The following is a 144179-nucleotide window of genomic DNA, read 5'->3' as shown; positions in this document are numbered from 1 at the left end:
TCATGCAGATGCCATGCTCTCTGGCAGTGACGCAGGGGACCTGCTCTTGGGGATGCCTTTTGGTGGCTGTCCTTTCATTGTCACTCAGAATAGCTAGAGCTTTTCCTGGTCTATGCACTCTGAGCAGGATTGCTGAGTGTCCCTGGTTTGGGGAAACTTGGCCATGGTTTCTCAATCTGGACATGTAGCTGCAAATTGTCCTCACCTGCCAGAGTCTTGCCAACCATTGGCCATCGCTTGGCACAAGTTCCACAAGACTCAGAGCAAAGCAGGAAATGTGTCAGGGCTCATTCTCAGGACTGACAACAGGGGTTGCTGAAAATCATCATCACACTTCTATGGATTCCATGTGCAGATTCTGTGTCAAAGGAGAGAATATCTTCACTTCACATGTTCACCGCACAGATTGTTTTCTCTGTAGACAAAGTCAAGAGCCATAACTACCTAGCATGTTTTCTACAGGGTCTTAAGAAGCTTTCTTGTACACTCAGTTGTGAGAGCATCATATATGCTTACTATGCATACTGTGACATTTGTGTTTCTTTCATAAAACACATGATAATTGGGAATGCTCCCACCAGAAGTCATTTTCCATCCTCATCTCAGTTCACCAAAAAAAATTCTGCCTTCATTCCATTGTTTTTCTTTACACTGAGCTCTGTATTAAATTACTGCAGGACCACGTTTCTCCCTTTGCAAACAGCATGTTTGTACAAGTGTATGAGTTCCTGAAAGATGTTTCTGTCAGTAGAATCAAACCACAGAGGACACTTGCATAGGGGGCCTAGCTCATGAGGTCTGTAGTGAATGTAAGTAATGAGTCTTGAATAATAGTTCCCTCTTTTAAATCAAGAATAATGACTACTAGCCAAGCGATGGTGACTCACATCTGTAATCCTAGCTACACAGGAGGCTGAGATCTGAGGTTCAATGTTTTTAACAAGTCTGGGCAGCACTCTTATCTCCAATAAACCACCAGAAAACCAGAAGTGGTGTGGTGCCTCAAATGGTAGAGCACTAGCCTTGAGCTGTAGAGCTCAGGGACAGCACCCAGGCCCAGAGTTCAAGCCCAACGACCCAGAAAAAAAAATGAAATAAAGGAAAAAAAGGAAGGCATAATGACTAAATAAATCCGTTGGCTACATTCATTTTTGTTTAAAAGTCTCTAATGTTGCAGGCCATCCTGCTGGCCAGTGCATCCCCAGTGTCCCAGTAGCTTCACTGGGGATCGAAACTCTGGAGTGTGGGCTAACATGGTAACAGTTTCGAGGTCACATTTCTTAGTCTATTTGACTAGGTCATTATGGCTCCTTTTGCAGAAAAAAAAAAAAAGTGACTCGACTTAGACCCAAAGATGAATGAGAGGATGACTGGTACAAGATGATATATTGACTTTTCTATCTTCCTATTTTTCTAGCTACTCTGTGGCCTTTACCTTTGTATAGATACCTTCCAGATGGCATGGCCAATAATAACAGAGCAGTAACCTTGTGAAAAAGTGAGGGAACCACCTAAGTTCCAGAAAGATCTCCACCTATGCCGAGAAAAGACATGACAACTCCTCCCTTTATTAGCCTTCATTTTGTCTATTCTCTCTTCATGACTCACCAACTTGCTCAGTGGAGAGGCTGATTTCTCAGTAGGGGTCACACTAGTGCATTCCTTGGCCAGTCAATAAATTTTGTTCTTGCTGATGTGGTGGTGCAAGTCAGTATTCCTGGCAACTTGAAAAGCAGAGGGAGGAGAGAAGGTATAAAACCCAGGAAAATCACTAAATGGACTATGGACAAAAACAATAGCAACAGAAATAAAAAAAGGACATACTCACAGAAAAATACTAGGGTCAATGCTCGAGTGGCTGAGCACTTGCCTGGCTCTCAGAATACCATCAAAACATTTTACTCATTCTCCCACCTAAGTCATTGGAATTATCAAGAACCAGCAGAATGTAAGGGTTTTCTTGGCTTTCTTCCTTGGAGCTTGCTAGTACCAAACTGACCTAACCCAGGTTCACCTCCTTCAGCTTATGCTGATGGAGAAATTCAAAAGCAGAAATCATACAATCCAACCCACATCACAGGGACCACAGTGTTGCCATCAAAGCCAGCTAGGAGATGCTGAAACAGTCACAGCACATCCACCAAGTAGAGGAAATTAAGGAGAAGATTCAAATAAAACTAAAATGTGAAATATATGGAGTAATATGTCAGAAAGCAGTAAGTATATTCTTAAAAGACGAAACATATAGATACCCTAAGACCCAGCAATCCCATTTCTTGCATTTAATAGAATACAAAGCCATACCAAAGTTATCAGCACCACCATCTTCTCCACAGCATTGTTTATCATAGCCAAGATGTGGAATCATGTGTCATTCAGTGGACAACCAGTTCACAAAATGTGATATACACACACACACACACACACACACACACACACACACACACACACACACACACACACGGTGGAATGAATTTCATGCAATAGCAGGTGACTATATAAAACTGTGGTTCTATGCAGTTGTCTGATTGCAGTCACCATGAAGGGTGCTCTGCAGAATCTGCTCCTGTCCATGCTATCTCAATACTGTAAGAGACTCGGTTGACAGCCCTCATGTCACTGTGAGGCAAATGTTGAGGGTGAGGTTCAGGTGTAAGAGCAGGGACCACAGCTACCCCTGAGCTTCAGAACACTTGCTACTGCCCTGAATGTAGATAGGAAGGGGGCCTGCATTTGGGTCAAGAGCAATGTATGTTCTCTATTTGCAAAGCTCCAGAATACCTATCACTGAATACCTGACACCTACTCAAACTATGCCACCATTCATTAAGCAAAGTCCTTCACACATACGACTGTAATCCTCACAGCCCCTGAAGTTAGCTGAGTTGCTCCAGTTCACAGTGAAGCCCAGGCTCAGAAGTTAGCAAAGCTTGCCCAGACTCACAGAGCTCACACAGATTCAGGCACAGCAACCAGCACACTGGCTCCTAAATCTGTAAGTTCCCCTGGTCCACACTGCACCTTGAGGAACATGATACCCACTGAGAAGTGCTGAAGGCGGGACAACTCTTCAGATTTCTCTTCTGCACAGGACAGTACTGAGGTTTTCACCAAGGGGACCCAAAGGAAAGGATCATCCTAAAAGCACCATTGCCGTGTCTGCTGTCGGCTGGGCTCTGCCTCCTCCCTGGCAGCACAGCCACTGCTCATGGCATGCTGCTGAGAGGGGCCTGGGACTGTTCACCTGAGCTCCCAGACACTTCTATGCCACAGCTGAGTAGATTTGGGTGTCCTCACAGCAGAGGCCATGAGCTTCCTTCCATGTTTCAATTATAATCTTGCCTCTGACACTACAAGTGCTTCCCACTGGGCTCATGAAAAAGCCGCAGCTGGCAGGAAGTTTCTAGACCACAAATCCCCATGTTGATTTTTTTGTTCCCTGTGACTTACATGTATGGCAACTGAGTCTGTACACACAGAGGATCTGAGGCCTGCTGTGCTGTGGTTGTAAAGTAAGGTCATACACAGGAAAACACCAGATTTGAGACAGAATTGTAACAGGCCCCAGGTTGTCAAGAATAGCACATTGTAATATAATCATTGGCTTGCAAAGGAGCTATTCTCCAAAACCAGAACATGGCCTCACATGCGGAAATATCTTAAAGACTCACTCATATAATACCAACAAACACACATATGAATATTTCATAACTGTTGTGGTGCTATAATAAAATAGTCAAGATGAATCACTGAAAAGAGGATGAATTTTGGGTACACCGATTCTCGAGTTCCAGTCCTGGGCCACGTGGCACTATTTGTCTTGTATTTGTTGTGAGGCAGTACATCATGTTGGAGAGTGTGTAGTAGATGATTCCTCTCCACCTCATCGTGGTGAGCAAGAATAAAAAGAGTGTCCAGATTGCAAGCATGCCTTTAAGAGGCTTGCTTACGGGCTGGGAAGGTGGCTTAGTGGTAGAGCCCTTGCCTTGCATGCATGAGGCCTTGGGTTCGATTCCTCAGCACCACATAAGCAGAAAAAGCCGGAAGTGGAGCTATGGCTCAAGTGGTAGAGTGCTAGCCTTGAGCTGAAGAGCTGATGGACAGCACCCAGGCCCAGAGGTCAGGTCCCACAACAGGCAAAAAAAAAAAAAAAAAAAGAGGCTTGCTTACAGTGTGCTAATTCCCTCCTACTGGGCTCTACCTAACTTGCTCCCACAGCTGCCAATCACAGTTTTACCTAAGAACTAAGCAAGATCAAAAAGATGTCATGCATAAGCCAGTGAGACACTGAAGATCCAAATATAATATAGTGCTCTTATCCTCCAAAGCTAATGTCCATGAACCAGTGACAAGTGTGGTCACCAGTGCCTCGTACTTTGAAGACATCTTAGAATATTTACAACAGACTGACAGGCAGACACACACACACACACACACACACACACACACACACACACACACACACACAGAGAGAGAGAGAAACACAATCTCAGTGTTCTTCAAAATATATAGTAAGAGATGTAAGAATTCCTCTGGGAAATAAAATTGGTAACAACATAGAGAAACCAAACATGTAGCCATTCCTGAACATACAAGTATTCCTCCAGTATTTTACTTATAACATAACCCAATTTCAAATCCACAGAGAAATGAACATTTTCTTTATCAGATCCAAAAACATACGCACAGATTTCTTCTAAATTTGCCATGATAAACTCTCAAGTCTGAATTTTTAAAAGTTCTTGAAAAATGTTAAAAAATGACTTGCACACATCATATCTCAAAGGTAAGCTTATAAACATAGGATATCACATCCTATAAATGCATTAACTTGCTACTTTGACTTCTGATATTCTGAATGGTTTCAGACACATCATCAGTCACACATGTAAATGCACACATTTTCTTCTCACTCTCAATTTGAAGAACATAAAGTTAAACAATTTTCCAAGTAATGTCCTAAAACACATACAGAAAAGCATCCACGTTCTGGGAATTGTAACGGGCCCCAGGTTGTCAAGAATAACACATTGTAATATAATCATTGACCTGCAAAGGAGCAGGTCATGGCCTCACATGGGCAAATATGCTCAAAGACTGAATACATAATAAACATTACAGAACTATCACATGAGTTGCACACAATCCTTTTGATCAACTACTACACACCAGGCTTGATTTTCATCACACTCTTGCATCCACCGGAAGGCAGTCATGCTATGACAACTTCGGTCTCAGTTAGACCCTCTTATGCAATTCTGCAATGGCATCAAGAGCACTGATGACTACAGGGAGAATCTGGATGCTGATCGATGTGCTCACTTCCATAAGGATAAGTGCCCCAAGCAGGTCTGTCAGACCTTCTATCACTGTGCAATGAAAGGAGCTACTGTTTAGCAGAACTGGACATGGATTTTCAAGCACAGCAGACATTTCCCTCAAGCTTCTCCTTTCTTGAGGCTGTGAGAGATATTGGAGGGGCCATGCCTGCAGGCTTACAACACATTATTAGCCTGCATCCTCTAGTAGAAGGCCAACGATCCCACCAAAAAATGAGATCGCAGGGCTATGGCACTCGCCAGGACCCATCGTGCACAAACTGCCAGATAGCTGGCCGGGATCAAAGGGCACCGAGTCCCACAGGCCACGGGCTACTGCCACCACCCACGGACACAGACAGGGATGCTAAAGGCTCACAGGCTGCTGACACCACGCAGACACGGGGATGCTAAAGCCCCAGCGCAGAACACTGCAGCAGCGCACTCACAAGCTCAGGAAGACTGAGCCCTGAGCTGCTATTACACGTGATTTTATTAACAGACTGGACATCACCATCTGAATGACATCGTCCATGCTCGCGCCTGCGCATAACGTTCCCCAGGAAGGGGCCAGGCTCGCGCTTGCGCATCTCCACCAGGAAGTTGACAGTTGAAGGTGGAGCATCAGAGCGCCTCCTTGGGCGCATGCGCAGGCCTCGTGGCTTCATGCCACAGCTCACCCTAGAGGGTCCTCCCAGAACGTGGGTTGTCACCCTTCCCTAAAACAGCCGGTCAAACATGCACACTCGTGATTTCCAAACTCACCAACCTGAGACCCCTGCACTGCACACCACCCAACTCCAAATTCCTCTTAAGACCCCTCTGGCACCGAGTTTCAGACTTGGGCAACACTGTGTTCCTAGAGCTTTTCATACTACAGCTTTGCTCTGCTACGTACATGTACATCTCCTCCACACAGAGATTCCCCAGTAAATGTGGATGCTCTCACAGTTTAGTGACAGCTTTCCTCAATATGAAAGCCTTGGCAGATGTTGGTTGATTTCACGTGGTATGGGGTGCCTTTAATTGCTGTCTCTCATTCCAAATCTCTCTTTCCTTCCCTCCCCTTTACCCTCTCGCTCCCTCCCTCCCTGAGACATACTGCAAAATTTCAGTCAGAAACGTGAAAGAAAAACACCTGTCCTGAGTTACTAACCCTTTCAACACCAGCACTCCCCTGTCAGGGCCCTGCAGATTCCTCTGATTTCTCATTCCACAGGCAGCAGCAACTTCCTCAAGCTATCCCCAGCAAGGTATGCCCGCTGCAAAGCTCCAAGGACAAAATAGAGCCTCTTACTATCGCTAGTCCCCTCTGAGAGGGCAGAGGGGCTCTGTCTTCTGAAACTGGGTGATGCTTCTCCACCAGTGCATTGTCACTGGCGTTTCCTTCCTGGCATTCAACATGGATCCAGGCATTGCCTCTGTGTGCACTGTCTTCACAACTTATAGCTGGAAGTATTTCATTATATCTGCACATCTCTAGCCCCAAGTAAGGTCTAGGGAGACTTGTACAGAAAAACGGACAAACAGAGCAGAAAGATAGCTACATATAAGAAAGCAATTATTCCATGCGACAGAAGACTGAAGCCTACACGTAGGTTTCCGGAGGGGCAGCCGTAGTGTGTCCTCACCCCTGCTACTGTGACCAAACACTGTGCAGGCGTTTGATGGAAATATGCACAGGTTCATTCAGAAATATAGGTGGTAGGAAACAGGATACTGGAGAAGCATTGAAACATGGAGCCACACAAGTGTCCCAAACCAGAATACTCTCCACACACACACACAGACACACACACACACATGCACACACGCACACGCACACACACACATGCACACATGCACATGCACACACACACACACACACACACACACACACACACACACACACACACACACACACACACACACACACACACACACACACACACACACACACACACACACCTGGCCGCGCTGGACTTGAGATGCTCTGTCTTCCATTCCCGCCTGGCCCCTGTCACACTTCATACAACACCCATTTTGGTCAAAATATCTCAGCCAACAGAGTTCTGTTTCCAAGAAAGGTCACAAAGTGGAACAGTCCTTCTGGACTTTTCTTCCCTTCCCATCTGTAGGATGCCAGCAAGGAGTAAAGTACATCATGTAGCAGATACTTTCCTTTGGGATTCTTCCTCATACTCATCCTATGTCTCGTTGTGCATTTTCTAGCAATTTCTTTTGGTCTTGGCATAAGTTATGAGTATTAAAATTCCTCTGATTTGGACATTGAAAAACTGCAATTGTCACAATATGTAAATGAGAACACACATTTTTAAGAGTTGGTTAAAACAATTACTCTTCAGATATACTCACAATTGGTGCTTAACTGATTGCTAGGCAAGTCTTAAAACCCAACTTTATCACAAATTCACACTTGCAATTCATAGTTACTGTTCTATGGATACAAAACATCTGTAACCTGGGTGAATCTACATGAAATATTATCAGACCCTCACATTAATCCAAACTTGGACAAAAATCATCTTTTTTCCCCTTTTTATTTGCCAGAAGTAGGACTGGAACTTAGGGCCTAGGTATTGTCTGTGAGTGTCTTTTTGCTTTACCACTTGAAACACTGCCCCAGTTCTCACTTTTTGGAGTAATTTATTGGAGAGAAGAGTCTTATGGATGTTCTGCCTGAGATTGCTTTGAACTTTGATCCTGACATATCAGCCACCTGACTAGTTTGAACTACAGGCCTAAGTCACCAACAACTGGCCACAAAATCATTTTATCCTTATAGGTGTTAATGGCACGAACACACGGGCACTGTACAGACATGATAGGAAGAAAAGTACAAAACATATTTAGAAATAGAGATGTATGATTTCCTGCTGCAGTGACCATCAAATATGTACCCTGAAGTCATATGGCTGTGAAAGGTGTGGTTAGCTGTCCCGGCAGCACTTCAGGACAGAAGATGATGAGAGAAGCACTAGCTCAGCTAAAGATCAAAACACAAAACTTCACCTATGTGTCTTACTGGATATGTGTGGCCCCACCATCATCGTAGTATGAAAACAAACAACAAAGAATACAACTTGATGCCAAAGGCAAGACATCAAGTCATTAATATCACCCATGCAACAACGAAAACAGATTCCAAAGAACAAATGGATGTGATGGAGACAAGTCATTGGGAATCCAGTGAGCAGTGTGGCCAGGATCGCAGGGGACAGCTCCCACTACCATGTGGAGGACACAGAGGAGTGGGTATTGGGGATCAGTGGGTGGAAGCCTGAATCTTCTCAAACTACACAGACAAAAGAAGGATAGAGAATTTCTAATTTTTGCATAAAAAGGAAAAGAGAAATATGAAGCACCTTTATTTTGGGCAAGAGTAGGTTTTCTGCCTCCCTATTTCTCACAGCCTTCTCTATGGCTATAAAGTCTAGAGGTTACCATGGATATTTCATATTTGAAATCATCTTTAGCCAGAATTATGTGTGGGTATGGACGATGTATACACATTATGTATACATACACATTATATAAACACGATGTACACATGAAAATAGACATATACATTGGCAAACCTGAGCTTAAAGACTGAGCTTATGAAACCATTGAAATGGTTCAAGAATCTACTTATGCAGAAGGAATCGGGTGGGATGAAGGAAAGAAAACCAGGCTTATGGATGAAGACATGAAGGAAGAAAACATCAGCAAAACCATTGGCTGCTGCATGTGAGAGCGAATATTAAAGTTGCCTGGGCACCCACCAGTCATCTTGCCTCTGTATTATTATTTAAAGGGAACTGAGGTTCTGGCCCTCCTGCCACAGCCCTTAATGGAATGTCTGTCAACCCCCACCCAGCCTTCCTGGGTCTCTGCCCCTCCCCCACTGTAGAATGCCTTGACCCCCACATTCTACTGCTATTTACATTTAAACTTTCCCCAGTTGTAGTTGGACCCTGAGAAGCACTGCAGCCACGTTGCTCTCTGGGTTCTCCACTTGACTTTCCTGCCTTCGAAAGCTGCCAGACAGCTGTGGGCGATGTCCAACCCTGTGGGGATGGCTTCAGATGGAGGTAAGCCTGAAGGGCAGGGCCAGAACCTCTAACCCCCAGCTATCCCTGAAAGGTTTTTGGAGTTTCCGTTTGTTACCACGCTCCCACCTTGAGTTATTGAGCTGTAGCTTATCAGCATAGCACTGAACTTTCCCAAGATCATCTAGATGACTCAGGAAAGTATGACAATTTGGAGATGGCTCCCACGGGGTCTTCATAAGGACCCTAGGAATATGGTCTCTTAGACGAGGCTGCAGATCATTCCACTGGCTTCAGGCCAGACCTGCTGGTCTCTTCCCATTCACAGGGGACTTCTATGCTAGTCCAGGTAACTCATGCCACTCATCGCAAAGGGACAGGGCAGCCTGGACACTGCAACTGGCACACAGCTTGGGCTGCACACACTTGGCGACTGTCACCCCTTGGTACAAAGAAGCCTTCCGATTTTCTGTCTGGTCAACAATCTCTGCCCTTTTATTGTCTGTGGACATGAATGCTGGGCGCATCTCCTCCAGCTGGTATTTCATGCATAGGGAACTGATATGGACTGCTGCCGACTTTCCTTTTGTAGATTCTGGGGTTGTCTTTCTGAAGAGGTCAGAGGGAGCACCACTGAGTGGGGAGGACATTCTGTTGTTACTCTTGTCATTCAAGTTACAGCAGGTGACCTGCTGGTTAGGTGTAGGACCTGAGCACCTAATTTTCTTCACAGAGGCTACGTGAGGGCATTCAGAACATGCTGTCCTCTAGAGCACTGTTGACCCTGGACCCTTGTTACCCAATCCATGATACAACTGAGGGCAAAATAGAAAAGTGACACATTTCTGATTTGACAAAGTGACTATGAAAATCTCTAGACTATCCCGTTATTGACTCACTACTCCTCATTCCCTGAGCGTTCTTGTCCTCTGCAGCCATGCCTGGCTGTACAAGGACAAGATATCACCACACCAATGGTTCTGTGAAGGAAGGGACAAGCAATTACATAGGAAAGGCCTGGTGAGAAGCCTCTTCCATTACTGTTTATCCAGGAACATGTTAAACGAATGACCCATAGGCTGGGTGGGTTATGAGGTGGGTTGTGAGTTGTATTATGAGGATAACTCTAGACTTCCTAAGCTACTAGGTGGGAGACATTTCATTCAGTATTTTTGTTTCTGGGGGTAGGGGAGAGACAAGAGGAGAAGTTTATGTAGAGCATCAGGAAAAGGAAGGCTGAGCAGCTAAAGGGGCAGCTTTTGAATCTGATACCTCGATAAAGAAGATTTGGGGGTATCACTAACGATGGACAGGGTCTACTGCACAACAGCAAGCATGCTGAGTAGCTCGTGTTGCCAAACAGGGGCAAATTAACCCCTTTCTAGGGAACGGCCTTCAGGGACATGGGCTGTCTGCTCAGGATGCCTGAAGGAGACCCACAGAAGCAGAAGAAGCTGAGGGGTTAATCTCAGCACACACAGGTGCAGGAGTGTTGTAGAACAGGAGCAAGTCCTCCGCAGGATTAATCCTCAAAGAGAGACACACCATGGCATTCACTTGGGGACATCTGTGAAACACTATTTCCCCACTGCAAGCCCTGACTTGCTGTCGTTCCTCCTTAGTCCTCCGTTTTTCCAAGTCCTAGGGAGCACCTCTGCGGTGCCTTGTCCCTCCCTCTTCAATGAACCCTGTTCTCTCTCCAGCAGCATGTCCAGTGTCTGCAGCCTACCTGAGCCTGAACCCCGTTGCTTCCAGAGCTGCTCTCACAGAGCTGACCTTTCACACAGCCGCCCCAGAACCAGCACAAGGGTCACTGAGGAAGCAGCCTCCCTGTCCACCTCCAACAGTGGCTGCGGCATTCCCTCCTCAGGGGAGCCCTCTGGTGCTGCCTGCTTTCCCCAGCACATCTCTGGTGTCAGGAGGAAGCTGCAAACCCAGTGGGGCAGGCCCCTCCCATGTCATTGTGGAAATGGGGACAGGAGGAAGGCCAGCAGTGCCCCTCCACACTCCAAAAGTAATTGTCACTCAGGCCCCTCTCATCTGGAATGTTCCTCCTGGGGATGGGGGTTCCATGGGCCCAGCTCCACTCCTCTTGCCTGGTCCTGCCAGCAGTGCTCCAGTGAGTGTCCCCATGACTGGATGTAGACAGGCTGCCCAAGACAGCTTGACCTGGGGCCCACCCCTGGGATCAACACCACCAGTTTCCCAGGAGACTCCCATCAGGCCCCCAGTGAGCCAGCAGGCACCGTGGCCACAGAGGCCCTGTACAGAGGGCAGTCGGCCCACATCCCAGGCCAAGCCTCCACCTCCCAGTGTCTATCAGAACTTTCGGCGCTGGCAGCAATTGAAGGCCTTGGTCTGGAAGAAACTTCCACAGACTCCTGATGGGGAAGCACTTGCCTGCTTCTTCATGTGAGTGTCTCCTCTGGGAACATGGAGCTCCTGGGGGGCTCCTGCATGGGAATCCACACCGTAAGGGCAGGGAAGTCCTGAAGTTGATCACACCTGTAGAGAAAAACCACACACAGAAATAGGAGTGTCACACAGGTGCAAGAAGAGCTCCCTCCCTTTCCACCATGGTACCCCTGTGAGTGTGGCCATTTTACTTTTCCAGAAGGATTAGCACTGCAGAAAGGACCACATTCCCAAACAGCACCTGCTATGAATGGAGTCACAATTTGGCCTGAGGCTCTAGACCATTCTGGGCATGTGCCGCTCAGCTCAGGCCTCACCCATACTTGTGTAACCCAGCAATGGAAACCATTCCTTGCTAACAGTGTGGAAATCTCACATTCTGGGGCTGGCAGATTCCATGTCTGCAGATGGCTGGCTCTCCTCATGGCTGCCTTGTGTGTGTCATGCAGGGCTGAGAGGTAGCTTTGGCTGCTCTTCCTGTCTGCCTCTCCAAGGCCACTGTCCTGTCCTGGTGAAGAATGCCATCTCCATGAGTGTACCTAAGCTAGGCTGGCCCAGGGCCCTGTCTCCCAATAGCATCACTGGGGGATTAAGGCTTCAGAGTATGTCAATTCTGAAGAACAGAGTATTTCAGTCTAGAATGTTCACTAATGGAAAGCACTCACAGGAACATGGGGAAGGCCAGCAGTGCCCTTGCTACTGATTTCTGTGGTCCATAAGGGTGACCTGGAGATAAGAGCCCACATGGGAGCTGGACATGTAGGCAGCAAGGGTGAGGAGCACAGGGTTTGGGTCCACTGGGAATGGAGGGTCAGCTGTGGGCTGTGGGCTGTGACTGATCCTGATGAATTGCAGCCCAGTGCTTCGGTCCCTGGCCCGGCTCAAGCCCACCATGTCCCTGGACGAGGGCCTGTGGAGAGGCCTTCAGGAGTGGGAAGGCACTAGCAATTACGAGCGCATGAACTTTCACGAGATGGCGGCCAAGTGAGTGAGGGACCCTGGAGCTGGGGTTTGTGTGGTGGAGGAGGACAGAGACTGCACGCCTGGGCCCAGTGGGGCTCATCACTCCCACTGCCAGGAAGGGCATGGACATGCACAGAAGATGCCCTTCTCCTGACAGCCTTCTGTCCAGGCAGTGGCACAGTCTCTCTGAGGTGCGAGTTGAGCTCTGAGTTGGGGGCCCTCACAAACTCCTGTGTCACTGATGCCTTGTCCACACCTGCCAGGGGGCTGAGGGTCCGACCCGGTGGGGAAATCAGCCAACAACTGGTCCTTCCAACATGGACAGTTGTGCAAAGGCAAAGACGGCTCCAGGTATCAGTGGCTCATGAGAGTCGAGGGCCCATGCCTGTTCTAGGAACCCAAGGTTTTAATTTCATCTTGTTCTCTCCATTAATCACAATCCTGATCAGCTTCTGCCACTCACCTCCTCGGTTAGGGGCAGGGATGGAATAGGCTTAGAAGATGGGTCACTGAAGGCCCTTCCTGGGTCACTCGTTTCCACACAAGTCTTGGGCAATCTAGAGTCTTCCTGACCTTTGTGTGTTTTTAAAATATTATTCATTGTTATTATAAGTGTGTCATTAAGAGTGATGCAGTCATATGCACCATGTGAAGACTGTGCTTCTTTTGGACAGTGTCACTCCTTCCCACACTGACATCTTGTTTTCATCCTTTATCAGCAACCTTCTGTGCCTAGGCAAGAACCTCAGAGTACTGCTTGCACACCTTCTATGTCCTCCTTCTGGGAAGTGCCCATGGGACTCATCCCCCTCTCAGCTCACCCTGTGCCTCCTACATTCCCAGGTTCATGGAATTTGAGGCTACGGAGGTGATAGAGAATTCAAACTTGCTGGGCACTATGCATTTCCAAGGCCCGCCTCCTGTCATCCCACTGAAGCCAGATTCTCCAAGGCCCTCATCCCCCAATATTCTCCAGCAGCCAGGTAGAGTCTCTCAATGTTCTATTAGAGTCCATGGCATGAAGTTGCCGACAGGGACTCGAAGGGTTTACCCACACGCAGGCCTTCTGTTTTCAATGGAGGAGTTCCTCTTGCAATGGAAACAAACCATCCCTCCAGAACCTGAGGTCTCTGGAGGAATAGTTAGCATGGAAGTGGTTATTATAGGGCTGTGTCTATAGCTTCTCTCAGCACAAGCACCTTGGACAACACCTACTCAGGATTAGCAATGGGATGGGCAGAGCACCAGAATGTCAGTGTCTCAGAATTTGGTACTGCATGGCTATCTTATGTATTCCACATTTTGCAGTCTCTTCTGCTCCACTGTCTATGCTGGTCTGGGGCTGCTGTAGCGCTACTAAACTCTGCTGCTCAGCCATCTGGTGAGGAAGCTCTTCCCCCATCCTTGCTTTGTCTGGTCTCCTCTCCCTTAGAGGGCAACTCCAGCAAGACTGGCCTCAAGGCTCAGCCTGCCCAGCCATCAGCACCCAAAGGTCAGAGGCCGCCAGAGACCAAGGCACCCGAGGAGATCCCACCTGAAGCCGTGGAGGAGTACATGGCCATCATGGACTGGCTGGAGGGCCTTCCTGAATTGTGCACCCAGGACTCTGGGGGAACATCCAAAGAGGCGGGAATGGAACAACAGGATGTGGAAGACATGTGCTCAGATCCAGAGCTCCTGAGCCTCCTTGACCAGCTGTGCTGCCAGGAGGATTTCATGTCAAATGTGGGCTCCAACTCCAGCCCTGTTCTCTGCCACTTTCCCTCTCCCTTGGAATGTACCTTGATTTCCTGGCTGTTCAGCACTCTGTGTGTGTGTGTGTGTGTGTGTGTGTGTGTGTGTGTGTGTGTGCACGTGTGTGTGTGTGCACGTGTGTGTGTGTGCACGTGTGTGTGTGTGTGTGTGTGTGTGTGTGTGTGTGTGTGTGTGTGTGTGTGTGGACCACGTTGGCGAGGTCATTCCTTCCTGTGTTCTCAAATTCCCCTTGGCACAGATTTGTCCTTTCTACACACACTGACACCCTCTTCCTTCTGCTCCAGGTGGAGGCCATCATTCACCCCACATTCCTGGAAGAATTGCTTTCCTCCAAACCAGATCTGGATCTTGAGGCCCTAATTGAGGAGCTGGAACAGGAAGAAGGACTCACCCCTGAGCAGGTTGGCACAGGAAAGACTGTAGGCAGGTAGATCAGGAGGGGAAGAAAGGCCACACAACCAAAAGGAAGCAGCACTGCCTTAGGCTTCTGGGCAGTCATGGCTTTGGAGGTTATTCCTGAAGGTAGATGTGGATGTGGACTAGAAGGAAGGACACAGGAGAGCCAGGGAGGGGCTGAGCTTGCACAGCTGCAAAGAGACCCAGTGGGGATCTGACAAGCACAAGTGTGTGTGTCTGCAACCAAGAGAGGTGACCCTGCAGTTGTTCCCTCTACTGTGGGCCTTTCCCAGCCAGATGCAAAGCCAGTAACTCTGTATTTCCTCCAACAGATAGTGGAGAAACGTCTTGGGGCACCCAGAGTAGCCTCAAGTGTTTCTGAGTTGGCCATCTGCCAAGGTGCAGAGAGAAATGTGCAGAGCCCCCAACAAGCAGTCAGTGCAGATACCAGCACTCTGCATATCGTTTGCAGTGATGATCAGAGCCATGGTGGCACAGATGCAGAGCACCTGACACCTGCTGCTGCTGCTGCTGCTGCTCTCCAGGGGGGTCACGGGTGTCCTTCAGTAGGAACCACCCGGTCCACTGCTTGTCCCCAGGGACATGGATCCCATCCCCAGAGACTGGGGTCTGGAGAGGCCGTGAATCACATGGAAGAGTCTCCTGCTGGCACTCCACGCAAGCGAGCAGGGGACAGGAAGGTGGGCAAGGAAGGTGTCCCCAGCCTGGCTTCCTTGCTGGGCTCTGAGTACTGTCTCCTGCCCTGGGGACTCTCTCAGAGCCCCAGGACCCCCACCACCCTTCTGTCCTCTGGACACCAAGCCCCCGGGCCTTCACTGTGCAAGAGAAGACGCCGCAGCCTGGATCCCCCTCCACCTGCCAAGTCCAAGAAAAGGGCTCGCATTGGAGACTCATGCACCCCAGCAAAGAATCCCTGCCCAGGGTTTCACTTTGAGGAGTCTGCAAAGCAGGACTTGGCTTTGGGGCTGATTCGTCCTGTACAGCCTCAGAAGAAAAAGTGTGAGGCATCGGAATTTCAGAAGAAGAAGAGGAAGAAGAAAAATCCTTGAAACCATTTGGGCCCTGAGTGTGATTTCACCCAGAATGCATTCTGCAACCCATCAACAAAATATCTTCCTCACTCAGTTCTAATTCAGGGGTCTGGGTACTAGAAGAAGGGGAGGGAAGTAGCAGTAGGGTAGGAGTAATGGGGGGGGGTGTAGTGAACCCTGATGGGGAGGGAGTTTTACATGGGGAGGGGCTTTACATTGATGGCAGTGTAAATAAAGACATTTTCCTTGAAACGTTGTCTTCAGAACAGCTGAACTGGTGTCTCAAATGTACAAGGAATGAGGATGTTGCGGAGGGAAAGATGTCAGGATGTGTAGTGCACACTTGCTCACCCAGGTCTTCCATGCAGATTGACCCCTGCTCCTGAGAGCACAGAAACTGGAATTTCCCTGTGATCTTGTTCATAACCTTCTCCAGAGGCCTCACCTACTTCAGAGGTCCTTGCCTGTACAGCACATCATTACAAAATCCACAAACACCAAGATACCTAAATCAGTTTTGTGCTTTCAACCTCCCTACTGTCTGACATTGCTGCTGCTGCTGCTGCTGCTGTCCTCCCTACTGTCCTCCAGTTCTCTGAAAAAGAGGCTGATATGCCATCTTAAGGAGCTTCTTTCCACTGCCCTAAACAGACCCGGGGCTTGGCTGAAGAAGTTCTCAAGTAGGCAGGATCTTCCCCATTGAGCGGCTCTAGAAGTCAAGTGTTGGCCTGAAGGGAAGTAGCTGCATCGTCAGCTGACAGCCCCCAAAAGGACTTTCCTCAATTCATGCAGATGCCATTCTCTCTGGTGGTGACCCAGATGCTCTTGGTGATGTCTTTTGGAGGCTATCCTTTCATTTCCATTCAGGGTTGACAGAGATTCTCCTGGGTTTTAGACAGTAGGTAGCATTGCTCAGAGTCCCTGGATTGAGGAACCTTGGCCATTTTTTCTGAACCTGATCAAGCAGCTGCATATTGTCCTGCCACAATCTAGATAATCATTGGCCATCATTAGGCATAGGTTCTACTGAGGCTCAGAGCAAGCAGGGATTATGTCAGAGCTGGATATCAAGACAGTAGAGTTTGCTTTTAAAAAATGTACTTTTATGGGATCTGTATGAAAATTTTTATGTCCAAAAGAGAGCTTAGAATCTCTTCACTTGGAATAATGAATACACATATTTCCTACCCTAGCCAAGTTTTCAAGAGAGACAACCACTTGGCATGGTTTTGGTAGGGACTTAAGAAACTCTTTACTGAACTCTCAGTTGTAAGAACATCACATATGCTTTATTAGTAGACAGTGGCCTTTGAGGTTATTTTATGAAATACATAGTAACTGAGAATGGTCTGAGCAAAGGTTTATTTTCCAACCTCAAATCAGTTCTCCAAATAACAAATCCTGCCTTTATGCCTTGTCTAACTTTAGAATGTCTTCTGTCTTAGATTATAGCAAGATAATGTTTCTGGTCTTGTATGGAGCATGTTTATAAAAGTGTTTGGGAAACTAAAAGATGTTCACTGTCAGTAAGAACCACAGACAACTATCACATAAGAGGGCAAGATTGTGAGGTTCCTAATGAATGTAAGTAATGAGTCATGAGAAATTGCTGGTTGTTTTTGTTTTTAATCATGGAAATGCCTAAATACAACCTCTGGCTTCAAATACTTTGAAATGTCACACAGCTAGGCGATGTATCACCAGTGTCTCACAAATTTTCCTGTGGACAGCCCCTCGTGGGTGTGGGCTAAGGTGTAGACTAACAGTTTCTAGGTCATGATGGCTGCTTTTGCAGAAAAAACTGATGTCCTCACTCAGACCGGAAGATGTCTGAGAAAATGACTGGAATAAGATGAAATACTAACATCTCTATCTTCCTATTTTGTCTGTCTCCTTTGTGGCCTCAGTCTTTGTTCTAAAGATATCTACCAATATTATTATTATTATTATTATTATTATTATTATTATTATTATTATTATCTACCAATATTATCTACCAATAATATTATTGGTCATGGGCAATAATATTATTTCAGTAACTAATGAAAGTGGAGAGTTCCTGAAAGATCTCTACCTATGGCCAGAAAAGACATGAGCACTCCTTCCTTCACTAGCCTATCTCTTTATTTTTATTCTGAATTTGTGATTCAGCAGGTTGTCTGAGTAGAGAGTGTGATATCTGAGTAGGAGATCACACTTACACATTTCTTCTCCAGTCAATGAATATTTTTCTTCCTTGTGTGGTGGTGCACATGTTTTCCCAACAACTTGAAAGGCAGAGGTAGGAGAGAAGGTGTGAACTCCAAGAAAATCACCAAGATAGAATATGAACAACAACAGCAGCAGCAACATAAAAAGGATCACTAACAAAAAATATGCAATTTATGGCTAGAGTGGCAGAGCACTTGCCTAGCAAGGATAAGCTCCTAAGTTCTAATTCTAAAGTTACAACACATTCAAAAAGCTTTTCCTCATTCTGCCTCTTGAGTTATTGGCTTTATCAAAAGCCAGAAGACTCTAAGGTTTTTCTTAGTTTTACTCCTTGTAGTCTGCTAGTGTCAAACAGACAAAATGCAGGTTCTCCCCCTTCATATTGTGTTGAAGAAATTCGTAAGTAGAAAGCACACAATCCAACACATGCCACTGGGACCACAGTGTTGCCATCAAAGCCAGCTAGGAGATGCCCAAACATTCACAGCATATCCACCAGAATAGTTGAAATTGAAGATCCAAATACAACTAAAATATCAAAGTATGGAGTAATAGAACACAAAACTATAAAGTGTAAAGGAGAAAAGTAACAATCAATGAAATAAAACATTGTCTTGTGGTAAGTTTAGTTAATGTTATCACTTTTGCATAGGATTGTTGTACCAGCCAGGCACTGGTGGCTCATGCCTATAATCAGGTGGATGGCATCTAAGGATCCAGGTCCAAAGTTAGCCCTTGCAGGAAAGTCTCTCTCCAATTACCCCCCAAAAATCTGAAAATGGAGGTGTAGCTCAAGGGGTAGAGCGCACTCTAAACCTTTTCCATTTCTGTCCTATTCTGCCTCTTGGTTTATTATAATGGATGGATTCAAATTTAAACCACCTTATTAAAAGTATAATGGAAAATACAGTAAATGTTCACATTCATTTATGCAGAAGTCACTATTCACATGAACCTCTACATACATGAATGATAAAAAACTTTCTGTTAACTAAGGAAGATGAGCACTATTTCAAGTTAATGAAAAACATGTAAAGAAAACCTATAACAGATGTTTAATGATAAAAGAATGTATGCTTTTCCTTCAGTTTAAATCCAAGGCTAGGCTATCTAACCCCCTCTCATTTTCAACTTACTGTTGTTGGGGCTAGTCTATCCAGTATAGGAAGAAAAAGATTAAACACACCCAAGTGTGGTAGCTCAGACTATAAGCCTACCAAGTGGAGAACAGAAGCATTGCTGCTCAAAGAAACTGCATGAGGGAAGTTAGGAGCATTTCAGTTGCAGGCAGCTTGGGCAAAAAGCAACCCCTTATGTGATAAATGACCTAAAGCTATCAGGATAGAAGTGTGACTCAACTGGTAGAGTAACTGTCTAGTAAGCCCAAGGCCCTGAGTTCAAATCGATGGTTCCCTCCCCAAGAAGAAACAATAATAATTGATCAAAAAAGAACAAATATCACTGAAATATGTTATACATGATTAATGTAGAAAATTCAGAGAAAATTTATAAGGAGTGTTGGAAGACAAACAATAATGACTATTTTTAGCAAAGTCTCAAGATTATAAGATCAAGACACACACAAACAGTGTCTCCCTAAATTTTATTCAAAGGGAACAAATGGAAACTGTAAATAAATACATAGTCATTGGGGATGAGGTGTAGAGATGTGCTTGTAAGGGCAATATATGCAATACCTATATTGTATATATATATATATATATATATATATATATATATATATATATATATATACACACACATAGTATATATTTACATAAAATATATAATATACTATAGTATACATACAATATATACATATAATGTATACAATATATTCTCCACAAAATTATACACATGACATAAAAATTTAGCAAAAAGACTAAAAAAGTGAGAAAGACCTTTAGACATTCAAGACTGAAAAAACTCTTGGCACAAACTCTCTGCTCAATCCCTTGTACTAAGAGATTTGACTAAACTTTAACATGACTGTTAACAGCCTAAGGCGTTGTCCCTAGGACAATTAGCCCTCCTTTGAGTTCCTTTCTGAACAACTCGACTGTCAAAAGAATTATTAGTTTCTACCTATACCTGAGACAGACCCCAGACCACCCTTTTTTGGATCCTTTACAAAATGGGTTTATAAATGTGACTTCTCTGATCTGTGAGATGCTTAGACTGTGTCCCCTACAAACCAGGAGTGTCTTTCCAAGGACCCACTCCAGATCCTTCCTCTGAAATGTAATTACCAGAAGAGTGGGGACTTCCAGGCCCGTCTGTGGGAGGTTGGAATCCTAACTTGCATTACTACTGTCAGCTCCCAAACAAAACTAGCCTCCTTGTATTCACAGCAACAAACACTTGGTATATTTTCACATTAGCCTAGCCTCATTCTCTCTCTCTGCTCCTTCATTCTCAAGGCTTGTCTTTTAGACAGTCTTCCACAGGACAACAGCTGTCCACTGGTGTGAGCACAGTAAAAAGACCCTTAGAGTCCACTATACCCTTGAGAGGGACAAAGGAAATGTGAGAAGAAGAAAAGAAACTCGCAGGAGACCCACAAGGAGTGTTCTATGCAGAGGGACCAGAGACTGCAGGGAAACCAACACTACGGAAGAATACAGAAAGGGTGCTCTACCTGTGGCCTGAGACCATAGAAAGAGTTTGGAGTTTGTTCTGAGAACTGTAAGTGGTAGCACAGAGGAAACAAACCATCCCACTTGAAGGAGGTGACTTCTGAGCACAGTCTCAAAGAGGAAGAGCACAGAACAGCCAAGAGAAGAGCTTATGGCAGGGCCAGTCTCATGAGGACATTGCCAGAGCATGCGCATTATGAACTCATGCATGTAGACCCATGAGTCACCTGCAGGGTCAGGATGATGGAGGCCCATAGGGGCCATCCTGAGGGGCTTTGTCTTTATGATATAATGGGAGCCACCAAGGGAGAAAGCAGCACATGAGTCAATGTGAAGAGCTCTTAGGAATTGTTCTCAGGATCTGTTTATGCCTTGGCAGCTTGGTTCCTCTGATTTCACCTCTCTGGCCCATTCTGGAAAGAAATGGCCACAGCTTGCAGCATGTAGGAAAGACTACTGTCTGTCCTACTAAGGATTCAGTGGAGCTCTGTACTTTCCACTGGCTCAGCACTGTGGATGTCAGGATGTCTGCAGGGGAGGAGGGACATCACCCAGCAGCAGAACTAATATAGCCACACCTATGGAATAAGGATGAACCAGAATGTCACCTCTGGTGGAATCATTGTCTTTCAGAAAGTTACATGAATATGAGCAAGACACAGGATCAAGGATCCACCCCCATGGTTCAGCCTTAAATCACCATGTGCCAGAAACCTCCTTCTAGCACCCAACACAGGCAATACTCAACCACCAGAAACTATGCATATGCATCACCCCTTTGCTCTTGTATACATCTTTCTAGATACATGTACATGCCATAGCTCTCTCACATGATCTACAACTCATACTCACCCACCCCACCACAAACACACAAGCCAACCCCATCTCTACATTCTCAAATTACCTATAAATAGACTCACTCCTTCCAATCAGGTATACATATAACCAATTCCCCTGTGGCACATATATATACATGCTTCTCCATGTATACACTACTTGAATATACATATATTTGATACTATATCTACATGGAAAATAAACAAATAAACATATGTACATGCATACATCATGGCAAGAAAAGGCAGATTTGACCCTCTTCATAAAAATAGGAAATCAAGCCGGCGCTGGTGGCTCACACCTGTAATCCTATCTACTCAGGAGGCTGAGATCTGAGGATCGCGGTTCAAAGCCAGCCCGGGCAGGAAACTCCATGAGACTCTTATCTCTAATAAACTACTAGAAAACTGGAAGTGGTGCTGTGGCTCAAATGGTAGAGTGCTCGCCTTGAGCTGAAGAGCACAGGGAAAGCACCCAGGCCCAGAGTTCAAGCCCCATGACTGACAAAAAAAAAAAAAAAAGAAACTAAGCCAGGCACTGGTGGCTCACACCTGTAATCCTAGGTACTCAGGATACTGAGATCTGAAGATCAAGTTTAGAAGCCAGCCCAGGCAGGAAAGTCCATGAAACTTTTATCTTCGATTAACCACCAGAAAAATGGAAGCAGCTCTGTGGCTGAATGTGGTAGACTGCTGGCCTTGAGCAAAAGAGCTCAAGGATAGTACCCAGGCTCTGAGTTCAAGCTCATGACCAACAAAAAAATAGAACCACAAACTCAATAACCATTAACTCATATTGCTGCATTTCAAAACCCCAAACACACACATAGACATCAAGGAATACTTCCTGATGATACATGATGTCCATTCTTTCATATCAATATAATTCCTCAACCCCTGCCCCACAAAGGTCTTTTCTTATCTACATAGCAAAAATATCAACCAGAATACTCCCATCAAAACTTCCTAAATACATAGTACTCCACCAGTGACTCCCCTACACACATATACACATTCTTCTGATTTCAAATACTTTACATGTCAAAAAATCAACATTTACAAACACATGACTAAGAATAATAAGCACACACTAAAAGTGCTCATAAGCTTATAAGTGCTTATGAGCACTTTTAATGAACACTCCTGAAATGTGATAAACTGTGCATTTGTTCTGTTAGTATCGCTGCATCCTAACGTCTACTCCATGTACACATACTGTCCTATACTCTTTTACTATTTTTTTAAAATGTTATTGTTAAGATGCTGTACAGAGAGGTTACAGTTACATGAGTAGGGCAATGAGTACATTACTTGTCGATCATTGTTACCCTTCCTCTTCCTTCCTTGTTGTCCCACTATCCCTTCCCTCCTTTGATTTTGGTACCCTGCGTCTTGTATATACATATGTCTAATCTGGGAAGGGCAGAGGGAATAACAAAATGCTAAAACAAAGGGCTGGGAAGGAGGCTCAGTGGTAGAGCGCTTGCCTTGCATGCCTGAGGCCCTGGGTTCGATTCCTCAGCACCACATAAGCAAAAAGAAAAAAGCTGGAAGTGGCGCTGTGGCTCAAGTGGTAGAGTGCTAGCCTTGAGCTGAAGAGCTGAGGGACAGCGCCCAGGCCCAGAGTTCAGGCCCCACGACTGGACCCCCAAAAAAAAATGCTAAAACAAGGACACAGGATGACCCATTGCAACAAGGATACCCAGAGGACAGTATATTGTCCTATACTCTTCTGGTCAAAGCACACATCTATTCCGCATCTCTGAGTTGGTCACATAACCATCACACTTTCTAATTCCTTCTCCACTCTAGTTGATATGATCTCAAGCTTTCAGATGTCTGAGCACACACTCACAGTATAACCAAACATTCAAACATACAGAGAGAGAGAGAGAGAGAGAGAGAGAGAGAGAGAGAGAGAGAGAGAGAGAGAGAGAGAGAGAGAGAGAAAGAGAGAGAGGCTCAACCATAACTACCAATTACTGGGGGCTCCATACCTGGAAAGGTACATACCCTCAAGTACACAGCCCTATGGAACTCTGAGAATTCTCAATCATACAAACTTTCTAGCTCCCAGAGGCCTGGTTGTGTACCTGCTTGTCCAAGTATAAAACACATGTACCCTCAAAATCCCAGTTCAATCATAATATTCAGTGCTGATTACAAAAACATACTCCAAATGGCACAGTGCTCGCCCAGTAAGCTCAAGTCCCTGATTTCAAACAGTCAAAACAAATGAATTTATTTAAATAAACAAACAAAAAACCCTCCTAACTACCTTCAAATATAAACAGAATACACATACCCTTATTCCCACAAAATGCCACCTCCTTCTAGCAACCAGAATGGATTTTTCAGTTTCCAGCAATACATGAAGAGATTTGTATCAAACTCATACACTTATTAACCTAAAACACAAATCTCCACTCCCAAATTAAAACATACAATGGCCTGTGTTATAAACTGTGGGAGCCCACAGTAAAGTTTAAAGGTCATCTTGACCCTGGTGCTCACTTGAAGGCACGTACAAGGAACTGGCTTACTGAAAAAACACCAGGTGCCCAGGATTGCTTTGCTATGTCTGCAGAGTTTGTTTCACTTCCTATCAGTTGACCTTGTCTTGTTTTTACTGCACTCTGTTTTTTACTGAAATTTTCCTTGTTTTTCTGGACTATTGTAACCTTATGTTACCTCTTGACTTCTAATAGTATATATTAGGGAAAGTTAAAAATAAACGGTGCTGCAGTCTTGAGCTGCAGACCTCCCAACCCCATTCTTTGTCTTATGTCTTTATTTTTCCGCATCCTGGCCCCCTAATTCAGCCAGCAGGCTCCGGCAATAAACATACGTATACATAACAAGTCTTTGAAGCTGAAAACAAATACAGCAATCCCTCTCAACAGACACATATGACCTCCTTCAAATACTCCTAAGTGGTGCTCTTCCATGCCCCAAAACAAGCATACCATCTCACAACAATAAGTAGAAGCATATACAAGTATCCACTTTGAAAACAAAATCTATCTATATCCCTAGGCAATATATATGCAACTCACAATACCCAAGGATGCACAATAACCTACTCTCCCTGTCATTATCTCTCCACAGGAAAAACATTATCTTCTAAATTATCAACTAAATATCCTATGTTTATGTATTGTATATGTAAACTCTAGGATGTGAATGTATACAGATCAAACAAAGCAGCAGGAAGTCATAACCTTCACTCATTTCAAATGCATGCACACATTCATAGAAGCATACTGTGTCCTTAACTCATACATAAACATCCACAATAAACAGCACACTGAGACTATCAAAGGCTTTTAAACCCACATTTACAAAATATTCACATACAACTCCTACATAGATAAAAATTAAACATGCATATATAGAAAACCAATGTGTTCTATATCATGCCTTCTCTTCATCTCCTACACATGCAAATATACTCAAACTCAATGCCCTGAACCACACACACACACACACACAGTGTAGGATGTGCATTCAGCAATTTGGTTAAAAACTACTAATCATCTGTGTTCTGAAGACAGAAATGAAGAACAAAATAAAATCGTAAAGAGTTACCAAGAACAACTGGTGCTTGCAAATATAAAAGAATATAAAAAGTGCAACGGAGAGAGCACATTTCACATATAGTTGTAGTGTGTTGTACAAGAGAAATTCTCAATCTAAACAAGAGTTCTACCTCATTATCAGGTCTATCTGATGTTTGCTGCTGTGATACTATGTAGATACTCAGATAACTGGAAAAATCTAGCAGGTATAGTTAATAGGCTTCATAATTTCTGTCCCTTCTGGACAGACTCATAACAGAGACACAAAGCCTTCCATAGCTGCCTCCTACAGCAGAAACCTTTTAACCAAGTTCCCCTGTCAATGGAGAAACAAGAACAAGACCCCAAGAGGGGATGTTCCAGAGCTGAGCCCAGAGCAAACTGGGGCAGTGGGGAGGGGGTGGGGAGTGCACTGAATCTCATGTGCAGGGCAGGATGAGGCCAGGGGAGGAAGTCAGGTCACTTCAGACACACCTTCAACTAGCTGGAATGAGTTTTTTTTTTAAATTTAATTTTATTTTATTTGTGAACATACTGTACAGAGGAGTTACAATTACATGGGCAGGATAATGCGTACATTTCTTACCAAGCATTGCAGCCTCCTCCTGTGTTTACCCTTCACATCCCTTCCCAGCCTCCCCCCTCCCCCCCAATCCCAATCCTTCTCCTTCCCCCCTTTCCCCCCTCCCCCCCCCCCCGCACCAACGTTGTAAAGCTAGTTTTGGACATGACAACTTGTACTTATCATTGTTGCAACAGGTCCACCTGTATCCTTAAACAACTGGTTTTTCCCCATCTCCTCCACAAGTTATACTGACATCAAATATAGTGAAAGCAGGGGTTATACTGTGGGGGAGGGACATACAAAGCAACAAAGAGATAATCTTATAAATGCGTTAGAAACACATGCATGAAAGAAAAAAACCTTAAAATACACATCTAAGGGTTCATTTTCCTGACATCACATTATCTGACCTTTTCCGCTTGACTCATACATATACTAGATATTACAAATAAGGGAAACCATGGGACCTATGTTTCTTTGGGCCTGGCTTACTTCACTTAATATAATTTTTTCCAAGTTTTTCCATTTCCTAACAAATGGGGCAATGTCATTCTTTCTGATGGAGGCATAGAATTCCATTGTGTATATATACCACATTTTCTTGATCCATTCATCTACTGAGGGGCATCTGGGTTGGTTCCATTGGAATGAGTTTTATACAGCAGCGTATTGCTGCGAATGAACTGTGAAGAATAAAAAGCCATATCCTCCAGTATCTATTCTCCATTCTTTGTTGCCATCTCAGGGAAGACACCATGCTGGATACGCTGAAGGATCTGTTCCTGTCCCTGGGGTCTAGTACCACAGAACACTCAGCTGCAGCTCTCATGTCACTGTGAGACAAATGCTAGGGCTGAGGTTTAAGTACATGTTATGACATGTTATGCCATTCATTAAGCAAAGCACTTCACACATACTGACTCTACGCTTCCAGGCCCCTGGAGTTGACAGAGGAACTCCAGTTTCACAGACGAGCCCAGACTCAGAAGTTAGAATATCTTCCCAGAAGCAAGAGCTGACATAGGTTCAGGGATTCCAACCAGCAGTCTGCATGTTCCCCTGGCCTTAATTAGGAGCGTGTCAGCCACTGAGAAGTGCTGAGGCAGGAAAACACTTCAGAGTCCTTTTCTCGGCATGACATTACTGTGGATCACAGATAGGGGACCTAAAGGAAAGAATCATCCTAAATGGACCACTGTAGTATCTGCTGTCAGCTGGGCTCTGTCTCCTCACTGGAAGCATACCCACTGCCTACTTCATGTTCCTGAAATGGGCCTGGGGCTATTCACCTGGGCTCCCTCCAGCTGATTAGATTCTGGAGTGTTCTCACAGCAGAGGCCAGGGGTTTCATTACATACCTCAATTCTAATCTTGCCACAGACTGGACAAGTGTTTCCCTTTGGGTGAATGAGCAAAGCCACAGCTGACAGGAAGGTTATAGACCACTGAGTCCTAGTCTGATATCCATCAGCTGTTCCCTGCTACCTGCATGTATAAGTGGCCAGTCTGTTACAGAGAAAGGGGCTGAGGCCTGCTGGGTTGTGGTTATGAAAGGTGTTTGCATTGTGTTGGTGTAATAAAAGTACTTGAAATGAATAACTTAAAAGAAGAACACTTTTGGGGGGTGGGTCATGGGGCTTAAACTCTGGGCCTCGGTGCTGTCCCTCAGCACTTCACCTGAAGGCTAGTGTTCTACCATTTGAGCCATAGCACCACTTCCGGTTTTCTGGTGGTTAATTGGAGATAAGTGTCTCACAGACTTTACTGCTGGGGCTGGCTTTGCACTACAATCCTCAGATCTCAGCCTCCTGAGTAGCTAGGATTACAGACATGAGCCACCAGCACCCAACAGAACACATTTATTTTTGTCCACAGATTCCCAGGTTTCTCAGTTATTTGACCCTGTTGCTCTTGTGCTTGTGATTAGGCAGTATATCATGATGGCGAATGTGTAGTACAGGAATCCTCCTGGCCTCTGCATTTATTGCCAGAGGGAATTTGGTTTGGATAAAAGCAGTCTACAATGCTCTTATCACAGCACTTGAATTATATGCAATCTTGACATTATTCCTGCCAGATTAATTACTTGGTCACCTTTAAATCTGACCACACAAATTCCCAAGGAACATATAAAATGTAGAAAAAGTTCAGTGTCAATATGCAACATGAACAGCAATAACCAATAGAGTTCTTATTTCCATTTGAATTCTCATGTGCATTGCCTTTACTGTGGACACTTCTATAATCATTCTACCCCTTTCTGCAAAAATCAAACCTGCCTTGCTTCTATTTCATGATCCTAGCTAGAAGAGGATTTGCCAAAAGATAGTGTTTTGGAAACTTTGGGAAAAGGTCAGGGAGAAAGGAAGCACTGTGGCATCCGCTGGTAACAATCTTGATTAGAAGTTTCCATTTCATTGGTTAGTTTCACAACAGAAAGGAGAAAACAATTATACTTCCACACAAAGCTAACAAGAGCTCCCAAGAGCCTAGATTTACCATGAGCCTTTAGAAAAGAAAAGAAGAGGGAATTTTCTTCAAACATGACCCAATGAAACAAGCTTCCCAAACAGAAACGAAAATCTTTGCTCAGTAATATGGACACTTGACGGCCATACCGTCAATATTGAATCTCAGATTTCCATGGAGATAGGTTGGTTATAAAATAGTGACATAGCTAACCTTCCTGATAACTAGCAGTACCTATCATCCAGGAGGCAGATGATAGTAGGCACAAAGATTATGTAGGCTTTCAACAGTCAAAACCTGTGGTGAGCAGGATACTGGTGACGCATGCCTGTAATCCTGGCTACTCAAGAGGCTGAGATCTGAGTATTTCTGTTTGAAGCCAGCCCATGCAGGAAAGTCTGTGAAACTCTTTTCTCCAATAACCTATTCAGAAAAAGCTGCAAGTGGCGCTGTGGCTCAAGTGGTAGATTGCTAGCCTTGAGTACAAAGAGGCTCAGGGACAGTGCCCAAGCCCTGAGTTCAAGCCCCAGGACCAGAAGCAAAAGAAGAACAAATAAATAAAACAACCTGTGGAGAGCACCCCTTTCAAACAGCAGAACATGCAGAGTTAGAAGCATTTCTGGCTGCCTTGATGAGTCTGAGACATTTTACAAGACAGAACTTGGTTCATCTGTCTGGCTGTCAAGAAAACAACACAGATATGAGACTGAGGCCCATGATATATACAACACACTCATAAAAGTCCTCTTTTCCAGAGCCATTTGGCCAAGCCATTGTGAGATCCAGATGTTAGACCCACACAACTATTGAAAGAACATCTACCTTTCCAATGTATTGCTACCTTTGATTCCATATGCATAAAGAAGAACCAGAAGTCAACTCTTCAGCCCTAAAGAATTAACTGAACTAGTGGAGTGAAGCAAAATTCAGAAGGATCACAATGTATACAACAAAAGGCCCATAGCTCCTGATGCTGCAGTCATAAATCAGGTCTATCTTCAATATATGTAGTCATTGTTACCTCTTTAAGGAAACATCTGAAAGACATAACACACAGACACAGATACACACACACACACACACACACACACACAGAGTGGACTACTAAATACCTAGTAAGTAATAGAAGAACTCCCTTGGGCAATAAAAATACAAATCCACCATCCAGAAAATCCTGAATATATAAATAATCTTCCCACATTTTCCCTCACAATATAAATAAATTTCAAATCCACAAAATGACTGTTTTCTTAACATGAATATGAAATTTGTGGAGAAAAATTACTGATAAGTAAAAAATGCAATGGATGACACTGTCCAAAAAGAAATGTACTCTCTGACTTATATATCAGTAACCTTTATAGTAACAACTTTTAAAAAATTTTAAAAAGCAATAACCACATGCATATAAAGTCAAAAACACTAATTATAAATACCTAACCCCAAATGCAAGTTTATGAGTATTTCAGTTCACATTCTCATAATATATTCAAGCATCATAATACAAACATCATTGCAAATTATTTTATTCAAATATCTTTGCAAATATCATCACTCCCACATGCAAATATACAGATTACATGCTCACACTCAATTTACAACCTAACTTCAAAATATGTCATATAATTTTTGAACCAGTTTCAAAATACATGCCCATGTCCTCTGAATTTTCACAGTACCCAGGTAGCCAAGTATATCAATTTTTATGATAATTTCATTGAATACATAGAATTTACACATGACCCAAAATCAAAATATGCTTTCACATGATCAAAAACACTCAATGACTTCCTCATGTGACAAAAACAAAGACACAGATGAATATCCAATAATTGCTACTTAATAGATGAGGTGCATAATTGAAATAGACAATCCTCTTTAATACAAATTGCTTTTATTCAACTAATAAATACAAGATTTTTGTTTTCACCAGACTCCTGAACCCACAGGAGGTCAGTCATGATATGACAAGTACCAGTCCGAGTGAAACCCTATTATTAAATTCCACAAAGACATCCATAGGACTGATGAATATAGTCAAAATATGGATGCTGATATACTTATGACCTCTGAAGAACGAGACAATTCATCGAGGTACAGTTAAAGGTGAACGAAAGAAGTTTATTTACATTATTTACACAGGAAAGGGGTCCCGCGACTACCTTGTCCTTGGCTAGATACCCAGAACCAAGGGCGGCCTCAACCACCAAAACTCCAAGCCTCCAATAGGCAGCCCCGACCCCCCGACCTTTATTAGTTGGTCTGCAAACTGCCAAATCAGTCGGTGTGCAAACCTCCAAACCTCAGATCTACAAAGCTCCAAAGCTTCAAAGGGGAAGGCTTTCCCCGTCCTTCCCTTCCTCCCTCTCTGCAGGCCTCTCCGCTCTCCACAGGCCTGCCCTGCTCCACTCAGGGCGTGCCTCTCCACAGGCCTCTCCAGAGGGAGGCCCCAAATGGCCTATCGAGGCCTGCCCTGCTCTGCTCCGGCAGGCTTTCTCCTCCTGCGGTCTCTCCCTCCACTCCTACTACTCTTCTCCTCCTCACTCTCCCCCCCCCCCCCCCCAGGACTCACTGTTTTCCCCCTAAGGTTTTCCTACTGCCATTCATGCTCCTCCCCCAAGCTGCCCACTGTTGTCCAATCACGTCTCGACAGCTCGCCATGTGGGGCTCGATGCCCCACCCCCTCCAGTAGCACACCCCGCCCCACTTGGGCGGCATGCCCCGCCCCTTCCAGTGGCATGGCACGCCCCATGGGCGGAGATATCAGCCTCTCAATGCCCTGCTCCTCCGTCCGGTGGCCGGTGCCCCGCGTCCACCAGCAGGCTGGGCCCCGGGGACACGCTGATTATCGGGGTCCCCCCCCACCCCGCTGGTTATTGCAATAATTTTGCTTCCTTAAGATTCATAGGCCAAACCAGACGGTCTGCTGGCGCTTCCATGACTTGTAGATGACATGAGATACTTCTTAGCTAAGCTGGAAAACGCGTTTTCAAACACCTCACTAGTGTCCCTCAAGCTCAGGCCTTACTGAGGGTGTCAGTCACCGGGGGACCACACTTCTGGTCCACGAACATTATTACCTGCTTCCCTCCACCCCGCTTAAGGCGAGAGGGGCCCAGCGCTGCGGCTCTCGCCATACCCCCGGCGGACGCACTGCCAGGGCCCAGGCCAGGCTCAGGGCACCTTCACCCCGTCAGGTTCACCAGCCTACTTAGCTCAGCTCTAAGTTTCTAGTACCTTTGTTTTCAAATAACTCTCGACGTCGCCATGGGAGCCACAACCGTTAGGAAAAATGTCCTCTGAGCTCGCGCGGGTGCAACCACACTCTCACTGGCCTGTCCTTGCTTGCGCCTGCGCGTCTATGCTTGCGCCTGCGCATCTATGCTTGCGCCTGCGCATCTATGCTTGCACCTGCGCATCTATGCTTCCGCCGGCAAGTCAACGCTTGCCCTGGTCCGTTATGCACATACCTGCGCATCTCTGACTTCTAGTAGGCAGTTTAATCAGAGAGCCTTCATCATGCGCATGCGTGGGCCACACGCGATGTGGTCACGCCCCTCATGGAACCTTGGTGATCAACTTCATTAAAACCATCATGTCAGATTCAACTATTCATGATTTTCAAAGTTACCCATCTACCACCCACACACGCATTTACCCATCAGCAAGAGCCCTTCTGACACAGATTTTTCCAACCCTGGTAAACACTCTAAGATTTGATTTGCCCTGTTCCTAGAGCTCTTCCTCTTAGATTTACTCTACTATGAATACTTATTTCACACAATAAATATCGATGCACAGATGTTTGTTTTCAAAACCTGGGCCTATTTGGGTCGACTTCACAAGTAGTATAGGGACCATTTGTATCCCTCTCTGTTTCTGTCTCTGTCTCTGTCTCTCTTTTTCTCTTTCTGTGTGTGAATATTGCAAAATTTCCGTTTGAGACTTAAAAGAACAGAATCAACTGTCTATAGTAATACTTTTGAAACAATCAATCGCCTTTCTGGCACCCTGCAAGATTTGAATAATTTCTCATTCCACATGGTAGCAGGAAGGTCCTCCAAGCTATTACTGCCCAGATCTTCCCACTACACAGTTTCAAGGTCAATATATGTCCTCTTACTATTCCTGTCTCCTCTTAGAGGGTCTGAGGCATCTTTCCTCTGAAACACAGAGATGCTTCCACAATGCGTTTTCACTGATGTTTCTTTCTCAGCATTCAACATGGCTTGAGGCATTTCTGCAAGAATGGTCATAACCAAGGGTCCAAAGAACTTTTATCTACTCCTTTGGGTGATGTGTCTTCACAAATTATACTTCACAAATTATACTACAGCCTCTCTAGGGAAGCTGCCAGACAGAACAGAAAAGTACTTGCATGTGAAAAAGCAGTTCTTACACACAACAGAAGACTGAAGCCTACAAGCATGCAGATGGGCAACCACCATGTGTGCTCACTCCTGTCACTGACCGAACACCATGCAGAAATTTGATGGACATATACACTAGTTCATGCAAAAATATGGATGGGAGAAAACAGAATTTTCCATGAGGAAACTAGAGAATTGTTGAGAATGAGACTACACAAATGTAGCAAAGCCTTCTCGCTAGAAGGCTTATAGGCCCTTATAGAAGCCTTATAGAAGGCTTATAGGCAACAACCCCTTTTGATCAAAATATCTTAACAAAGGGCTGCAAGCTTACCTGCCAATAGTATTCCGTTTCAGAGAAAGTTCACAAAAATAGAAAGTCCTTCTCTTCTTCCCTTCTCATATGTAGGGTGTAGGGAGCAAAGTATATCACCTATAAGATTTTTTTTGCATTCCTCTGAATACTCATCCCATATCTCTTTGAGAAAATTTCTTTCTTATCACAATACAAACGAGAGGCATTTTTCCCCATGATTTTGACATTAAAGAACTGGCAGTGATGCACAATATGCAAATGTGAGCATAAATTTTCTTTAAAAGGGTATTAACACAATAGCCATGCAGATATCTTCCTAACTCCTTCTCAATTTATTCTGTGGCATTTCTCAATAAATTCATCATAACCATGAATTCAACATTCAAATACATTTTTAGTATTCCCAGGTTACAAAACATTGTAACCTAGGTTAGCCTTCCTGAAGCAGTCTCAGACCCTAATTAACCTACAGTTGGAGAAAAAGATTTATCATGAAAGGTCTCATCTACACGAATACCTGGGTGTTGTAGAGACATGATGGAAGCAGAACAACAAAACAAATTTTGCAATGATGTGCAACACACTATAGCAGAGACCAACAACTATGCACCCCTATGGTCATGTGCCTATGAAAGCTGCTATTACCTGTCCTTCCCCAACATCAGGACAGAGAACCATGAGGGAATCACCAGCCTGGGGAGAAAACAAAACACAAGCATGACCTATGATTTCTACTGAATGCATGTTGCTTTAACTTCTGAGATCACAGCAGACAGCTCCCATTGCATGGTAAATGACATAGCTAGCAAGATAAAAAGAAAGCCCACAGAATGGGAGACAATCTTTCCTAGCTATGCATCAGACAAGGGCCTCATATCTAACATATACTTAGAGCTCAAAAATTAACCCCCCAAAACAGATCTTCAAAGAAACAACAACCCAATTAATAAGTGGGCTAAAGACTTAAAGAGAAACGTCTAAGAAGAAGAAATAAGAAAGGCCAATAAACACGTGAAGAAATGTTCAACATCTCTGGCCATAAAAGACATAAAAATCAGGGCTGGGAAGATGGCTAAGTGGTTGAGTGTTTGCCTTGCATGCATGAGGCCCTGGGTTCGATTCCTCAGCATCACATAAGCAGAAAAGGCCAGAAGTGGCACCCTGGCTCAGGTGGTAGAGTGCTAGCCTTGCGCTGAAGAGCTCAGGGACAGTGCCCAAGACCAGAGTTCAAGACCCATGACCCCTCCCCCCAATGAGACTCCACCTCACCCCAATTAGAATGGCCATTATCAAGAAAACTAATAATAACAGATGCTGGTGGTGGTGTGGCCAAAAGGGAATGCTACTAATGGTGTTGGTGGGAATGTAAACTTGTTCAACCACTCTGGAAAGCAATATGGAGGTTCCTCAAAAGACTAAACATAGAGATTTCCTATGACCCAGCAATCCCACTCCTGGGCATTGACCCAAATGACCAAAAACCAAGCTGCACTGAAGTCACCAGTACAACCATGTTGACTACTCTTGTTATTCAAACTATAACAAGTGTCCTGGTTATTAGGTGTAGGATTTGGGCACCTAACTCTTCTTCATAGATACTACATGAGGTCTTTCCGAACATGGTGTACTCTAGATCACTGTTTCCCACCGTATACCTGCCTCATGCTTCGATCTTTGTGACTTAATCCTTGATACTAGTGGGAGCAAAATAGAAAAGGGCCAAGTCAGGTGCCAGTATCTCTGGCCTATGATCCTGAGGACAATGGTTGCAAGCCAGCTCAGGTAGAAAAGTCCATGAGATTCTTATCTTCAATTAATCACCAAAAAACTGGGAAGTAGAATTGTGGCTCAAGTAGTAGAACATGCTGCTGCCAAACTGGGTCAGATTAAATCCCTTTCTAGGGAACAGCGTAGGTGGGCTGTCTGTCCAGTTGCCTGAGGAAGACTCACAGAAGCAGAAGCAGACGAGGAGTTATTCTCACCACACATGGGTGAGGGAGTCCGGTGAACAGGAGCAAGTCCTCTAAAGGAATAATTCTCAAGCATAGGGAAAGAGTCTGAACTTTACTTAGGGATATTTATGATTTGTACAATTCCCCATTCTAAATCCTGATTTACTGACATTCTTTCTTGAGTCCCAGTTAACCCCAAAGCTTAGAGGGTCCCTCTCCTTTGTCTTTCCTCTCTTCAATTGTGAGACATGGCTCAAGATGTTGGTGTGTCATGTAGGAATAAGGACATCAACTCAAAAGGAATTCAGCAAGGCACTGTTTACTTTTCATAATGGTATGTCATCAGCCAAAAATCTGGCAAGCTAGCACACAAAGCAGGCTGCCCTTTTTTAATCTCTAATCCAGCAGACCCAGCCCCTCTGCTCAGACTGGCTGAGCTCAGGTTCACAGTCTACAAAGAAGGATGTGGCTTAATTAACAGGATATAACTAAAATTCCGTAAGCAGGCAACCGTGTCTTCTTTAAAGTGTACCAGGAAAAGGATGTAACCAAAATGTAACCAACAGAGGCAGGGCCATCTTGGCCCAAGCAAGAATTCTTCAGAAAAATAATTCTCACAAGACTGGCAAATAGGAAGCTGTCCTTTCTATCAAAATAGAAAAGACAGCTTTTCTCACAAATCATCCCTTTTTTTTTGTTCTTTTCTTCAGAATCTTCTGACATTATTTGACTCTGCTGTATGTAACAATTAGTATGGTATGGAAGTTTGGATAGGGCTGTCTCTATGACTCCATGAATCAGTCCCACAATACCCAGTTAAAGCCATTGTCCCAGTAACTATACTGAGGGACATTAAAATTGAGGTCAATATTCTTGTCCATTTTCCAAACTGTTGTTCAAGCCAGCTTATAAGGTAGTCGTTTATACCTGAATTTTTAGTTGATGGTCTCATTCCAGATTGTATTTTGGGGGATGAAGAGATAACCTTTCCCTAAATCACCCTGGAGAAGCCCTGCACTGAGGGCTGGCCTAATCTTGGTCTGATAAGATTGCCTCACATTTTAATATTCTAGAATCTGTCAATGATCTTCCCACCTTTTGTTACAGAATTGCCTTAACGGTAGTTAATGTTAGGTGAAATGAACCCCAAGATAAGGATTCAAATGGTTTTTCTTTCTTGTGATTGTTTCTAAAATATTTATGATTTTTTTGTTGCTTTGTATGACCCTCCCCCATGGTATAACCCTGGCTTTCACTGTTTTGATGTTGGTATAATTTGTGGAGGAGAAGGGAAGAAACAAATCATTTAAATAGGGATACAGGTGGACCCATTGCAACAATGTGATGTGCAAGTCTTATGTGGAAAAAATGAACTTTACAACTTTGGGGGGGGGATGTGGGGGCAGTTGGGGTGGGTGGGTGGGAGATGGGAAGGGATGGGAAGGGGAAACAAAGGAGGAGGCAACAATGCTTGATAAGAAATCTACTCATTACCTTGCTCATGTAATTGTAACCCCTCTGTATGGTATTTTCACAATAAGAAAAAAGAATTGCCTTAAATGTGTAAAGTGTGCTAATTATTAAGGACCCTGCAAAGGTTCACTTGTGACTCTCTTCAGTCAACGGAGCAATGATAGCCATTGCCTGAATGCATAAAACCATCCGTGACTGACAGAGTCAATGAGGCTAGACAAATAGGCCACAGGCTGCTTTCCTTCCACTTTTTTGGGTGAGAACTCCAAGGGTAGTTCCTTTGTCCACATTGACAAATAAATAAAAGGCTCTTGCAAAGAGGACAAGGCAAACATAGGAGCCATGACTAAGGACTGCTTTAACTCTACTGTTTCCATTTCCTCTGCTGCCCAACATAAGGAGTCACATTTGCCTTCTAAAAGCTTACAGTATAGAACTAGTCCTACGGGCATAGGATTCAATCCAGAGTCTATAATACTCAATCAGCCCTAGAAATTTCTGAAGCTCTCTCATAGAAAGGTGTAGTTGAAATTCTCTTTAAATTCTCAGGACCCAGTTAACCCAATCAGTCTTTTCTTTTACTGATTAAATGGCCTGATAACCATACCTCTTCCTCAACGAATTGTAACTTTGATTTTGAGATTCTCAATCCTTGTTTTCCACCCCCTTCAAAAAAATGGTTAATGGTTGCACCAGTCACCTATTTTTCAGGCAGTCTAGACAAATACAAGGTCATCTATGTATTGTAGTAAGTTCAGTTAGGGAGGGAGGTCACAATTTTCCAACATCTGTTCTAAGATATGATTGAACAAATTAGGAAATAATGAAGCCATGGGGAAGAACTCTTCACCTCTATAGTTTTTCCTTCCTGCTTGTGGATCCTCCCATTAAGATTTAAACACTTTCTTTTTATGTACTTTCCTCTCCCTTTCTCCTGGCTGTTGGCAACAATCTAAACAATAATCAAGTAGATAATCAAGTAGAAAGAGAGTTTAGCATTTTTCCTAGGGGACTGGATGATAAGATGGCACAGACCTTGTATATGTTGTCCTACACTATTATGGCAAAGATGGCTGTTGCCAGTAGCACAGGGTCCTTGTCACGGTAGCACTATCCTGTCTCTTACTCCAGTCCATAGCCACAGGACTTCTGGATGGACATAGAAACCATGTTACACACCACACAAAGACACAGAATATAGAACACAGACAACTTGGAAATTTCCACTTTTCTGTCTCGGCCCTAGAGGTGGAACCAAGACAAAGTGCTCTCCCAAACTAGGGAGAGTGAATGCTCCTCTCAGAGCAGTCTATCCAGAGAGTAAGAAAACACATATCATGGCAGAGTGGAACAGAAAAGAGCTACACATAACCCAGATTCCTGTCCTGAATAGACCAGACACATTTAGAAAAATGAAACCACAACTACAACTGCTATTTGTAAACAAACACAGAACAGAATATTAGGAAAGACAATAAGATAACCATGATGGAGAACATTAAATTAGCATGCTGAACTTTTTTTGGGGGGTTGGGGGGGTCTAGTTGTGGGGCCTGAACTCTGGGCCTGGGCGCTGTCCCTTAGCTCTTCAGCTCAAGGCTAGTGCTCTACCACTTGAGCCACAGCGCCACTTCCGGCTTTTTTCTTTTTGCTTATGTGGTGCTGAGGAATCAAACCCAGGGCCTCATGCATGCAAGGCAAGCGCTCTACCACTGAGCCACCTTCCCAGCCCCTGAACTTTTTTAACATTCTCCCCAATGGACTAATGAGGGAATGTCCAAGGAAGTCTCCTAACTCCTGCTTTTCTGAAATGCTCGAGTTCGGGACCCCAAGAAGACCACCAGAGACCAGATCGATGTAATCAACAGCGAGGTGTTTATTGAGAGCTAGCTCGGTCCTCTGTGCACACAGCAAACAACTGGTGACACTGAGAGGCCCTGAGCACAAAATCAGCACAGCTTTTATAGTATTGAACAAACAAGTTCAGGGGATTTCCACACAAGCAGTTACATGATTGGTTTGAGTCTACCCTAACCGCATTGCCCTTTTTCTGAACTATTGGTATGTTCTGTTCCTGGACACTTGGGCAACTGTTCTGTTTCTTAAGGGTGGGCAGGGTTGGTGGCAACCTGTGTTTTTTGTTTTTCTCTCTTGGGGTTACTCTGAGAGCAGCCTAGCATAAGATGTTGGGGTTAATCTCAAATTGGAATTACTTTGGCTCTTCATTTTTATTTCCCTACACCTAGAATTCACATTTCCCATTTTCAGCAGGCAGGCAGCTACTTTTTTAAAATGGCTAAACCAGCAGGCCCTGCCCTCTGCTTGGATTGGCAGAATTCCAGCAGGCCCTGCCCTCTGCTTGGATTGGCAGAATTCAGGTTCACAACTTACAAGGGGATGTGGCTTAATTATCAGGATGTAACTAGAGTTTAATGGGATTATAATGTGATGTCTTAATTAAAGTATAGCAAGATAACTAAGTATAGCACTATAACTAAGTTTTCCTGTGCACTCTACCCACTTATTGAAGATTTCTTGTGCAACTCTATTGTCCTCAACCTCCTAACTGGAGGTTTCTTTCACACCCAGAGATAGTTTCCACTGTCAGTTTAAGTTTCAGTCTTCCCTAGTGAGTGTACAAAAACATGGATCAGAACTCTGCTGTTTCTAGGACACAGCTTAGTCACACACACACACACAATACCAAAAATACCCAACCACCAAGGCAATAGATGTAGACCCAATTTTTCCTGCCTTGGTCTGTACACAAAGTTATCTAGTCACCGCAGTTTTAATCTGGGCTTCTTGATTGTGATATCCATTTACCTTTCATTCTGAATCCCTTATCAGGTTCAAGGAAATGATGCTTTAGCCCAACCTGGAGGCTGCCACAACAGGGCAGCAGGAAGTATCTCCTCCTAAGGATGTGCTGCCAGGATTTCCTCAGGTGACACGAAAGATCCCAGATGAACCCCATGTTGTTAGGTAAGTATTGCTACCCACAACCTGGGACAGCCAAAGAAATGAGAATCAGGGGGCTCAGTGCTCACAGGCTTCTGAACCTTGAGCTAAAGTAAGCAAGCTTATTTATTTAGTTCAGTACAGGGAAGGTCACTACAAATATGTGCAGAAAACAGGGTAGCAATATATCTTGTAGTTATAATCACTAACATGAGATACAGTTTGTATATATATGATAACTGACTCCCTTACTGTTAGGGAAAGGGAAGTGGTAAACATTTAACCATAACATAAACATTCATCTTATTCCCAAGGTCTCAAGTGCTATAGGGTCTAGACAGCTCTAACTTAGACAATCATGGGTCCATATAACAGTAACTTGCACATTTGTTTTGCTTTGTCTGTTTGACCATTCAGGGTCCAGTTCTCAGCCTTCTGAGTATTGATGAGGTGGTGGCATTCCAACCTCTTAACCCTTTCCTGGTCTCATAGCTTGTCTTTACAGTGCCCTGCTGATGTGACTTGGGATGCTGGGGTGTTGCAAAGAAAAAGGACACCAGCGGAAAAATAGCACAACAAGGTAAAGTTTACTTCTGCAGAAGGGTGTCCCATCAGCCAAAAATCTGACAAGAAAGCACACACATCAGGCAGGCAGCTACCTTTTTTTAAAATGGCTAAACCAGCAGGCCCTGCCCCTCTGCTTAGATTGGCTGAGCTCAAGCTCACAACTTGCAAAAGGATGTGGCTTAACTAACGAGATGTAATAGACTTTAATGAGATTATAATGTGATGTCTTAAAGTATAGCAGGAAAGGGATGTAACTAAGATGTAAACAAGGGTCAAACCAGCTGGCCACAGCAGGAACTTTTCAGAAAAACAATTCTCACAAGATTGACAGAAAGGGAGAAACCTACTGTGATAGAAAAGACAGTTTTCCTCACACAATAAACACCTGTTCTTTCTCTTCACATCAGAGCCAGTGCCATGCTCATACATGATCCTGAACCCTGGTGCTTCCACATCTCCATCCAGAGATCTCCCCGTTAACATACCTGCACACAGGTCACTGGGGAAGCAGCCTACACTACCACTGATGGCTGCAGCATTCTCTGGGGAGCCCTCTGGTGCTGCTTGCTTACTCCAGGACACCTTTAGTATCAGGAGATAGAAGCTGTAACTCAAGTGGGGCAGTTAACTTCTAACAATATTGTGCAAACAGAGCAAGGAAAAAGACCAGCAATGTCCCACACACAATCAGAACATTGTTCTTATTAAGGCATCTCTCAATTTGAAAGCTCCAAGGGTGTCCTGCTCAGTGTGTCCTGCTCCACTACTCTTGCCAGGTACTGCCATGAATGCTATAGTGACTATTCTCACTAGTGAGGGTAGCCAGGATGCCCAAGAGAACTGGTCATGGGCCTCCTCCTTTGAACAATACCACATGCTTCCAACATTACTTCAGTAAACCAGGGACTATGGCCACATAGGCCCTGAGGCACACCCCAGGCCAAGCCTCCACCTGGTAAGAGCATCTGCAGATCTAACAGTGTCTATCAGAACTTCCAGAGCTGGCAGTGCTTCAAGACCTTGGTCCAGAGCAACCTTCCACACACTCTAATGTGGAAGCACTTGCCTGCTTCCTCATATGAGTGCCCCCCGTTAAGAACCAGGAGCTACTCCTGGAGCTCCTGTGTGGGGATCACAAGGGCCAGGGAAGTCCTGTGGCTGATGCCACCTGCAGAAAAAAATCACACACTCAAAACAGTAATGTCACACCACAGCATGAAAAGTGCCTTATTTTAGTAGCCCATGTGCCTCTGTGAGTGCAGCCAACCTTAATTTTCAAGAATTATAAGCATCATACAAAGGATAAAAGATCACACAGAGCTCCTGGTGCAATGTAAGCCACAATTGGACTTAGATCTAAGAGTATTTTGTGTAAGTACCACTCAGCTGAAAACATCGTGCAAGCTGCTGGAAGTGGTTGAGACCACAAACATTCCTTGCTCACAGTTCTGCAGCCTGGGATGCCCAGATTCAGAGACCAGCAGTTGCTGTGTCTGGTGAGAGTTCTCCCTGTACCTGCCTAGCCTGGGTCCTCACATGAGTGAGGGACATGTTTCCTCTTCCTCTGTGTAGAAAGGAGCTCTACCTCCATCACTGGCTGAGCCCCAAGCTGCTTCTCCCAATAGCTTCCCTGTTGGGATTAAGGCTTAGAACTCATTACCTGGGCTATGATCCACAATAACAGGAACATCAGGGAGTCCAATGCTCCTCTTGAGGTTGATGTTCTGTGGCTGGTTGGTGACATTGGGAAATGAGAAGAAAGGCCTGTATTGAATTGGATCAGCTGGGAATTGAGGGACACTTATGGACTGCGACTAATTCTGATGAATTCCATCCCAGTATTTCAGTCCCTAACCCAACTCAAGCCCACCATGTCCCTGGACAAGGCCCTGTGGAGAAAGCCTTCAGGAATGGGAATGCATAAGCAACTATGAGTGCATGAACTACCATAAGATGGTGGCCAAGTGGACCAGGGGCTATGTGATGGAAGAGGATAGAACTTGCCCACATGGGCCTTGTGGGGCTTATGGCTCCCACTGACAGGAGGGCATGGACAAGAACAGAGCCCTCCATACTCAATACCTTTCTGGCCAGGAAGTGGCACAGTCTACCTGGAGTGCAGGCCAGGCTCTGGGTGGGGTCCTTACAAACTCCTGACTCAATCATGTCTGGTCCACCCTTGCCAGGAGGTGGTATGTCAGTTGGGAAGGAGTAATCATCCAACAAGAGGTCACCTCCAAAACCAAGAGCTGTGCAAAGGAAAAATGTTTCTCTAGTCATATGATGCACACCTCTCCAGAAGCTGGTAGCTCTTGACATTGTGGAGACCACCTATGCTCATGAAAATAGCACACTTTTAACCTAATATCCCTGAAGTATATAAGAAGGTCAGACCTCTGCTCTTACTGATTTTCTTCTTTCCTTTCACCTAAGCAAGCAAGCAAGCAAGCAAGCAAACCAACTAACAGCAAAATAAACTAGCCCTCACATGAGGAAGTGAGCCAATCCTTTCAGCTTGAGTTTCACTTTGCCTCGACCTCCCCTGGACCCTGTTGCTCAGATCATCAGTCTAGGCTTTATATTCCCAGGATACCTGAATCTCATCTAAAACCCCTATGTTCTCTGCTACCAATCATATCCCTAACAAGCTTCTGAAAGTCAGCTCTCCTTTTGACTATTGAGAGGGGAAAGATAGTCTACAAAGGTGCCACAAAGGATTCTTCCTGTCACCTGGACCTGGCTTGATTTCCTGTAAGTTTTAAGAGACATGTGGTGGTCTCACATTTGTGGTTCTGTTCTAGATGAGCAACCTCTTGAGACACAACAAGCCCACTTCAGAGTCCTGCTCAACATCACAGGCATCTCTCCATGACTGGTCTGGGGATAGAACTGGCCTCTTTCTCCTCACCTTCCTCTGTGCTTCCTGCATTCCCAGATTCATGGAGTTTGAGGCTCAGAAGAGAATCCAAGGTACTACTGATGCAATTTCAGAGAGAGCTTCCACTACCATCCCTGAAGCCAGAATCCTCAAGGCTTCCATTCCTTGGAAATATCCAGTAGCCAGGTAGAGCATCCTCACCATGGAGCCCAATGACAATGGGAGGCCAAGGATGAGTTGAGGAAGGGCATATCCCATATCCTTAGACCTGGCCTTCAGGATGGGACATATGGTGCTACAAGCAGAACACTCACTAGAGCCTCGGCTTCCATAGCCCTTGGCCTTGAGCTGGGTATTATTCTGGCTACAGCAGTAACTCCTCTCCTCACTTGCCTCTCCTAGGACCCAGAGTCTGGGTGTTGAGAGCACCTGAAATATCAGTGTCTCTAAACGTTGTCCTACAGGGCTACCTTATATGTTCCACATCTTGTAGAGTCTCCTATGTCAGGGTAGCTCTCCTGAACTCTGCTCTCCTTAGCAGTGGATAAGAACCTAGGTTCCCCCATCTGCACATTGTCTTGTTTTCCTTTTTCCTAGAGTGCAACTCCAGCAAGACTGATCTGAAAGCTCAGCCTGGCTAGCACCCAGAGGCCACCAGAGACTAAGGCACCTGAGAGATTCCCCCCTGAAGCTGTGGAGGAGAACATAGCCATCATGGACTGGCTGGAGGACCTTCCAAAATCGTCCACTGAGGAGTCTGAGGAAACATGCAAAGGGGAAGGAGTGGAGCAACAGCAGGATGACTATGATATCTGCTCAGACCCAGACTTCCTGAGCTACAATGACCAGCTCTGCTTCCAGGAGGATTTCATGGCAGATGTGGGCTACATCCCTGGCCCTGGTGTCTGCCAGATTTCCTGGCCCTTGGAGTTAAGCTTCATTCTTTAGCAGAGAGAGAGAGACAGAGAGAGACAGAGAGAGAGAGAGAGAGAGAGAGAGAGAGAGAGAGAGAGAGAGAGAGAGAGAGAGAGAGAGAGAGAGAGAGAGAGAGACAGAGACAGAGACAGAGAGAGAGAGAGAGAGAGAGAGAGAGAGAGAGAGAGATGATTTAACAAGAGTCCTTGTAGACCAACTTTGGGAAGTCATTCCTTCCTATTTCTTCTTAAAATCCCCTTGGCACAGGTTGCTCCTTTCTGTACACATTCACAACTTTTCTTCCTTTTTGTCCCAGCTGGAGGCCATCATACATACCAGATTTATGGAACGATTGCTTTCCACAAAATCAGACATGAGTATCTTAGACCTAAGTGAGGAGCTAGAGTAGGAAGAAAGACTTACCCCTCCCCAGGTAAGCAGAGCAAAGAGTGTCCCCAGGTATATCAGGAAGAGGAATAACAGCAATACACCAGGGAGTGAGAGAACATAGCCCCATGCTTCTGGGGAGTCATGGACTTTGAGGTTACTCCTGATAGTAGATGTGGAAGTGGACAAGAAAGAAAGGGACAGGATAGCCAGAAAGTAGCTGAGTATATACAGCTGGAGAGATACTCAACAAGGGAGGAGGAGGGCAATCACAAGTCTATGTCTCTGAAACCAAGAGAGGTGACACCTCCAGTTGTTCCTTCCCCTCAGCCCTCCTCCTGCAGGATGCAAAGCCAGCAACTATTCATTTCGTCCAACAGGTAGTGAAGAAACACCTCATGGTCTCAAAAGAGAAAAGAGGTGTTGACATACTCTTTAGTCCTGGTGCACCCAACAGTAGCCTCAAGTGCTCCTAAGTTGACCACCTGCCAACATGAAGATAGAGATGACCACGGACCCCAACAAACAACATAGATACCTGCACCACAAAAATAACCTCCTGTGACCACCAGATACACTGTGCCACAGGTGCTGAATTGCTGACACCTCCTAACAATGCTGCTGTCATCCAGGGCTGTCATGGGTCTCCATCACTGGGAGCCACCCTGTCCGCTGGTTCTCTCCATGGACATGGAATCCACTCTCACTGCCTGGGGTCCAGAGGTGCAGTGGGTCTCAGAGAAGACTCTTCTGATGGAGGTCCATGCAAGCTGACAAGTGAGAGGAATGTGAACAAGAAAGGTCTTTCCAGCTTGGCCTTCTTGCTGGGCTCTCACTACCATCTCCTGTCCTGGGAATGTCACAGAGCTCCGGATCCTCCACCATCCTCCTCTGCGCTGGAAACCAAGTACCAAGACTCATTTTTCAAGAAGAAAAGGCACAGCCTGGATTCCCCTCCACCTGTCAAATCAGAGAAACAAACTCGCGTTAGAGACTAGTGCACTGTGAAAAATAATTCCTACCCAGAGCTTTGTCTGGACAGCAGGACCTGGCTTTGGGTCTGATTGACCCCTCACAGCCTCAGAAGAGAAAGCATGAAGCATTAGACAGAAGGAATACGAGGAGGAGAGAAAAAGGAGAAGAAAAAGAAGAGGAGGAGGAGGAGGGAGAAGGAGGAGGAGGAGGAAGAGGAGGAGGAGGAGGAGGAGGGAGAAGAAGAAGAAGAAGAAGAAGAAGAAGAAGAAGAAGAAGAAGAAGAAGAAGAAGAAGAAGAAGAAGAAGAAGAAGAAGAAGAAGAAGAAAAGAAGAAGAAGAAGAAGAAGAAGAAGAAGAAGAAGAAGAAGAAGAAGAAGAAGAAGAAGAAGAAGAAGAAGAGAAAGAAAGAAAGATGATGACAACAAGGAGGAAGAGGAGGAAGGGGAGGAAGAGGAGGAAGAGGAGGAAGAGGATGAAGAGGAGGAGAAAGAGGGGAAGGGAAGGAGGAGGAGGAAGAGAGGAAGGAAAGAGGAGGAAGAAGAGGAGGAGGAGAAATGGAACAGTAGCAGGAAGAGGATGAGATGTGCTTAGACCTAGAGCTCCTGAGAACTACATTGACCAGCTCTGTCCCCAGGAAGATTTCATGGCAAATGTGCACTATATCTCCAGCCCTGTTGTCTGCCACATTCCCTGGCCTTTGGAATGAAACTTGATTCCCTACCTGCTGAGCTCCATGTGTGCGCGCATGCGTGTGTGTGTGTGTGTGTGTGTGTGTGTGTGTGTGTGTGTGTGTGTGTGTGTGTGTGTGTGTGTGTGTGTGTGTGTGTGTGTGTGTGTGTGTGTGTGTGTGTGTGTGTGTGTGTGTGTGTGTGTGTGTGTGTGTGTGTGTGTGTACCAGTTTGGGGAGGTCATTCCTTCCTGTGTCTTCTCAAAGTCCCCTGGGCAAAGATTTCTCCTTTCTACACACACCGACACCCTCTTCCTCCTGCTCCAGGTGGAGGCCATCATTCACCCCACATTCCTGGAAGAATTGCTTTCCTCCAAACCAGACCTGGATCTTGAGGCCCTAATTGCGGAGCTGGAACAGGAAGAAGGACTCACCCCTGAGCAGGTTGGCACAGGAAAGACTGTAGGCAGGTAGATCAGGAGGGGAAGAAAGGCCACACAACCAAAAGGAAGCAGCACTGCCTTAGGCTTCTGGGCAGTCATGGCTTTGGAGGTTATTCCTGAAGGTAGATGTGGATGTGGACTAGAAGGAAGGACACAGGAGAGCCAGGGAGGGGCTGAGCTTGCACAGCTGCAAAGAGACCCAGTGGGGAGCTGACGAGCACAAGTGTGTGTGTCTGCAACCAAGAGAGGTGACCCTGCAGTTGTTCCCTCTACTCTGGGCCTTTCCCAGCCAGATGCAAAGCCAGTAACTCTGTATTTCCTCCAACAGATAGTGGAGAAACGTCTTGGGGCACTCAGAGTAGCCTCAAGTGTTTCTGAGTTGGCCATCTGCCAAGGTGCAGAGAGAAATGAGCAGAGCCCCCAACAAGCAGTCAGTGCAGATACCAGCACTCTGCATATCGTTTGCAGTGATGATCAGAGCCATGGTGGCACAGATGCAGAGCACCTGACACCTGCTGCTGCTGCTGCTGCTGTTCTCCAGGGGGGTCACGGGTGTCCTTCAGTAGGAACCACCCGGTCCACTGCTTGTCCCCAGGGACATGGATCCCATCCCCAGAGACTGGGGTCTGGAGATGCCGTGAATCCCATGGAAGAGTCTCCTGCTGGCACTCCACGCAAGCGAGCAGGGGACAGGAAGGTGGGCAAGGAAGGTGTCCCCAGCCTGGCTTCCTTGCTGGGCTCTGAGTACTGTCTCCTGCCCTGGGGACTCTCTCAGAGCCCCAGGTCCCCCACCACCCTCCTGTCCTCTGGACACCAAGCCCCCGGGCCTTCACTGTGCAAGAGAAGAGGCCACCGCCTGGATCCCCCTCCACCTGCCAAGTCCAAGAAAAGGGCTCGCATTGGAGACTCATGCACCCCAGCAAAGAATCCCTGCGCAGGGTCTCACTATGAGGAGTCTGCAAAGCAGGACTTGGCTTTGGGGCTGGTTCAGCCCTCACAGCCTCAGAAGAGAAAGCGTCAGGTATTGGACAGTCAGAAGAAGAAAAAGAATAAACAGCATTGAAGACAATGGAGTTGATAGCTTGTCTCTAGTGGTTCTTGAACTTAAAGTTGGGGCCTGAGTGAGATTTCACTGGGACTACATTCTCCAACCCACCAAGCAAGGGGCCCTCCTTGCTCAGTGATGATCCAGGGGTCCTTATGGTGGCAGAGGAAAGGGGAGGCCAGTGGGAGTAGGGGGAATAAATGGAGGGTGAAGTGAACCTGGATGGGGAGGGAGTTTAAAGCGGGGTACTTTATATTTATGGAAAGGTAAATCAAGACAGTTGGTTGGAACATGTCCTCAGAATAGCTGAGCTGGACTCTGGGCTGTACAAGGAATGAGGATGGTGAGGAGGGAAAGATCTAGTGATACCAGGATCTAAAGTGCATAGATGTTCATCCAATTCTTTTATCCACATCGGTCCACTGCTTCTGGAGCTAGCAAACTGGACTTTCCCTGTGATCTTGTTCATAATCTTCTCACAAGGCCTCACCTACTTAAGAGGTCCTTGTCTGCACATCATTACGTTACCCCCCACACCCCCCACACACATATCTATTAGGAGTGGTGATTTTTTGGAGGGGTCTGGTCATGGGGCCTGAACTCTGGGCCTGGGCGCTGTCCCTCAACTCTTCAGCTCAAGGCTAGTGCTCTACCACTTGAGCCACAGCACCACTTCCGGCTTTTTTCTTTTTGCTTATGTGGTGCTGAGGAATCGAACCCAGGGCTTCATGCATGCAAGGCAAGTGCTCTACCACGGAGCCACCTTCCCAGCCTCAGGAGTGGTGATTTTTTTGTCTTCAACCTTTCTACCATTGCCCCATTCTCTGCCTTATTCTAGGGGAAGAACCTGCGGGCTCCTGGGGAATCTTCAGCTGACAATCCTAGCAGGGACTCCTCCCCAATTCACGAAGATGCCATGCTCTCTGTCAGAGGCCTGCTCTTGTGGATGCCTTTTGGTAGCTACTCTTTTATTTTTACTCAGATTTGCAAGAGGTTCTCCTGGGCTCTGGTTTCTGAGGAAAATTGGTGAGAGTACCTGTTCAAAGTAGACGCATGTAAACATCGAAATGAAATGAGTCATGTAAAAAGCAAACACAACAGCTCCATGGACAGTACCCCATCTCACAGACAGCACATCCATGAAAGCTCTCCCCACAGCTCTCTGTCCCCCATGCCCAGCCATGCTGACACCTAGATCACAGAACCACACAAATGTTGAAGGATTCCTGAGGTACAGACACCTCTAAATACTTTTGCATAAACAAGAGCTTGAAGTCAGTATTTTTTTTCTTTTTGTTGGTCATGGAGCTTGAACTCTGGGCCTGGGCACTGTCTCAGCTCTTCAGCTCAAGGCTAGTGCTCTACCACTTGAGCCAGAGTGTCATTTCCAGTTTTTAGTGGTTTATTAGAGATAAGAGTCTCACAGACTTTCTTGCCCAAGCTGGCTTTGAACCGTGATCCTTAGATCTCAGTCTCCTGAGTAGCTAGGATTACAGGCATGAGCCACCAGCACCTGGCCTGAAGTCAGTATTTATGAAGATCCTTTGGCCATACAGAATTAACTAACCTGAGGTTGGAGGCATTGCTCAATTGGTAGAGTGCTAGCCAATGAACAAAAGCATCAGGTACCGAGTTCGAGTCCTGGTCTCTGACCTAAAAAATAGAAAGAAAGATAAAGAGAATTAGCTAACCTAATTAAAAGTGAAGAAAACTCACAAAGACCATGCTGAATGTATACATTACATGAGGGCCTATAGCTCCTGATGCTCCGGTGACAATTCAGACAGAGCTCCAATATTTGTGCTCATTGTTGTCTGTATGTTCTTATTTCATACAGATGCCTGATCACACATACTAAACACACACACAAAGTGTGCTAGTAACTACTTAATAATATATACTCTGAGAGAGGCAAGAAAATCTTGATTTTTAGGATTACTCAGTAAATCTATCCCAGTTTAACTAATGTCTGTGTCCCAATCTGATACCATTTAATACAAAATTGGTAAGAGACAAGCACATTGTCTAACACAGGCAAGCTCCCAAGACTCATGTCCTTTCATATGAATATATGTATACAATCCATGGGCCCCCGAGACTATTGCTACTCTCATCCCAAATATACACAAAACCACAGCACCTACCTACAGAACACACATACTTCACAGCTCCTGAATGTGCACATACAACTTTTAAGAAAAAAAATCCTATATATCCTTAATATGAATATATCATTGCTACAACTACAAATTGATGTACAACATTACCAAAAATACAGAAAAAATAAGGAGCATACTGTCCTGGTAAGTAAAGGAAAAAAAATCCAATAGGACCAGACTACATAATGACTAGTGTACAAACAATTATTCCATAAGTAACCCCCCAAAAAAGCATATAAAAACCCCACAATCCCGATACCCAATACTTTACAATTCCTGAATGCAAAGCCTATCGTCTATTTCAAAACATACATAATGAACTCCTCACATCTACAGAATGCATACTCATGTGTTCTGTGAACTCATATACACATATAGACACAGACAACTTGTATTAACTACACAAGACCAAACATACACTTAAGGGCCACAGCCACTGAAGTCCTCTAGCATTTTAATCCACAACCATGTAAAAAATACCTGTGCCTTTTCTACCCACAGACCACAAACATATACACTTACAAAACCCATGAATCTATACCTGAAACCCAGATATGTGTACACAATGTTTTTATCTCCAGTGCATGAGGCCCTGAATTCATTTCTCAACACCAAGCAATAAAAGGAATGAAAAGACTAAAAGGAAAAAGGAATATAATATGCTTATGTACAGGGTATACTAATAAACAAAAACTCAATGGACATGTAACCTTTAACAAACAACAAATACTATGCAAACATACAGTGCATAATATTTTATGATAATATATTCACATTAATAACTTCAATCTCATTGTACTTGTATACACAAGATCCCATACCCCAAGAAAATAACCCTCTGTCTTCCATATGTGGAATCATATAAATTCCACACAAAATTGCATAGTTTCATTTTGTAAGTCACCAATTAGTCATAGACCTGCTGTTCTTAACAATATTCCTTATGTCTATGCTGAAAAACACAGAAATAAATTGTGAAAAACACAGAAACAACTATCTAGCAAGTCCTGAATGCACCATCCTCCAGCATTTCCCCACAATGACAACAAAATTTCAAACCCACACTTCTTTAACATAACACATAGCCTCAGATATTCACCTTGACAGTCTCACAAACCCAAAACTGATAAGGGAAAACCCAAAATGTGACTACAGCCCCAACTGCCAACTGCAAATACCCTTGATCCTCACGCTGCAAACACAGTCACAAACTCCTCTAAACCCAATATCTTCACAGATAGCAATCACCCATACAGGCAAACTCACATTATTATTCAAAAAATAAAATGAAAATAAATTAAAAACTTAAAATGCAAATTTATATAATTTCTCAGCTAATGCCTCAAAATACATATAGCAAACCATCCATGCCCTCTCATTATTACAGTCCTCAGAGGCCAAGTACAACATACATCATATGTTTTTAAATTTTTATTGCAAAGGTACACAGGAGGGACAGTTACGTAAGTCAGGTAATGAGTTATATCACTTTTTTTTTTTTTTTTTGCCAGTCCTGGGGCTTGAACTCAGGGCCTGGGCACTGTCCTTGAGCTTCTTTTGCTCAAGGCTAGCACTCCACCACTTGAGCCACAGCACCAATATGTGCTATAAATATGTACATATATGAAAATGTAATGCATTTTTCTTTAAGAGATGAGTTGTATATAGTGGAATACGCAGTCAAGCTGGGAAATGATAGCTCACGCCTGTAATCCTAGCTACTCAGGAGGCTGAAATCTGAGGATCATTGTTCAAAGCAGGAAAGTCCTTGAGACTCTTATCTCCAATAAACTATTGAGGAAAAAGCCAGAAGTGGCTAACCTTCAGCAAAAGAGCTCAGGGACAGCACTCAGCCTCTGAGTTGAAGCCTCATGACTGACAAAAATAAAATACAATAGAATAAAATACATAATCACCTTTACTGCATATTCTTTTACATTCATTATTTGTATAATGCTTCAGGCTTTTCCAGACCTCTTTCCAGAGCACAATATAGAGTCAATCTGAGTTAAACTCTATTATTAAGTTCTGCAAAGGTGTTAAAGTGACATTAACTAATATAGTCAGAATATGAATCTTGTTTGCTAACTTTCACAATTTTCACAAGTAAAACAAGAAGGCCCGTCAGAACTTCGACCATTTTGCAATGATATGAGCTCATTGATTTATTTATTTATGTGTTGCTGAACCCGATCATTTAAGTGCTGATGGCTCATGCCTGTAATCCTAGCTACCCAGAAGGCCGAGATCTGAGGCTTGCTGTTTGCAGCCAGCCAAAAGCCTTGGAAATGCCCCTCAAGTACGAGAGCACCGGCCTTGAGTGAAAGCCAGGTGGAAATGATCTGGGGTCCTGAGTCCAATCCCCAGGGTCGGCAAGCGCGTGCGCGCATGTGCGCACGCGCGGGGACACACGTATATACACACACGCACACACTCACACACACAGGTTTCCCTCAAGCTTCTGCATGATTCAGGGTGTAAGGGATACTAAAGATATCCTACAACGAAAAGGTTGCAGGTTCGTGATTACCCTCCACCTCTCAGTTCAAGGCCAGAGCCTTCCCGGAACAATGAGGGCAGCCCAGAAATACCCATGTGCCAAACACCAGAGCTGACCCCGCAGGGCGCCCACCCTCCGACACCCGCTGCCTAGCCCAGGGCAGGGACACGAGCAGCACGGTGCTGCTTAGGAGGAGTCCGTGCCTGAATTTCCATTACCTTTTTTCTGGATAATTGACTCTGGACACCAGAATCACATCTGCCATGCTCCCACCTAGTTCCCCAACAGGTCAGCAACCGACTCCTGGAACAGTTGTAACTGCCATTAGTGCAGGAGGGACTCCCCCTGTGCCGCGCATGCGCTGACTGCCCCGGTTGGGGCCACGGGTCACGCTTCAGGCCACGCCCCCTCAAAGAACCTTTGAGTGGTTATTCTTCCTTTAAAACCAGCTTGTCAGACACGATCACTCAGATTTCCAGAGTGACCAGCCTGCCATGCTGCTTGCACTTAGACAACACCCACTCTGAATAATCTGTCCTAAAGCAAAGTCTTACACTTGCCCAAGTGCTTTGATTGCTTTTGTTTCATTCTTTTTGGGTGTGCGAATCCAGGAGCTTGAACTCAGGGCCTGGGCACTGTCCCTGAGCTTTTTTTGTGCACAAGGCTAGCACTCTACCACCTGAGCCACTTCCATCTGTTTGGGTGATTAATTGGAGATAACAGGCTCACAAATGTTCCTGCCCCTGTTGGCAGATCTCAGCCTGCTGAGTAGATAGGATTACAGGCATGAACCATTGGCACCCAACTTCATTTGTTTCATTCTTGTTCATACCTTTTAAAAATACTGGGTCTTTTTGTCTGGTCCATCTGAAAATTTCATTAACAACACTTTGAGCTCTCTTCACTGTGGCCGTCACGCAGCAGAGCCACTGCCCCCTGAATCTGGCATCCGTGAAGTCTTGGATTCAGTTCTCCACCATGAGGACTGTGCAAACCTGAGAAAACCGGATGCCGTTGCTGCTGAATGCTGGAGACAGTTGCTGCTGTCTCCATTTCATTCATTATGAAGTTGCAGATGAATGGAACCAGCAGAGCTGGGAGCCAGAAGCCCTAGCTTTCTATGAAGTGGTTGTAGTCTCTCTACTCCTTGGATTTTGGGAAAAGTTGTATGCAGTTTCAGCAGCTCAGTCTAGGAGGAAGATATATCTCAAGAAGATGGTCACTCCTGGGGATCAGCTGCTACTGATTTGGAATTTGAAACCATGCCCTGCTTTAGTGTTTGAGAAACATGCTCATCTTGTCTCAGGTCATCCTGAACATCTTTGTCTGGCAGCTTTTTTTTTTTTTTAGCACTTGTTAGACTGCCCAAAATAAATTTCTGTATTATTTAATAATTTTTGTTTACAGGGCTGGGAAGGTGGCTCAGTGGTAGAGTGCTTGCCTTGCATGCATGAGGCCCTGGGTTCGATTCTTCAGCACCACATAAGCAGAAAAAGCCGGAAGTGGCGCTGTGGCTCAAGTGGTAGAGGGCAACCTTGAGCTAAAGCGCTGAGGCACAGTGCCCAGGCCCAGAGTTCAGGCCCACAACCGATAAAAAAAAAAAAAAAAACCAAATAATTTTTGTTTACAAAACAAAACACTTTGATGTGTGGAAGAGGCTGCAAGGACCCAGACAGGACAGTGTTCATTGAAACAGGGCAGAGACGCCTGTTTGTCCACAGACAAAAATACAATCCAGGACTGGGAAGGTGTCTCAGTGGTAGAGGGCTTGCCTCACATGCATGAGGCTCTGGATTTGATTTCTCAGCACCACGTAACCAGAAAAGGCCAGAAGTAGTGCTGTGGCTCAAGTGGTAGAGCTCTTGCCTTGAGCTGAAGAGCTAAGGGACAGCAAGCCTCATGACCAACCAAAAAAAAAAAAAAAAATCCATAAAAGGTTCAGGGTGCCCAAAGCCAAACTGCCTTAATTCCAAATCAATAGTATTCTGAGGGTGATGAATGGAGAGATTCTATCTGGTGTCTTTGAGTGATTTTTTTTTTTGGGGTCCGGTTGTGGGGCCTGAACTCTGAGCCTGGGCGCTGTCCCTCAGCTCTTCAGCTCAAGGCTAGCGCTCTACCACTTGAACCACAGCACCACTTCCGGCTTTTTATTTTTGCTTATGTGGTGCTGAAGAATCGAACCCAGGGCCTCATGCATTGCAAGGCAAGCACTGTACCACTGAGCCACCTTCCCAGCCCCTCTTTGAGTGATTTTCAGAGCTTGTGACTTGCACATGTACTCTATTTTTATAAGAAAAAATTTATGCTAGCTGATAAAGAAAAACAAAACACTTTTGGCACAGAATTTCAGACTTGGGGAAACACTCTAAGGCATGATTTGTCCTGACTCTATTCCTAGAGTTCTATTACATTTACTCTACTATATATATTTATTTCACACACTGTGATCTATCACTAAATGTCCATGAAAAAATGTTTGCTTTGAAAGTTTAAAAAAAAAAGTCGACTTTAATCAACTTGACAACCTAGGCTTAGGGAAGAGTCCATGCCTGAATTTCCATGACCTTTTTTTTGGGGGGCGGGGGGGGGGATAACTGGTTGACTTCTCAGGTAGTATGGAAACTATTTATCCTCAGCCTGTTTATAGCACGTTGAAAGTTTTTATTTGGGAACATAGAAGAATAGAGCCAACTATCTTGAGTTAATACTGCTTTCAAATGCTTTGCTTTCAATACTTACAGAATTACTAGTATTTCTTGCTCCATATGACAGCATTGATCCTCCCCACCCCTCATCCATCACTGCCTCCAGCTTTCTATTGCACAAGGTATAGCAATTTTCCCGGCCTGTAATCTTAGCTACTCAGAAGGCTAAGATCTGAGTATAGTATAGAGGTTCAAAGCCAATTCCAGACAGGAAAATCTGAGAATTATATCTCCAATAAACTACAAAAAAAAGCCAGAAGTAGAGCAGTGGCTCATGTGGTAGAGATCTAGCCTTGATCAAAAAAGGGTCAGAGACAGTGCCCAATTCCTGAGTTCAAGTTCCAGAAGCAACATTATAAAACAAACAAACAGGGGCTGGGAAGGTGGCTCAGTGGTAGAGCGCTTGCCTTGCATGTATGAGGCCCTGGGTTCGATTCCTCAGCACCACATAAGCAAAAAAGAAAAAAGCCGGAAGTGGTGCTATGGCTCATGTGGTAGAGCGCTAGCCTTGAGCCGAAGAGCTGAGGGACAGTGCCCAGGCCCAGAGTTCATGCTCCACGACTGGACCCCCCCCCCCAAAACATAACCAAAAAAAAAATGCCCTGGCAGGGAAGTTGAAGTCATCATCAAATTTGGAGTCTTTAAAATAGGTACAAAATTATTTCTGCCATTCAAACAATTGTGTTATTGTGGGTGATGGTGCTGTTGGTAAACTATGTCTCCTGATACCTTGCACAACAAATAAATTTCCATCTGAATATAACTGTTTTTGACAACTATACAGTCACTGTTATGGGCAAGAAGATTATGACAGATTATAACCACTGAGTTATCCACAAACAGATGTATTTCTCATCTGTTTTTCAATGTCTCTCCATCTTCATTTGAAAATGTGAAAGCAAAGAGGGTACTTAAGGTTATTTACCAATATCCAAAGACTCTTATTTGTTGGGACCCAAATTGATCTCAGAGATGATGCCTCTACTATTGAGAAACTTGCCAAGAATAAACAAAAGCCTATCACTCCAGAGACTGCTGAAAAGTTGGCACATGATCTGAAGGCTGTCAAATTTGTAGAGTGTTCTACATTTACACAGAAAGGCCTAAAGAAATGTGTTTGACAAAGCAATATAGGCCTCTCTGGAGGCTCCAGAACCTAAGAAGAGCTGTAGAGGTGTGCTGCTAAGAACAATCTTCCAGAGCCCTTTCTGCACAGCTGGTGTGGAGATCATACTAAAAGCAATGCTTTGCCTCAAACTAAAATTCAAAATTAAAATTCATTTCTGCAATAATGACCTGCACCTGCCCACATGCACTCATGTGAGGAAAGGCCCATAGGTATGTCTGCCTTCACCCCCCAAGCACTCATTTTGATAAGTGCATACTGTCAGAAAAGTGATCAGTACCAGTTTCAGTTGTTTATTAAAAAAAAAAAAAAAAAAAAAAAAAAACTTTAGCCGGCGCCTGTGGTTCATGCCTATAATCCTAGCTACTCAGGAGGCTGAGATCTGAGGATCATGGTTCAAAGCCAGCCCAGGTAGGAATGTCTGTGAGACTCTTATCTCCAATAAACCACTCAGAAAACTGGAAGTGGCACTGTGGCTCAAGTGGTAGAGCACTAGCCTTGAGCTGAAGAGCTGAGGGACAGTGCTGAGGCCCAGAGTTCAAGCCCCATGACTGACAAAAAACAAAAAAACAAAAAACCTTTGTTTAAAAACAAGGCATGCTTGTGATGACTGTAATGGACTATTTTTGAAGTATTGAAGCTGCTCCCTAGTTCCATTTTAGAGGGTAATCTAGGACATTTTAAAGGTTTTTTTTTCGGGGGGGGGGAGTTCATTTTTTAGTATTTAAAAAAATTAGTCAGGGGGCAGCGCTTAAGGGAGGAGGACAGATTAATTCCACATTCCACTTGCTACATCTAGTTTAGAAAATGTGTTGCCCATGTGTTCCTTAGGAAGGAGTATAGTGAATGCCTCATTGAATAACATATTCCTTGAAAGTTGCCTTTTTTCTCCACCCTTGAGTAGACTCAGTTTTTTATGAAACTCATGAAAGTGGGTGGAAGCCATCTTGCTCTCTTCTTTTCTAAGATGCACTCTATATGTGACTGTGACTTTCAAGGAAATTCATTTGCCATTTGCCTTTTTTTTTGGAGGGGGGAGTAATTTCTAACTTCTTTTACTCACAAATGAAGGAAAGTATTATACCTTTTGAAATACACCAAATTGACTTCATACATAATTTTATTTTTCCTGTCAGCCATTGTTTTACATGCTTCGCACGGATTTGCTAGTCAGTAGTGTGGTATTCCTAGAAGCCAGCTGAAGACTGGCCCACAGAGACTCTGAGAGAGGTGCTGGGAGACAGAAGCCTGTGGGGTAACTGGCAGCCTTTCTGGTGATGAGGCTGCCAGGCCTGCTTCTTAAGCTGGTGGAAAGGCAATGCTTACCCAACATGGGGACCAGTCAGGGGAATCCCTTTGTTCTGTCTTGCATATGAGGAACCCTTGAGCAACCAGATGAAGCTCTCCAGTTTAATAAAAATTGCAAGAGTCTTATTAAGACTCTTTATTATGTGTTAATATTTCATCAGACTATTTCAGTTGCAATCTCCAGTTTTTAAAGCGTGTAAGTAATCTTTTCCACGTTCCTCAAATCCTAATTCTTATAGATTCATTAGCATTGAACCAATGCTTCCTCAGAGCTTGGGCACTGTCCCTGAGTTATTGCAAAAGTGGCTAGCACTCTGTCACTTGAGCCACAGATCCACTTTTGGCTTTTTGGTGGCTAATTGGTGAAAAGAGTCTCATGGACTTTTATGCTCAGGCTGGTTTGGAACTGTGATCATCAGGTCTCAGCCTCCTGTGTAGCTAGGATTATAGGTATGAGCTACTGGTGCCCAATAATTTTTTTCACTTTTGAAGGATAATTTCCCTGGATATAAAAATTAGGATTGAAGCTGGGCGCCAGTGGCTCATGCCTGTAATCCTAGCTGCTCAGGAGGCTGAGATCTGTTAATCATGGTTCCAAACCAGCCTGGTCACGAAAGTCTGTGAGACTCTTATCTCAAATAAACCACTCAGAAAACCGAAAGTGGGCACTGTGGTTCAAGTGATAGAGCACAAGCCTTGAGCTGAAGAGCTAAGGGACAGTGCCCAGGCTCAGAGTTCAAGACCCATAACCAAACAAAAAAAAAAAAATAGGATTGGCAGATTTTTGTCAACACTTCAAATGTTCTATTCTCTTCCAACTTACCTCGTTTCTGAAGAAAAGCCTGATGTAATTTTATCCTTGATCCTGATGGCTAAGGTGTTTTTTTCCTAACTTCTGGCTTCTCTAAGATTTTCTCCCTGACTTTGCCTTTCTGAAATATGAATATAACATGTTTTGGTGTTATATTTGGTATTTATCATAATTGATGTTTTCTGAGGTCCTGAGATTTGTGGTGTGGTAGTTGTCATGAATTATGAAAAATCCTGTCATTACTGTTTCAAATATTTCTTCTGTTCCATTTCCTTCTCCACTTAGTATTTTTCTTTTTTTTCTTTTTTTTGGGAGGGGGTCTGGTCATGGGGCTTGAACTCTGGGCCTGGGCACTGTCCCTCAGCTCTTCAGCTCAAGGCTAGCGCTCTACCACTTGAGCCACAGCGCCACTTCTGGCTTTTTTCTTTTTGCTTATGTGGTGCTGAGGAATTGAACCCAGGGCCTCATGCATGCAAGGCAAGCGCTCTACCACTGAGCCACCTTCCCAGCCCCTCTACTTAGTATTTTTCATTATGCATATGCTGCATCTTTGTAATTATATCACATGTTCAAGTATTGTGTTTGTTACTGTCAATCTTTTTCTTTTTGTATGATAGTACTGAAAATTTCTGGACATACCTTCATTTGCTGATTCATCACTGGCTATGTCCAGCTCATTAATGAACCTGTTAATAACATTCCTTCTGTGTCTTGATTTCTAGTATTTCTTTTTAACTACAACTAGGTGTCAATCGTATAGTGAAGCTGTCCCCCTAGAATATGACCTTCATTTGTGCTTCTCAGTAAACATCATCCCAAACCACAGTGGCACAAAGAAGGTAAGAGAGAGCTAGAGTCTAGTATTTCCTTTCCTCAAAACCAACTAGATGGCCAGGTGCTGGTAGATCACACCTGTAATCCTAGCTTCTCAGGAGGCTGAGATCTGAGGATCACAGTTCAAAGCCAGCCAGGGCAGGAAAGTCCATGAGACTCTTATCTCCATTAAACCACCAGAAAACCAGAAGTGGTGCGGTGGCTCAAGTGGTAGAGCTCTCATCTTGAGCTGAAGAGCTGAGGGACAGAACCCAGGCCCAGAGTTCAAGCCCCACGACCAACAAAATAAACCACTAGACTTGGATAAACCTCAAACTGATTGTGTTTTGATTTAAAAAAAAAAAAACTTCTTTTAGCCAAAAACAATGGTCAAGCCTGTAATCCTAGATATTTGGAAGACAGAGATGAAGAGATTGAGGCTTGAAGTCAGTTTAGGTATGAAAGTTCATGAAATTGCACCTCAGCCATGTTTATGTGTGGTATCATGCTACTGGCATCCCCAACAACACAAGTAGGAGGTTCACAGCTCAGGCTGTGATAAGTAATGCAAGAAGAGGCTGAAGATATGCCCTAAGTGGTAGTTATAGAAATCCTACCTAGCAAGTGAATATCTCTAAGGTCAGTCTCCAATAATGCCAAAAAATAAGTTTGTTTTATGAGCAGTTGTATGTAAGGTATAACTTCAAATTATGAGTATTTCTTCCCCCTTTTGACAGAGCAAGAGGGAATTTTGTTGTTGTTGTTTGTGAGACTTGAACTATGGGCCTGAGCGCTGTCCCTCAGCATTTTAGCTCAAGGCTAATGTTCTACCACTTGAGCCACAGTGCCATTTCTGGTTTTCTGAGTTGTTTATTGGAGATAAGAGTCTCATGACTTTCCTGCCTGGGCTGGCTTTGAACCGGGATCCTTATATCTCAGCCTCCTGAGTCGCTAGGATCATAGGCATGAGCCACCAGCACCCAGCATGAGCGAATTTTTATATGATCGATACTCTGAGAACCTGAGGAGACACCAGAGGTAAAACTGGTAAGAATGTGGGACCCTTAACATTTGTAGAGTTTTTTGTTTTTGTTTTCTGTCTGTTGTGGGGCTTGAACTCTGGGCCTGGGTGCTGTCCGTGTGCTCTTCAGCTCAAGGTGAGCACTCTACTGCTTGAGCCACAGCACCACTTCTGGTTTTCTAGTGGTTTATTGGAGATAAGAGTCTCACGGAGTTTCCTGCCCAAGCTGGCTTTGATCGTGATCCTCAGATCCCAGCCTCGTGAGTAGCTAGGATTACAGGTGTGAGCCACTGGCACTCAGTTTTTATAGTTTTAACCACACTATTTCAGCATTTGGTCCATCACAATTTAGGATTCTCTACCTTAATACTGTCTGCAGTGTCTGGAACCTATTCTCAAGCTTCTCTTCAGGTAAGCTGGGATTTCTCCTAAGTTCATGGATATTGGAGTTGGGGAGGTGTGCTGTGGGTCAGTACCCTAAAGAATTTATGGACAGTAGGATTATGGGAGCAGTAAGGAGGGAGCTGGACATCAACCAAGGAGAAGAACTCTTAAGACTTGATAGATTAAGCTGTAGCTCTTGATCTGGCATCAGAGACTCAGAGACTCTTCTATTTTTTATTTTTTATTTTTTTTGTTTACTGGTCCTGGGGCCTGAATTCTGGGCCTGGGTGCTGTCCCTGAGCTTCTTTTTCTCAAGGATAGTGCTCTACCACTTAAGCCAGGATACGACTTTCAACTTTTTCTGAGTAGCTTATCGGAGAGATAAGAATCTCATGGACTTTCCTGCCTAGGCTGGCTTTGAACAGCAATCCTCAGATCTCAGCCTCCTGAGTAGCTAGGATTATAAGCATGAGCCACCGGTGCCTGGCTCTTCTACTTTTGATTCATATACTAGTCTCATGTCTAAAAGGTCCTGTCTACAGGCCAGAACTCTAAATTCATGGCCTGGGGCCAGCACCTCAACCCCAACAAATCACTTCAGGCACTTCCTCAGAATCATGGGGCCTTGGCTCTTTCTCCTTAAAATCCCAGGGATGCTTCTTCTCTGCTTTTTGAAGGCACTTGTTCCCCTTCCCTTGAAATCCAGATGCACAGCCTGCCCTAGTTCTGGCACTCCCTAGGATTAGGCCAACCTTTACGGGCAGATGGACCCTGCTGTTTCCAGATGCGCTAGGTCCTCAACTTTCCCTTGATATGCTTCCCATATCCCTGTTTTACCAGAGACCCATGGTTGAGTCTTTCTGTGAGCCACCACTACCTCTTTGGGGAAGGGAGATTACTATGGCTGACCCCAAGGGAAGGATGAACATGGAGGGGTAGGGAGAGCCAAAGAGTAGATCCTGCAGCCAGAGTAACAAGGTGATAAGTTTTATTTGGCTTGATTTTTTTCCAGGCTTGGTTTGGGAAGTGACATTTGATGGACACATAAGATGAGGGAAAGGATTGATTTAGACTGAGGGGGGCTGTAGGGAGAGAGACTGAACTTTGGACAAAAGTTCTGAGCAGTGAAAATGTCAAGGTGTCCAGTGGTTACCACGAGGCCTGCTGTGGGACGGTGAAGAGAAATGGCAGCAGGAGCCAGGTCTGTGCAGACATGAGGGTGCTATAAGGCTGAGCTGAGCCAGCAGACTTCATAGGTGCTGAAGGGGAAAAGTCCATGTGAGGAGGTGTGGAAACGGGGTTCAGGAGAGGAGTTTGCCTCTTGACTTCACTGATCCACTCAAGGAAGTAGGCAACCCGAGTGAAGACACTGGGGTAGACAGGATGCTGGCAGTCCAGGCCCCAGCTGGCCAGTCCTACCAGAACCCAGATATTGGGGTGGAAGCAGACAAGGGGTCCCCCAGAATCACCCTGAGGAAAGAGAAAAGAGTTAGTGTGGCATCTGAGTGGAGAAAGGTACATCCCATGGCAAAGCTGGTGTCTGCACTGCTCTTCTTGAGACAGGACTCTAGAAACCCCCACTTGTGGGGATCTCAGAGCCCCAGGGGAACTATGACTGGATGTAGCTGGAGAAAGCATGATGGCAGCAGAAAATTGCTGGTTTGTGCGTTGGCCTTATCTGTGTTGGAAGTAAAAACAAGGGATAGCTAATGAACAGTTTAACAAAATGAATGCCAGGAAGCTGAAACATGTCTTGTCAGGTGAGGAGGTCAAGAGGAGGTAGAGTAAATGAATGCAGAGAGAAGGGTGGGTGAATATAGTCATTATATTCAATTTACATGTGTTAATATGGAACCATATAAATTGAGGGTTTGAGTGGGATTGGGAATGTTAGAAGAGCACAATGGAAGGAATGACATTGATCAAGATGTATTATACTGTATAAATATGTTAAAAACAATAGCAAGTAAGAAAAAAACATTTGTGTCCCTATCTTGGGGTTCATTTCTTAACATCATCTTATATGGTATATGTACGTAGCTTTTTACCTTTTCTGCTTGTCCTAAACTTATACTAGTTATTGCAAATAAGGGAAACCTCGGGACTTATGTTTCTTTGGGTCTGGCTTACTTCACTTAATATAATTTTTTCCAAGTCTTTCCATTTCCTAATAAATGGGGCGATGTCATTCTTTCTGATTGAGGTATAGAATTCATATATATATATATATATATATATATATATATATATATATGCACGCATACATTTTCTTGATCCATTTATCTTATCTACTGAGGGGCACCTGGTTCCATATCTTAGCTATGCTAAATAATGCTGCAATTCTTTGGTATGTTCCTCCCCCATCGTATAACCCCTGTTTTCACTGTATTTGATCCTGGTGCCCTGCATCTTATATATACATTTTTCTAATTTGGGGAGAGGAAGGGAAATAACAAAATGCTGAAATAAGGATACAGGTTGACCCATTTAACAATGAGATGTACAAGACACTATGTTGAAAACAAACTTTACAACTTTGTGGGGGGGAAGGAGGAGTTGGAGAGGTGGGGAGGGATTTTATGGTAGGGGAAAAACAAAGGAGGGGGCAACAATGCTCAAAAAAAATATACTCATTACTTTACTCATATAACTGTAGCCCTTCTGTACAGTAATTTTGCAATAAAAATGTATAAAAAAGATGTATTGTACTTATTAACTGGTTGAATTGAAACCCCTTCATCCAACTATATACAGGCAAAAAGTAAAACAGACATTCTAAGAATCAGGGCAATAGTGTAAATTAGAAGGGTCTACCATTTTGATTCTACAAATGAGAAGAGTCAGGTAACACAGAAGACACTAACTACATACTCTGAAGAAAGAGAGAAGAGTACTTGGAATCACAAAACTTGGTGGTGGGACAGAAAAAAGAATAGAGAAACAGGCAAAAGGAAAAAGTAGCCATCATTTCTGTTCTGATTTCCCATTATGGGGAGGGAAAGCTGAAGACACCATTATAAGGTAAAGGGATGGTCCTGCTCACAAACAGAATTCCAGCTACAAGATAATCCTGGAACTCCCATAAGCCTTAAACTCAGTGCAGGATTTGGTGAGAATTACTACTCCAGTGTAAAGGGATCGATTTGGTGAAGAAATGTTCTGTCATGTCACCTACCTTGGAGGGTGAGAGCAAGGTGCAATCTGAGAGAAAAACCTATAGTTTGAAACTGAGATACTCTGGGAGCCTGATCACAAGGAAGACTAGTAGCTCAGGGAGTCTTGAGATACTTTCACAGTGGTGAGTCAAGTAGAGGGAGGTCAGATATAGTCCCACAGATGAGTTCAAGCATCTAGGAGCTCTGGCAGGGAAGGGCCCTGTGATCACAGGCCTTCCCTTGTAGGGTGAGGAGGGAGTTCTGTTCTTGGGGATCAGATAGTAACAAAGAACTTAGTCTATATAGCCAGCTTAGTGTTCGGTATCCAGGGCCGTCTCCCAGCCAGAAGTATTGACTGTGAGGCCTTAGCCCAAATCCTCTCAACTACAGCCTCTCTACCTCAGCCCACCCCCAACACGAAGGAAATGTTGAGGCTCAGTCTGAAAGCACTGAGTCTTGTACCCAGACACTGCATCCCTGCAAATATCAATTGCTGGGCAGGGCTGAACGTCCTAAGTTCAGATCACCTGCATCATGAAACTTTCATAGCCTCTGCCTTTCCACAGAGAAGTCAAGTTCTGGATAGGAACTGTAAGCATTGAGGCCAGTAGGCAGAGAAATTAGCTCTGGAACAATGAGAATGAACAAACTGAACCTCACAATGAAATATTAAGATGTGAGAACCAACTGTAATTCCTACATACAGAAAATCAGAATCATTTCAAGTTTAAATGGAAAGGTAATGGTTACCCTTGGGCATTTGAGATGAGAAGAGGACATAAGAAAGCTGGCAATATGTTAATATGGGAAAGTTCAATCAACTGTACACCTGTATGTTCTTTTTTTTTTTTTTTTTTTTTTTTGGGTCCGGTTGTGGGGCCTGAACTCTGGGCCTGGGCGCTGTCCCTCAGCTCTTCAGCTCAAGGCTAGCGCTCTACCACTTGAGTCATAGCGCCACTTCTGGCTTTTTTCTTTTTGCTTATGTGGTGCTGAGGAATTGAACCCAGGGCCTTAGGCATGCAAGGCAAGCGCTCTACCACTGAGCCACCTTCCCAGCCCCACCTGTATGTTCTTATATGTTCTGATCCAATTGCACCAAAGGGATGCAGTATGAGGGTTCTTCCAATGGCTGAAGAAGAGGCTAATCTGGCAGGGGGTGGGGGGCGGGAGATACTACTGTGGAATGGAACTTAGGGAAAACAGAGAGTGAAGAATACAGGAAGTCCAGGTGTATCCACAAGGAAAGCAAAGGTGAACCTAGGTCCTCTGGGTAAACTGAGGCCCAGAGAATAGGCACAAGAAGAACAAAAACCAGTTTTACTCACTCGGCAGATGGACCTTCCTGTTGAGAAGTCCCCTGCACACAGCATCTCTTCATGCACATAGCTCTTGTCATTGCCAGATACTTGCCCATATAAGGTATTACAGAGTTTATTCTCAACCAGGTTCACTTTGGCCTCCTGGAGTGAGAAGGGTGGTAACAGTTTCACTGTGAAAATAAGCAGGAGGTCAGTGAAATGTCTCCATGGCTGAGCCCAAGGAAGCCCAGGCTACTCTGATCCCACACTCTGTGATATTCACTGCTACCCCTAAACATGAGTGTTTCTCAAAATAGCTGAACTTTATAATCTGCTTCTGTCTTCTAGCTCATCCTGAGAAGTTTTTCTCCTTTTCTCAAACCTTCCCACATTTCCTCAGGCTCACAGCAACAGACTATACTTCTACTACTACTTTATAACCCACTCAATGGCATTCAGCAACCATTCCCTGACCCACCATTAGATGGTCATTTCCACTTTCTTCCATCCATCCACCCATTTTCTCATACTCATCCTTCTATCCACTCACCCTTTTCACCAATATCCCCATATATCCCTCTTCCCCCTCCCTCTGCTATGATAACACATCCACTCACTCATGCGATCCATTCACCTACACACACACCCTCATCCCTCCATCTAATTCAGCCAACCACATCATCCATCTCTCCATATACCTCTCTCCTTCCTTCTTCACAGCCAATCTTCCCTTTTTTCTGGCCAACAATCCATCACCCACCTTTACATGCATCCATCCACCCATTTTCCCTTCCATCTTCCTAAAGCCCCCTCCCGTCTATTCATCTATTCAGACACCAGATCACTAGCTATTCATTTATCTTTGTGCTTTTAGACATTATCAATACAAGAGAACATACTTGATTGCAGAAACAGTAAATTTACTAAGGTAGTATGAAGGAAATAAAACACAAAGACATGGTAGTAGAGGTTGCCTATTTTAGCTTACATGACTAAGTAAAACTCCTCAGAAAATGAAATGAGTTGTACATGTCAAGATGAAAGTAGCCATACAAAGACTGGAAAGAATGAGTGAGGCAGGGGTGGAAATGGCCTGGGCATCTTCAAGTGGCCTTAAGGTGGCTGGGTAACTTGGATGGGATATGTGAGGAGGGATGCAGGAAATGAGGCAGATAGGAAGCAGGGTACCCACATCGTGCAAGGCCTTATAGTCATGGTGGGAGTTTGAATTTTATGACAAGCCAAAGTGAGAAGAAATTAGAATATACTAAACAGAGAGGTTATGTTGTTTGTGTCTTAAAGTAATACTGTTGTATGTGCAGCGTACTAGGCCCTGGGGCACAGGTTGCTATGTTGTTAAAACAAGACATGAAGGAAGCTATGTGATGTGTGCAGCTCATCTCAGGGTAATCAAGATTTTTGTCTCCCCTCCCCGCCCCCCCCCCCAGGCGCTGTCCCTCAGCTCTTTAGCTCAAGGCAAACACTCTACCACTTGAGCTACAATGCCACTTCTGGTTTTCTGGTGATTTATTGGAGATAAGAGTTTCATGGCCTTTCCTGCCCAGGCTGGCTTTGAACCCGATCCTCGGATCTCAGCCTCCTGTGAAGGTAGGATTACAGGCATGAGCCACGGGCGCCCATCTTGTTTTCCCTTTTTGCTCAATTAAATGGATATTAAAAAAGAAAAGACATGATCTCTATCACCAAGAATGAAGCAGTTTGTGTGTTTGTAGGTATATATACTTAACATTAGCCAAAATACTGTTAGAAAGAGTTCTTGACACTTAATGGATAAGGACTAGGAATGCTAGCAGATCCTGAGTCAATGAAGACATATTCTATCAATATGCACACACACACACACACACACACACACACACACACACACACACACACACACACACACACACACACACACACACACACACACATATTATATCCCCTTTAAGAAACAATGTCCCAAACTACATTCTTACAAATAATTACAAATCCATCTTCTTTCTCCATTAACATTAAGTTATAAGTTTGCTCTCCAAGTCATAAACAATCCTTTCTTTAAAATAAGTATACCTGGGGCTGGGAAGGTGGCTCAGTGGTAGAGCACTTGCCTTGCATGCATGAGGCCCTGGGTTCCATTCCTCAGCACCACAAAAACAAAAAGAAAAAAGTCGGAAGTGGCGCTGTGGCTCAAGTGGTAGAGCGCTAACCTTGAGCTGAAGAACTGAGGGACACCGCCCAGGCCCAGAGTTCAGGCCCCACAACCAGAACCTCCCCCCCCCCCCAAAAAAAAGTATCCCTGGGTAAAAGTATGCCTAAATTTCTCTACTTTCAAAACTCTGTAAAACAAAACTCAAGGCCAGTGGCTCATGCCTATAATCCTAGCTACTCAGAAGGCTGAGATCTGAGGACCATGTTTAGAAGCCAGGCCAGGTAAGAAAGCCCACGAGACTCTTATTTCTAAGTAACTATCAAAAGTCAAGAAGTGAAGTTGTGGCTCTAGTAGCAGAGTGCCAGCCTTAACAAGGAAAAATGTGCTTGAGGACAGAACCCAGGCTTTGAGTTTCAAGCCTCAGAACTGGCATAAAAACGAAAGGTTTTCTCTATTAGTTGGTTTTACCTGACAAGACAGAATATTCTTTCATAAACCTAAAAGGGCCTTAGAACAAATCATGTGAAGTGAGGTAAGTGAAGCTCAGAAAGACAAATAACACATATTTTCTCATATGTGAAAGCTAGATCTAAAATACACCAGGACATGATGAATTATATAGGACTCTAGACATTCACAAACAGTAAGACCGATACTCTTAGGAGAGGAACACAAAGGCACAATAGCTATGTGCATCTGATCATATAAAAATAATATTTATTAAAATGAATTTCAGGAAAAGGAAAGAAGAGGGTCTTTTCCCCTCTGTTATTATTTTTGTATTCTTTTCTTTCTGTCTTGTTAGTTTATCTATCTTTGGGAGGGTAAAGGAGGAGGGCACAGAAATGGAGGGACAAAGGATGAACAAACACAGCAGTGGCACTCACTAGACACTACATTGAAAATGAACTATACAATTTGTGGGTGGGGACAGGAGGGGAAAAGTATGAGAGGGCAAAGGAAAGGGTCCCAAAAGAAATGTACTCATTACCAGGCTTCTGTACATCACTTTTATAATCACAATTTAAAAAAGAACAAAACTAGAAGGGCCCAGGCCAGGCCCAGTCCTCCTGTTCAGACATGGAAATGAAGCCATGGACAATGACTGTGGAAATCAGCCTGGACCTCTTCCTGGTTGAGCGACTTCTCCCTTCTTTCTCACATGCTTCTTCTCCTCCCGGTCTCTCCAGCCTCCTCCCCCTTCCCCTCCCATCTCTCCCATGCTCCTTACTGTCCTCCGAAAGCCTGCCCCAGCCAGTTATCCAACAGGCCATGTGTTTGGGCAGCTGTAAGTCTGTGGGTGGGAGGCAGACTGGAACAACATAAGATGTGAACTTCACAGACTGGTGTAGCTGCAGCATGGCAATGTCATTCCCGAAGGGATGAAGCTTCTCAAATTCTGGATGGATGATAATCCGGCTCACTGACATATTTTGGGTGTGCTGGGTCTGCTGATACAGTTGGGTGTTTCCCAGCAGAACCCGATAGTCCTCTGGAGTGTGAGATTTGCTGGAAGAGGCAGGACAGAGCCTATTATCAAGACAGAGTCCATTATCACCACAATCTGAGTGTGGGGCAGCCCGATGCTTCCCACAGCTCTTCCCAGGCATCCAAATTTATAAAAGTGATCCAAAAATAATCACTTGAAGCAGGCATTCATGGCTTACGCCTGTAATCCTAGCTACTAACGAGGTTGAGATCTAAGGATCATGGGTTGGAAGACAGGCTGGGCAGGAATGTCTGTGGGACTCTTATCTCCAAGAAACTACTCAGAAAAAGCCAGAAGTGGTCCTGTGGCTCAAATAGTAGAGTGCAGGGCTGGGAAGATGGCTCAGTGGTAGAGCGCTTGCCTTGCATGCCTCTGAGGCCCTGGGTTCGATTCCTCAGCACCACATAAGCAAAAAGAAAAAAGCCAGAAGTGGCACTGTGGCTCAAGTGGTAGAGCGCTAGCCTTGAGCTGAAGAGCTGAGGGACAGCGCCCAGGCCCAGAGATCAGGCCCCACGACCAGACTCAAAAAAAAAAAAAAAAAATCAAATAGTAGAGTACAAACCTTGAGAAAAAGAAGCTCAGGGACAGTGCCCAGGCCCTGAATTCAAGCACCAGAACTAGCAAAAAAAAAAAAAAAAAAAAAAAAAATCACTTGGCTAGTTAGATTGTGATTCACTGGAAAACAGGGAATGGTGAAGAGAAACCTGCAGGCAGCCAAGACAAATGCCAAGTGCTATCAATGGTCACAGAACACATCTGTGCTGTGGGTAACAGACACAGGGAACAGGAGCCTCCCTGATAGTGAAGGATGATTGAGGATCTGGGCATATAAAGGACGCACTGGGTCCATAGGAGTAATTCAGGTAGAGGGACTGTGAGTGAAAGAAGGATTGATGTGTGTTTAGTGAGAGAAGACTGCCCAGGGCGAAGCTCAAGAGGAAAAGGCATATGATCCTCTATCCCTTTCTTTCTGTTCTACTGTTGCATCTTCTTCCCTTGCCAGCCCCTTTTTAAAGGTCCCAGGGAAGAGCTCACTTGAGAAAGCAGTGGGCTGCAGAAACCAGCCACTGGGCTTCAATGAGGACAGCGCCACAGAAGTGCTGGCTCCGGAAGAGCAGGCTGGCTTGCCATGGCCACTGCCCAGTCACTGCATCCTGGCCTCCAAACACCTTTCCCATCACCCTGGGCTTCCCACACACTGTGAAGACATCCCATCTACTTGTTAGAGACAGACCATTCTGTGTCCCAGACTATCACCCTATCAAGGCTCTCTACACCATTTCACAGTTTGGTAGACCAAAGCCAAAGTACAAGTGGTCTGACCTATACCGCCCACTGCCAGGGGGACTGGGTGACCAAAAAACATCAGCAAGCTATATGGGAATGAGAGCACAAGGGTCTGGGGACCAAGGGGCAAAGGTCAATGGGTAGCAGCCATAGCAGCCCATCCTAAGGTGGGCCTGCCAAGGGCAGGTGGGCTGGGATTGAGGCCTTGTGATGATATTCCCTCATGTAACACACTTCTATGTCTACTTTTCAGATCAAAGAACTGATGGACTCACAGGTCACTAATGTTACTTGCTCAAGAAGTGGCCTCTAAATGGATATGGCCACTCCATTTCATCCCAATATCCAGGGAGAAAACCTGACAAACAGGACTCAGTGTCACTTGAGGCAAGTGTCTCCTGCTACAGAATTCTCTTTCTCTGTCTCTTCCTTTCTCTTGTTCTTTTTCTTTCTTTTCCACTCCCTCCCACCTTCCTTGTCTTTCCCCACCTAGAGTTTAAATTTAAGGCCTCAAGATACTTTGTTTCTAAAAGAAAGGGAGACAATTTGGGTTCTAAGACACATCTGAAAGGGGAGAAGTTGGCCCAGACCTCGAAGAGTACTTTGTTCCCAGGCCTACACTTCTCAGTCCTTAGACCTGAAATTTCTAGGTTCAGAAGCAGCTTCTGCTACTCCCTGTCCTCTCCTGATCCAACTACAGTCTGTTTCTCCGCCCTTCCATCCCACCCAAGGGCTGGGCAGACGTTGGACATTTACCCAACCCCATACCAGGCCCTGGAGTATATTCTCACCCAGTGGGGGAACCTGGCCCACCTTGGTCAATGCCCACACTGAGGCTGCCTGGCTCAGAGGTAAGGGCCGGGAGATATGGGTGAGATTTGGCACTGGCCCCAGCCAGTTCCCCACCACCCTGCCCTGCCCACAAACCAACCTTGAGCCCAGCCCTCAGAGCCCTGGGGCCCACGGGCCAGGGACCCCCAGCCCTCTGGTGACCCCTGGTTTCTCTGCTGAGCCTGCAGAGCCTTCGAAGAGCCTGGGTCACTAGGCAGCATAGTGGGGGTGGTCTCTGGGGTCAGGGGCAGCAGTAAAAGTGGCAGAGGCCAGAGCAGAGGCCCACTGCAGGTCATCACAATTCCTGGGCCCATCCCAAACCCTGACCCTACCCGGACCTGATCCTGCCCTGACCAGGGGCTGGCCCTGCCTTGAACCCTGCTAAGACAGCCCTTGACCTCAAGTTGAAACCGGCCTTCCCTCCCTGGCCCCGCCCTCAATTCCCCCCCACAACAGACTCCAACTGACTGAGCCCAGAGCACCCCTGCCCCCCAGCCTCGGATCCCAACCTGACCCAATGCTTCCACAAATCCATGAGAAGGCCAGCAAACTGGGAAAGGATATGAAAAAGGTCATCACAGTAGGAGAGTGCCAAGTACTTAGGTTTAATCCCTAGCATGTACACAGGCACACAGACACACAGACACACAGAGCGAGAGGGACACTGTTCATCAGGAAAATGAAAATAGTATTACAAACATTTAATGAGACTGACAGACTCTCAGACTTTGGGTATTCAGTAAAATCATTATTGAATTTTGGGAAGCAAGGTCCTAAATACCAAAGGCACACCCCCTTCTTTGTAATATCCTGAATTTAAGTGTGGGATCCTGCTGGGATTTGTTTGTGGGGTTTTTTATGTTTGCTTGTTTGTTTCAACCCACTAGTCTATAAACCTTGAAGTCTGGTGATCTTTTAAATACCATTCTTAAAGAAAAAAATCAAATGGAGCAGAATTTGTTTGGCGCACTTAAAAATCAAATTTTCTTGTAACTAATCAATTTAAAGGGAAATGAACGCAACCCTAACCAATGAAAAACTGTCAACCAACTCCTAATAACTTACAGAGAGGGGCTCGGAAGGTGGCTCAGTGGTAAAGCGCTTGCCTTGCATGCTTGAGGCCCTGGGTTCGACTCCCCAGCACCACATAAGCAAAAAGAAAAAAAAAAGCTGGAAGCGGTGCTGTGGCTCAGGTGGTAGAGCGCTAGCCTTGAGCTGAAGAGCTGAGGGACAGCACCCAGGCCCAGATTCAGGCCCACTACCAGACCCCCCTCCCCCAAAAAACAAAACAAAACAAAACAAAAATTTACATAGAGACTTTTCCTCTGAATTGTCTAACGCAACTGTATAACTTGTCAGTTGTTTTGCTTTCTCGTTCACTTCATAAACTTTTCCTTTGAGTCCCCCAGTGAAACCAAACTATTAAACACTGTCAGATGCTACCCAGTTCTGTAAGCATGGCTCAAGTGATAGAGCTACATCTCAACTTTGAGCTGACTGCCACTTCAAAGACAGCTGTGTACTACAAATCTTTGAAGATGGCTTCTGGATTGGACTCAATTACTTGGTTACTGGAAATCTTGTTTGTTTTTATCAGTGTTCCTATGAGAAAGCAAGAATTTCAAGCTTCCTAGCTCACCATTTGGCTAACATTACTTTTCCTTTACCATCTGATGTAATTTTTAGAATGTTTGTCTACTTCGATAAAAAAATAATTTCTGTTGGTATTTGATAAAAGTTGCATTATGACTACATATATCTGGGAGGAATGACTATTTTACCATGTTTAGTCTTCCAGTCTATTATACAGAATGCGTCTTTATTTATTTGCAACTTCTTTAATGGTTTTAGCCATGTTTTGTAGGTTTCATGTATTGATTAGAAACAGAGCCAAACATAAGAGTAGTGAAAATAAACTCTATTAAATAAAATAAAATAAATTATTAAATTATTATTTAAATTTAAATTATTTAAATAAATTAAATTATTAGCAGTAAAGGAGTTGTATTCCGGGCTGGGAAGGTGGCTCAGTGATAGAGCGCTTGCCTTGCATGCATGAGGCCCTGGGTTCGATTCTTCAGCACCACATAAGCAAAAAGAAAAAAGCCGGAAGTGGCGCTGTGGCTCAAGTGGTAGAGCGCTAGCCTTGAGCTGAAGAGCTGAGGGACAGCACCCAGGCCCAGAGTTCAGGCCCCACTACCGGACCCCCCCCCAAAAAAAAAAAAAGTTGTTTTCCATCTGGATTTGTGCAGTGGTACCAGGGTTTTTGAAATAGAAAATGAACAGGGAGAATGAGGCTGCCATGTCAGCATCCAGAGTCAGTTATGCAAAGGTACTGACCATCTGCCTGAAATGTTATTGGAGCATCACGGCTATATGCCCTTTGGGTATGTATGTTGACCTCGGGTAATTCTCTATGACCAATGAGTCCTCATAATTGTTGACTTCTGGATCTTCTTTACAGAGATGAATTCAGAAGCATCTGTACTGTGCAAGGTAGATCTATCTTTAACAACTGTGTGGTCCTGGCATATAGAATAGATGTCAGGATGGCTGGCCCTAATGGACAGAGGCTGTGGGAAAAAGAACTTTTATGGGTGTGATGTCTGCATGATGGGTAGCAGTTATGAGGCCGTTTGTGGTTTTTGCCAGGAGATCCTGTTTTGCAAAACTCCTGAGAACCACCAGGTGCTGCTGACTCCTCAGGCTCAGCTTTCTGGAAAGGGCAGTCTCCATGGTTTGGCTATTGAAAGCCTATAGAACATGCATCTACTCCCTTGGGGAGTGGTATCATTCAGACCATCTATGACAGTAGTACTGAACCAATGTTATCATCATGGAAAACTGAGGCTTAGTTGGGCCCTGGTGGCTCACTCCTATAATCTTAGCAATTCAGGAAGTGTGGGGCCAACCAGGGCAGACAAATCTTGGAAACTCTTACTTCCAAGTAACCATCAAAAAGCCAGAAGTGGAGGTATAGCTCAAGTGGTAGAGCACCAGCCTTGAGTGAAAAAAGCTAAGGAAGAACACAAGGTCGCAAATTCAAGCCCCAGTACTGATAGATGCATACATGTAAGAAGTATCTAATATAACTTTCTTTTTCATTTTTCCAGAGTCAAACCTAATGTAACTGCAAAAGCTTCCCTTTTTCTACCAGTGAAGACAGCCAGTAATTCATTTGGGGGGTCCGGTCGTGGGGCCTGAACTCGGGGCCTGGGCTCTTCAGCTCAAGGCTAGCGCTCTACCACTTGAGCCATAGCGCCACTTCTGGCTTTTTTCTTTTTGCTTATGTGGTGCTGAGGAATCGAACCCAGGGCCTCATGCATGCAAGGCAAGGGCTCTACCACTGAGCCACCTTCCCAGCCCCAGGTTAGTGTTTTTAACTAATCCAAAGTTAGTCATTAAGGCACAGAGCAAGATGCTAGGATAAAGCTGTAGTTGTAAACTGAGACAGAATAGAAAAAAGTAGTTTAATTCAGAGCATGATTTCATAAGCATTTGCTTTGAGTCTCAGACTTAACACTTGGAATTTTGAGCAGTGGTGGAACTGTTAAGAAATTGGGAAGTTTTGGCAATGGTTTCAATATATTTGGTGATGTGCGACACACATGAGCTTTTGGGGGCTATGGTGGAGTGTTTTGATTTTGATCACAAGGGCCTCTTTAAGATGATTGTTTGTTAATGGCTGTGTCTCCCTGGTGGAACCAGGGTAGGACCTTTTTAGAAGTGGGGTCTAGAGGAAGGCAACTAGGTGTTTGGTGTTTTTATCTGACGGTCATAGGGCTTGAACTCAAGGCCTGAACTCACTGTCCCTGGCCTCTTTTGCTCAAGGCTAATGCTCTACCACTTTGAGCCAGACTCCACTTCTAGTTTTCTGATGCTAACTGGAGATAAGAGTCTCACAGACTTTCCTGCCCGAGCTGGCTTTGAACTGTGATCCTCAGATCAGAGCTTCTGGAGTAGCTAGCATGACAGGCATAAGCCACCAGCACATGGCTGGGATTTTTTTTTAAGGTACAGCTCCCTTTTGTCTACTCTTTGGCCACCATAAGGTGCAAGGAATCTTCCATTACATCTTGTCCGTGATGATGTACTGCCTCATGAAGCCCAAAAGCAATGGGGATGTGACCATGGATTGAAACCTGGGAATCCGTGGACTAAAATAAATGTCCTTTCAAGCTATTCCTCTCAAGTACTTTTATTATACTAACAAAAAACTAATACCCTGTATAACACAACACAGCTTCGTTTCCTCTCTGTGAAAACTCACCTGCAAATGCAAATAGCAGGGAATTAATTCAGGGGTATTAGCCTGGCGCTCAGTGGTCTAGATTCTTCATACCAGCTAAACCTTACTCATTCACTTGCTGGGAAACAAGTCTCCTCCAGGATTAGAATTAGTGTTTGTAAAGATGCCTAAGGTCTCATGTGAAAATACCCCAGAATGTCATCAGCTGTGGTGTAGATATGGCTGGAGGGAGCCCAGGTAAACAATCCTAGGCCCATTTCAGGAACATGGAGCGAACAATGGGTATGCTTCCAGCAAGGAGACAGGGCCCAGCTGACAGCAGTTACTGTAGTGGTCCACTTAGGATGAGCCTTTCCTTTGGACCCTGTGTCCATGAATCACTGTAATGTCATGTGGAGGAGAGGATTCTAAAGTGTTTTCCTGCCTCAGGACTTCCCAGTGGCTGACAGGTTCCTTAAGGTGCAGCCTGGGCCAGGGGAACATGCAGACTAAGGAGCCAGGCTGCTGGTTGGAACCCCTGAGCCTGTGTCAGCTCTGTGACTCTGAGCAAGCTTTGCTAACATCTGATCCTGGGCTTCTCTTTGAAACTGGAGTAACTCTGCTAATTCCTGGGGCTGTGAAGATTAGAGTATGTGTAAAGGGCTTTGGCTAGTGAATGGCATAATATGTTGCCATAAGTAATAAGTATTCTGAAGCCTTACAAATAAACTGCCTGTGAACCAAATGCAGACATCTTTCCTATCCACGCTCAGGGCAGCAACAAGTCTTCTGATGCCTAGGGAGAGTCTGTGGTCCCTTCTCTTATACCTAAACCTCAGCCCCAGCATGTGTCTCACAGTGACATGAGGACTGCCCATTGTGTTTAGACCTCAGGGACAGGAGCAAATCCTGTAAAACCCTGTCATGGTATCTGTTCCAAGGTGACAACAGAGGATGATTTGGGAGGGCATGCCTTTTTTTGTTATATTTTCACACAGTACTACGCAGTAAACTGCTATTGGGTAAAATTCTTTCTGCCCAGTTGAGTGTGTGTCAAAAGTGACCTGACTTCCACCCCTGGCCTCATTCCTGCCCTGCACCATCCATGTGTGACTTAGCACAGCCCTCCCCGCACAACCCCACAGGCTCTGGGCTCAGCTGTGGGATTTCCCTTCGTGGGGTCTTGCTCTTGCTTCTCCATGGACAGGGGAACTGTTTACAGTGCCTGTTTGAGGGGTCGGAGTAATAGCCCCAAAGGGCTCTGTTATGAGTCTGTCCAGAAGGGACAGGAGTTCTGTCCGTTAGAACCACCTCAACCACTGACTCTCACTAATTAGGGTAAAATGCCTATTATTTACATCTGATTTTTTTTTTTTTTGCCTATCCTGGGGCTTGAACTCAGGGCCTGGGTGCTGTCCCTGAGCTTTTTTTGCTCAAGGCAAGCCCTCTAGGTGCTTGAGCTACAGCACTACTTCCAGTGTTTTCTGTTTATGCAATACTGAGGGATGGATCCCAGGGCCTCATGCATGCTAGGCAAGCCACATTCCCAGTCCTGAATTTTTCAATTATCTATGTCTACAATGTCAGAGCTATAGGGCTGTATGTGTGTGTGAACTCATAACTTTATCACTTGAGCCACACCTCCAGTCCAGCAATTTTGCTGGTTGGGAATGTGGCTTAGTGGTAGAGTACTTGCCTCGTATGCATGAAGCCCTGGGTTTGATTCCTCAGTAACCCATAAACAGAAAAAAGGCAGAAGTGGTGCTGTGGCTCAAGTGGTAGAGTGCATACCTTGAGCAAAAGAAGATCATGGACAGCACCCAGGCCCTGAGTTCAAGCCCCAAGACCAGCAAAAAAAAAAAAAAAAAAAAAAAAGTCTAAGCAAAGGCAATCTCCTTCAGTAACTTCAGTTAAATAGCCAAGGGAATGAATAAATCACCCCCATTATCATTCTTGTCCTATTGTGAGCACTTACTATGCAATGTAAGGAGAAGCACAGGATATTATTGGGTATCTGGCAGCCACCCTGGGCTATCACTGTACTCCAGGTTCAGAGAGATCAGTAGAGAAAAAGTAGTCCTAAAATCTTTGAGGAAAACTTGTTATATTCCTAAACTAAGAATAGCTCCTTGCCAAACTTAAATCTTCTTTGGAACAGTCAAATTCAAAGGTTTCAGAGCTAAGTACATCACTGATGTCACTTAGATCTGAGATTCTTTCTGTGAGGCTCTGTTCCCATGGTGCTGTGAGTTTAATATTCTAAACCACTATCGAATCATTTTCCAGAGAAACTTACAGGTAGCTTCACTGTTCTATCTTAGACGTCCTCAGCCACGGTTTGAAATGGGTGGAATGGGTTACAGAACACAGAAATCAGGAGAGCCGGTGTATATGCGAAGAGCTCTCGTGAACAACGTCGCAGAGGAAAAGAGGGCCAAGCTTTACATTCAAAAACTCCAGAAAGCTTTAAATCTCCGAGTCAGAGAGATCGATAAAGAAAAGGCAGCCTTGAAGAAGTTTTTGTTGAAGCTTCACAAGACAAGTGGTTATTTTCCTTCAACACCATTCTGGTAACTGATTCATGGCCACTGCAGGCAAGGAGCTTATCTGAACATTTCAACTTAAGAGAACATCTGAGTCTTCTATTACTTCTACATAACCCCCCAAAAAGCAGTATAAGCAACAAGGACATGTCATAAAAGAAAAAAAAAAAAAAAGACGAACTGAAGACACAAATAGAATGCCTACAAAATAATGCCTACTGATACCTCTTACAACAGAGACTATGTGTTGATTTTTCCTGATGACCTCATTTCTTTACACCTGGAAGTGGTAATATGCGGTGTATACATTCTTTTCTTACAAGCTTTCCTTGGGAGAATAATAAAGCTTAGCTGCTTTTATGATCTTTTGAATATTGATGATAAAATGTTGTATTTAGCCCGGCACCAGTGGCTCACGCCTGTAATCCTACTACTCAGGAGGCTGAGATCTGAGGATCGTGGTTCAAAGCCAGCCTGGGGGAGCTGGGAAGGTGGCTCTGTGGTACAGCGCTTGCCTTGCATGCCTGAGGCGCTAGCCTTGAGTTGAAGAGCTGAAGGACAGTGCCCAGGCCCAGAATTCAGGCCCCACGACTGGACCCCCCCAAAAAAAAGCCAGCCTGGGCAGGAAAGTCTGTGAAACTTTTATCTCCAATAAACCACTAGAAAACTGGAAGTGGCGCTGTAGCTCAAGTGGTAGAGTGCTTACCTTGCGCTGAAGAGCTGAGGGACAGTGCTCAGGCCCAGAGTTCAAGCCCTACCACTACCACTACCAACAACAAAAATGTTATATTTGCCTTAACCCTGTTCTTTTGTCACTGATATAATTTCAATTATTTTTCTATAGTCTGAATAGTATGAATAAATAAAGTTGATATTGAAAATAAGTTGGATATACTAATCTATGTAAGAAAGCATAGATTGGGCTGGGAAGGTGGCTCAGTGGCAGAGTGCTTGCTTTGCATGCATGAGGTCCTGGGTTCAGTTCCTCATAAGCAGTAGCACATAAGCAGAAAAAGCCAGAAATACCACTGTGGCTTAAGTGGTAGAACGCTAGCCTTAAGCTAAAGAGCTGAGGAACAGAGCCCAGGCCCAGAGTTCAGGTCCCACAACCAGACCAAAAAAAAAAAGCATAGATTGTTGAGTCTATAAGAAGAGTTCCACTCTAGGCTTCTCTAACAATTGTGTATTTGAGTGATGCTGGACTTAGAAAGTCTTTGATTCAAGGTGGAGATAATAATACCTATAATGAAAGATTGTTGCTGGGCACTAGTGGCTCAGAGCTGTAATCCTAGCTACTCAAGAAGCTGAGACCTGAGGATCATGGTTTAAAGCCAGCCCAAGCAGGAAAGTCCGTGAGACTCTTATCTCCAATAAACCACCAGAAAACCGAAGTGGTGCTGTGGCTCAAGTGGTAGAGCACTAGCCTTGAGCTGAGGGACAACTCCTAGGCCCAGAGTTCAAGTCCCATGACCGATTTGACCAATTAAAAAAAAAATAGGGGCTGGGAAGGTGGCTCAGTGGTAGAGTGCTTGCCTTGCATGCATGAGGCCCTGGGTTCAATTCCTCAGCACCACATATGCAGAAAAAGCCAGAAGTGGCGCTGTGACTCAAGTGGTAGAGAGCTCGCCTCGAGCTGAAGAGCTGAAGAGCTGAGGGACAGCGCCCAGTCCAGAGTTCAGGCCCCACACCGGCAAAAAAAAAAAAAAAAAAAAAAAACCAAGTAGGGCCAGTGACTCATACCTATAATCCTAGGTACTCAAGAGGCTGAGATCTTAGGATCAAGGTTCAAAGCCAGCCTGGGCAGGAAAGTCTATAAGATGCTCATCTCCAATTAAATACCCAAAAAGCTGGAAACTGAACTGTGGCTCAAGTGGTAGATCACTAGCCTTAAGCACAAAAACTCAAGGACAGTGCCAAGACCTTGACTTCAAGCCCCAGGACTGCACACACTTACAAGCTAAGCAAAAGCAAGGCCTAAGCTCAAGTCACAAAACAAATATAAACTGAAAGCTGGGGCACAAGTAGCTCATGCCTGTAATCCTAGCTACCCAGGAAGCTGAGATCTGAGGATCAAGGTTCAAAGGCAGGCTGGCCTTCTGAGAGACTCTTATCTCCAATTAACCACCAAAAAACTAGAAGTAGAGCCAAGGCTCAAAAGTGATAGAATGATAGCCCTGAGCAAAAGAGCTGGGGATAGGATCCAGGCTAGGATCCCGTCAACAACAACAAAAAAACTGAGATGAAGAACCAGCTTTTATTTCATTGTTTATATTTTTAGCTTTTTAAGAGCTAAGGATCAAACTCAGGACCTTGTACTTGCTCTTCCACAGAGCGAAATTCCCAAACCTTATTTTTAGATTCTATTTATTTCTACTTAGTTATTTATTATTTCTTCCTTTCTAATTTTGGGTTTGGTTTAGTTCTTCCTGATATAACATTTATTTGAGGGACTGGGAAGGTAGCTCAGTGGTAGAGTGCTTGCCTTGCATGCATGAGGCCCTGGGTTCAATTCCTCAGCACCACATAAGCAGAAAAGGCTGGAAGTGGTACTGTGGCTCAAGTGGCAGAGCGCTAGCCTTGAGCTGAAGAGCTGAGGGTTTGAAGTTTGTCTTGCCTGCCTTTTTTTTTTTTTTCTGGTGGGTCATGGGCCTGAACTCTGGGCCTGGGCACTGTCCCTCAGCTCTACCACTCAAGACTAGCGCTCTACCACTTGAGCCACAGCCCCACTTCTGGCTTTTTCTGCTTATGTGGTGCTGAGGAATCAAACCCAGGGCCTCATACATGCAAGGCAAGCACTCTATCACTGAGCCACCTTCCCAGCTCCACCCCCCCCCCTTTTCTTTTGGTTGGTCATGGAGCTTGAACTCTGGACCTGGGCACTGTCCCTCAGCACTCTACCACTTGAGCCACAGCGACACTTCCAGTTTTCTGGTGTTTTATTGGAGATAAGAGTCTCACGGACTTTGCTGCTGGGGCTGGCTTTGAACCTTGATCCTCAGATTTCAGCTTCCTGGATATCTAGGATTATAGGCATGATCCACTGGCGCCGGGCCTGACTTTCTTCTTTCCCTTCCTAAATGCATCATTTATTTGAAACCTGTCTTCCTTCTTCCTGTCATCTCTTCCTTCCTTTGTAAATTTACTGAATTTTTTTCTCAATTTCATTTCATCCCATCGTGATCAGAAAAGACACAGAATACTATTTTGATTTCTAAAAATTTATTAAGACTTTTTGGGAGAAGTTCAATGCAATATTATTATAGGAAGTTCAATGCTAATGAAAGTACATGTTTTGCAGATGTTGGGTAGAATGCTTTCATATTCATTATTTGAACTATAGTATAACTGACATTTCTTTGTTGATATTTTTGCTTTGGTGATCTATCAATTGGTAAGAGTAAGGTATTGAATTCCCTATAATCACTGTATTGGAACTTATGTCTAGTAGTGTTTATTTTATCAAACTGGGTGCTATGACATTAGATACATAAAGATTTTTTTTTTTTCAGTTTTTGTTTTTTTTTTTAAATTGTATTTAGATACATAAAGATTTATAATTACTATATAAGTTTTTCAATTAACTTTTCCCTTGATCATTATATAGTAAACTTGCCTATTCCTCCCCTCCCCCCCACCCAGTCCTAGGGCTTGAATTCTGGGCCAGGGCTCTGTCCCTGAGTTCTTTTGTTCAAGGCTAGCACTCTACCACTAAAACCATAATGTCACTTCTGGCTTTTTCAAAATAGTTTATTGGAGATAAAGAGTCTCATGGACTTTCCAGCCTGGGCTGGCTTCGAACTGCAATCCTCAAACCTCAGCTTCCTGAGTAGCTAGGAATGCAGACCTGAGCCAGGAGCTTGGCTGTGACCTGTCTATTTCTACAGTATTTTTTTTTCTTTTTTGGCTGTAATTGGGCTTAAACGCTGGTCCTTACGCTTGCTAAGCAGATAATCTACCTCCTGAGCCATACTCTTAGCATCTTTTCATTTTAGCTACATTTTTAGATATGGTCTCTCTCTCTCTTTTTTTTTTTTTTTTGCCAAGGGCTGGCCTCCAACTATGATTCTACTACCTATGTGGCTCCTGTAGTTGGGAGTATAGGACTGCACCATTATGACTAGCCACTTTTGTTGACATGAGAGTCTCACTTTTTACCTGGGCTGGCCTCTAACCAATTCTCTGACAAGTGAATAACTAGGATTATAGTATGTGCTACTGTGCTCAGTGCTATATATTTTTTTCTGAAGTCTGTTTTGCTCAATATAAGTATAACCACTTCTGCTCGATTTAAGATTCCATTTACAAGGCTGGGAAGTTGGCTCAGTGGTAGAGCACTTGCCTTGCATGCTTGAGGCCCTGGGTCCTATTCCTCAGCACCATATAAGCAAAAAGAAAAAAGCCGGAAGTGGTGCTGTGGCTCAAGTGGTAGAGCGCTAACCTTGAGCTGAAGATCTGAGGGACAGCGCCCAGGCCCAGAGTACAGGCCCCACGACAGGACCCCCCCCCAAAAAAAAGATTCCATTTACAGATTGGGAAAAAACATTAAAGTTAGAACTATTCATAATTGGAAGTGGAGCTGTGGCTCAAGTGGTAGAATGCCATCTTTGAATGATAAAGCTAAGGGATAACACTCAGGTCCTGAGTTTAAGCCCCGGTACCCACACAGATAAAGAATTAATAATTAAGTAATAAAAAAGAATGGGGAAAGTGAGGCAAGCTAAAAAAGAGGAAACACAGGATAAAAGAGTAAGAAATAGCAATGAAGCTGGGTGCCGGTGGTTCACGCCTGTAATCCTAGCTACTCAGGAGGCTGAGATCTGAGGATCACGGCTCAAAGCCAGACGGAGCAGGAAAGTCTGTGAGACTCTGATCTCCAATTAACCACCAGAAAACCAGAAATGTTGCTGTGGCTCAAGTGGTAGAGCGCTAACCTTGAGCCAAAAGAAGCTCAGGGGCAGTGCCACGTTCAGAGTTCAAGCTCCATGACCAACCAAAAAAAAAAAATAGTAATAATAAGGAGGAACATCTTTATACTGATAGCTATTGATTGATTGATTTAGTGCAGGTACTGGGGTTAAATGTAGGGCCTTTCACTCTTGTCTTTCACCGGCATTCTACACTTGAGCCACACCTTCATTACCCATACAACTGTTTCTTAAAAAGCAGTCAAGACTTCTTCCTTGCTAAGAGGATGATTTATACATACAGACACACACAGACATACACACAGACACACAGACACACAGACAGACACACACCCCCTTGTCTTTTTCATTGTACATTTTTTGTTTTCTTTCTCTCCAAAGTCGAAACAACTTATACCAGCAAGTACTATTCCTTTGCTGAGTTGATTCCTGTATGGCAAATTTCCAAACATGGCTACTTTCCACCAAACTCTTTAGCTTTCTGGGAGTATTCAAAGCAGTCAAGCCCAGTAGGGTTTGACCTCTTTCCTTACCATTTATTGCCCTCTTGTATTCCTGCAGTCTGTGCTGGTGTGTCAGGCACAGGTCTTTCACAGAGCCTGAATTCCATGGCACCACAGTTCTGTCTTTGCACCCCAGCCTGTGTTCACAAACAGATGGTTATTCTTCTCTTACCAGAGTTCAGACTATAGACTGCCAATGTTTCCCCTCAATTTCTTTCTGCAATGTTGTTTGTGACACATACTTCCCACCCACAAAGATCTATGTCTAAGTCTAAGTCACCGTCAGTTTTCTGGTTCCAGATTGGTTCCCGGAGTGGTTCTGTGGAGCAGGGAGGCCTGTGGTTTGGTGATTTAAAAAAAAAAAATCTGACATCTTGGCCAGCCACTGGTAACTCATGCCTGTAAGCCCAGCTACTGAGGAGGCTAAGACCTAAGGAATCACAGTTCAAAGTCAGTCTGGGCAGAAAAGTCCATGAGACGTTTATCTCCAATTAGCCACCAAAAGCCAGAAGTGGAGCTTTAGCCTATGTAGTAGAGTACCAGTCTTGAGAGAAAAACTAAGGGACAGCACCCAGGCCCTGAGTTCAAGCCCCAGATCCAGCATGCATGTATGCAGGTGCGTACACATACACACACGAGTAGCATCTTCTGTTTATCCTGTCTAAGATGTTTGACTATAAGACCTCTCCTATTGGGGCTGGGAAAGTGGCTCAGTGGTAGAGTACTTGCCTTGCATGCCTGTGGCCCTGGGTTCGATTCCTCAGCACCACATAAGCAAAAAGAAAAAAGCCGGAAGTGGCGCTGTGGCTCAGTGGTAGAGCACTAGCCTTGAGCTGAAGAGCTGAGGGACAGCACCCAGGCCCAGAGTTCAGGCCCCACGACCAGAACCCCCCCGCAAAAAAAGACCTCGCCTATGATAATTAATCTTCAAAGCACCAGTAGGAAAACTAGGGATTGTAGGAGCCCCCTTTCTGGAATCTCCTTGCTACATATTATGCAGATTTTTCTCAAAACTCTGCCTTTTCAGATTGTCAGTATGAGTAGCCATGGAGCTTTCCCTAGACTTTTCTCTTTTTTGCAGCTATTTTCTCTTATTTGACTCTTCAGGATTTCTCTCTACCATTTTTCTTAGCACTGTTAGGTCTAAAGTTCAATATTCCTGGATTTCACTTTGTCTCCATCTATGCTGCCCTCCCTTGCTTCTCCACATATTAGGCTACAAGCCTAAAATTTTGCTTTAGACTCACTGAATATCTTGTTTCAGACTCACGGAGACACAGCAAAGTGTTGGCAGTGTTGCAACCCACAATATGTTTTTTTTTTTTGGTCGGTCATGGGGCTTGAGCTCTGGGCCTGGGCGCTGTCCCTCAGCTCTTCAGCTCAAGGATAGAGCTCTACCACTTGAGCCACAGTGCCACATCCGGTTTTCTGAGCGGTTTACTGGAGTTAAGAGTCTCACGGACTTTCCTGCCTGGGCTGGCTTTGAACCGCGATCCTCAGATCTCAGCCTCCTGAGTAGCTAGGATTACAGGCATGAGCCACTGGCGCCCGGCTGCAACCCACAATTTTTATTACACATATTAAAATGTAAATAAACTATTAACTAATTAAGGTGAATTCTTATTGGTAATTAAATTTTCTTTGGATTTGGAAATAAATGCTACATAGAAATAATGGTAAATAGAAGTCCTACATGTGTTAGACTAGGTTGTGAAGATGATCAGGACTGATTACCTTCCAAAGCACTACTTAATTACAGTGATAATCATTCTTATTTCTAACTTGGTTAATGGGAGGGCCTGAGGAAGGCTCACCAGTCTTCTGCATGCTGCTACGGGGACTCTGCAGGATTTCAGTGGGCCCTTTCTTACATTGTCCAGGTGTAGCAATACCTGCTGAATGCCACGGAAGCAACCTTTTGAACTTGTAGTTGGTACACTCTCCAAGCACTTCTTCCTGGAACAAGGGCACCACATCCCAGGGACCATGTTGTCCTGGGAAGAGTTTATGTCAGACAGCACACTAACTTCTTGTGTTCCCAAACAAGACTGCCCTTACTCAGTTGCCACAAAGCCCCAGGTCAGGGATTCATATAGAGTTGCACATGTTCTTGGGTCACACACCCTCCCAGGGAGGATGGGTCTGGCTTTGATCATCCCCTCTCACCAAGGAACCTCCCACCTAAGAGAACTGTAGACCCCTCAGACTCAGGGTCTAAGCCTCTCAGAAGGAACTGGGATAGCCACATTCCTTTATTAGATCTCTAATATGCCTTCTGCTATTTCTTCAGCAAAAACTCCAGCACTTTCAACTTTTCCAAATTTTCCCTTCATCTGAGAATGACAGCTCTCATCTCTCTTGCTGTGCTGTGTTATTTGTGCCAGTCTGTACCTCTGTTTGCCTACATTCTCTCCTCCACTGCTATTGGAATGTTTCAGTCCTGATCGTCCTCACCGCTTATGAAGCCAATCTTAGGACATCTAAGATGGAGCTTCAGGAAAACTACTCTGATAGTTTCAAGAGAAAACACAGACTTTAAGTAGTGACTCTCTCTACCCCAGGCATGGATATGCAGGGTCCAGCTGCTATTTTGTGGTAGGGGAAATCTACATTAACAGGGCTAACTTAGGAAATGGTACACTAGGACAATACACAAAGTAGACTCATGTAAACAGCTTTTTAATCCTTAATTTCTAATCCTGAGAAAATTTTCCTCCCTATTTTTGAAGAAATTTGTACTCTGCAAACATTGGTCAGGAGTATCTATTAATGAAGCTGAAGGAGTCAGATTTTCCCTGTCTTCTCCCACTTGGCCTCAATGTTGTAGGCCCCTGAGCTAGGTAGATAGAGCAAATCATAAATGTGTGCAGGCATGTGGGCACAAACAAGTGCATGTGTATGAACATATACATGTGCATGCATGTACACACACATACTTATATAAGCATTCTGAACCCCTTCCCCCTGTAGAAATGGGGAAGTTTCCTGGTTCCTGTTCAATGACATGAGATAAGCAACATAGTGGTAGCATGGATAGAGCTCAAGGGAATGGTGGTGACACCACTGAGCCAAGACCAATTGGAGGAAGCACTTTGACTGTCTCCTGCTGCCTGATGCCCTTGAGTCTGTCCTTTTTTTCAGCCTTTCCATAAAGCCAATGGAGTATGGCACTGTCTTCCAATAAATTGCTTTCTTGGTTTCAGTCAGTGGCAGCCCCTATTGCTTGCAGTTAGAAATTCTGAGTAACGCTGGGCGCCAGTGGTTCACGCCTGTAATCCTAGTTACTCAGGAAGCTGAGATCTGAGGATGGAGGTTGAAAGCCAGCCGGGACAAGAACGTCTGTGAGACTCATCTCCAATTAACCACCAGAAAACTGAAAGTAGCACTGTGACTCAAGTGGTAGAACATTTACCTTGAGCTGAAGAGCTGAGGGACAGCACCCAAGCCCTGAGTTCAAGCCCCATGACCAACAAAAAACACAAAAAAACCCTCTGTGTAACATGCCCACTAAGTCAACCAGGGGTTCCATGCTGACTAACTCAGGGGACACCAAGGACACAAAGGTGGCAGGGTTTGCTGGGTGCCATTGGCTCATGCCTGTAATCCTAGCTACTAAGGAGGCTGCCCAGGCAGAAAAGCCCATGAGATTCTGATCTCCAATTAACCACCAGAAAACCGGAAGTGGTACTGTGGCTCAAGTGGTAGAGTGCTAGCCTTGAGCTGAAGAGCTCAGGGACAGCACTCAGGCCCAGAGTTCAAGCCCCATGACCGACAGGGCTGGGAACGTGGCTTAGTGGTGGCTCATGTGGCAGAGCCTTGAGCAAAAGGAGCTTAAGGACAAGTACCTAGGCCCTGAGTTCAAACCCCAGGACTGGCAAATAAATAAATAAATAAAAATAAAAATGGCAGTTCTTGAGTTATATGCATGGTCCCACAAAAATTACCTATGTGATAGCAGGAGCTACGCATAACAGAATAGAAAGATAAAAAATATTTTACTCAGTTAATTACATAATAATAGCTTCCCAATAGTCAAACATTCAAATTGTTTGCCACTTAGGACTTAAAAATCTTAAGTAAGTTAGTCAGCAACAAGAAAATGGGACTAATAATGTCTAGTCACCCCCTTTTGAAACAAACGTCATTATTTATTGCACATATTTCATTGGCTTTTTGTGAGAAGTCAAGTCACAGAGCACAATGCATTTGGTATAGAGCAGGCCTCTGAGAACTACTAATTACTTTCCCAATGTGGATAACATAACTTAGTCTTTGTATGCATGCAAGCTCTTTACCAACAATGAGAAACTCAACTGATAAAATAACTTTCAGTTATGCCGAACTTTAAAGCAATATGACCTCAGAATACTTATTCCGTTGCTTCTGTCTTCCACAGCCACAATGCTCCTGCTATCACTTTTCACAAGGATAAATCCACTGTAAAGAGAAAAGACATGTCAGGTATTAATCTTAGAAAAGGGCAAATGTGCTAGGAACTGGAGGCTCATACCTGTAATCCAAGTTACTCAGGAGGCTGAGATCTGAGGATTGTGGTTTGAAGCCAGACTAGGCAGGAAAGTCTGAGACTATTTATCTCTAATAAGCTACTACTCAGAAAAAACTGGAAGTGGCACTGTGGCTCAAGTGGTAGAGTGCTAGTCTTGAGCAAATGAAGTCAGAGACAGCTCCAAGGCCCAGAATTCAAGCCCCAGGACTGGCAAATGAAAAAAGGGCAAACATTTAAGCAATAAGTGCTTTTACATGAAGACATAGTTCAGCTTTCTGTACCTTTTCTCACCTAGCCAACTCCATATAGCCCTTGTTTACTCTGAGCTGTTTTAAAGAACTGAATTAATTTGTCACGACTGGTAGCTGCCTGGATCACAGTGGTTCTAGCTCTTCTAAGAAACATCTGATTAGAAGCACCTAGTTTAATCTGGCGAAGTTGGAATCATTTCCCTAGCACATAGAATTACTTATCAACTCCTGTAATCTCACTGTTCTCTTGAATGAAAGAGATGTAATAACTTTAGGAGCTCATGAATAGAGTCATTTTTCGTAAGTTTGACTCAAAATTCAAGTTCAGCTTGTTCACACATTCTGAGAGATAAAACATATCTATCTCTCAGCCAGTATCAACTGTACAACATGGGAAATGCTGTACATGTGGTAGCTTTGTATATTACAGGAGATAATATATACAATATATAGCTAGAACTAACAATCTCATCATTTTGTATGGGGCTTGAATTCAGGGAGTGGGCACTGTCCCTTAACTTTTTTTGATCAAGGCTGATGCTCTATTCCTTGAGGTACAGCTCCACTTCTGGCTTTTTGTTGGTTAATCGGAGATAAAAGTCTCTCGGACTTTCCTGCTGGCTTCAAACCACAATCCTTATCTGAGTCTCCTGCATATTTAGGATTACAGGTGTGAGCCACTGGATCCCAGCACAATCTCATTTTTTTTTTTTTTTTTTTGGTCCAGTCGTGGGGCCTGAACTCTGGGCCTGGGTGCTGTCCCTCAGCATTTCAGCTCAAGACTAGCTCTCTACCACTTGAGCCACAGCGCCACTTCCGGCTTTTTTCTTTTTGCTTATGTGGTGCTGAGGAATCGAACCCAGGGCTTCAGGCATGCAAGGCAAGCGCTCTACCACTGAGCCACTTTCCCAGCCCCTCATTTTTTTTTAAACAGGAGAAATACAGTATGAGCAGTGGCTGGTCTCAGGACCAAGTTAATAGGCAGTAGGCTGGGTTTATCATTTTAAGTCCTATTAATTTACCCTTTCAGCATTTCTTAAAAAAAAAAACTGCTTTGAGACATAATACAGTGGCACATACCTATAGTCCCAGAATGAGGCCAGAGAATCTCTTGAGACAAGAAGTTCAAGGCCAACCTGGGCTTTCAAACAAGCAAATCAATACTGCTTTGCCATTTTGGGGGCTAAGTGAAGGAAAACAGTCAATTACTTGGCCCATCTGTGGGATCCTCCAAGCAAGTGATAGCAGCTCCTGAGGGCCGGGATTTTATTTTCCTTATTCCATGTGTAGATGCGCAAAGAGAGGTCCAAGGAGGAGGTGATAACTTGGTTTGCATCCTTATAAAATGAAGTTAAGTTAGATGAGGACATATAGACTACTGAGGTCAGAGGGCAGAGGGCATGTTACAAGCAGGAGGCATTGTACTTACCACCCACAAGGATGTGATGGATCTCTGGTGGTCCTGGAAGGTTGTCAAATGGTGGCCATAGATGGTGAATAGCACCAGCTTTGAGCCACAGGCCAGCAGGATCACCTGAGAGCCATGGCTTTGCATGAGGTGAGGAGGCATCATGGTGTCCGGCAAAGAGAAACTGACAATCTGTTGCACTTTGGGGATAAAAATACATAGATTGCTTCTCTTGAATAGGTCTATACCTCACCCGTGGTGATGAGATACACTACAAAGAGTGAAGGTTTCACAGCTCTATACTCAACCCTGTCCATGCATTTACTACATACCAATTCATCAGCTACAAAATGCTGGCTACAATACTGCATTCACAGTCAGATGTGATGATTCATAGCATCTGGCTTCTGAAGTGATTAGCACAGCATCTAGCAAATAGAACAGGCTCTTGCCTGCCTTTTTCCCTTTCCCATCTAAGGATGATATAAGAAATGACCACATTGATCAAGGCCCCTGAATTCAAACCCCAGTACCACCAAAAAAGAAGAAATTGCTACAATGAAAATTATATGACATCTGCCAAAAACTACTATTGAAGAGATTGTCCTTCATACTGTATAGCACTACTCATTTATACCAGGAAAAAAAATTACCTCTTGTGAAGAATTCATGTGTTTTCTTGTATCAGACAAGGGGTATTTTACACATCGCATTTCCCTTTTTTTCTCAGCTGTCAGGAAGCTTAGAGTAAAATTTATGGTCAAATGACGTGAGAACAAATGAATACATAAAAGGGAAAAATGATAAGGATCAAAGAGAAGTCCTGTCAGATAATGTGGTTTAGGAAAGAGTAGAGTGGGGAAGGTTGTGGAATTTGTTTTCCTACTAGACCAGGAATGCCTTAAAGACAAGTGTTCTAGCTTTTACACATGCACATTTGCATTCAGTGCTGAGAACTGGGTCTTTGAACATATTTGGGACAGTAGGAATGAACAGAGGCATGAAGATCAGTAAGGAGGGAAAGAGAGTAGAGGTGGACATTGTTTACTGCCTGAATCCCCAAAGCATACTAGGTTCTTCAACATTTAGCAAGTGCTCATCACTGAACCAGTGCATACAATCAAAGAACTTCTGCACATATTTCCATGAGAGGGAAGAAAAATGGCCCAAAGAAAAAGAAAAGGTGAGGAAACTGCTCAGGAAGCACTGTACTGCAACGATGGCGACCCACAGAAAGCAGCCAGCATGGGGACCTTACCCAGAGTGTTCACTCTACCCCTGGACTTATCCGCCTTTAACTCAAAGGTAGTGACCATCATCTGTGTGCAATCACAATTTCTGTGCATCACAATCAGCCTGGCTGCCTCGACTGGGGCCCAGCAGGCCTTGGAAGTCAGACTGACAGGGAGGATGGTGCAGACAGGAGGCTCTTCTTCCAATGGGTCCAGCAGAGATTGAACGTCGAAGACCTGTGGAATAACCCTGCTTGGTCACTGCATGGGTGAAGGAAGGCTTCTCCAAGCTCAGAAAACACTCCACCCCAACCTGGCTCACACCTCTGGCAAAGCCTGGCCTATATCTGCCCTTTTGACTTACAGGGCAGCCCATGACACTTGCAGGACCTTCCTCCTATACTGTGGATGAAGGCCCAGAGACTTTTGGAGGTTAATCCCAGCTCCTATTAGGGAACATGCTGGATGGCCAATTCCAGTGAGGTTGTTATAATGGACGAATCACTCAAATGGCATTTGTTTTTCTCAGCTGCACTTTCTTTTCCTGTCTCCTATTCTTCCCCTGGTACATGGAAGTCCCAGCGACTGCTTCCCATGGCCTCTCTGCACCCACTGCTCTTCTCTGACCATTTGTCTACTGGCTACCATCCCAAGGTTCCCTGTGATACCTCTCTCTTCCTAGCCCTTCCATTCCATAAGACCAATGCTAGCTGTCTGCTTTTTACCATGGTCTGACTTCCTAGTCTAGAACCTAATACTTGAAAGGTGCCGAGGCTTTAGCAAATAACTAGATACCTCTACGCCTGCAAGTGATCAGGACTCTGAGACTCACTGGATCTGAGAATGAACAGGGTGCCACTCCTGATGGCAGTACAGGAGTACAAGGAGAGTTCCACTAGGTCCTTCTCTAGGAGAAGGTTCTCCTTAAGCATCTCCTCTCAGCCGCACTATTGTCAGACCACCTCATTAATCTTGAGTAGTTCCATCAGGATTTTCCTTTGGGCCCCAAAGTGTTTAAAACATATTTCTGCCCACTCCTGCCCACAGACAGCACACAGCGAGGCAAGAGCCCCCTGGTGTACAGGACCACTGAGCTTCCTGCAGGAATGAGTCTATGCCAGGAACAGACACCTAGGAGGAGCTGAGAGTGGCTCTCAGTGAGCAACCAGGGGCCTCCTCCTGCCTGGACCTCCTATCAGGTTTCCTCCTGCCAGGCTATGGAGCTTGATCCTGTGCAAGAAGCCGCTTGCAAACAGCCTCAGAACTCCAGTCCTTCTATCTTCCACTGATCCAGGCTCCCTAGGGAAAAAGGGTTCTATAGGTACTGACCTGTGGACCTAGTTCCAAATCCTTCGGGAATACAATTACCCACTGTCTATCAGGTGAACCTGAGAAGCCCAAGGAGGTATGGAGAAATGTGGTCACCTTGGAGACCATTTTCAGTTGAGGCACCAACAGTGTATAGAGGTTTCCTCTGGCACAGACTACCTGGAACAGAAAGAAGCAACAGAACACCAGGGCATAAGAGGTGCCAGGGACTCTCTTAAACTATGAAGAAGGGGTGCTATTCCCAACTTTTCCCCTCCAAGGTGACCACAGCAAACCAGCAACATGTAGATGTGAAGCCCCATATTTCTCTTGCTTTGGCTTGTCCTGTAGTTCTGCTGGTAGGTGGCAGCAGGCACCTGTGCTGTGTTGCTCTATCCTGTACTTGCTGGGTCCCATCATGACTAAGTTTCAATAACTGATATTTAAGTTGGGCATCAGTGGCTCATGCCTTTAATATTAGCTACTCAGGAGACTGAGACCTGAGGATCACAGTTCAAAGCCAGCTTGGGCAGGAAAATCCATGAAACTCTTATCTCCAATTAACCACCAGAAAACTAGAAGTAGCACTGTGGCTCAAATGGAAAAGCATCAGCCTTAACAAGCTACTTAAATTCCTTTGAATTTAAGAATTTGAGACAAATAGGGTTACCTCTTTGGTAGCTGGCCTTCAATAAAGCTGTTTCTGCAAAAGCCCAGTGCCACAGTATTTGATTCTGTGTGTGGTTTGGTGGTAAGCCTTATTCACTATTACCAGAAACCTCAGATTCTCATTCACAAATTTTACTTAGACCCATATAGAGTGTACCCTACAAAAGTCCATTTCAACGTGTACATTTCATAACACAAGGCTCCCAAGTGTCCAACACAAGCATCTCATTAGTGCCCCTGCACCACATTGGCTTCAGGGACCTCCTCCCACACCGATTCATGTCTGCTGAAGGCCACAAGCTGCCCACAGACCCTAGAGCGAAACCTGTCCTTGGTTCCACAGAATAAAAACTGCTGGCCATACATAGGGCTCTTCTGATGGTGGAGGCTTACAGTTCCTAAGCCTGCAACTCTGTTCTCAGTTTTTCCTTACCTCAGGCCCTGGAAGCAGTACCCACAGATGTTTCCTTACTAAGTACATCCACAGTGGCTTCAAGAGAAAGGCACACCAAGATGACCTATGGAATCCCCTTTGTTGGAGAACAAAGCCTTTCTCCAGATGGAGGGCCCTAGAATAGGATACCCTATCCAGGACTACTGGCTCTGAGAACATCTAAGCAACCCAGGAAGTTCACTCACAGACTTTTTGGACAGCACTACCCTGCTGTATGTGACAGCCCAAGGAAGAGTGTGTGTAGTAGCATACTCCTATAATCCTAGACTTGTGAAGTGGAGGTTTGCAAGTTTGAGGCTAGTCTAAGCTTCATACTTAGCAAGATCCTATCTCAATAGAAAAATGAAAGCCAGGCACCAAATGGCTCATGCTTGTAATCCTAGCTATTCAGGCATCGGACATCTGAGGATCCTGATTTGAAGCCAGCTCAGAAAAGACCCATACTATTATCTCCAACTACCCACCAAAATAGCCAGAAATGGAGTAGTGGAGTGCTAGCCTTAAGCAAGAAAGCTTTTGATTATGAATTTGAACAATAACAAATGCTGGTGGGAATGTAGGGAAATAGGAACCCTACTGCACTGTTGGTGGGAATGTAAACTAGTACAACCACTCTGGAAAGCAGTCTGGAGGTTACTCAAAAAACTAAACATGGTCTTCCCTATGATCCAGCCATACCACTCCTAGGCATCTACCCTGAACATCATGAGCCAGGATATGATAAGGACACCTGCACATCCACGTTTATTGTTGCATTATTCACAAAAGCCAAGATACGGAAACAGCCCAGATGCCCCACAATAGATACGTGGATCCAAAAAATATGGTACCTATACACACTGGAATTATACACAGCCATTAGAAAGAATAAAATGTCATTTTCAGGGAAATGGATGGAACAAATCATGCTAAGTGACATAAGCCAAGCTCAGAGACAAATGGTGCATATTCTCTCTGATATGCATTAGATTTAAAATTATATAAGAATCTAGATACTCACATACAGTGAAACCAAAAGAGGATACTCAGAAGAGAATCACAAAAGTGCAATGCCTAAGCACCTCTTCGTATTTATGTAAGACAATATACATAGTGAAACAAACTCCAAAATACGTAAACAAAACTTTTTCTTTTAGTTTTCAGTTTTTGATGAATCTCTCTTATTTTATATATGGTGTATTCACGTGTATATACAAAACTTTTTCTTTTAGTTTTCAGTTTTTGATGATTCTCTCTTCTTTACCTTATATATGGTGTATTCACATGTACATCTTTGGGAGGGTGGAGGAGAGGGCAGAGAACTCGATGGAAAAAGGGTGAAAAAGCGCAGCAGTGGTGAACACTGGACATTCATGAAAGTGAACTAGACAACTCATGGGTGGAGACAGGAGGGAGGAAATGGGACAGAGTGAGGGAACAGATTACACTGTACAAAAGAAAATGTACTTACCTGACTCATGTAATTCTAACCCCTTTGTATATCACTTCTACAATAATAATAAAGTAAACTAATTTTTTTTTAAACAAGAAAGCTTTGGGACAGCACCCAGGCCCTGAGTTCAAATGCCAGGACCAGCACCAAAAAATAAATAAAAATCGAGAAGCCCTTGTCCAGTTCTCTTTCTCTTCCACATTTACCACTCTGAGCATCCCTGGAGTTATTATAGAGAATTGTTTTTATTTTTCTTCTAATCTTAATTCTTTTCTATACTTTTTCTTTTCGGGGGTTATACTTGGCGCTCTACCACTTGAGTCACACCCCTATACTTTTTTTTTAACTTTCAGGTATGGGGAAGTTTTGTATGGTTTCATGATTTTGTCTGAGCCCGTCTCAGACTGCAATTCTTCTTTCCTTCCATGCATCCTGGTATTACAAGGACCATCCATAGCACGCTCAATTCTTTTATATCTTTTTTTTTTTTTTTTTGGTCAGTTGTGGGTCTTGAACTCTGGGGCTTGGCGAAATCCCTCAGCTCTTCAGCTCAAGGTAAACCCTCTACCACTTGAGCCACAGTGCCACTTCTGGTTTTATGGTGGTTAACTGGAGATAAGAGTCATGGATTTTCTGGCCTCGGCTGGCTTTGAACCATGATCCTCGTATCTCAGCCTCCTGAGTAGCTAGGATTACAGGCATGAGCCACCGAAGCCCAGCTTCATTAACTTTTTAAAGTGATAAACAACACACAGAGAACTACACAAAACCTCAATGAACTTATTACAATATTCATGTCAACATCCAAGAAACATCACACTACCAGCAATACAAACTCCCCTTACTCCCTCCAGTCAATGTGTACCCACATATACACTGGCCTCTAACCACTTATTTCTTTACCTTTCTTAATGAAGTCTTCTATTCTAGAATGTCTACTGGGTTCTTTGTTCAACCTGTTATTTCATTTGTTATAGCTTTAAACACCAAAACGTGTCTACTGCATCTATAGCCCTTGGCTTTACACTGTCTGTTGTTTGCTGTTCACCCTGCCAGTATCCATTCACATGTGAATTTGGAAATAGAAATATGTAAGGCATGGGGACTTCCCTCACTCCTACCAACTGATCAAGGAACTGAGCTGCAACCTGCTCATCCCCCTTTCCCTGAGGCCACACCACACAGGACCCATTCTTATTGCCCTTGAATTCCAGCTTCTGTGTCTGGACTGTGAAAAGAATGCTTACCTTATATGTGCCTTGAAATATACATCTCCAGGGCAAAAACAGCCCCAGTTATAGGCTTAGGATTCAAATTTCTGCCATCTTCTGTATACAAGCCTATCCAATTCCTTTTTCCCCCCTTTATGGGACAGGGTGTCTTGCTATGAAGTCCACACTGGCCTGAGCTCAGCCTGTAACCCAGTCTGGCCTTGAACTCCCAACCATCCTGCCTCAGCCTTCCAAGTCCTAGCATTACTGGTATGCCCACCACACCCACCTTGTTTAATTATTTTACTATTATTAAGCTAACTGGCACTGCAGGCTTTTTTTTTTTTAAGTGGTGGTGGTGGTACTGAGGATTAAATATAGGACCTCACATTAGCTAGGTAAATGACAAATGGTCTTCTGCTGCTCAACTTTTTTTAAGTGCTGGAGATTGAATTTATGGCCTCAGGCTTGCCAGGCAGTGGCTCTACTACTTGAACCTTTTTCCCAGACCCTTTTTGTGTTGTTTATTTTTGAGATAGGGTCTTGCCTTACGCCTGTCTTACCTGAACTGAGATCCTCCTGCTTGTGCTTCCTCACATCACTGGGAATGACAGGTGCATGCTACTGCATACAGCCATTGTCTTTCCCCCAAAGCTGAGAGAATAAGCATGTGGCATCTTCACCCAGCCATTGGTTTACATAGAATCTTATAAACATATTTTGTCTCACATTGTGATCCCCCAGCAATGCCTTCCAAGTAATCAGAATTAAAGGCTTGAGGCATATTACCTAGCCATTTATACCATTTTTAAATTTGAGAGCATCTCACCAAGTTGTCTAGACTTAACTATTCTCTTGCCTCACCCTCCTCGGTGGCTAGAATTACAGACATGCACCATCATGTCTAGCTGTTGTCAGTTTAAAAAAAGAAAAAGAAAAAGAAAACCTGAACCTTAGCCAGGTGCCAGTAGCTTATGCCTGTAATCCTAGCTACTCAAGAGGCTGAGATGTGAGGATCCAGGTTCAAAGCCAGCCCAGGCAGGAAAATTCGTGAGACTCTGATTGCCAATAAACCACCACAAAACCAGAAGTGGTATGACTCAAGTGGCAAAGTGCTCACCTTGAGAAAAAGAAGCTCAGAGACAGTGTCGAGGCCCTAAGTTAAAGCCCCAGAACTGACACACACACACACACACACACACACACACACACACACACACACACACACGCACACGCACACGCGCACACACACACACACACACACACACACACAAAATAAATGAATAAAACAGAACTGAAGTTAAAAGAAATTGCAGGTAGAAGAAAGATACTGAGACAGACCAATAGACAAGAAAGCAAGGGCATGTGACCACAGAACCCCAGGAGTCCACAGAGCTGGCTCTAACTGAGCAAAAATGAGAGGCTACAGACAGAAACTGAAAGACAGGAGTCTGCACTCAACATGGTAGGCAAGAAGGAGTCTGCCCTGAAGACTCCATGCATATGTATCATGTGGTCACGGGGCTAGGATCTAGGACCTGGCAATCAGCTAGGCCTTGCAGAGCTAGGGAACTCACCAGCAGAAAGGGATTCTCAGGCTGGTCATAGGCCTCGACTGCGGCACAGGAAGTCAGTAAGGAGAAGGAAGCCCCCTCACATCCAGTCTCTGCTCCCCACACTTTTATCAATCCCTCTGTGTCCACAGTGATGACTAGCTGCTGCTGAGGGTAGGTCACCAAATTCACCAGAGGAGCTGGCTGCGCAGGGCTGGACCAGATCTCTGTGCCCTAACAACAAAATTGACACAGAGTCCATTCATTATAAACATACCATTTTCATGCATTCAATAGGCATATATTTACTTGTGTCTGCTTTATACCAGACTCTACCGTGCATACAGGATAGCACAGGTGAAAAGGATGTGCCCCACCCTATAGCACTACAGAGAAAATAGTAAAGACAGGTGTGTCCCAGTTAGACTGAGGGCAGGAATCAAGCTAGGGCAACTGGAAAGGTCTCCTGAAGATAGCATCCACAGAGTTCTACGAAGAGGAAGAGGCATTCACAATGACATGCCATATCCAGTGTTACCTAGGGCTCCAATGAAGGAAAGGAAGCTACAGACTGAACTGAAAGGCCAATGCAACATTGACCCCATGCACAGAACCCAGGCTGTGCACTATCATCTATTGCTTTCAGCTGTCTTAAGTCTTATGGAAATCCAGGGTTTTTTTTGTCATTTAAAAAATTATTTAATACACAAAGTGAAAAAACTAGAATATAAAAGCATTTCACATTTTTTAAAACAAACCCTTCTAAATTAGTTAAGAGAAAATAGAGATCCACAATCTTTATCTGAAACCCTTGGGGCTAGATGTTTCAGAATTATAAAATTTTCAGATTTTAGAAAAATAATTTAGTGTATATACGATAATACATTAGCTTCCAAAAGATTTTGTGGCAGCACCTCCAGCTCAGTAATCACACATATTAATATTTCTACAAGAAAACAAATGAATAGTCACACTAAATAGAATAAGTACAGTGAATATCAGTTCAGATTTGATTTGGAAGCAAATGAATTCTGTCATTCAGCTTATAACCTTATGTCCAGAATTTCTTGGATTTTGAAATTACAATTACAGATAAGGGAATGAAGAGCTTTACAAACTTGTATGACAAGACACAAAAGACTAAACAGACCCATTATTACAAATGAATGTGTATAAAAAAAACACACAGCCTTCCTCTCTCCATTATCTTGGAGCCTGTGGAGGCCTGCTGGGAACTGGACTTCTAAAAGGCATAATGTCTAGAAGGCTATGGTGCAAGGCCATTTTTGCTGGCTATAAGCGGGGTCTCCAGAACCAAAGGGAGCACACGGCTCTCTTTAAAATTGAAGGCGTTTATGCCCGAGGTGATACCGATTTCTACTTGGGCAAGAGATGTGCTTATGTATACAAAGCAAAAAACAACACAGTGACTCCTAGCGGCAAACCTAACAAAACAAGAGTAATCTGGGGAAAGGTAACGTGTGCCCATGGAAACAGTGACATGGTTCGTGCCAAATTCTGAAGCAACCTTCCTGCTAAGGCCATTGGACACAGAATCCGTGTGATGCTGTACCCCTCCAGAATTTAAACTAATGAAAATTAAATAAAGTAAATCTGCAAAAAAAAAAAAAAACACACACACATTACCTCTCAAATACATTATAAATTAATAAGCATCTTCTCTTTGATATTACTAAATGCACATCTTAAAAAACACATACACATAGCACACAACATGATAAACTAACCATAGTTTATGGCAGTAGCTACCCTTTAGAACATTTCCACCCAATTTGGGATGTGCCCAGTAGTGCCACCACTGGCTAGCCCCAAAGCCTATCCTACATACACGGGCCACTAATCCAGAGGAAGACAATGCCTGAATTGGGACCATTCCATGATCTCTTTGAAAACTAGGAACACCAGACCCATCATGCACTGAATTGGACATTAGGGTGTGTCTACTTACTGTTGCCCCAGAATTTTCATTCCAATCACTCATTTCACTCCAATCAATCATATTATCTTGGTATTCCTTTATTAGTTTGTTTACCCTATCAGTTGATTTCTGTTGCTTAAATAAGCCATTGCCATCATCGTATCTGATCATGATAAAAAAAAGATTATATATTTAATCTGAGGGTTACTAGCATGAGAAGTTGAGAATACTGAATGTGAGAAAATTCTAGGAGGCAGGATGGGAATGTGGCTTAGTGGTAGAGTGCTTACTTAGTATGTATGAAGCCCTAATGCTAGAAATGGTGCTGTGGCTCAAGTGGTTGAGCGCTAGCCTTGAGCAAAAGAAGCTCAGAGACATTGTCCAGGCTCTTGAGTTCAAGCTCCAGGACTAGTTAAAAAAAAAAAAAATTCTAGGAGGCTCAAAAACAATTTAATCTTTGCAGGCGACAAGAGTGTTTAGCAACACAAGAATTACACAGTTTGAATAAACTTATGTTGAATGAATTTATTATGAATAATTGTTTTAAAGCTCTATATGCTAGACACAGGAGGAAACCGTCTTTCCATATAATGGAGGCAAAATGCAGAAATTTTTCTTTCTATGTTACGACACTGCCATTAAGACACCATCTTTCCATATAATGGAGGCAAGATGCAGTGAACTGTCTTCCTGTGTTAAGATACAGCAAAATGCAGAGAATTTTCTTTCTGTGTTATGACACTGGAGGATTTGAAATAGAATTAAGGTTTACAAAATGAAAGCAAGGCAAGAGGTGTCATTTGACAATGAAAATAGAATGCTTCTGAAAGCCACAATCCATCCGAGAGAGTGGAAGAGCTGCAGTTTAAACTGGTTAAGTAGGAAGGACAAGGAATACTGTCACAAATTGTGTTAATTTTTGAAGTAGTGTGGGTGCTGACTAGTAGTAGTATCAAAAATGTATTCAGAGGCCAGAAGCTGGTGGCTCACACCTGTAAATCCTAGCTACTCGGAAGGATCTGAGGATTGTGGTTCCAAGTCAGGCCAAGCAGGATAAAGTCCATGAGACTCTAACCTCGGATTAACCACCAAAAAGCAGAAGAGCTATGCCTCAAGTGGTACAGCAACAGCTTTGAGCAAAAAAGCTCAGGGACAGTGCCCAGGCCCTGAGTAAAAGCCCTACTACCAACACACACACACACACACACACACACACACACACACACACACACACACACACACACACACACACACACACACACACACACACACACACACACACACACACACACACACACACACACACACACACACACACACACACACACAAAATTCAGGATTGTTTTGATACCTGTATTTGTAATAAAAAGATGTTTCAGGAATCAATAAATGTCTTTGAAAAGCTGGTCCTGTGTTATATGTAAGAAACATGGTATTTGTTTTACAATCTTTGCTTACCAAATCATGCTTGTAGGGGCTGAGAGGATGATGAAAAGAAATGGAGAAGGTGAGTTTGATTGGGGGACAGTGTATGTATGTATGGAAATGTCACAATGAAACCTGACTTTGTATAATTAATAGATGCTAACAAAAAATCTTTAACAGAGAAAAAATCAATCTGTAGTAATGCCAGATACAGCAGTGCAAGTCTGTAATCCCAGCATTCAAGAGGCTGAGGTTAAAGAATGGTGAGTTTGAGGCCACTCTGGACTACAAAACAAGAAAATAAAAGCAAAGAAAAAAAAACAAAATCTCAAAGAAAAAGAAAACAAAAAAAAATCTGGAGAGCAGTATGGTACCACATACCTATAATTCTCACTTAGGAGAAACAACAAGAAGAATCCCAAATATGTGTTAATAGCCTGGGCTATGAAATACTGTCTCAAAACTAGCCCCCTTCTCCCCCCAGCCAAAAAAAAAATCTGTCTCTGCTACCACACCACAGGAAATGAGAAGCGCTGTTCTATTACACCGTTTAGCCATGATACTCTGCCTCACCACAAAAACAATATAGCCAACTGACCACAGCTAAAACCTCTGAAACAAATAAATCTTTCCTGCTTTGAATTGTTTATCTCATGTATTTATTACAGCAACATAAAACTAATACATTGCCAATCACTGTAGTGACTACAAACTCCAATAGGAATTAACTGCCTTGCTCCATCTAGCTGTAGTAACAAAAGGACAGATTGGTTAATTTATTCAGAACAGAAGCTTTCTTATCCTAAATGAAAGAGGCTTTACCATGGTCAAATGGACATGCAAAAATGAAATTTTCTTGTGCAACTAACTGATGCTAATTTAAAAAACGAAAAAAAAAAAGAAAAAAGAATCTCAAATCAAGGCACAAACAGCTTCAGTTGTCTGAGCAAAGCCTGGCATTCACTTGACTTACTTGCTCACAGCTGGTACTTTACTTAGTATAATCTGTACAATCTGCACTTTCAGACTACCTTTTTGTTAGTTAACTGGAGACAGAGTCTCAAAGACTTTCCTGTCTAGCCTAGCTTAGAACTTCAAATCTCTGATTGAAGCCTCCTGAGTAGACAGGATTACCAGTGTGAGCCACAGGGGCCCAGCTAATCAAGACTTCTTGCTTCCTCAAGAGAGTGAAATGCCCTTGTCTGTTCATTGTGGAAGGTAGGTAGGAGGGAGACCAGAGTAACTCCCTCTATCAAGCCACACACATACCCTTTCATTTGTGCCAGTCCTGGGGCTTAAACTCAGAGCCTGGGCACTGTCCCTGAGTTTCTTTTGCACAAGATTAGCACAGCTAGCCTTGAGTCACAGTCTTGTGTCACATCTCCACTGTTGGCTTTTTAGCAGTTAACTGGAGATGAGAGTCTCACAGACTTTCTGCCCAGACTGGCTTCAAACTTCAATCCAGACCTCAACCTCCTGAGTAGTAAGGATTATAGGTATGAACCATCAAGCCCTTTTAAGTACCTAAGATCCCAGATGAGGGCAGAAACTTCCTAACTCATTACTTCCCAATACTGGTGCATAGGGGATTAAGTTTCAGCATGAATCTTGGAGGGCACAAGAACGAGCACCAACTATACAGACGATTTTCTTTTTTCAAAAATTCAAAGTTTGATTCCCGGGGCTGGGAAGGTGGCTCAGTGGTAGAGCGCTTGCCTTGCATGCTCGAGGCCCTGGGTTCGATTCCTCAGCACCACATAAGCAAAAAGAAAAAAGCCGGAAGTGGCACTGTGGCTCAAGTGGTAGAGCGCTAGCCTTGAGCTGAAGAGCTGAGGGACAGTGCCCAGGCCCAGAGTTCAGGCCTCACGACCGGACCCAAAAAAAAAAAAAAAGTTTGATTCCCAAGAGCCCCTGAGTGTAAGCCTGCCTTTGGTCACAAGTCTACAACCCACAGGCAGGTCTCTCTTTCAGGAGGAGCTACCCTCACAGGGAATGAAGGTTAAGCAGGGACCTGAGCTCAGCTAGGTCTCTTGATATACTGGCTAGTCCCCAGGAGACCTAATCTGCTATGGATTTTCAATACTAAGTTCTCTTGTCAGAGGCAACATCCACTGCCAGCAAACCTAATGAATGGTAAAAGAAAAGTTATTGACAAAAGACTATTTACATAAAGTAGTAACATCCTACCTAGGGTTGAGAGTATAGTTCAGTGGTAGAACACTTGTGTAATACTTACAAAGCCTTGGGTTTAATCCCCAACATCACAAAAAATAAAAATCAAGTAAGATACTACAGATATCTCTGTCTAAGGCATTCAAAAATACAAAGTATTCCACAGATTCTAGGACACTATCCATTACAGGAGGCTGTGTTCCATTTGCGTGTGACCCTAGGCAGAACTCCTGGATTTACAAGCAACCATATAGTTCAAGTTTCAGAGACATCTTCCTCCCTTAGTCCCAATTTATGTCTATAAAGTTAGGATAATAATGAATACCTTGGCTGGGAAGGTGGCTCAGTGGTAGAGTGCTTGCCTTGCATGCATGAGGCCCTGGGTTCAATTCCTCAGCACCACATAAGCAAAAAGAAAAAAAAAGCTGGAAGTGGCGCTGTGGCTCAAGTGGTAGAGTGCTAGCCTTGAGCTGAAGACCTGAGGGACAGCACCCAGGCCCAGAGTTCAGGTCCCACAATGGACAAAAAAAATTGGACTGCTACTAATAAGAAAACAAGATATAAAAACTAAAACCTTGGGCTGGGAAGGTGGCTCAGTGGTAGAGCGCTTGCCTTGCATGCCTGAGGCCCTGGGTTCGATTCCTCAGCACCACATAAACAAAAAGAAAAAAAGCCGGACGTGGCGCTGTGGCTCAAGTGGTAGAGTGCTAGCCTTGAGCTGAAGAGCTGAGGGACACCGCGCCCAGGCCCAGAGTTCAGGCCCCACGACTGGATCAAAAAAAAAAAAAAACCCCAAAAAACTAAAACCTTTTAACTGCCAAGGGTTAACAATGTTTAAAATGTTAACCAAGTTATCTAGACTTACATATGGGGATGACTAAAATGTCTAATAATCTAGGCAACATGGCCCAGTAGGCTAAAACCATGTGGAGAATCACATGACTAAGAGATCTCAGATTCAAGTCCAGAAATGCTTGCAAGGAAGGGGTGAGGAATAGTAAAGAAAGCTGGAATGCTAACACAGTCCCCACCAGGCACAGCTGGTACAGTTCAGCTTCCCAAGGGCACAAAACAGAAAGCCAAGAATGTGTCACGTGAGAATGGTCACACTCAAATTTCAAACATAGATCCACTGTCTACTTGTTACTACTGTGGCCTGGTGTGGTAACTGAGCCTCTTGTGAGCTCAGATTTTTCATCTGCAAAATGGGGCTTCTATTCCTAATCCCAGAAGCTTTCCAAAGTAAGTAAATAAAATTACACAAAGGGTCATGATGAGACCAGGACACAGTAAGGACTTTGGACACTTCGGCATTGTTTTCCCTTCCAGGGCCAGCTCACCTCACACAAATCCCAGGCACGCACAGTGCAATCCGCAGACACAGTGCAGACCACAGACTTCTCTGTTCCGTCAAACCGGTACTCATTGGTCGACACATAAGCCAGCTGATTTATCTGTCCTATGAGAGAACATAGAAACATAGACAGCCAGAGATTGGACACTCTACTTGAGGAAAATGTTTTGAAGTAAAACCGTCACTCTGCTTCTGTCTTAGATACACAATGGTCACTTGGTTACTTGGGCACAATAAAATAGGAAAGAACTAGCTGCTCTCTGAAAGAAGCTGTTCTCTGGACTGTCTCTCTTCAGCAACATGACATTAAACTACTCCTTAGCCTCTAGGTTTCTGCTTCTGACTACTCTAAAAATGATGTGACTATATCTTCCTCATAGGGTTACTATGAGGATCAGATGACATAACACAAATGTTTACAGAACTAGCAAAATACTTAATCATCAAGTAGCCTTCTCCAAGTCATTGGTTGAAACTCCAAATCCCATGACTTCACCATGAGGTGAGTGGAGGGTAAGTGGGAGTGGACATAGTCACTACATTTCCTACACCATACCTGTATGCCCAGCAATAGTTTTGTAAACAAAGTCCTCGGGCCGCCCAGATTCCACTCGAAACTCCAGCTCAGACCGGGAGAGATAGTACTGTTTCCATGTTTGTGTGCCAGGGACCATTTGAGAGGCTCTGCAGGAGGACCAGCGTCTCAGACACAGCTGCCTGAAAAACAGACCCACAACTGAAGGCAGGATGTAGCAGTCATAGACTTTGGAGCTAATAGATTGAGTTTTGAATCCTGGCTTTGCCAACCAATTTTGTCTACCTAGGTCTCAGCCATCTCTCCCGTAAATGGGGATAAAGGAACACTGAATGAGTGTTAACTACACATCAGGCATGAAGTGCTGTTTTATGTATCCAATGGAATTTTTCCACAACCCTATGAGGTAAAAATCTCACCTCCATTCTACACTTGGGAGATGTAGAAGTTAATCAACTGGGATTCAAATGGGATTCTCAATGCCTCCACTATTATTGTAAAATTAACTATGTCTTTCTTCATTTCTGCCAACCCCTTATGTATTTTTCTTGCTTTGTGGCCAGAGGCATCTATAACTATCATCTTCTTGCTAGACTAATTGATTTATCATTATAAAATACCTTTCTTTGTGTGTAGTACCATTTTTTCCCTCTCAATGTCTGTTTTGTCTTATATTAGCACAATTCAGCTCTCTTTTGGTTATTATTTGCATGATATATCTTTTGGGGTAGAGATGGTTCTGGGGTTTAAACTCAGATTCTATGTTCTCTCAGTTTGCTTGACTAGTGCTCTCCCATTTAAGCCAAGCTATTAACCTGGCTTTTGGTTGGTTATTTTAGCAATGAAGTTTCATGGTGTTTTCTACCTAGGCTGGCTTTAAACCATGACCCTCAAAAGCTAAGATTATACGAATAAGTCACCAATACCCATCTTGCTTTATTTATTTTGCTAGTCCTGGACCTTGAACTCTGGGCTTAAGTATTGTCCCAGAGATTTTGTGTTCAAAGCTAGTGTTCTACCACTTGAGCCACAGCTCTGGCTTTTTATGGTTATTTGGAGATAACAGTCTCATTGACTTTTCTGTGCAGGCCGGCTTCGAAACAGAGATCCTCAGATCTCAGCTTCCTGAATAGCTAGGATTACAGGCATGAGGTACTGTGTGCCCAGCATTGTTTTAAGATGTGGGTCTCACTTTTTATGTGAGCCAGCCTAAACCACAATCCAATTTATGTTTCCCCCGCAGCTGGGAGGACAGGAGCATGCCACTATGCCACTATGCCTAGCCTTTTGTGTTCAGATGAGATCTAGTAAAAATTTTGCCTGGCTGATCCTTCTAGTCTCTACTTCCTGTACAGCTGGTATGACAAATGTGAGCCTATTGGTTGGTTTGATTTCTTCATGTGGCTTCAAGCTACTGTCTAAGTTCCAGAAAGAAGTAACTTGGTACTGCAGAGGTTAAGAGCAACTGGAATGGTCACCTGGCTATCCAAAGCTGAGAAGGCCTGATCAATGGGGACTCCCAGCACTAACACTGCACAGCAATAATATGGCATCCTCTAACTCTAGTCCAGCACTCCTGTCTCAGGAGAAACAGAATGAGGTCACATAGAAAACGAGAGGATCACAGCAGTGTGGTTTAAACAAGGACAAAATAACATGTGATAACTTGTACAATTATTGAGCACCTACATGTCAGGCCAGTACCAAGCACTAGAAAGCTTCTGTACATTGAAGACTGCAGTGCCCACATAGGAAAAAAGGCTTATTCTGCTTGCTGACTCTCTGGCTTTCTACCACATCTAGCACCCTAACAGTCTGTGGGAAGAAAGAACTCCCAGATTACTTTGTTTGTTCCATGTTATAAGAGGCCACATGAAGACATAGCTGCCAACAATAAAAAAATCAGATTTCCCCAGTTGGGGGCCAGTGATTCTTTCATGTAATCCTAGCTACTCAGGAAGCTAAGATCTGAGGATCAAGGTTCAAAGGCAACCCAGACAGGAAAGTTCATGAGACTTTTATCTCCAATTAACCACCAGAAAACTGGTGGCACTGTGGCTCAAATGGTAGCGACACTTCATGCCTTGAGCACAAAGAGGCTCAGGGACAGAACCCAGGCCCTGAGTTTAAGCCCTAAAACCAACAAAAACCAAAATGAACAAATAATAAAACAAATGCAAAAAAGGAGGAAGAGAGAGTGAACAATAATACTATTCAGTATATACTATATGGACAGGCAGCAGGCATGGGAGGGGAAAACTGGGGAAAGAAAAGAAAGGGGTGATATTGTCCAAAAAAGAAATGTACTCTGGAAGTGGCGCTGGGGCTCAAGAGCACAGGGACAGCGCCCAGGCCCAGAGTTCAAGCCCCATGACCGACAAAAAAACAAAAAAGTAAAAGTTATATAATTGGGGCTGGGTAGGTGGCTCAGTGGTACAGCGCTTGCCTTGCATGCATGAGGCCCTGGGTTCAATTCCTCAGCACCACATAAGCAAAAAGAAAAAAGCCAGAAGTGGTGCTGTGGCTCAAGTGGTAGAGTACTACTAGCCTTGAGCTGAAGAGCTGAAGAGAGCCCAGGCCCAGACTTCAGGGCCCCCCCCCCAAAAAAAAGAAAGAAATGTACTCATTACTCATTACCTGAAATGGTAACCCCTTCTGGTACAGCACCTTAATAACAGTAAAATTATATTTAAAAATAAAATAAACAAGAAGGTGTTGATGGCTCATAGCTATAATCCTAGCTACTCATGAGGTTGAAACCTGGAGGATCACTGTTCAAAGCCAGTCCAGACAGAAAAGTTCACTAGACTCTGTCTCCAAATTAATCACCAAAGCACATGTCTGGAGGAGGTATGACTCAAGTGGTGGAGTACCAACTGAGCAAGTGACCCAACCCAGAGCGATGTACTGAGTTCAAACTACAGTATCAACAACAAAAAAGTAATTTAATCATAATTCAGTTGTTGTATCTTCTGAGCCAGTTACATTCATTTATTGTACATTTCTGCCCCTGAGTTTTATAATCCTACTTGATATCAAGTCTTCCATTCTACTTGTATTCCACAGACAGGAGACTCCTATCTGAATCATCCTTTCTATGCATTCTAGAAAGCTAGAAATGTAGACAGTTATCACAAGTCTTATCCAGTGCAGCCATCTCCTTTTGTAGTTCCACTGTTAGCTTCTCACTCACCTCCACAGTTCTTTAGTCCTTGAAACTTCATTCCAGACCTAGAACAAGAAGGGAAAGTAGAGTATGGTCAGCCAAAATGTAGTTAGCCGCTCACTTCCCAAGCCCTGTGGAGGGACTAAAGGCCAAATCACTCAATAAACCTCACCACGGTAATTAAGAGACAGATTCAGACATAAAAGCAATCAAATAATACGTAAGCACTAAATGGAGGTGGTAGGTAGTCAGGGCAGAGAAGTGATTACTGATCAAGTTTCAAAAAGACTGGCTGGAGCACTCTAGGGAGAAATAGGTGGGCAAAGATGTCAAAAAAGATGGGTATTTGGGCTGGGAAGGTGGCTCAGTGGTTGAGCACTTGCCTTGCATGCGTGAGGCCCTGGGTTCGATTCCTCAGCACCACATAAGCAAAAAGAAAAAAAGCCGGAAGTGGTGCTGTGGCTCAAGTGGTAGAGCGCTAGCCTTGAGCTGAAGAGCTGAGGGACAGCACCCAGGCCCAGAGTTCAGGCCCCACAACCGGACCCCCCCCCCAAAAAAAGATGGGTATTTGACCTTAATTAGAAAATAAGAGTCTGGTTGTAAAGGAATAGGGAAAGGAACTGGAAGTTGGCTTAGACCAAATTCCCAAAACCTTAATGAAAAAAAAATAAAAATTTGAGAACTCTCAATAAGGGAATAACAGGGCCAAAGTGTTCTTTGGGAAGATTGCTTTGGCTGCTACAAGGAGGGAGGACTGGAAATGAGATCAGAGAAGACTTTGTATGAAGGTGCAGCAATGAAGTAAATTAAGCTTTAACCAAGGAAATGTCCCTCAGGCCCAGGCCTGCATCCTAAATCTTTCTGGCCTCTTCATCTAGACACGCGAGATTCAGGTGCCTGAAGAGCTTCCATGAACAACCATCTAGAGAGAGCCTTAGGCAATCAAGCTTCTCTAAAGACCTCATAAATTTGTCTCACAAATGAGTTTTTCTAAGCCTTAGCAAAATGAATCAAGACCCTCGTTGGACCCACACTCCCACTTCAACAGCCTTCAGTCATCTACCAGATAAAGATTTCCTGGTCCTTAAAAAGTTTCTTTGGGCCAGTCGCCTGTGGCTCGAGCCTGTAATCCTAGCTACTTAGGAGGCTGAGATCTGAGGATCTTGGTTCAAAGTCAGCCCAGGCAGGAAAGGCTGTGAAACCGTTACCTCCAATAAACCACAAAAAAACAGGAAGTGGCACTGTGGCTCAAGTCGTAGAGCACTCACCTAGAGCTGAAGAGCTGAGAGATAGAGTTCAGGCCCAGAGTTCAAGGCCCATGACTGACCAAAAAAAAAAAAAAAAAAAAAAAGTTTCTTTGGTTAGTATGAATGTAAAGTTTGTATGTGCAAAATTAAGCCAAACAAAGATCTGGAAATTTTCTTTTTCTATTCTTATTGTCATTATGTGTGCTGGTCCTAAGGCTTGAACTTGGGGCCTGGGTGCTGTCCCTGAGCTTTTGTGCTCAAGGCTTATGCTCTACCACTGGAGCCACAACTCCACTTAAAAGTTTCTTTGCAGCTGGGCACTGGTGGCTCACGCCTGTAATCCTAGCTACTCAGGAGGCTGAGATCTGAGGATCACAGTTCAAAGCCAGCCCGGGCAGGGAAGTCCATGAGACTCTTATCTCCAATAAACAATCAGAAGACCAGAACTGGCACTGTGGCTCAAGTGGTAGATCATTAGCCATGAACTGAAGAGGGCAGGGACAGCACTCAGCCCCAGAGTTCAAGCCCTACAACTGACAAAAAAAGAAAAGTTGGTTCTACCGAAGGATGTAAGGCACCCCTCTTGCAAACTATGTCCCTAATATACCTTGCTTATTTCTGTGGAAACAATCAAGGATCCATTTCTAGACCTGTGTATGACAACTGACGAATCACCTCAAATAGCTGTGTGATATTAAGTTTCCTTATTAGTAACAGGTGACAACCAGTATTTTACTAGATACTGAGGCCTGTTATGAGCACTGAGAAGGAAGAAGCACAAGGGAGGGACAGAGCCCCTTCTTCCTCTGCTAGAGGGTCATGTGCTTATAATTGGCCTAGTACTGAACTTAAAAAACAGAACACAGATACTGGTAATGACTGATTCCAGAAAGGAAATCAAATTAATCCTACAGGTTCCTTTCCCAGCATTAGCTGGAGGACAAAAATGACTCTTGTCATTTTTGGTTGGACTGCCTGAAATGGTGTTGGGGTACATGACAGGAAGCATATGATCCTGCTGTGAGAGAGACACAGAGAGAGAGAGAGAGAGAGAGAGAGAGAGAGAGAGAAGGAGAGAGAGAGAGAGAAGGAGAGAGAGAGAGAGAGAGAGAGAAGGAGAGAGAGAGAGTGAGTATGAGTCTCCAACTTTCCTGCCTAGACTAGCTTTGGGCTGTGATCCACAGATCTTAGCCTCATAAGTAGCTAGGACTACAGGTAAGAACCACCAATACCTTGCTCAAAATATATATATATATAAGATACTTCAATGAAGATGAAAATTTTGTATGTAAAATTGTTTATAAGCCATGTACAGGAGTATTTACTTGTTAAATACATGCCTTTTGCATCTGTTTAAAGTAAGTTTTCAAGGAAAAATATTATTCTTGATGAATAAACAAAGTTCAATTAGATCTTTACTGTACTCACAATCCTCTATTTTTGCTCCCTCATTTCATAAGAGGGAAAACTGTATATCTGGAAACACACTTCTAAATATATCTTGTTCTTGAAACTTACTGAACTTGACACACAAAAAAGACAAGAAATGTTTCTAGTAAAGACATGAAAATGGCTTAAATAAAAAGTTGATTGAGGGCTGGGAGGTGGCTCAGTGGTAGAGCGCTTGCCTAACATGTATGAAGCCGTGGTTCAATTCCTCAGCACCACATATACAGAAAAAGCCGGAAGTGGGCACTGTGGCTCAAGTGGCAGAGCACTTGCCTTGAGCTGAAGAGCTGAGGGACAGCGCCCAGGCCCAGAGTTCAAGCCCCACAACCAAAAAAAAAAAAAAAAAAAAAAAAAAGTTTATTGAATTGCATCACCATTAAAAGTCAGTAAGCTGGGACTTAGTTGGTAGAGTGCTTGCCTAGCATGCACAAAGTCCTGGGTTAGATTCCTCAGTACCACATAAACAGAAAAAGCTAGAAGTGGCGCTGTGGCTCGAGTGGTAGAGTGCTAGCCTTGAGCAAAAGAAGCTCAAGGGCAGTGGCCAGGCCCAAAGTTCAAGTCCCAGGACTGGCAAAAAAAAACAAAAAGTCATGAGCTGTGGCTCATGTGGTAGAGCGCTAGCTTTGAGCAAAAAATTCAAGGACAATACTCAGGCCCTCAGTTCAAGCCCTAGTATCAACGTGAGTGTGCACACACATGCACACACACGCAGGCACAATAAAAGCCAGGAATATAAATGTCGGTAATTAGGAGGGAACAGTCAGATCCTGTTTCTTCCCCAGGGCCGGGTTTCCAGTGGCATGGGATTATAGTTGCCATGGTCTGACAGCTGATTACATGCCTGAAGAATTAGGTGATGTCTTCACTAAGTGTCCAAAGTGTCCAGAACCTTCGCCTGTATTGCCAAACTCTCCATCCAAGGAACCGTTATCAAATGAGCCCTTAGAAACCGGAGACCGTGCTACGTTTGAAGACTTTACGACTGGGAAGAGGAGTCGAAAACTGGAGCTCAGGAGGCTCTGGCCGGGCAATTTTTAACGTGTAACTGATGGGTATTCCGGTCGATGCCGCGGCCTTCCCGTGCAGTGGCAGGCTTGACGCCTCAGCCAGTGCTCGCAGAGGGGGCCCCCGCTGTGAAGCGGCAAAACCCCTCCGGCGGGGTGAGCCGGGCGGGGAAGCAGCAAGGGCTAGACCCGCAGGATTCAGTTAAGTTACCTCTGCGCCTGCGCCCCCGGGCGGCCCGGGCCGGGACGCGGGGCGGCCTCCGGCGGGGCGGCCTCCGGCGGGGCGTCAGCGCAGGCTGAGGGCCGGGGAAGGGAGCACAGGGCGCCCGGCCCAAAGGACGAGCAGCGCCCTCCCAAAAACGCGCTTTGGCAGGCACCGGGCCCCGGCGCCGGCCCGGAGCGCCCTTACCGTGTTCACCTGCGCGGCGCGCAGCAGGTCCGGCGCCTCCAGGAAGGAGAAAACGTGCAGAAGCTCGTCCACGCCCAGCCGGGAAACCATGCCGCCAACGGTCCGAGGCGGCCGCCTCCGCCGCCGCGCCGCGCCGCGCCGCCTGCCCGCGCGCCACACGCACGCCGCCCCCGCAGGCCCCGCCCACGCAGCCGCACTTCCGCCCCGCCCCCGAGGCGTGGTGCCCCCCACCACCGAGCTGAAATGCGGTGGGGGTACTTCCGCCCTCCCCCACACACCCCTTCCGCTCGTCTGTCTCCCGGAGGACCCTCACCCACCCTTTATACTGACGGTCAGGCCCTGCTCCTAGGCCTCAGGATTTCTCTTTCCATCACTGCCCCAACCGCTCAGTTCAAGATCAAGTTAAGGTCAAGATAAAATGAGTGGTGGTGTGCTCAGGGTAAACATCCTAGTAAGGGGAGTTGGGGGAGAGGGGAGGGAGGAGGGAACCTAAGAAGGTGGCTCAGTGGTAGAGCGCTTGCCTTGCATGCATGAGGCCCTGGGTTCGATTCCTCAGCACCACATAAGCAGCAAAACAAAAAACAAAAAAGAATCTTAGTAAGGCTATGTGAGAGGGAAGAGGTCAAGTCCAACTCATGACCAAGGGCAGGTTCTGGTCTAGAGACAGTCAGAATCAAGATCATTGTCAGTCAGGTAAATGTTCAGAGTTGATTCCAGGTTGACAGTTGAATGTTCAGTCAGGGCCAAGATCAAAATGAGGATAAAGTCAGGGCAGGGAAGATTTCATTAGGTTGAGCATGAGACTGTTAAATTCAGGGTAAGTTAAAAATCAAAAAGTAGGTATATGGGCTGGGAAGGTGGCTCAGTGGTAGAGCGCTTGCCTTGCATGCCTGAGGCCCTGGGTTCGATTCCTCAGCACCACATACGCAAAAAGAAAAAAGCCGGAAATGACGCTGTGGCTCAAGTGGTAGAGCGCTAGCCTTGAGCTGAAGAGCTGAGGGACAGCCCCACGACCAGACCCCCCCCCCAAAAAAAAGTAGGTATATTTTTATTTTTATTAACAAATTACCAGACTTGGTGACTATGTCAACATGCAATTATTATCATACAGTTCTGTAAGTCAGAAATCTGGCTTGAATTTTTTTTTTACATGAAACGTCTTTATTAAGACCACCCTATTTATCAGCATCTGAATGAAAATTTCAGATTAAATACTGCATTGTTTTCAGGATAGATATTTTAGTCAAACCCCTTTGAAGTTGAACAGACTTATTTGTAAGTCTACCTTGTACACTATGACCTACTTCCTCTCTCTGCATTGGACTCTGTTTTATCCAGTACACAAAGGCTACCTTTTTGTTGGCAGTTTAAAAAAAAGAACCTAAGGTTCAAAGATAATCACCAATACCCAAGACTTTTTAATACAAATTTCTTTTTTCAAAAAGGATATTTAAAGACCAGAATTGAAATACGACATTGTAGTCAACATAATGATGGAGGAGCAAGCATTGATGGCCCTGGAGAAGAGGAAGCTGTTCAATACAAAATATCTGTGGATCTAGAAAATATTGCTTCATTTTAAATAAATACAAGTGGAGAAAAATAAAAATGCATAAAATGGCTGTTTTCATAAATACATAAGTAAACAAGCTTGGGCTTTAAGAACAGTTGAATGTGTGGCATGTGTCCCATCACACCCACACGGAGGACAAACTGGCCACTGGCCACCAAACAATCCAAAAGATTGTTTTCCTGTTTGGACAAAGAAAATTCTCAAAATAACCAACTGATGCCAGGCCAAAATTACCCCGTATAACTTGGACAGGAAGGCCACTTCTGGTCAGCAGGAATCCATTCTCTGCAAAGCATCTACTGCTGGTGACTCTCCGCAGTCCTCTTCCCTTCCCTGCTGCCCCTCTGTGGCTCAGAAGTCGCTCACACTTCCTTCCATGCCAGCTCACACTTAGCACTCCAACACACAGAACCAAACAGTGGGGAGCAAACACAGCAGCCAGAAGGAACACATCTAGTCCTCCCAGGGAGGGAGGGCTCGTCCTAGAGGCCTTATCTCTTGTCAGGCCAAGGGAGCCTGTGTCTGGGCTCCCAATAGGAACCCATGTGGAAATGGTCACCCACTGAAACTCACAGGGTCTACAATACAAATTCTGGCTTGAATTTCTTTGGACCCAAATTAAGGGTTGCTCCATGAGATTACTATTCCCAATTAATTCCTTTCCTTGCTTATTAAAATTGGTTTGGTTTTTTTCTTTTTTTGGTCCAGTTGTGGGGCCTGAACTCTGGGCCTGGGCACTGTCCCTCAGCTCTTCAGCTCAAGGCTAGTGCTCTACCACTTGAGCCACAGCGCCACTTCCGGCTTTTTTCTTTTTGCTTATGTGGTGCTGAGGAATCGAACCCAGGGCCTCAGGCATGCAAGGCAAGCACGCTACCACTGACCCACCTTCCCAGCCCCATCTTTGATTATTAAAATTGTTAATTCACTTCCTTATTAAAATTGTTGGTTCAATTCAATTTTTTGTGTTTTGAGAATGAAGATTCTAAAAGCCAGGCATGCCGGTATATTCTTGTAATTCCAGCACTTAGGAGACTGAGGCTGGAGGATGGTGACATCCAAACTAATTGAGCAACACAGCAAGTTGTATTTTTCAAAAATCAAAGAGGGGCTGGGAAGATGGTTCAGTGGTAGAGTGTTTGCCTTGCATGCATGAGGAACTGGGTTCCATTCCTCAGTACCACATAAACAGCAAAAGCTGTAAGTGGCACTGTGGCTCAAGTGGAAGAGTGCTATCCTTGAACAAAAACTGAAGCTCAGTGCCCAGGCCCTTAGTTCAAGCTCTAGGACTGGAAAAAAAAAAAGAAAAAGGAAAAAAATCATTATTTACTCAAGTAATTAGAATTCCCAGTGCTCTTTATTCTTAGTGTAAATGTAGATTTCCACCTGCTGTCATTTTTCTTGGAACATTTAGGTACTGATGAATTCTTTCAAATTTACATGTTTGGATACACCTTAGTTTTTCCTTTGTAGCCATCTCTTTGTCTGTGGAGAATATTTTCCTAAGTCTCCCACAGATACCAAATTCTCAGCTGTTCAAATCTCATACATAAAATGATCAGCATATATATGTGTGTGTATATATATATGTGTGTGTGTGTGAGTGTGTATATATATATAAGATGCCCAACCTCTTGCACAACTGAAATCATCTGTGCATTACTTAAAAGTTTGAATGTAATATCATTGTTATGGAAATCATTGTTGTTGTTGTTGTTGTTGTTTTTTGGGGGGGGGTCCAGTTGTGGGGTCTGAACTCTGGGCCTGGGCGCTGTTCCTCAGCTCTTCAGCTCAAGGCTAGCGCTCTACCACTTGAGCCACAGCGCCACTTCCAGCTTTTTTCTTTTTGCTTATATGGTGCTAAGGAATCGAACCCAGGGCCTCAGGCTTGCAAGGCAAGCGCTCTACCACTGAGCCACCTTCCCATCCCTCATTGTTATATTACATTATTTGTCTGTTGTTCAATTATTTTTTTAACTTGTAGCTCATGGCTACAATCCTAGCTACTCAAGAGGCTGAGATCTCAGGATCACTGTGAAAGTCCATGAAACTCATCTCCTATTATTTTTTATTTTAGACATTTTTTTCTTGAGTTTATTCTGAAAAGCAGTTGAGTCAAGCTCCTTGGGTTGGCGGGACCTCGTTTGGATCCATGGTCTTTGCTGAAATATGACTGTTCTTTGTTTTTTTTGTTTGTTTGGGGTTTTGTTTTTTTGGGGGTCCGATCGTAGGGCCTGAACTCTGGGCCTGGGCGCTGTCCCTCAGCTCTTCAGCTCAAGGCTAGCACTCTACCACTTGAGCCACAGCGCAACTTCCGGCTTTTTTCTTTTTGCTTATGTGGTGCTGAGGAATCGAACCCAGGGCCTCATGCATGCAAGGCAAGCGCTCTACCACTGAGCCACCTTCCCAGCCCCTGTTCTTTGTTTTTTTATTGAGGATGCATCAGACCTTTTTTGTGTGTGTTAAAGTCTAGAAAAATCGGGTTTCATTTTAACAGAGAGTTCAGGGCTGCAGGTAAGAGTTGTTTTGAGTACTGGAGAAGAGTGTGTGAATTGCTCAAGAAAATCAACATGACTCTATGGTTATGCTAACAGCTTTCTCTGCTTTTCCTGTACTGTGCCTGCAGATAAATATGTTATGTATGCAGAAATCAGGCCTTTATATTCAGTTTTTTTTCACGTGATGTTGAATGAAGGGCTTCAAAGTTCTTCCAAAACCAGGAATGTGAACTGCATATGAATTCATTTTGTCACTTTCAAGTGGAAAATTTTCTCGAATATTCCAACATTTCATTCCACTGGCTCCAAATAAGATGCTTCTCAATTATGATATCAACTTTTTTCTCCTTTCACAGAGGGAGAAATATGAAAACTACAATTTAAATGAGCAGATTTGATACAGTAAGCAAACAGAACCACTGTTTAAATTTAGAAGTCATATAATTGCCTTTGTAAGGAAAAGCTGAAAGTTTCCAACATTAGCGGTACCTTAAGAATATCACCAAAAAAATCATTCCAAAAACTAAAGTATTCTGGCTTGGTAGAAGACAAATAAAATGTTAGATTCAGGTCATCAAAGAGAGTTGCTTTCAAGGGGTCACAATGGCCCTGTGATCCCGGGCCACTATGGTCTTCACATTGGTACTTTAAGGAAAACCACCTGCTTTGCTCTTCAGTCAGAAGGAATGTTGCTGTGGTTCACTTCATGTGATCCCTGGCAGGCAAACTGAGGTACTGGAGACTGTCAGAGAAACAGTAACACCAATATATCCCTCCTCTATGATTTTATTTCTTCTCATCCTTTAAGAAGTTAATCACATTTACTATGCTGTTTTCTTCACTAATTCATCAATAATTATGTTCCCTTTTATCCTGGTAATTTTTGCTGAGATCAATTTTTACCTCTTTGAAACTGTTCATATTCTTATTAATTGTATTAAAGAATAAGGCATCAAGGAGAGAGGACTTAGTGCCATCTGTGCCCCAAACAATATTGGACTTGCATTTTGTTATTCGGCTGTTTCTGTTACCTCCACACTGATCACAGAACTATAATGCAGTTGATGTCCATAATTTACTCACAGTCCTTTACTTTCTTCTCCTTGGTTCCTGTGGAAATTTATTGTTGTTGTTGTTGGCTGTAGGGCTTGAACTCTGGGCCTGGGCGCTGTCCTTGAGCTCTTTAGCTCAAGGCTAGAGCTTTACCACTTGAGCCACAGTGCCACTTGTGGCTTTTTCTGTGTATGTGGTACTGAGGAATCAAACCCGGGGCTTCATGCATGCTAGGCAAGCACTCTACCACTAAGCCACATTCCCAACCTCCTATGGAAATTCTTGGCTTGAGTTTGGAAATTGACAGCTGTGTCTCTTGCATATTGAGAAAAACCAACTCAGGTTCTTGTCCTTCTTGCAGTTCCTGTTGAGGCACAGGATAAAAGGCTTCCTAAGTCTTTTATCTTGTGATCCATGAATTGCAAACTAATTGAATTTTGTCACATTTAGTGGAAAATAAGTCTAAAGAAAATAAGCTTTGCCTTTCCATTTTGTCTTTCCTCTGGACACTCAGAATGATAGTTAGCTCGTTTCCACACGTTTCTTCTTCCAGAGAAGAAAAGCATTAAAGGCTCTCCATGGGGGCAAAGTTCAACTTCTAACTACTGCTCAGGACATCATTCAAGAAAAACTGCTTCCACAATTTCATAGCTCCAGAGCTCAAGGCTTTCCTGCTTCTCCAAGATGGGGAGGAGGGTCATTGAAAAGTGGAGCACTGCTGGGCGCTGGTGGCTCACGCCTGTAATCCTAGCTACTCAGGAGGCTGAGATCTGAGGATCGCGGTTCAAAGCCAGCCCGGGCAGGAGAGACCGTGAGACTCCTATCTCCAATAAACCACCAGAAAACCGGAAGTGGCGCTGTAGCTCAAGTGGTAGAGAGCTAGCCTTGAGCTGAAGAGCTGAGGGACAGCGCCCAGGCCCAGAGTTCAAGCCCCACGACCGACAAAAAAAAAAAAAAAAAAAAGAAAGAAAGAAAGAAAGAAAAGTGGAGCACTGACTTCCATCATCATACCTCCCTCACCTGGACACCTCTCTGCAGCCCAACAGATATCAGCTCAAGCTGCACTGGAAAACCAATTTCAAAATCCATCAATGACTTCCTACCTGGAGGCTGCTCAGTCCAGAACTTGTTGCAGTATTCATGGAGCAGGATCACTACAATGTGCAGTGTTCACTAAGGATCACTTTAGGCCTACCCCACTGATCACACTTGCTGGGAGGGGCTTGAAGGGCTGAGACAGACACTTGGTTTTCTGTACATTTTCATTTTTCTTATTCCTTCCATTTCAAGAAATGAAGGGCTCTAAATGAAGTGCTGTGGCTCCAGGCCATCAGGTGCTCAAACCCATGGCCCCATCATAGTTACCAGCACTAGTTCTTCCACAGTGGCAGCCCCTCCACAACCCAGGATGGTAATGTCCACCTTCAGTCAAGCTTATACCTGGACACACTACTTGGGATGACAGACTCATCTCCAATTATTAACCTTTGGGGGGGGTGGAGAGGAGGGTAGAAGTGGAAGGGTGGCTCAAATGGTAGAGCCCTACCCATGAGCAAAAGAGCTCAGAGACAGCACTCAGGCCCTGGGTTCAAGCCCCAGAACTGGCATACACAAAAAATTATGCCAGTCCTGAGGCTTGAATTTAGGGCCTCATACTCTTGCTTCACTTTTTCACTCAAGGCTGGTGCTCTACCACTTGAGCCATACATATGCTTCCAGCCTTTTACTAAGATTTGTCTGCCTAGGCTGGCTTTTTTTGTTGTTGTTGTTGGTCGTAGGGCTTGAACTCTAGGCCTGGACGCTGTCCCTAAGCTCTTCAGCTCAAGGCTAGCTCTCTACCACTTGAGCCACAGTGCCACTTCTGGTTTTCTGGTGGTTTACTGGAGATAAGAGTCTCACGAACTTTCATGCCCAGGCTGGCTTTGAACTGTGATCCTCAGACCTCAGCCTCCTGAGTAGTTAGGATTACAGGTGTGAGCCACAGGAGCTGGGCTCCTAGGCTGGCTTTGAACCATGATTCTCAGATCTCAGTCTCTGGAGTATCTAGGATTGCAGGTGTGCACCACTGATGCTCTGCTCAAATATTTTTTTATCTGGATTGGGTCAATCTGCAGATGGAAAATCCAAAGATGCAAAGGGCCATTTTGGCTACTGGAGGCTGAGGTGGAGAATTTCAAGTTTGGCAGTCTTGAGGTAAGCTTTGAGAGGGATCAGCCTGAGTTACTTGGTGAGTCCCTGACTCAAAACCACACCTCATTCCTTAAGAAAAAAAAAATTGTAAGATAAAATTCTCGATTTTCTTTAAATGACCACTACCAAGTATTGATGTTTTGTTCTTTTATATTCATCATCATCATAATGTAATTTTTTATAATATCCTTATTAAATTTCAGAATTGGAATCACAAAATAACCTCAGTATGTTTCTTTTTCTATGCCCAAGTATCCTGGTGCTCTGCTCAGTACCTGGTTTAATTCAGCAGCTATCTGGATCTAAAGATGCATTATGCAAGTAATTTTATCTGGATGTTCAATTTCCTTAACAGTTTTAAGACAGCTTAATTTCCTTGGTTTTGGTTATTATAAATTGCATTTTTCTGTGAAAGTGTTTTACCCACATTTCAAATTTATAAACACTGTTATATTCTTGTATTTTGAAATCTTTTTTTTTTCTTTTTCTTTTTTATTTTTTTTATTTTTTTTTTAATTTTATTTTATTTTATTTGAGAACATACTGTACAGAGGGGTTACAATTACATTGGCAGGATAATGCATACATTTCTTACCAAGCATTGCAGCCTCCTCCTTTGTTTACCCTTCACCTCCCTTCCCAGCCTCCCCCCTCCCCCCCACTGTATTTTGAAATCTTAATTTTCCTTTTTGTTTTTTGGGTTTTTCTTTTTTTTTTTTTTTTTTGTCTGTCATAGGGGCTGGAACTCTGGGATAGGTGCTGTCCCTCTGCTCTTCAGCTTAAGACAAGCCCTTTACCTCTTTTTTTTTTTTTTTTTTTTTTTTTTTTTTTTTTTTGTCGGTCGTGGGGCTTGAACTCTGGGCCTGGGCACTGTCCCTCAGCTCTTCAGCTCAAGGCGAGCGCTCTACCACTTGAGCTACAGCGCCACTTCCAGTTTTCTGGTGGTTTATTGGAGATAGGAGTCTCACGGTCTCTCCTGCCCGGGCTGGCTTTGAACCGCGATCCTCAGATCTCAGCCTCCTGAGTAGCTAGGATTACAGGCGTGAGCCACCAGCGCCCGGCTAAGCCCTTTACCTCTTGAGCCACAGTACCACTGCCGGTTTTCTGGTGTCTAATTATTATTATTATTATTATTATTATTATTATTATTGGAGATAAGAGTCTCATGGACTTTCTTGCCAAGGCTGGCTTTGAACTGCCATCCTCAGATCTCAGCCTCCTGAGTAGCTAGGATTACAGGTGTGAGCCACCAGTGCCCAGCTTGCACTCTGACATTTCTTTTTCTTTTTTGGGGGGGAGGATGGGGAGGGAAAGGTCCGGTCGTGGGGCCTGAACTCTGGGCCTGGGCACTGCCCCTCAGCTCTTCAGCTCAAGGCTAGCACTCTACCACTTGAGCCACAGCACCACTTCCGGCTTTTTTCTTTTTGCTTATGTGGTGCTGAGGAATCGAACCCAGGGCCTCATACATGCAAGGCAAGCACTCTACCACTGAGCTACCTTCCCAGCCCACACTCTGACATTTCTGACATTGAGAATTTGTCCTTTTCTCTTTCTCTTTCTTTATCAACAATCACCCAAATTTTGTTATCTAATTCTTAGAAGAATGTTTAACTTTGTTGCTCTACATTTCATAATTTTCTATTCTATTATTGTTTTATTTCTATTTAGTTAAATATAATTGCTTTTATTAAAATTGTGGTAGGGCTGGGAATGTGGCTTAGTGGTAGAGTGCTTGCCTAGCACTCATGAAGCCCTGGGTTTGATTCCTCAGTACCACATAAAGAGAAAAAGCTAGAAATGGTGCTGTGGCTCAAGTGGTAGAGTGCTAGCCTTGAGCAAAAAGCTCAAGGGCAGTGCCCAGGCCATGAATTCAAGCCCCAGAACTGGCAAAAAAATAAATATAGATAAATAAATAAAAATAAAAAATTGTGGTAGATGCACAGATTATTTTCAGCCTTTTTCTTTTTCTTCTTTGGTGCAAACAATTGAAACTAGGCTGGGTGCTGGTGGCTCACACTTGTAATCCTAGCTACTCAGGAGTCTGAGATCTGAGGATTGTGGTTCAAAGCCAGCCTGGGCAGGAAAGTCCCTGAGACTCGTATCTCCAATAAACCACTAGAAAACTGGAAGTGGTGCTGTGGCTCAAGTGGTAGAGCACTCGCCTTGAGCTGAAGAGCACAATGACAGAGCCCACGCCCAGAGTTCAAGCCCCACGACCGACCAAAAAAAAAAAAAAGAATTGAAACTACGTCTTGTGCATGCTAAGCACACATTCTACCACTAACTATATGCCTAGCCTCCAGCCCTATTTCTGTAGTAATGGAGATCTAATTAAGGGCCTCACTCATGCTAGGCAAATACTCTACTTGTGCCACATTAGTAGTCTTAGCTGGCCTGGAACTCCTGGTAATCCTCTTGACTCAGCCTTCTAAGTAACTGAGATTACAAATGACGCTGGTTAATTACTCAGTGTCTTTTGTTGTTGGTGGTGGTAGTGGTTGTGGGGCCTGAACTCTGGGCCTGGGCACTGTCCCTCAGCTCTTCAGCTCAAGACTAGCCCTCTACCACTTGGGCCACAGCCCCACTTCTGGCTTTTTCTGCTTTTGTGGTGCTGAGGAATCAAATCTAGGCCCCCATGCATGCAAGGTAGGCACGCTACCACTGAGCCACCTTTCCAGCCCTATTCAATGTCTTGACCAAACTTCACTAAGGATTTTCTTTGTGCCTTAGACTCTTAACTTTGGTGCATCTCTAAGCTTAGACAAGCTTTTAATGGCTCATCCAAGAATTTGTAGACAATAGACAATAAACATTCCTGAAAAATCATCTTGATCATGATGTCTGCTTATTCCTAGTTCCTTCTTCCCTCTTCTGGAAAGTCTCTATTTGCACTGTTCATCTCTCAGAAAAGACCTTTTCCATATTTTAGATGCTCAGCTCCTGAGATTGCAGTGTTCCTTACTGGAATTGTCTTTTCTGATGGCTTCTCAAGACTGGGTTGATTTTTAAGAATATATACCATTAAGTCAATTTGATTACCTATTTGGTCAAATTGCCTTATTTTTTTATATTATTTTTTCTTCTTGTGCTGTTTTGTGAGAGGGCTATGTTTTTATTTATTTTTATTTTTGTCAGTCGTGGGGCTTGAACTCTGGGCCTGGGCACTGTCCCTCAGCCCTTCAGCTCAAGGCTAGCACTCTACCACGTGAGCCACAGCAACACCTCTGGTTTTTTGAGTGGTTTATTGGAGATAAGAGTCTCACGGACTTTCCGGCCAGGGCTGGCTTTTAACTGTGATCCTCAGATCTCAGCTTCCTGAGTAGCTAGGATTATAGGCATGAGCCACCAGCGCCTGGTAAGAGGGCTATTTTGGGGGGGGGGGGGGTTGGGGAGGGGTCCGGTCTTAGGGCCTAAACTCTGGGCCTGGGCGCTGTCCAGCTCTTCAGCTCAAGGCTAGCACTCTACCACTTGAGTCACAGCACCACTTCCAGCTTTTTCTCTTTTTGCTTATGTGGTGCTGGGGAATTGAACCCAGGGCCTCATGCATGCAAGGCAAGCGCTCTACCACTGAGCCACCTTCCCAGCCCCTGAGAGGGCTATTTTTAAGCCAACTTTTTAGTTCTTTTACTATTTCTATTTATCTCAAAATTTAAAGACTCGAGCTTGTAGCCAACCTAGCAACACAAAGACCAAGTCTCAGAAAACAAAAACATCAAACAATGAGACTATATTGTTACGTGCATACAAATGTAGCAAATTTTGCCAGCTCATTGAATATATCTATTAAAATTTAATGTTTACCCCTGCTTATTCTCTTTGCCTTAAAATCTGTTTGATATAAAAATACAATTTTTATCCTTTCATTTGTAAATTTCTAGTATTTGCATTTTATATTTCTCTCTTGAAAATACATTTCTAAGAAATGTGATTTCTCTTGAAAATGCAATTCCAGGAAATGAGGCACATGACTATAATCCCAGCAATAGGGAAGCTGAAGCAGGATTGTGAACTTAAGGCCAGCCTGGATTGCACAGTATAACTGTCTCAATCCCTTGCCCCTCCCTGCCAAAACATACCAGCTTCACTTCCTTTTCTGAGATGACAATCATTGTCTCAGATCATTTACTCTGTTTACATCTAAATTACTGATATTTTTAGTTTAAAACTACCATCTTACTATGTGCCAGATATACAATACATACCTTCTATATTTTTCCATTTTTCCTTGAAGCTCTGAATATTGCATACTTTATTCTAACTCTATTATTACTCCCAGAAAGTACTAGTAGGGCCCTAAGCATGCAGAATTGTAGAATAGTCTATGCCTAGAAAACAATTTGGAAATCCTAGTTTCCTGTTGTTGCCTATGTATATTCTTCTTCTTCTTTTTTTTTTTTTTGGTTGGTTGGTCATGGGGCTTGAACTTTGGGCCTGGGTGCTCTCAGCAATTGAGTTCAAGGCCAGCACTCTACCACTTGTACCATTGTGCCACTTCTGGTTTTCTGGTGGTTTATTGGAGATAAGAGTCTCCTTGACTTTCCTGCCTGGGCTGGCTTTGAATCATGATCCTGAGTAGCTAGAATTATAGGCATGAACCACCAGCACCCAGCTGCTTATGTATATTCTTTTTTTTTTTTTGCGGTGGGGGTGGGGAGGGGGTTCCAGTCGTGGGGCCTGAACTCTGGGCCTTTGCGCTGAGTTTGACCACAGCTTAGTCTACAGAAGATATGGCCAGAGAAATAAACAGGCCAGATCATGGAAGCATCAGAATTTTCTGAAAGGAACATCTGGTGTTTAGTCTTCCCCTCCTCACTGACAGGCCAGTGGCCATAGTGCTATTAGTCAGATGCTCACAGAAAAATTTATGTATATGAAAACTACTTTAAAAATAAAGGATTGGGGGCTGGGAAGGTGGCTCAGTGGTAGAGCACTTGCCTTGCATGCATGAGGCCCTGGGTTCCATTCCTCAGCACCACATAAGCAAAAAAAAAAAGCCGGAAGTGGCGCTGTGGCTCAAGTGGTAGAGCACTAGCCTTGAGCTGAAGAGCTGTGAGACAGCACCCAGGCCCAGAGTTCAGGCCCCAGGACCGGACCCCAAAAAAAAAAAAAAAACACCAAAAAATAAATAAATAAAGGATTGTAGCCAGGCACTGGTGGATCATGCCCATAATCCTAGCAACTAAGGAGACTTGGATTTGAGAATTGTACCAGGCCAGGCAGGAAAATCCATGAGACTCTTGTCTCCAATTAACAAGCAAAGATGTAGAAATAGAAGTGTGGCTCATATGATGAGTGCTAGCCTTGAGCAAAAGAGTTAAGGGAGAGAGTCCTAGCCCAGTGTTTAAGCCCCAAAACCAGCACACACAAAAATAATAATAATAAATAAAGGATTGCTGCTGGGCACAGTGGCTCAAGCCTGTAACCCTAGCTGCTCTAGAAGCAGGGATCAGAGTCTGAGGCCAGCCTTACATAAGTTTGTGAGGGGACTGGGAATGTGGCTTATTGGTAGAATGCTTGCCTAGCATGTATGAAGCCCTGGGTTTGATTCTTCAGTAGCACATGAACAGAAAAAAGCCAGAAGTGGCTCTTTGGCTCAAGCAATAGACTACTAGCCTCGAGCAAAAGAAGCTCAGGGACAGTGCCCCGGTCAGGTTCAAGCTACAGGACTGTGCGGGGAAGTGGAACTGTGGATTAAATGGTAAAGTGATAGCCTTAAGCACAAAGAGGCTCAGGAACAGACCGAGGCCCTGAGCTCAAGCCCCAGGGAGGGAAAAAAAGTTTGTGAGACGATTCCATCTCAATCAATGACTGGGGATCCCTGTCATTTCCAGTGACATGGGGATGCAGAAGTAGAAGGATCACAGCCTCAGAAAGCCCAAGTATAAAGTGAGACCCTACCTCAAATATAACCAAGATGTTGGGCGCCAATGGCTCATGCCTATAATCCTAGCTACTCAGGAAGCTGAGATCTGAGAATTGCAGTTCAAAGCCAGCCCAGGCAGTAAAGTCCATAAGATTCTTATCTCCAATTAATCACCAGAAAACCACAAGTGGAGCTGTGGCTCACAGTGGTAGAATCTTGAGCCAAAAACCTGAGTTCAAGCCCACAATTGAAAAAATAAGGTAAAAAAGGCTGACGGCATGGTTTTAATGGTAGAGCACCTGCCTTATAATCATGAGACCTTGAGTTCATTCCAATTACTTGTAAAAAAAAATTTTAAGACTAAAAGATTGCTGCCAAGGGCTGGGAAGGTGGCTCAGTGGTAGAGTGCTTACCTTGCATGCATGAGGCCCTAGGTTCGATTCCCCAACACCACATAAGCAGAAGTGGTGCTGTGGCTCAAGTGGTAGAGTGCTCACCTTGAGCTGAAGAGCTGAGGGACAGCGCCCAGGCCCAGAGTTCAAGCCCCACGACTGACCAAAAAAAAAAAAAAAGATTGCTGCCAAGTGCCAGTGGCTCATGCCTGTAATCCTAGCTACTCAGGAGGCTGAGATCTGAGGGTCGTGGTTCAAAGCCAGCCCGGGCAGGAAAGTCTGTAAGACTCTTGTCTCCAATAAACCCCTCGAAAACCGGAAGTGGCACTGTGGCTCAAGTGCTCACCTTAAGCTGAAGAGTTCAGGGACAGTGCGAAGACCAGAGTTCAAGCCCCACGACAAAAAAAAAAAAAAAAAAAAAAGAATAAAAGATTGCTAAGATGAAGTACGACGTATCCCTAAACCAATATCCTTAATTATGTATAACCTTCTCATAAGTCTTGATATCTGGTAGGTGGAGTCTTTTCATTCTCTTCTACTTGCTTCTACTTTGCATTTCCATATACTTTTTAGAACCATTTTATCAAGTTAGTATGAAATAAGAATAAACAAGCAACATGGGTTATACTGAGATTTATTGAATAAACAAATTCTAAGGATGTCAGTTTCCTTATTTGCACAGCTGCCTCTGGCTCATCCCCATCTGGGGAGTGGCTTCGGGTCTGCTGCAGGATCACCACCCAAGCTGTCCATCCCTAGGCCTCAATTTTTGGCCACTTCAATTCCAAGTAAACAGTCATATGAAGCACATAGGAAGCCCTCTAACAAAAGTAGCCATGACTAGAGTCACCTCTACGTAATCCCTAAAACCCAGGGCCAGGAGAATGCCACCTCTGCCACTCCCTTTGTTAGAAACACAGGCACAGGCAGATCCACTTGGAGATTTTACATACATTTTAAATACTGAACTAGAGTTCCCTGTTTTTGAGACCCAAGCCAAAGCAAACCCGCCTTCCCAGCTGACTTTCTGCCATGAGGCCATCCTACCCTTGGCAACTCCCCCAGATGGAACCTACGGGAATGTCTTCGAGCAGCATGCAGTGCCTCAAGAATCAGCTCTAAGCCACAGCTTCACTATTTCTGACAGCTGAGTCAGCTGGCCAAAGGCTTGACATCCTCATCTCTTTGGTTAGCATCACCTCTTGTCTCCTTGAGACCAGCCCTTGAGGGGACTAATGAGCAAGGCAAGGTGTGGAATGGACCCAGTGTGGCCACAGAGAAGCCTTAGAAGATGGAGTCAGGCAAGAGACAGCTGGCATCAGGCAGGCAGGACCTGGGTCAGGGTCTCACCCCTCTGGGATGAAGGGCCGAATCAGCTCCGGGTTCAACAGCGACTCCTCAAGAGGCCGGTCCACATGGAAGTCATGGACATGGGGGGGCCCTGGATGGGCCTTGGGGGCAGGACCCCCTGGACGCTGTGGAATTGGCAGCTCAGATGGGTGGGCAGGCAGAGGAGCTGTGAAGAAGTACTGGTGCAGGAGGGCCTGGAGATGGCAAGTGAGGAACAAAGGAGGCCATCACCACCTCTACCCCGACCTGACTCACACACACAGCTGGCTCAGCAAGTCTTGGCTGGATGCCCACTTGTCTGAAGCACTGTCCTACAGAGAACACAATGGTGTACAAAACAGACCAAGCTTTGCCTTGTCAATAGTGGAGGTGGGAGTTAATAAACCAGATAGATGAAAAAATAAAGAGCATGCCCAGTACTGATCAGTCCTTGGGAAAGGAAGAGAGAAGAAACAGGAAGACTGGAGAGGTGGTGGACTTAGAATGGTGGAATAGACTACAGGTATTTGCTGCAATCCTAGCTACTCAGGAGGCTGAGATTTGAGGTTTATTGTTTGAAGCCAGCCTCGGGCAGGCAAGTCTATGAGTCTCTTATCTCCAATTAACTAGCAAAAAGTCAGAAGTAGAGTTGTGTGACCCAAGTGGTAGAGTACCAGCCTTGTATGAAAAAGCTAAATGCCCATGTCCTGAGTTCAAACCCCATAACCAGCATACAGACAGAGAGACAGACAGACAGACAGACACACACACACACACACACACACACACACACACACACACACACACACACACACACACACACACACACACACACACACACACACACACACACACACACACACACACACACACACACAAAAAGTATAGTGAGGGCCACTGGAGAGAAGGGCAAGCCTGAGTTTCAGGAGGCCTAGGAAGATTGCTCACAGCCAGGCAAAGGAGCAGAGACCCAGGAGAGGCCCTGGGGCTAGACAGGAGCGGGCATGGGGCCAACAGCAGGCAGGATCAGGAGAAGGATTCTGGCTTTTCCTCTAAGTAAGAATCCACAGGAGAACCCTGGTAGAGGAGGAAGGTGACCTGCTCTGCTTACACAACATCACTCTATCTGCCAGGTGAACAGATTCGATGGAACAAGGAGAGATGCAACTTCCAGAAGATGATCCAGGTCAGAAGTGACCAGCCAGAGCCCCACTGAGAGGCCACTGACAGTGGAGACTGAAGGTGTCTGGTACTGACTGAAAAGCATTCTAGAAGCCAGGCTGTGAAGCCTACCAGCTCATGTCCTTCCCTGCCTTCTAGCCATGACCAGCCTTCCTGTCCTCGCTCCTCCAGGCTACTGCTCACTGTCTCTATCTTTGGCAGGCCAACTCTTCTCTGCCACCTCAGGCTTAATTAAACTTGCCCCACACTGAAGAGGGGGGAAAAAAAAATCTAAGGGCTCTCTAGGGACTGCCACCACACTCATATGACCTTGTTGGGCCACAGCTGCCACTAGAGGGTGGGGATGGGATTCAGAGGCTGGAAGAGCTCAGTATCTGTTGCTGCTCAGTATCTGTCAGGCCTGGGTCTCATGCTGAGTACTTAGTGCTGAAGAGATAAAAACTACCAGTCCCCAGAGACTCTCCTGCCACAAAGTTTGTACTTTCCTATGAGACCCAACATATCACCCTTGCTCTCCCGAAGCCTCACAGGAAATGCTGGGATGCCCAGTGGCGTTTGCTCATGAAAAGTAGAACCTACCCTGAGTCCTCTATCTTCTTAGGTCCTGGCCCATTATGAGCCAGTACCAGTACTGGTGCTGGAAATCAGGGCCTGAGTGTTGTTTCAGAGCTTTTTTTTAACTCAAGGCTAGTGCTATACTACTTAAGTAACAACTCTACTTCTGGATTTTGGGTACGTGATTAGATAGATTCAGGCCAGGCACTGGTGGCTCCTGCCTGAAATCCTATCTACTCAGGAGGCTGAGATCAGAGGATTGCCATTCAAAGCCAGCCTAGGCAGAAAAGTTCCTGTCTGTGAGACTCTTATCTCCAATAAACTACTCAGAAAAAGCCAGAAGTGGAGTTATAGCTCCAGTGGTAGAGTACTAGCCTTGAGCAAAAAGAAGCTTAGGGACAGTATGCAGGCCCTTTGACTTCAAGACCAAAGACCGCACAATTCAAAGAAAAAAAAAAGTGTCTCAAAGAATTTTCTACCTGGGCTGGCAACTAGGATAACAGATGTGAGCCACCAGTGCTGAGTTCCATTATGAGTTCTGAGAGATGACCAGATGGGTCTCAAGGTTGCTGAATACAAGGCAACAAGGCAGGGAGGGTGAGGAGAAGAGATGGTGCTGAGGGAAGAGACAGTGGCCATAGGCTCTTTCCTTACCTGGGAGGCAGAGATGCGCTGATGAGGAGGGTAGAGGAGAAACTGGCCCAGCAGGTCCAAGGCCTGAGGAGAGGCGTCAGGCAACACCTCCTCCAGTGGTATTGGTGCCTGCTCCTTAAAGGAGATCTTGTTGTAGTCGGGCAGCTCTGTGATCTCCTGGGTGAGGAAGAAGGGGTCTCTGAGCGCAGCTCCACACCCAGAGTTCTCGGAGCCTCACATTCTCAGGCTCCCTCAGTTCCCTATCATTCACGCTCCCACTCTGCATCCACCCCAAACCTTCCCAGTGCCCACTAAGCATGTGGGTCCTGGGGTAGGATCAGGCAGAAGATAGGACCTAGCCGCCAGGAGGGCAAGAGGAAGGAACCTCCTGCTGGGCCACCACAGTGGTCACTGTCAAACAAGGGAGGTTGGGGCCATGAGAGAAAGTGAGAAAAGATGCCATCACTTCTTATTTGGGAATGGAGCCAACCTGCTTAACACCCTCCCCTCCAAGGGTCCCTACAAACCGGCCAGACTTGCGGGCTGGGGGTCCCCAAGATACGAAGCACACAGCAAAGCTGTTCAATGTCGTTCTCTCCAGGGAAAAGTGGAGACCCATTTAACAGCTCCCCCATGATGCAGCCCACAGCCCTGTGGAAACAGAGCCCCAAGTAGCTCTAGATCACATCCTGTGAGATATAGACCCACCACATCAGTTCAAACACCCCCCACCAGGGTCAAGGCCCAGAGTCTTCCAGTCCAAGTATACAGCTCTCAGTACAGTGAAAGGGTTCAGCTCTAGAAGACAGAGAAAATCCTAAATGGCTCCAACTCAGTGACACAGGCCTCTGACTAGCCCAGAGATGTCTCAATCTAGGGTTTAACCCCTGTACATGTCACCCTGGAAGTCCATGTGCTGAGCCTCAAACCACTCCCCTGCAAGCCCAGAAGCTTCTCTATTGGGATACTTTATTCCTCTGTCTCCCATCAGGCTAAAAAAAATTACTATAGGAGCTGAGCACCAGTGGCTCATGCCTGTAATCCTAGCTACTTAAGGAGGCTGAGATTTGAGGACTGAGGTGTGAAGCTAGTCCCAGCAGAAAAGTCTGTAAGACTCTTACCTCCAATTAACCACCACAAAGCTGGAGGTGGAGGTATTGCTCAAGTGGAAGAACACCAACCTTGAGCAAAAAACAAAAAAAGCTAAGCGACAGTGCCCAGTCCCTGAGTTCAAGCTCCAATATCAGCTCAAAAAAAGAAAAATCACTATGAGAAACACCCGAAGTGTAGACTACCCCAACCATGATGGACTCCTCCATGGCCCACATTACCCTCGTGTGTCCCTAGGAGACTCACCATAGGTCAACGCCCTGGTCATACTGGCGGGCGCCATATAGGAGCTCAGGGGCTCGGTACCACCTGGGGAAAAAAAGAGGCTTGGAGGTCACAGCCAGGCCACTGGTCTGCAGGAAACTGCTTGAGTTCATTTCAGCCATGTCTGAACAGAAAGCACAGACTATCTCTTCTCCAGAAACATGGTTAGAGGGGATACAGGCCCTTACCTGGTAGCCACCTGGTGTGTGTAGAGGCGATTGCCATCAGGTGAAAAGACCCGGGCCAGACCGAAGTCAGCTATCTTGAGCTGGCCTGAAGCACTGATAAGTAGGTTGGCAGGTTTTAGGTCCTGAGAATACAAAAGGAGGCATCAGTCCCTCTGAATCCCCTATAGGAGTGCAGGATGGGAAGACTTGGCAGGCTGACTCTACAGGGCAGCCTGAGCTGCTGCTATCTGTTCTAGAGCTTTGCCCCTGGCTGCTTACCTGCTGGCTCTGACCCTCTTGGGCATACCTTCTTCAAGGGCTACCCCTGACCTTGGCCCAAAATGGGACTGACCCGATGCACGATGTTGTTGGCATGGCAGAAGGCAACACCCTTGAGCAGCATCTGTAGGTAGCTCTTGACTTGCGCTGGGGCCAGTGGTCTCTGGGCATGGCGTACCACCTCAGCCAGATCAGACAGCATGAACTCGAAGGCCAGCACAAAGCCTGCCCCATGCGGGAACACAGCCTTCAGCTGCACCACCTGAGGGAAGGCATTCTGTCAGCTCCCACACTCATTTCACCAGACCTCCTCTGCGACCCTGTAACTGGAGCCAGTTCCCTGACAAAAGGCCCAGGAAGACCAAGAAAGCAACATGGGCCCCATGCCAGTGGTTCATTTGTTTTTTGTTTTTTTTTTTTTTGGTCCAGTCTTGGGGCCTGAACTCTGGGCCTGGGCGCTGTCCCTCAGCTCTTCAGCTCAAGGCTAGCGCTCTACCACTTGAGCCACAGTGCCACTTCCGGCTTTTTTCTTTTTTGCTTATGTGGTGCTGAGGAATCGAACCCAGGGCCTCAGGCATGCAAGGCAAGCACTCTACCACTGAGCCACCTTCCCAGCCTCCAGTGGTTCATTTGTAATCCCAAAGTTCAAGCCCCAGACTTGCTCAAAGAGAGAGAGAGAGAGAGACAGAGACAGAGACAGACAGAGAGACAGAGACAAAGACAGACACACAGAGAGAGACAGAGGGAGGGAGAGGGAGAGGGAGAGGGAGAAAGGAAGGAAGGGAGGGAGGGAGGGAGAGAGGAAGGAAGGAAGGAAGGAAGGAAGGAAGGAAGGAAGGAAGGAAGGAAGGAAGGAAGGAAGGAAAAAAGCAAGCAAGCAAATAAATATAGGGTCTGAGTTCAGAGCCAGAGAGGTCAAGTAGTAGTCATTCTAACTCTCCACTAATAGTAAAAAGGTTAGAAGAAGGTAACTTGGTAGGCAACATCTGACCACTCAACCCAGCCAATCCTTCTGAAAACCATCTGCAGAGCACAGATTGTCTCATGCTTCCTCTGGGGCATTAAATTCCACCACCCAGGGATGGAAACCCAGGACATATCTTCTCTGGTGCTGGGACAGATGAAGATACATCCTACACTGGCACTACCAGTTTTGTAGGGCCAGGCTCCACAGGGCAGTGTGCTCTCTGGAGCTCACAGCACAGAGGACAAATAATCAACAACTAAATCAATAGACAGAAATATGTTCAGGTTCTAGAAGGCATAGGAACAGATATATAAATACCAGAGAGCGGGGTGCTTTTGCAACAGTGGAAAAAGCCATAATTTATTTAGATGGAGTGAACTCTGGCTCAGTAGGAACCAGTTATTCAGAGATCTGGGCAGAAGTCTGAATAAGACAACAAGTGCAAGGTTCTAAGGCTAGTACAGAGGCTAGAGAGATATGAGAATGGAATATCCTTTATGTCTGTGCTTCTAGAGTTTATACTAGTGCTGGTCACTTCTTAGGCATCCTACTGCAGGGATTAGTGGTTAGTGGTGATAGTAATCTGTGCTGGGGACAAATCTGCAATATATTTTAAGATGGAACCATTAGGACTGCATACCAACAGATGCAGTGACCATATCATTAGCATCCTTATGGATCTCTCTCTCTCCACATATCCACCTGTGAATGCCTGGAAGCCCTCTACTTTCCTCAGATGCCTGAATGGCACTGGGTGGTGGTGGCTCACGTCTGTAATCCTAGCTGTGCAGGAGACTGAGATTTGAGGATTACAGTTCAGTGCCAGCTTAGGAAGGAAAGACTGAAAGACTCTTATCTCCAATTAGCCACCAGAAAACCAGAAATGGTGCTATGGCTCAAAATGGTAGAGCACTAGCCTTGAGCACAAAAGCTCAGGAACAGTGGCCAGGCCCTGAGGTCCAGCCCCATGACGGAAAACAAAGAAGGGCCTTATTACAATTTTCTGATTTTTCTGGTAGTATGTACTCATTTTACTGATCAAAACACATTCATATATTCAGATACTATACAAACTACAAAGGAAAAATTAAAATCTTACTACCTGCAGTTCATCTTGAAGCAGATGATACCAGATTTTACAACATATAAGGTATACTGATTCATATTCATATAGCTAACGTTTTCATACAAAATCATGGACACATTAAAGTCTTACAATATGCATCTGTCATCCAATCTATCACCAGCATCTCCACAGAATAAGACTGGGAAGTCAAGTATGTTCTCTACTCTGACATAGAACAGCATAAAGAACAATAATGCAGCTGGGCGCTGGTGGCTCACGTCTGTAATCCTAGCTACTCAGGAGGCTGAGATCTGAGGATAGCGGTTCAAAGCCAGCCTGGGCACGAAAGTCCATGAGACTCTTATCTCTAATTAACCACCAGAAAACTGGAAGTGGTGCTGTGGCTCAAGAGGTACAGTGCTCACCTTGAGCTGAAATGCTCAGGGACAGTGCCGAGGCCCCACAACTGACAAAAAAAAAGAGAGAAAGAGAGAGAGAGAGAGAGAGGAGAGAGAGAGAGAGAGAATAATACTGCTGGAGTGTAAGATTCCTCCTCTGTCCCCATACCCCTTCCCTGTCACTGCACATATGATGCCAAGTGGTGAACTCTATCACTTCTGTCTCCATTATACTTAAGTTCTCAAGAGCCAGGACCATTTCCTCTCAGTGTCCTACACAGGGCAGAACTTACAGGAGGCTCAAAGGAAGACATCTGTACTTCTCAATCAGACTGAGCTAGAGGCTCCACATATCAGCTGAGAGCCCAGGAAATAATGATGTAACTTCCTCCTCTTGATTGAGAAAAAAAAATTAATAAGCACCCTGGCAAGTAATGAGAATCTAACAATACAGCTTATAAAAAGCACAGTGGGAAGCTGGGCACTAGTGGCTCACACCTGTAAACCTAGGTATTCATGAGGATCATGGGTTCAAAGCCAGTCTAGGAAGGAAAGTCCTTGAGATTCTTGTGTCCAATTAACCAGCAAAAATCTGGAAAAGGAGCTGTGGCTCAAGTGGCAGTGTACCAACCTTGAGCCAAAAAGTTAAGCAAGTGCCGGGCGCTGGTGGCTCACGCCTGTAATCCTAGCTACTCAGGAGGCTGAGATCTGAGGTTCAAAGCCAGCCCAGGCCCAGAATTCAAGCCTCACGACCGACCAAAAAAAAAAAAAAAAAAGTTAAGCAAGAGCATGAGACCCAGAGCAAACCCCAGTGAGTTGGGGAGCTAATTATCATTACAAGTAACACTTGGGATGGGGTGTGCTTAGAGATAGAGACTTGCTTAGCATGAATGAGGCCCTGGGTCCAATCTGAAGCATGCAAAACAAACCACTGGGTACTGGTGGCTCATGCCTGCAATCTTAGGAGGCTGAGATCAGATGATCATGGTTTGATGTTTAACGTGGATAAAAAAAGTCTGTGAGGGGGCTGGGAAGGTGGCTCAGTGGTAGAGCGCTTGCCTTGCATGCATGAGGCCCTGGGTTCGATTCTTCAGCACCACATAAGCAAAAAGAAAAAAGCCGGAAGTGGCGCTGTGGCTCAAGTGGTAGAGTGCTAGCCTTGAGCTGAAGAGCTGAGGGACAGCACCCAGGCCCAGAGTTCAGGCCCCATGACCGGACCCAAAAAAAAAAAAAAAAGTCTGTGAGATTCTTAGCTCCAATTTATCAGCAAAACCCAGAAGTAGTTGTGTGACTCAACTGGTAGAGCACCAGCCTTGAGTGAAAAAAGCTAAGGGACGGCGCCTAGGTCCTAAGTTCCAGTGCTGGTACCAGTGTATTCACACGCACAAATCACTACGGAATGCAACTGAAGGAATGAGGAATAAATTAGGAGAATGAGGGAAAACAGTCAACAAGGTAGTCAGGAACAAGAAAGCTAATGGCTGTGCAAAGTGGAGTGGGTTGGAGGGATCCCTGAAGGCCTGTGTAAAGTGGGCAGAAGGCAGGAAGAAGTGGGGATGAGGGAAGACTGCAAGAAAGCAACGCTTCGGAACCGGCTGTCCCCTGGCCCAGCTCAGCCCTGACTTACATACTGATTGTCCTCGATCTCCTGCAGAGCCTTGATCTCCCGCAATGCCTGGTTGGGGATGCCATCCTCCAGCCGCCTCAAGGCTACCTTCTTAAGGGCAACGATTTCGCCAGTCTGTGCAGAAAAGAGCACACACACACTGCCAGTCCACTCCGGGCTGGGAAAGAGGGGGTAAAGAGAGGAAGGAGACAGGGTGGGGGGTGGGGGGAGAGACAGCTATCTATCTGTGTGGAGGAGAGGGGCCACCCTGCCCCGCTGCCCCCAGCCTCTCCTCCAGAGCGCGCGTTCCCGAAGCGTGCAGAGGAACGGGTTTGCGACCATCCCGGGACTGGGTAAGGAAATCACCCGTAAGATGGGACGGGGGGGAAGGGGAGCGGGGCAAGGAGGCGGACTAGACGTCGTCAGCAAGTCCACAGCTGTCCTGGGGGGCAGTAGCCTGGGAACGGGGCGGAGGAAGATGAGGACCCGCTCCCCAAGCGGCCTCACCTCCACATGCTTGGCCTTGAAGACGATGCCGTGCGCGCCCTCCCCGATGCGGCCCAGGATGCAGTACTGATCCATCCAGCGGAGCCGAACGCTGACGCGGTAGCCTAGCAACGTCAAGGCCTGCTGGCTGGGGCGGGGCCACGGCGGGCCACGTGACCAGGAAAGCCGGAAGCTAAATCCTCAGGGACGGTCGTTCTCCACTGCACCTTTCCCTGGCCCTCTGCTGAAGTCTCGCTGAAGTGCACTTAATTCTATCAACCCAGAGCGCAGTGAGCAGCGGGGAGTGCTGGAGCAATGGCGGCCACCGCGTCTTCGCGACGGCGCCACGGCGTCACCCGGCGCGCAGCGCAGAGGGCGGAGCCACGCACTTGGGGGCGTGTCCAGCTGCTAAAGCCGGACTCTGGGCTAGGGGGCGTGGCTGGCTTCAGGGCGAGTCCGGACTCTGGTACTCTGGGCCCAGGCGCTGTTCCTGAACAACTCTTGCTCAAGGCTGGCTCCACCACGGCGCCTCTCCCGGCTTTTTCTGTGATTTACTTGGAGATAAAAGTCTCCCAGACTCTCCGCCCTTGCTGGCTTAGAACTGTGATCCTACTACTCAGGAGAGGAGTTAAGATTACAGGCGTGAGCCACTAGTACCCAGCTTCTTTTCTATTGTTTTTGAGGCTTTCAAAGAAGTCCTTATTTATCTAGCTCCGAAGTATACGCTATCACAATCTATTTTACTATTTACTAAAATTAGTTCAAGTCAATGTTTCTACTGCAGATTTCACCATAGTCACCTACAGAAAATAGCATAACTGCCAGCCGCCTGGACCAGGTGCGGTGAGTTCTAGTTCCTTATCAAAAAGCAGCACAAAAATCCATTCCGGGCTAGGAAGTTGGCTCAGTGGTAGAGTGCTTGCCTTGCATGCATGAGGCCCTGGGTTCGATTCCCCAGCACCACATAAGCAGAAAAAGCCAGAAGTGGTGCTGTCGCTCAAGTGGTAGAGCACTACCCTTGCACTGAAAAGCTGAGGGACAGCACCCAAGTGCCAGGCTCACACCTGTAATCCTAGCTACTCAGGAGGCTGAGATCTGAGGATCACGGTTCAAAGCCAGTCCAGGCAGGAAAGTACATGAGACACATCTCCAATTAGCTAGGAAAAAGCCAAATGTGGAGCTGTAGTTCAACTTGGGGGAAAAAAAAAAAGCTAAGGGACAGGGCCCAGGCACACTAAGTTTAAATCCTAGTACTAGCCCAAAAAAACAACAAAAACCACACACACACACACACACACACACACAAACTTCAAGCACGATAAGACAAATGTAAAGTAAATCCACAACTTCCCACTTGTTAAAGTATAAAAACAAATGCCCTCTACAGATACTCATCTTTAAAAAATCAGTATTGTCTTAGGTACTAAAGGTCAGTGGCTAGCCAAGCAGAGGTTGGCTCACGCCTGTAATCCTAGCTACTCAGGAGACTGAGATCTGAGGATCACAGTTCAAAGTCAAACTATGCAGAAAAAACCATAAGACTATTATCTCCAATTAACCACCAAAAATCCAGAAATAGAGCTGTGGCTCAAGTGGTAGATCACTAGCCTTGGGCAGAACAAGCTCAGGGACAGAACAAGCAGTTCAAGCCCTAGGACTAGCACACACACAAAACGAAACACCCAAAGCTTGGTTGATACACAGGACCTCCCAGAAGCCAGAAGTCCCACACCCAGCTTATCCCATTCCTCCAGTGGGAGAAAAACTTAATCTTGGAAATTTCCAGTGCCTCTGACCACTTTGAATCCTTCTAGTCTCAAAACACAGGGCCTCTTTTGTCTTTTGTATTTTTCTGAACATTGTTTTTTTTCTGAACATTGTTATTGTAAGAGAATTCTTACTGTTACAACGACTCAAGGGAATAGGGAAGTAAATCCTTCCCATTCTAATATCAGTCTCCGGTATTCTCATGTTAACCTCCTTACTCATACTAGCTTCTCTTCTAGAGGTTTCCATGAAGATTTTTTTCCCTCTCCTTGCCTGACAGTCAACTTCTATGGGTGTGCATCCAACACCATGTAGAAGAGACAATTCTAGCCCTGCAAAGTGTCCATCTGCTAGCATCTTATCTTGCTGGCTGAGGACTCTCAGCAATGGGAAAACTGCAGTTAAAAAAAAAAAAAAGGCACCAGGCGCCGGTGGTTCACTCCTGTAATCCTAGCTACTCTGGAGGCTGAGATCTGAGAATCAAGGTTCAAAGCCAGCCCAGATAGGAAAGACCATGAGACTCTTATCTCCAATAAAACCACTAGAAAACCAAAAGTGGTACTGTGGCTCAAGCGGTAGAGTGTTTGCCTTGAGCTGAAGAGTGCAAGGACATCACCCAGGCCCAGAGTTCAAGCTCCAGGACTGACCAAAAAAAAAAAAAAAAAAAAAGCAAACTGCAAAACCAGACCAACAGGGGGCACCAAAGCTAAGGAATTCTTTTTAGATTAATCCTATTGAGGAATAGAAGTAGTTAGCTGCTACTCAAAGGATTTCAAAATCAGCCAAATATGGATGCCACCAGATAGGTATCCTTATACCATTTAGGCTTTTCTGTAGAGAGTTAGAAGCTCCCATCTAGTTTAGACTCCTTTGCCTTTGCCTGAAAAATAAACTATTCAGGATAATGTAAATTGAGTCAGAAAGTCTACATTTTCTATCTGGATCTTCATTTTATCTTGAAGCTTGGTTGACAATTAATTTTTGTCTTATTCTTCTGTGGTGTGACACAAGAGATGCTTAGGGCTAGGAATGTGGCTCAGTGGTAGAGTGCTTACCTAGCATGTATGAAGCCCTGCGTTCCACTCCTCAGTATCACATACACAGAAAAAGCCAGAAGTGGTGCTGTTGCTCAAATGGTAGAGTACTAGCTTTGAGCAAAAGAAACTCAGGGACAGTGCCCAGGCCCTGCGTTCAAGCCCCAGGACTGTAAAAAAAAAAAAAAAAAAAAAAAAGAAAAAAAGAAATACATCTGTTTCTCTATGGAAATACCTAACCTACCAAACCTACCATAGTATACAGGGGTGGGAGGGTTGGAGGGAACATATAATTAGCTATCTACATAAGACATTGTGTTGTCAGAATGGACTGGAGTCCTGGACTCCAAATATCAAAAGAGATCTTAAATACTAGGCATCAGTGACTCACACCTATAATCCTAGCTGTTCAGGAGGCTGAAATCAGGATTGCAATTCAAATTCAGCCCAGACAGGAAAGTTTATGAGACTCTTATCGTTGGGAGCTAGCCAAAGATGATAGCAAAACTACAGGCAGTATTGGGGCCCTGGTTGCTAACTCCTTTAATCCTAGCTACTTAGGAAGCTGAGATCTGAGAAACCAAGTTCAAAGCCAGCCAGAGCAAATAAGTACAGCCAAAGCCAGAAGTGGTAATGGAGCTCCCAGTGGTAGAGCACAGGCCTTGAGTGGAAAAGGTCAAGTGACAAGGAGGAAGCCCTGAGTTCAAGCCTCAGAACCGGCAAACACACAAAAGTCCTAGAGAGAAATTTATAAGGGTGTGTGGAAGAGTGTGGGTTAATAGTGAATCCATGAAGCTGAATTCTAGGCAGCAATTCTGTTCTGAGAAAACAGATTTACAGTTGAATAAATTTATCAGACACGGGCTGGGAAGGTGGCTCAGTGGTAGAGCACTTACCTTGCATGCCTGAGGCCCTGGGTTCAATTTCCCAGCACCACATAAGCAAAAAGAAAAAAGCCAGAAGTGGCGCTGTGGCTCAAGTGGTAGAGCGCTAGCCTTGAGCTGAAGAGCTGAGGGACAGTGCCCAGGCCCAGAGTTCAGGCCCCACGACTGGACCCAAAAAAAAAAAATTTATCAGACACATTTTAAAAATTTACTTTATTGTTATTATAGAAGTGATGTACAGGGGCTGGTAAGGTGGCTCAGTGGTAGAGTGCTTGCCTTGCATGCCTGAGGCCCTGGGTTCGATTTCTCAGCACCACATAAGCAAAAAGGAAAAAGCCAGAAGTGGTGCTGTGGCTCAAGTGGTAGAGCGCTAGCCTTCAGCTGAAGAGCTGAGGGACAGCGCCCAGGCCCAGAGTTCAGGCCCCATGACTGGACCAAAAAAAAAAAAAAAAAAAGAAGTGATGTACAGAAAAGTTACATTTACATGAGTCAGGTAATAAATATATTTCCTTTCATACAGTGTCATCTGTTCCCCTCATTCTCTCCCATTCCCTCCCTCTCCACCCATGAGTTGTGTAGTTCACTTTCATCAGTTTCCAGTTCATGTTTACATTTTTGTAAAATGACTAATAGACTATGTGCATGAAATAAAAGGAGATTCTGGAAGAATAGTTATCTGGAGGGTAATTGCTATTTGGTGTTAGGTCTGCCCAGGTGATTGATAGGTGAAGTTAGGTGATTACTGGTTTCAGACAGATGAAGAAGAATGGGGGCGGGGCTGTTCTCCCAGGCAGACCTAACAATTGGAGTGGCAGATAGCAGGGGCCATGGTGAGTGGAGAGGGGATGTGTCAGTCTAATATCATATCTTTTTTTTCTTTCTTGTGCCAGTATTGGTGCTTGAACTCAGTGCTTGGGTGCTGTCCCTTAGCATTTTTTGGGGAGGGGTCCGGTTGTGGGGCCTGAACTCTGGGCCTGAGCACTGTCCCTCAGTTCTTCAGCTCAAGGCTAGTGCTCTACCACTTGAGCCACAGTGCCACTTCCAGCTTTTTCTTTTTGCTTATGTGGTGCTGAGGAATCGAACCCAGGGCCTCAGGCATGCAAAGCAAGCACTCTACCACTGAGCCACCTTCCCAGCCCCTGTCCCTTAGCTTTTTCACTCCAGGCTGGTGCTTTTTTTTTTTCTTTTCCACTCTATCTCTTGAACCACAGTTCCACTTCCAGTTTTTTGGCTTTTGTTTTTTTGTCAGTCATGGGGCCTGAACTCTGGGCCTGGGCACCGTCCCTCAGCTCTTCAGCTCAAGGCTAGTGCTCTACCACTTGAGCCACAGCACCACTTCCAGCTTTTTCTGCTTAGGTGATGCTGAGGAATCAAACCCAGGGCCTCATGCATGCAAGGCAAGCACTCTACCACTGAGCCACCTTCCCAGCCCCCCACTTCCAGTTTTCTGGTAGTTGATTGGAGATAAGAGTCTCAGAGGCTGGGAATGTGGCTTGGTGCTAGAGTGCTTGCCAAGCATGCAGGTAGCCCTGGGTTCAATTCCTCAGTAATAATAAACATAAAAGGCTGGATGTGGTGCTGTAACTCAAATGGTGGAGTGCTAACCTTAAGCAAAAGAAGCTCAGGGACAGTGGTCAGGCCCTGAGTTCAAGCTCCAGGACTAGCCAAAAAAAAATGAGTCTCAAAAACTTTCCTGCCCCATCTGATTTTAAGCCATGATCATCAGATCTCAGACTCCTGAGTAGCTAAGATATAAACATGAATAACTGATGCCTGTTTTTGTTTGTTTGTTTTCAAGTTGAGAATCTCACTAAGTTGGTCAGACTGGCCAGTGATCCTACTTTAGCCTTCTGAATAGTTGGGACTAAAGGTGTCTGCCACCATACCTGGCTGTATCATTTTTTTTAAAGTCTATGGGATTATTGTTAAAAGATAAGTATTTGTTACATGGTCTGTTTGCCTAATGGTAGCTACCTTTAATGAAAAAAATAAAAAGGAGAGAGTTGTTTTGAAATAAGGATAGTGGGTCTAAGTAATGCCATCTTGGCATCTTGATAGAAGTTACTAGAAGATGGGAACTTTCTGAGAACTGTAGAGGTTATTGAGGACACCCTTTGGAGTGCAGATATGTCATGAGTTGTTGGACCCCAGATAATTGGGGTCCTGATTGTCCTTTGTTGTTCCCCTGGATAGTTGGTTTTGCCCATGTATAACACTTTCATTAGAGTTCTCTGCCTATGTATTGTTGTAAGGTGAATCATCCCAGTAGCCACATTTTAAAATATAGAAGATTGGAGTCTTTATTATACAGTTAACAGGCTGCAGGCTGTCAGTTGTTACAAAGGCCTGCAGCACGCAAATACACATAGGACGGATAGGAAACGTGCTAAAAAGGAAAGAAATTAAAAAAAATACCAACAAGCCAATTCAGCTTCTATGGAGAGCTGAATTGGGACTCCATGATGACTGGAGAAGAGCCAAGAGACAGGACACAGGACACAAACACAGAGACACACATGGCATCGCCTCCTGGCGCTAGGCTGGTCTGGACCTAAATAGGTCGGCGCAAGGGGCAGATCCTCAGAAAATTCCCAGTCCCAGGCATTGTAATGACAGATTTGATAACCTGTCAGCCCAATGTCTGCCCCTGCCTCCATGGATCTGGGCACACCCATTACCTGGGAGGAAGGTGATAGGCAGGGTTTTTTTTACCCCAGCATGAAGACAAGATCCTATACTCCACCATGTGGCCAAGATGGCACTGGTCAGACCTGACCTCCTTACTTAGTATGACACTTTTATGAAGACTGTTAAGGCTTGGTCTTCACCCCAAATATGTGATTTTTGTCTTTAAAACTTGTGTGCTAGCTCTTTTCTGGGCGGCTGGTCTTGGAGACAGGAGCCCACCATGCAGTCACCACTGGCCTTTAACAAAGACTCTCGATTTGATTTTTCAAAATGTGGCTTCTCCATTTTTTCCCCATATAACTGGTCTTGGGTTTTTTGTTGTAGTCGTTTTGTTTTGCTTTTTTTTTTTGGTCTCTCCATTGTCTGCATCCTTAACCCTTGGCCCAATCACTGAGTCTGTTTTCAAATAAAATCTACCTGGATAGGTCCCTCCACTTGTTAGAGCTGGATGACTCCTGGGGAATCATGCTCCACTATCACCTCTTCCAGTGATGCTGGGGTACAGCCTCTCACTTGGAGTAGCCCCTCACTTGGCTCTGCCCAGTGTGGGTAAGGTTCCCTGACTAACAAGTTGTAACCTCAGCAGGGCGCCGGTGGCTCATGCCTGTAATCCTAGCTATTCAGGAGGCTGAGATTTGAGGATTGTGGTTCAAAGCCAGCCCAGACAGGAAAGGCCATGAGACTCTTATCTTCTTTTTTTTTTTTTGGGGGGGGGGGGTCCGGACGTGGGGCCTGAACTCTGGGCCTGGGCGCTGTCCCTCAGCTCTTCAGCTCAAGGCTAGCGCTCTACCACTTGAGCCACAGCACCACTTCCGGCTTTTTTCTTTTTGCTTATGTAGTACTGAGGAATCGAACCCAGGGCCTCATGCATACAAGGCAAGCGCTCTACCACTGAGCTATCTTCCCAGCCCGAGACTCTTATCTTCAATAAACCACCAGAAAACCGGAAGTGGCACTGTAGCTCAAGTGGTAGAGTGCTCATCTTGATCTGAAGAGCTAAGGGACAGCACCCAGGTCAAGAGTTCAAGCCCCATGACTCACACACACACACACACACACACACACACACACACACACACACACACACACACACACACACACACACAAGAGTTGTAACCTCAAGAAAACAGTCTGGGAAGGCTGGTTGCTGGTGCTTTGTGCTTCTAATCCTAACCACTCAGGAGAGACTGAGATCCAAGAACAGAGGTTCCAAACCAGCCCACACAAGGAAAACCAGGGAGATTCATCTCCAATTAAACACCAAAAAGTGGGAAGTGGAGCTGTGGCTCAAGTGATAGAGTGCTAGCCTTGAACACAAACACTCAGGGACACTGACTGTGCCCTGAGTTCAAGCTCCAAGACTGGCAGACTCTCACACAGAAAATATCCTGAAGTAGAGCTATGGCTCAAGTGGTGGACCACCATCCTTAAGTAAAAAAGCTAAAGGATGGGGCTGGGAAGGTGGCTCAGTGGTAGAGCACTTGCCTTGCATGCATTAGGCCCTGGGTTTGATTCCTCAGCACCACATAAGAAAAAAGAAAAAAAGTTGGAAGTGGAGCTGTGGCTCAAGTGGTAGAGTGCTAGCCTTGAGCTGAAGAGCTGAGGGACAGCACCCAGGCCCAGAGTTTAGGCCCCACGACTGGACCCCCCCCCCCAAAAAAAAGCAAAAGGAAGCCGGCACTGGTTGCTCAAGCCTGTAATCTGAGCTAATCAGGAGGCTGAGATCTGAGGGTTGAGGTTCAAAGCCAGCCCAGGCAGCAAAGTCCATGAGACACTTATCTCCAAGTAACCACCAGAAAACCAGAAGTAGCACTGTGGCACAAGTGGTAGAGCACTCACCTTCAGCTAAAGCGCTGAGGGACAGAGTTCAAGCCCTGCAACCAAAAAAAAAAAAAGTTAAGGGAGAGCCCCTAGGCCCTGAAGACAAGCTGTATTAGACACCCACAAGCTCTCTCTCTCTCTCTCTCTCTCTCTCTCTCTCTCTCTCTCTCTCTCTCTCTCTCTCTCTCTCTCTCTCTCTCTCTCGCTCTCTCTCTCTCTGTCCCTCCCGCCCTCCCTGAAAGGAAAAGTCTATCCAATACTTGGACAACGGAAGTGTGTATACTGTCTAGAATCTTTAAAATACAGGGCTGGGGCTGGGAAGGTGGCTCAGTGGTAGAGTGCTTGCCTTGCATGCTTGGGGCTCTGGGATTGATTCCTCAGCACCACATAAGCAGAAAAAGACGGAAGTGAGGCTGTGGCTCAAGTGGTAGAGCGCTAGCCTTGAGCTGAAGAGCTGAGGGACAGTGCCTAGGCTCAGAGTTCAGGCCCCACAACTGACAATAATTGACAATAATAATAATAATAATAATAATAATACAGGGCTGAGGTATTTGATTGCCAGATTTTTGGTTGATGGTGCACCCTTCTGCAGAAGCAAATTTCACCTTGCTGAGACAATTCTTTATTTTTATGTCTCTTGTTGTTATTCCAGTGGTTCTTGGCAAGCATATTTATAACACAAGGACAAACATAGTTCTAAGGTCTCAGGTTAGCTTGCTGATTAAGGCCCTGCCCTGTGTCCCCACTTGCTTACAAAAATCTGTTAAGTTTCTATTTTCCCAATGTTGTATTGTTTTCCCAGTGTGAAGTACAAATTTCTGCTCCAGTTGCAACAGTCTTGTTACACTTCTCAGAATGTGACTCTCCCCACCCCACCCCCAATTCCTATAGGCAATGCAACCCCTTCATGATACTTCTCAGAACTGACTCTACCTCCAAATTCCCATAGTCCATGTAATATGACCCATGTAACTGTCCCCTAAAATTTTCTTTAAATTCTGCCCATCCCTGTCCATGGCTGCTGTGTCCATCCCTGCTTGGAGCAGTCAGGCAGGTCTACCCTCCAATAAAGCCTTGACCTTGTGTTAGTCACTCTCGTTCACTTCTCATTTCTTACAGTAGTCAAATGAGTTTATTTAGCAATGATGACTACAGCTTCACTGTCTTGAATAGGTATCTCTTAGTTTATCTGTAGACTTAATATGAGTATTATTGAGTAAACAAATAACCACCCCCCCCAAAG

The 144179-nt window shown here is 44.8% G+C and overlaps 2 protein-coding genes, 1 long non-coding RNA gene and 2 pseudogenes across 15 annotated transcripts; 2 read left to right on the top strand and 3 right to left on the bottom strand.

Moving 5' to 3' along the window:
* Positions 1-44758: 44758 nt before the first annotated feature.
* On the bottom strand, positions 44759-52113 carry LOC138834590 (uncharacterized). Its single transcript, XR_011374212.1, has 3 exons — positions 52052-52113; positions 48742-48827; positions 44759-45004 (listed from the first exon to the last, which is right to left on the bottom strand). It is a non-coding gene; the product is annotated as an uncharacterized lncRNA (long non-coding RNA).
* Positions 52114-53121: 1008 nt separating this feature from the next.
* On the top strand, positions 53122-55876 carry LOC138834925 (cell division control protein 42 homolog pseudogene; annotated as a pseudogene).
* Positions 55877-60988: 5112 nt separating this feature from the next.
* LOC138834718 (putative serine protease 47) lies at positions 60989-111271 on the bottom strand. 12 transcript variants are annotated; one of them, XM_070033361.1, is made up of 14 exons: positions 111135-111197; positions 108294-108347; positions 107053-107090; positions 103881-104041; positions 103311-103429; positions 96459-96668; positions 91137-91295; positions 89834-90044; positions 88597-88775; positions 88377-88504; positions 86769-86846; positions 82440-82546; positions 64482-64645; positions 60989-61471 (listed from the first exon to the last, which is right to left on the bottom strand). In XM_070033361.1, exons 4-14 carry the CDS (start codon positions 103996-103998, stop codon positions 61151-61153), a joined length of 1794 nt encoding a protein of 597 aa, XP_069889462.1. In that variant the 5' UTR covers positions 103999-104041; positions 107053-107090; positions 108294-108347; positions 111135-111197; the 3' UTR covers positions 60989-61150. The 12 variants fall into 12 exon arrangements, 11 of the variants coding, with proteins under 11 accessions (XP_069889462.1, XP_069889461.1, XP_069889460.1 ...); XM_070033360.1 differs by lacking the exon at positions 108294-108347 and having other exon boundaries at positions 91233-91295; positions 111135-111270; XM_070033359.1 differs by lacking the exon at positions 108294-108347 and having other exon boundaries at positions 111144-111270.
* Positions 97646-98067, top strand: LOC138834589 (large ribosomal subunit protein eL33-like; annotated as a pseudogene).
* A 14056-nt stretch (positions 111272-125327) lies between the features above and the next one.
* Cdk20 (cyclin dependent kinase 20) lies at positions 125328-135094 on the bottom strand. 2 transcript variants are annotated; one of them, XM_070033356.1, is made up of 8 exons: positions 134764-135094; positions 134278-134391; positions 130293-130481; positions 129962-130083; positions 129756-129818; positions 128927-129050; positions 128421-128576; positions 125328-126244 (listed from the first exon to the last, which is right to left on the bottom strand). In XM_070033356.1, exons 1-8 carry the CDS (start codon positions 134836-134838, stop codon positions 126047-126049), a joined length of 1041 nt encoding a protein of 346 aa, XP_069889457.1. In that variant the 5' UTR covers positions 134839-135094; the 3' UTR covers positions 125328-126046. The 2 variants fall into 2 exon arrangements, with proteins under 2 accessions (XP_069889457.1, XP_069889458.1); XM_070033357.1 differs by lacking the exon at positions 128927-129050.
* Between the last annotated feature and the right edge of the window lie 9085 nt (positions 135095-144179).

The sequence above is a fragment of the Dipodomys merriami genome, unplaced genomic scaffold (genome assembly GCF_024711535.1).
Source record: "Dipodomys merriami isolate MVZ:Mamm:240054 unplaced genomic scaffold, mDipMer1.0.p SCAF_22, whole genome shotgun sequence".
Lineage (NCBI taxonomy): Eukaryota > Metazoa > Chordata > Mammalia > Rodentia > Heteromyidae > Dipodomys > Dipodomys merriami.
The sequence above is the reverse complement of the archived record's forward strand: the minus strand, read 5'-3'. Positions and strand labels throughout refer to the sequence as shown.

Excerpts from the sequence above, each read along its gene's own strand:
- LOC138834718 (XM_070033358.1), bottom strand. The coding sequence starts at position 111,224 with ATGGTTTCCCGGCTGGGCGTGGACGAGCTTCTGCACGTTTTCTCCTTC. Across the intron at positions 91,296-96,458 it reads CTGAGAATCCCTTTCTGCTG|GTAGTCTGTGCCAGAGGAAA; the intron begins GTGAGTTCCCTA and ends TTTCTGTTCCAG. Across the intron at positions 82,547-86,768 it reads AACGGAATAAGTATTCTGAG|GCTGGGGTGCAAAGACAGAA; the intron begins GTCATATTGCTT and ends TTGTGAACACAG.
- Cdk20 (XM_070033356.1), bottom strand. The coding sequence starts at position 134,838 with ATGGATCAGTACTGCATCCTGGGCCGCATCGGGGAGGGCGCGCACGGC. Across the intron at positions 130,482-134,277 it reads AGATCGAGGACAATCAGTAT|GTGGTGCAGCTGAAGGCTGT; the intron begins GTAAGTCAGGGC and ends GCCTTCCCTCAG. Across the intron at positions 129,051-129,755 it reads GACCAGGGCGTTGACCTATG|GGCTGTGGGCTGCATCATGG; the intron begins GTGAGTCTCCTA and ends CTGTTTCCACAG.